The sequence below is a fragment of the Antechinus flavipes genome, chromosome 4 (assembly GCF_016432865.1).
Source record: "Antechinus flavipes isolate AdamAnt ecotype Samford, QLD, Australia chromosome 4, AdamAnt_v2, whole genome shotgun sequence".
NCBI classification, from domain to species: Eukaryota; Metazoa; Chordata; class Mammalia; order Dasyuromorphia; family Dasyuridae; genus Antechinus; species Antechinus flavipes.
In genome coordinates this window covers 387,254,163-387,376,811 of record NC_067401.1, presented here as the reverse complement: position 1 = coordinate 387,376,811, position 122,649 = coordinate 387,254,163, and the positions used below count along the sequence as shown (strand labels likewise).

Sequence of the window (122,649 nt, the reverse complement as noted above, 5' to 3'; positions counted from 1 at the left end):
GCTGGATAAACACATGGGATCAGAACCTGACTCCAACTCCAGTCCTTTTACCAAGCTAGCTCCAGTATATGTTTAGTACAAAGGAATTTGAAGCTGTGACAAACTAGGAGTGGAGGGAGATCACTTTCAATTGTCGGAGTCAGGCAAGATCGGGAGCTGGTGTCTGAGCGTTAATAACGAAGCCCACAACAAGGATGCTAACAACTGATACTGATCCAGCACTTTTAAGATTTGCAAAGTCCTTTAACATACATTACCTCAGTTGATCTTCACAAAAACCCGATGGGATGAATGCTTGAGAACATTAAAGTACTACATAAACAAAAGCGATGATTGAAATGACTATTATTAAATAGATCCCCAAAGATGTATTTTTAAAAACTGATTTCTCTCTTAAAAGTGCCAGTGTTCCCACTGTCCAAAGCACGACCAACTCTAAGGCAAGTTCCAGCACTGTATCAACTCGATGGGCACACGGGTGGGGGTAGGGCCCGGCCTTAGCAGGCCAACACAGCTGGCAAAGCAACAGGGCCCTGTGAGGGCAGGGTGACACAATGCAGCTCTGAGCAGCCTCTCAATGGGAGTCTGTGTTCTCAGGCTCTGTAGAGGGGGACCATCCCCCAGCCCCTTCTTTCCACGTCCCCCTAGGCTCCTCCCCATGATGGACACTCGGTAACCAGGGCAGCCTCAGCTACGCGTTACTCTCATGAAGGCTGGCACCGCAGCCCGAATATTCCCGGATGGCCCCCGGACCGAGGCTTCTGGCTCTTGCCTTGATTCCCATGGCCAGGTGAGGAAGGACTGGGGCGGGCATCGCTGGAAGCTCCTGGATGAGGGGCAGAGAAGGCAGAGGGTCGCCCAACTGAATTCAGGAGCGGTCCATATTATATAAGGGGTGCGCGCTGCCAGGGCCGAGGGTGGGAAACGCCAGCTCGGGGCCCCTGTTGACTGGACCTTTGCGGGGGCCAGTAGCACCGAGCCGGCAGGGGCAGGGTTACCCAGGCTAGACAGCCTCCTTAGTCCCTCCCCTCGAGGGGGCGGGCGCAGGATTCGGAGCTGCCGTCCGCCCGCCCGCCGCCGTGGTCCCAGCCCTACCGCAGCTTCGGCGGCTCCGGCTCCCGCTGGGCTGTCTTCCTCTTCCCCAGTTCTGCCTCCTTCCCGTGGCAGCCCCAGCACTGCCCTTGCCCCTGTCCTTGCCCCCAGTTATGTCGCCTCCGGGGCTGACCTGGGCCCCAGCGCAGCAGCTAGCTGGAATATTGTTCTTCATCCTGTTGGCTCCTCTGGGTAAGGGGGTGGGAGGTTGGACCGGGGCAGGTTTAGGGTGGGGAAGGAAGGGAGTGATGGGGTGGGGGAAGGGGGACATAGGACCCAGAGGGAGCTCCCGGAGGAGGGAAAGACAAAGGGCTATGGGCCTTGGAAAGGGAGGTGGGGGTTGACTGAATATCCCAGAGGAGGGAAAGGGTGTCGAGGCAGGAGCTCTGGCAATCGGACCCCATGTTTGATGTCTGGAAAGTGGGCATGGGGTCAGATGCCAAGGAGTGAGATCTCATTGGCAGAAGCTGCAAGGGGGAGGGGAGAGAGGGAGTTTCGTGGCTGCCAGGAGTCCATCCAGGACTGGGATCCACAAGCAGTTGGAGGGAGTAGGATGCAAGAGGGGCAAGCACGGTGCCCACCGGGTGCTTACTGTGTTCCTAGTGTTGGCAGACGAGGACTGCCTGTGGTATCTGGATGGGAACGGCTCATGGCACCCCGGGTTTGACTGTGAATTGGCCTCCTTCTGCTGTGGGACCTGCTACCACCGTTTCTGCTGCAGAGACCTATCCAAGCTCATCACTGAACGGCAACAGAAGCACTGTCTGGCCTTTAGGTGTGGATTCCCAGCCTCCTCCTCTATCTAGCCTTTCTTCTCTGGCCCTTACTCCCTCCTCTTCCATCTCTTTTTTGTCCAGTGGTTCTGTCCCTACTGACTCTTCTTCCTTCCGCCATCCTTTTTGTTTCTTTCTTTCTCCTTCCCACATTTTGGTCTGAAACCCAGAAGGCTAGCTTGGTAATCACAGCTAAATGATTAGTGTCTGGGAGTGAAATGATGGACTCCTGGGTTCCATGGAGGGAATCAGTGCTACATACTGCAGAACCTGGGACTTGACCCGGGATAGGCCCCCTTATCTCCTCTCCCAGAGCCCTATTGTGTTTGTTGTGTTTTGTTTGGGGTTTTTCCCTGTCCAGCAAAATTCCTGAGAGCTAAGTTAGCAGTAGAACTCAGACTGTGCTTTATCAACTCTAAGTTACTGCTGGTATGAAGTCAACGCAATAAATCAATAAACAGGTTGGAGGTGCACTGAGAGCACTCTCTTCCTCTGGTCCCTTATCAGCTCCCTAGGGCCTTCCTGGTACACCCAGGAGAGTATGGTCCTAAAAGTAAACCCAAAAAACTACCAGTCCCAGGATGCCCCACACTTAGTCAGCTACATATCTGCTGGCTCACCATGTCGGGGAACTAGGCTCCTCTCTGTAGGGAAGAGCCACAAAACCAGGCCCCTTTTCTGACTAGCTATTACTGCCCCCTCCCCACCACCCCTGGACCCTGAAGCCCTGGCTAGAGCCAAGCACATTATGTTGGAAAGTTGTCTTTGTGCTACAATGGCAGACCAGGATAGCATCCATCTAGTTGGAGTCCCAGGTGTCCTGGCTCCTTTCTACATGGACCGGCTGTTGACAGAGCCTTACTGTGCCCCTAGCCCCAAGACTATTGCGGGTATTGCCTCAGCTGTGATCCTGTTCATCGCCGTGGTGGTCACCACCATCTGCTGCTTCCTCTGCTCCTGTTGTTACCTGTACCGCCGGCGCCAGCAGCTTCGGAGTCCCTTAGAAGGTATGGACTGGAGGGGGGGTGCCCGAAGCCTATGTGGGCCTGGGGGATGCGGGGTGGGCTCAGCTGGGCATGAATATATGTGCACCGAGGTTCTGAATCACTGGTCGCTTTATTGTGGGCTGTATAGTAAGGTAGATCTTAGTCATATTTGAAAGTTATCTATATAATAGACCACAAGTATGGAGTATATAGTAAGGTAGGTTATTATGTAGTTGAAAATTATAAATATAATAGAGCTTGTAAATATTGGGTAATGGGGCCAGGGCAGTACGACAGCTGTCACTGTTAGAAATTGTAGAAAAAACAGAGTAGCAGATGTCATAGGATCTTAGAACTTAGAGTCCCACGCCTTTCTTTTATAAATGAGGAAACTCGGGTCTGGAGAGGTTGTGATTTATCCAAAGTCACATGGCTAGTTAAGTACCTGAGGCAAGATTTGAACTGGGAGCTTCTGGATTCCAAAGCTTTCTATACCATGTATACAACTGTACCATGCTGCCTGTCTCACCCTGGCGGGTAGAATATGTAACTCCGTGGGGATGGGGAGGGGGGGGTTACTGTGAGTGACAGAGCCTGGGGGATTTACCCCTTGGACAGCTGTACAGGAGTTTTGGACTTTTGGTCTCCCTGTCCCAGCTGGGTATTCCCCAGGTGGCCTGTTCTCAAGGACCGAGGTCTCTGAAATCTGAGCCCCCTCCAGGAATTGTGCCTTCCCTGACTGGGGGTGGGGGAAAGGGAGGAGTGTCTGCTCTGTAACCGGATCTGTAGCAGCCGGTGTCTGAGCCCTACCCACCACTCCCCCTCTAGAACCCTGGGGGCTGAGTATGAATCCTGGAGTCCTCCCAGCCAAGATGGGCCAGGAATATCACTAAAGTGCTGTCCTGGGTCTATTTGAGAGAGATCCAGATTCCACCTTGCAAAGCCTTGTTCCCTTTCTCACCTGTAAACCAATAGGATCAGGCTGGATTATCTTTAAAACTCCCTTCCCTTCCCACAGTCTTACTCATTCAGTCAACAGTGTTTATTCTGTGTTCACACTGTCAAGAGTATTAATGTCTTTCCTTTGCCGTTCTAGTTCAAGAGATCCCGATGGCAGGCATCCCCATCCAGCCGATGTACCCATATCCTCAGGACCCCAAGGCTGGCCCTGCGCCCCCACAGCCAGGCTTTGTGTATCCCCCCAGTGGCCCTGCCCCCCAGTATCCCATGTACCCCGCTGGTCCCCCGGTCTACAATCCTGCAGGTAAGAAACCCCAAACCCCTCTGTTGTCTTCCCTTGAGTGCTCCCAACCCTGCTTGGACATCTTCCATCCTCCCGCCTTCAGCCCATAGTTCCGTTTCCCAGTTACCGGTTCTCTTCCCACATACCTCCCAGCTCTCTCTCACTCCCTTCCCTCAATCTGCCAAGGGCTGTTGTTCATGTCACTAATTCAGTCCCTTTTTCTTTCCAGCTCCTCCTCCCTACATGCCGGCACAGTCTGCTTACCCTGGGGCCTGAGGAACCAGTCCTGTATTTTTGCAGCCTTCCCTTTAGGCATCTACTTGTTCTGAGGCACACCCTAATTTCTCCACCTTGTTCCACTGGTGGGAGAGGATCATGCAGAAGGATCCGTGGACACTGAGCATCAGACCAAGCAGGACAGATACTTTGATTTGGGATAGACTTCCTGAAGACACAGAACAGTCGTGGGATACCTTACTGGGAAAGTCTTGGGATACTTTGGGGTAGGGAGGATGATGGGCTTCTTTTTAATGAAGGTGGAAAGATATGAAGTATTGGGAAGGAAAGCATGGTGGGTGAGGGTACACCCTCCATCCCCTGGTAAGTAATGTCTTCCCTCAGGCCACCTTCAGCAGTCCTGGTGCTTACCTGTGTCTGCTGCCATTTCCACTGTCACAACTACCCCCATCTGGGTGGAGGTGGAGGTGGAAGAGGGCCATATCTACTGGTCACCAATCATCCTTTTACTCCTTATTCTTCTCCCTTCTTTCCCACTACTGCCTTGCAAATCAGGGCTATCCCCACAGATTAAACCTGTAAATGTGTAACACGCCTAAATCCTAACTTCAGTGTCTTTGAGCATGTCCTTGACTAGCAAGGACATAACCCAAGTCTATCCCTGACTATCTACCCTTTGTGGATTCCTAGAAGTTGTGTCCGCTTCTTCTGAGTTTCCTGACTTGGCTGGGCATAGATTAGCTTCATAAATGAGTCTCCTGTTCAGGGAGGGGGCAGAGACACCGTAGTGCTCTGATGTCCAAGTTGGTATAAAACTCACCAGACTTAGATGTAGTTTACAACAGAGATACAACTAAGGTCTTGCTGTGCCAGAGATGGGCATAAAACCACTGTCTGGTCATTCCCTAGATTATGGGGATGAGTCTGGTACTGCTGCTCTTGGGTGAGTAGGAAGGTTGCCATGTGGTTTTGGGGATGACTCACTTAGGGGTAGGAGGAACAGAAAGGAGAGACTCCTAAGCTTTTCTCACTCAGGTTTGCTTATAATTTTCTTGGAATGAAATGAGGGTGGGTGCTGTAAGGAACCTAAACTGGCAATGGAAGCTCAGAACCAGAAGCAGAAACTGGAGTATAGAAAAAGCTAAGAACAGATACCTTTTCTTACTGCCCCAGGTCTTAAGAATGTCCCATTCCTTCCATCAAGGTGCCTTGGCTCTTTTTTGCCTGTCCCTAAAGACTATTCTTTGTTGTTGCTGGTGCCCTTCTTTCCTATCCTTGCCAACTGACCCATAGACACATCTTTTTCTAGGCAGAGACAGGGGTGACTCAGCTTTTGGGTCCCCATGCTAAAGGGATGTGCTAGAAATCCTATAAGCAATTATCTCTCACCCTGGGCTGTTGCCTAATTCCATTCTCCAGTACTCAATGTGTTCCCAGATGGAGGGGAAACCCCAATTCTTGGCTGTCTGTAATTTGCTTTGTGACTTTAACTTAGGCATTTCACATCCTCTGGTCTTAACTTCCTTCTCTGCAAAATGAGTTCAGGATATACCTCTTAAGATCCCTTTCCAACTCAGATTCAGTCGAATAGCCAAGAGGACCCTATGTCCATAAAGTCTCCAGAAACTTTTCTAGAAGTGTTAAACCGGACCCCTCCCTCCAAAAGGGCTACTGTCACACCTGCTAGGGGAAGGGATTTTCCTGGGATTCTTTTTATTCAAGTAGGGAAAAAAAATTATCACCAGCCTGCTCTCTCCCAGCCCTCCCACAATCTCATCTGTTCTCTATATATTTCCAAGAGCTTTTCCTAAATTGGCAAACCAATATTACTCAGCAACTGGTTCCTTTTCTGGCCTACTATGCTCATAGCATCATCTCTTAGGCTCTTGGCTCCAGCCCTAAATTTTGTCTCACGCTGTGCTAAATCTTCCCTCTTCCTTTTATACCCTCTCTCTCAGGTCCCACCACTGTCTCAGTCTTATAGTAAGATTTAGGTGAGAGGAGAGGCTGGCCTTGTTGGAAGTAGAGGTCCCAGGTCTGTGCTATAATATTGGCCACGATATCCAGGGCTGCTGCTTCCCCAGCTAGCACCGAAACAGTCCCCCATTGACTCTGTACACTCTTTACAGAGGGCTCTCAGTTCTTCAGACTGGGCTTGTGCCAGACACTCCTCAGCAAGTCAAGGTGGGGACAAGGCTCTGCCCATTGTGAGGATGATGTCCCCTTTGTTGCTTCCCCTGCCTCAGAAACCTCTCTCAAGAAATCCTCAGACCTCCCAAACAGTGCTCTGTAAGCTGCCTGGAGCTGAGAGGTTCCCACCCATCATTCGTGGCTATAGTTCCATGTGGGTAAGGTAATGTGACTTGGGTAATGGAGGGGACAAATTTGATCTTAAATGGTTCATCCTTCATACCTGTGGCCACAGAAGTCATCCAGGCAGAGTCAGGGGCACTGGCCTTAAACTCTGTATCCTTTTTTCTAGATCAATAAAACAGGAAGCTTAGGTAGGAAAATGGGGGCCTAGGAGGAGACGGTTTCTGTTTTGGCAGGTATACAAACATGTTCAATAGCTTATGACTGCTAAAAAAATAGAACTCCAGGAATATATCTTGGATTATATTGCTCCATAGGGCTGCTAGCAAAGGAGAAGGGTTCTAGTGAACGATATTCATTTTTATGGAAATATTTCCCAGCATGGTATAGTAATAAAACTGTTGAATTTGGAGGCAGAGAAGTAGGGGTCAATCAATTGGACAGGGACATTTATTAGTGACCACTGCTAGTTGCTGGCCACTGCTAGATAAGTACTGGGAATGTGAAAACAAAAATGAAACCATTCCTGCCCTCGAAAGAGCTTACATTCTGTGGGCAGAAATAACATGCACACATGTATGTAAATACAATGTGATTTGGGTAGTCTGGTGGACCTGTGTGTAGTGCCAAAAAAAAAGAGCCCTTTGGATAAATGAATGAATCACTGAGTAACTGGAAAAAAAAAAGTCCAGCTCCCACTTCTGCTGAATGCTGTAACCTGTGACCCTAGGCAAATCACTCTGCTTGGGTTTCAGCTTCATCATTAGTAAAATGAGGGGTGGGATTGGACTAGATGGTCTCTTAAGGTTCAAACCTATGGTGCTATGATCCCAAGGATGACAAAAGTACTGTTTTTATAGCATGCGACTATTGCCTAGAACTGACCTTTGGTAATCTGATTGTCATCACCTCCTGTACTCTTAAGAATGACACATAATCATATCATCCTTGAATGTCTCCCTTAAGATCCTTTCCCCATGATTAAGAGGAATCTCCAAGGAACAAATTGTAGCAGAGTGCAGCTTCCTCTAACATTATTCCATCCGTGATTTTATAGTCACTTGTGTTACTAAAGGCAAAAACCAAAGGCAGAACAGAGATCTCAGCACCATGGATCCCTCGCCCACAATTCTCACATCCCCAGATGCCCTCACTCAGAGTCTGTCATTATACAGGGATGGGTAAGCATTGGGTAGATCGAGTGGTTGGAGTCCTATTTAGGGGCTAGTATGTTAAGTAACCTAATCCTCCTCAAAAATGACACAGAGTATTTACAGAATAGCCTTGCATGGGCTGGGGTAAGGAAGGGAGAGAAGCAGATATTTATTGCTGGTCTTTATGCAGTGATCTCAGTAGGGTTTTGATTGGGACCAAAGTAGGAGCTTCAGCAATGGCAAAGCATAGTGGAGGAGAAAGGGAAGACATAAAGGTCAGAAGGAAAAGACACGCACAGGATGAATCATAATTTAAAATGGGAATTCTTAAATAAGAGGTTCCGTTGTGGCTCTATGAATAGAGTGCTCAGACCTGAGTTTAAATAAGATTTCAGATAATCTAGTAGCTGTGTGATCCCTGTTTATTTATCCCTGTTTGTCTCAGTTTCCTCATCTGTAAAATGAGCTGGGAAAGGACATGGCAAACTACTCCAATACCTTTGCCAAGAAAATCCCAAATTGAGTCACAAAGAGTTAGACACTGATGAAAAAAATGACTGAATAAGATCAACTAGACTTTACAGATGAGGAAACCGAGTCATAGGACTTGTTCCACATCATACAAGTATTATCACAGGAAAGTCTTGAACCAGAACTTTCTGACTTCACAGACAATGAAATAGGAAAAGGGGAAGGAAAGGGTAGGAAAGACATTTGGATGGGCAAGAAAAGGGAACTGGGATAAAGAAAGGAAGGGGCATGAAAAACTGAAGGATAAAAAGAAAGGGAGAATTAAGAAAGAACATCACGAAAAGGACATAATCGTGGTGCTTAAGGCTGGGAAAGATGGGACATAAGAGAAACAGAAAAAATTCGAACATTCGTTGGCCGGGGAATCGGGACGTTTCCGTATTAGTGGTTTAACTAAGTCATTTCACATGCTGTTAAGAGTCTCATTTTTTCAAATGTGATTAATAATGCTTTCCAGAACAGAGTTTTCAAACTGAACTTTTAAGTGTGATTGAAATGTGTCCCGCTAAATTAAAATGCCCAGTGGTTAGGTTGCAGGAGGGAGCGCGAGCCGAGGCAGAGATGTACACGCCCCGCTCTGATAGGCGGCGCCCCGGTGAGGGAATCCTCGAGGATACGCCATTCTCCAGAGGCAGCATCCTCGGCCCGCGGCCCCGAAGCCGGAGCCGTCGGGGATCCCAAGGTCGAGGGCTGGGACGGGGCCAGGGGTAGCTTCGGGAATCCCGCGCGATCCGGTCCTGGGCTAAGCCCGCTAACCGTTCTTCACGTGGCCTAAGTCGCGCTGATTAGGCCGGGCTGCACTGGCGATCCTCCACCAGATCTGCTTTCCCTATACTTCGATGGCGTACTTGAGCATCTTGCACCCGATGTCCTGCACGCACCGTGAAGTTGGGCTAGCGCTTCAGTGGCTCCGGGCAGCTCACCATCCCTACCCGACGGGCAACTGCGTGCCGGCCTCAGGTCACCGCCGGGGAGCGCCCTCGGGGCTTGGCCTCCATCTACACGGGCGACTGGAAGCCTGGACCCAGCTGGAAAAACTGCCCTTGGAGGTTCCAAATCACGAGTCAAGAGAGCTAGGATCGGGGAACCCGGGTCAGGGGCGCGGTAAACTGAGAGGCAGATGCCCGGGGCGAGATGTGGGGATTAACCAGGTACAACCCAGAGAAGTGAAAGAGCGGAGGAAATTGGGGGTCGGAAGACTAAACGGGATAGGGGAGGGGCGGGGCCAGTAATGAATGAGAGGGGGCGGAGTCGGGGAAAGATGATTAGTTAGTTCTTCTGAACCTGGAGAAGCAAGTTTACTCACCGATAGACAGATGAACTAACAAGTGTAGAGAGGGTCCCGTCGGCATCGGCTGGAGAAAGACCAAGCTCCTCCTGGAGGAGGGTGATGGCCGAAAAAACTGACATTTTGGAACCTCTGCCCCTAGCTAGCTGAGGGCTCGCAAGCAAGTGTCTCTAAGAGGAGTCTGAACGCCACCAATTCTAAACTTAACAGTCAGTCAGCTAACAAGTATTTATTAAGCGCTTTCAATATACCGCTTGCTGTGCTAAGCTCGGGGAAGGTGAAAACGGTCCTTGCTCTCAAGGAACTCACATTCTAACAGGAAAGTCTTAAGAGAGAATAGCAATCAGATATGTACAGAATGTATCTATCTGCCTATATCTGTAGATATACATATATATCTAGCTATATCTGTGTCTGTGTGTGTGTGTGTGTGTGTGTGTGTGTGTGTGTGTGTGTGTATAGAGAGAGAGAGAGAGAAGGAGGAGGACGAGGAGAAGGAGAAAAAAAAACTTTATGTCACCATAAAGGTGGACATGGAGTAAATAAGGGAGATGTGACGACCTGTGAAAGAAACAGTAAGTCTGCCTCTGTAGCTGAACTCTACAGTAGGAGGAAGAAAAGTGTGAAAAGCCTGAACAAGCAACACCTTTGGTGATCAAGCTTCAACAACATTTCTGTGTTTGCTATTAATGATCGAACAGCCACTCATCTATATTGTCCCTATAGTTTCTTTCATCAAGAAATTTGGATGATATGCATGGGATGGATATACCTTGTTGAGAATAAACTTTGAAGTTTTTGCTTTTTGCTGAGGTTTAAGTGGGTTTAAGAGATTTGCCCACGGTCATACAGCTAGGAAGTGTTAAGTGTTTGAGATCAAATTTGAACCCAGGTCCTCCTGACTTCAAGACTAGTGCTCTATCCACTGTGCCATCTAGATGCCCCAGAGTTTTATTTTTATCTCTAGTGAGTTCAACTTTTTTTGATAATAAGTAATTAATAAAGATTTTTAAAAAGGTTGGACTAGCAGGAAAAGCTCAAATCTTGAAGAAGAACTTTAAATGCCAAAAGGAGGATTGTATATTTGATTCTGGAGGTAATAGGACATCATTGAAGTTTAATGGGCAAGGGGTGACAAGGTCTCGACTTTAGGAAAATCGTTTTTCCATCTTTGTAGAGGATAGACTGGAGTGGGCAGAAACTTGAATTGAGAAGATCAGTTATAAGATTATTGCAATTTTGTTGTTCAGTCTTGAGTAGGTCTGACTCTTGTTGACATCCTGGACCACAATAGGCCAAGCCACATCTTTCTATCCTCCATTATCTCTCCAAGTCTGTCCAAATTTATGTTTAGTGTTTCCATGAAACTATCAATCCATGTCATCATCCCTTTTCCTTTTGTGTTCAACATTTTTTCCAAGTCTTATCTTTTCATTACATAGCTAAAATTTTTAAGCTTCAGCTTTAGTATTTGACCTTCCAGTAAAAAACCTGAATTAATTTTTTTTATTAGTATTGACTAATTTGGTCTTCCTGCTATCCAATGGAAAGTTTTCTCCATCACTAAGTGCTGAGGATCTGAATTAGGATGGTGGCCATGTGAATGGAGACACATAGGAAGGAGAGATAAGAAAAGATAGGACAATGGACTAGATATGTAGAGTGAATAAAAGTGAAAAAGCCAGAATGACACTAAAGTTATGGACCTGGGTGATGGAAGTGCCCTAAATAGCAGTAGGGAAATTCAGAAGAAAGGTTTGACAAATAAGATGAGATCAATAAGATAATTTTGTTGAATTTAATATAGAAACTTGATCTCTCTCAGGATGTCTGGGGTGAGATATCTAATAGGTAATTATAGGACCAAAGATTCTGAGGAAGAATATTGGATGATGAGAGATTATCAGAGGACTGGCAGGGGCAGAGATGGGGCTGGAATCTTCTTGGGTGAATGACAGATGGACAGATAATGAAGGCATTAAGTCAGAAGATCTGGGATGCAAGACCAGCCTTGAACACTAACTGTCTGAACAGATTATGTGGTTTCTTTGGGCTCCCATTTTCTCACCTGTAAAATGAGGATAATAATATTTGCCTAATCCACCTTAAAGGGTTCTGATGAGAAGAAAAAAATACTTGGTAAACCTAAATGCACCAAAGAAATGTGAATTAGTAATTATGGGAGTGATGATATGCTGAGCCTCCAGAAGAACGGACCTCTTCGTCTCTTCCTTGCATCTCCTTGATGCTTTGTGCTTCAGAAATGTCAGCAATAATCTGGCCCCAAGAAGGGTCCCATGAGGAGAGGGGAATATCTGTAAACATCTTTCATGGATTTCATATGAGCTGAGCAACAAATAGTTGAGCCTCCCTAGTCAGCCCATGATAGGGCATGGATACATCTGATCTCTAGGGGGAGCTAGAATTCTGTAACTGGTAACTTGTCCCCTACATTGAGGAAAGTTGGAAAAGAAAAAGATTGAAAACAGTGGCAAAGAGTTGGATGAGTTCAGGGGTCTCTCTCTTTCCTTCCATGTACCTAGCCATTTCCATGTTGTCTCCTCTGTTTGAATGTAAGTTCCTTGAGAGTAGGGAATGTTTTCTTTTTATCTTTATATTTCTTGTGCTTAGAACGTGCTTAGAAAATAAATGTTTGTTGATTAATTGGTCCCTGGGAGTAAAATATGCTCAGTGTTAGGAGAGGGGGTGTGAGTCAAAGTATGTGCACCTTCCTTCTGTCACTTATATACTTTACCACGGCAAGTTTTTTGTTCAGGTGAAATCAGGTTGGGATTAACATGGAATATCACTGAATGAAAAAAGTCAGAAGACGACATCTGTCACATGAGTTGGGGGAGCAAAGACTGGGCCCGAGCCCAGCAGCTCTCCATGTCTCTGTTCTGCTGAGGTTGATTGCATTTATGGGACAAGTATATACATAAGACTCATCTCATTTTCCTTTATTAAATGGCTAAGAGCTGCCTCTTTCTGTGCTGTCTCCTGCCTCCTTCAGTCACTGCTCAACATCCTAGTTTTAGAAGAGATCTTTAGGGGATCTTCAGACTCAACTGGGTGCAATAGTCAGACCTGATGAATGGATACCACTGGTGGACACTCCAAGGCAGAAAGCGAGGATTGCCCCTTGTTGCTGCAGAAGAGCACCCTAGAAGGGGATCTCATAGTTTTCTGAGAGATAACAGCAAGGATATCTTTTGCCTCTTTTCGTATCCCCCACACTTGGCACAGTACCTGACATGTTGTTCAATCATTTCAGTTGTGTCCAACTTCCTGTGACCCCATTTTGGAGTTTTCTTGGAACAGAGTGGTTTGCCATTTTCTTCAGCTCATTTTTACAGATGAGAAAGCTGAGGCAAATACATTAAATGACTTGGCCCAGAGTTAAAAGGCTAGTGTCTGAGGCTGGGTTTAAATTTATAAAAATGAGTCCTTTTAATTCCAAGCTCAATGCTCTTTCCATTTCATCTCCTAGCTTTCCTATCTGGAATATAGTAGGTACTTAATAAATTTTTTTTGATTGATTAACCTATAGATGGCCCTTTCATGAAAGTTAGTGGGTATGTTCAATGAGTCTATAAAATTATCTATACTAGAGAATCTAAATATCTGTGGAGACTAGAGGGAAAACTTATTAAACACATATCAGAGAAGGGCTGGGTAGGACTGCTGATCAGAAGAGCAACTATTGACTTTGGGTAGGAAAAAAGAAAATGTGGGGAGGACAAAGGCTGTTCTTCCCTATAGACCTATATCTCCTCAATGTCCACTCTAGCTCTTTTCCATGCCCAGAGGTCATTTCCTTTGCTGTCTTGTGGCCTCTGTAGAGAATTGGCCCATAGCCCATGGTTAGGCAGAGAAATGGAATGAGTCTTTCTCTCTGAAAATGCCTAATATAGGCATCTTAGGGAACTCTGTTCTCCTGTCAGCCTCTTCTAATTGCCTAAGAACTAACTCCTATCAATGTCTTCCACCCCTATCCCTTTGGATATTTAATACTTTATGCCTCTCAATAGTGAATATACTAGAAGCCGTGAGGTTTCTGGGTGTTAAGTACACAAGTCATTAGGGACCTTTTGGTTCATTGAAAGGTTCCTCTCTGACTCTTCCTGCTGGCATTCTCCCTTTTCCCTCCCTACCCCATTTAATGGCTCCAACCACTGATAGCCTGATAAACTGGCAAAGATATAATAGGTACTTCCCAAGAGGGTTGGAGACTAGACCTGTGGTTTTATTGGGCTGAAGAAGGAGCTCCATCGAACAGTGCAGGTTGGCCCTTTCTCTGTAAATGTGCAGAGCAAGGTCTTGTCCAGGATCATATAGCCAGCATGAGTCCAAAGTAAGATAAACTCACTTCTTTATCCCCTACCCCTGGCTGTCTTTCAGGAAATTGATAAATGTTGTTTAAAGTGAAGTGCATTTACAAAGGGCCTCCGTTTTATAGTAGAACATGTTGGGTTCTACCTACCCTGGCCCAGGAAACTTCCAGACACCTCTCCAGGCTCTCTCCCAGCTTCCTCTCCCTCTCCCCTGCACCCCCCCCCCCAATCTTATGAGATAGGTTCAAATTTTAGCTGTTAGGGTTAGCTTAAGTGCACAGTTAAGGGCCTTTTTTCCAGGGTCCCCAGAGGAAAAAGGAGGTGAAATGGCAAGGTGTGTTCAATTGCCTCTAAGTCCAAAGACTGGCACCCCTGGAGCAAATACAATCTTAGGCAGCTAAAGGTTTGTATATATTATCAAAATCTTATGGAAAAAAAAAACAGATACACAGCTATCCTATACAGTAGCTAGTAATATGAGGGACATGTCTGTTGGTATCTGGTATGACCAACTGTCATTCTGGGTTTGCCCCTCTCTCATTCTTGCCCAGCAGCCGGCCCCTTCCCCTTCCCCTTCATTTCAACCTCTGAAAAGTCAATCCAAAACACTGCTGTTCCCACCACTTCCTTTCCAATCAACCCAGACACATTCCAGGAGCACTGCTACTCCCTTCTTGGGTCCCTATCACTTTCATCTCTTTTCTGAAAACTCTTCCCAATTATGTGCAGCCTAAACAAATATGATTCCTTTTTGCCTCCTGCTCACCTCCACCCTTCCATACCAAGCCATCTCCCTTCTCCTGGCAGGGCCACATTCAGAGACCCACCAACCCCATCAACTGTGTCTCCTGGGCTCCTCGAAGAGCCGAATCCCAGCCACAGGAGCAGCAGGCTTTGGGAGGAAAGGAAGAAGAGTGTCATGTGGTCCTTGCAGGGCATCTCTCTAGCCACAGGTCTTCCATGGCTAGCTGGGAACATGGTGCCCAGGAATATGCCACTTTCTGAGTGGCACACGAGGTTGACTCATAGTCCAGAACCCTCTATTCCAGGGAAAAGAAATCCTTGGAGCATCTCAAAGATAAGAAAAGAAAGGTGAGCTTAAAGGAGGTGTCTTTCCTTGAATATGGCCTGGACTTCAGGGTCGTTGGCCTGTCTCCTGGGACTCCCTTCACAGAGTAGGTCCCTCCACAGCAGGAAGCTGAGGTTGGGGGAGGTCTGCATCATTCTGGGAGGCTTGGTCTGAGCACAGTTATGGGATGGGCAGACACTGTCCCCAGGCCCCTCGTCCTACTGAAGCAGTTTGGGTACTTCCACCTACATGGGGGAAAAGCAAAAACACAGTATTACTGAAGGACTCTCAAGCTGGAGCTCCCTACGGTCATCTCATGTGTCTTCCACTTCCAACCATCATAGAACAACATAGAACTCTTGACTCTGATTCCTAAGGGAAAGGAGAGAAAGGAAACACCTGTTTCCACATTTGGCAGTCTTAGCTAGCTGAAAAACTCCGTGTCTAAACTGAATCCTTCACGCATACTTTGCATGGTTCCTCAGGAAAGAACTGAGAACATGTCTGGGTTTAAATTTAGACTCTGTCATTTATCAGTCATGCAGCAAATCACTTTACCTCTGAGCCTCAGTTTCCACAGCTACAAACTGCAATTGATAATACTTGTACTACCTGTCTCACAAGGCTGTGGTTAGGGTCAAATGGCCTAATATTGTACACAAGTTATTAAGAAGATAAAATGAAGAGCAGGAGTACTACTCCTGCTTTCCAAAATCAATTAAAATGCCACATTTTAGAATACTTCAAATAAATCCTCTTTTTTTTTTTTTTCAGTCTGTGTAAAGGACACCAGAAGTTTGATACTAGATCAGTCCTATAGTCTGTATAATCCAGTATTCTGTGTCTGAAAGAAGTGCTAGGGATGGTTTTTAGGATTCAATTGAGCAAATATTCATTAGGCACCTGTGGGATGCAGAACACCAGACAGTAAGATCATAATATCTAGCCTAAGGGGGCTCAGAGATCACTGAGTCCGACTCCTTCATTTTTAGACATTTGGAAACTGGAACCCTGGGGAGATAAGGATCATTTAAATAGTCATCAGATGTGGGATTTGAACTCAGGTTCTCTAGATGCAGACCTTACTTACTGTATCAGTATGGTCCATTCTTTTCTAGGTGTTGAAAAAAATACAAAGTTTAGAAAGGACGCCATCTTTTCTTTACTGAAGCTTTTGGGCATATATATTCATTGCCTCCTTGTCTGCTTTATAGAACCCTCCGCTCCCTTCAAGGCTTCGTGTCAGTGCCTGCTCTTGTGAAAGGCTTCTGTTCCTCCTAAAGTTATTTTGTATCTTGGTATTTACTCAGGTATTACTACACATAGTATCTCTCCAGTAGAAAGTAGAATCTGAGTACAGGGGCCATTATTTTTCTTTGTATCACAAAACATTTGGCAGACAGGGTCCATTGTTTTTCTTTGTATCACAAAACATCTGGCATAGAGCTTTGCAGATATGAGAGGCTTAACAAATGCTTATTGGATTTGTACAGGTGTTCTTAACCTGAGATTGGTGATCTTTACATGCATATACACACATACATATGTATATAGATATATACATACATTTACATATATAGAGATAACTGTCACAATATAATTGACTTCCTTTGTAGTCCTGTGTATTTTGTTTCATTCATTTAAAAACATTATTCTGGGGCCGCTAGGTGGGGCAGTGGATAGAGCATCAGCCCTGAAGTCAGGAGGACCTGAGTTCAATTCTGTATCTCAGACACTTAACACTTCCCAGCTGTGTGATCCTGGGCAAATCACTTAACCCCAATTGCGTCAGAAAAAAAACAAACAAACAACAACAACAAAACAAAACATTATTCTGAGAGAATAGACATCCCCAGATTATGAAAGGGATTCTTGAAACAAAAAATGTTATGGATCCCTTGATAAGGAGGACCTCTGGGACATATAATAATAGTAATATATAAGTGTATGAAAGGAGGAATAAATACATTTCAAGATGAAGCCCTTGGAGTATGTAATTAGGGAAGGCTTCATGAAGAAGATGGCATTTGAACTGGACCTTCAAGGAAAGGCAGAATGCAGAGGATGGCATGAATTTCCTCCAAGACAACCAGCTCATTCTCATGATAGTCAGCTACATGACATTGTTAACATTCAATAAGTGCTAAAACAAGGGGAACCTTTTTTCACCTAAAATATATGAAGATCTGCACCATGCCCTAGAGTTACTGGCAGTGGCCAAACTCATTTCGAGTCCCACGAGATCTTGAGCACCACTGGCTCAGGGTCAGACCACCACTGGCATCTACCAGGTCAGGCCTATGAATCTGACTCTTGCCTAGATGAGACTCCCAGGGAGAATGGGCTTCTGCTGATGGATTATACAACCTCATAAAGAGACAGAATAAACAAGCAAAGCTGACTCTTGGGAGTCATTTCCTTAAAGTGCTTTCTGTGTGTGTGTGTGTGTGTGTGTGTGTGTGTGTGTGTGTGTGTGTGTGCGTGTGTGTGGTGTGTGTGCATGCACGTGTGCACTTATGCCTGTGTGTCTGTATAATTCTCTGTTCTCTCTCTCTCTCTCCCTCTCTCTGTCTGTCTGTCTGTCTGTCTGTCTCTCTCTCTGTGTGTCTCTCTCTCTCTTTCTCTTTCTCTCTCTCTCTCTCTCTGTCTCTCTCTGTTTCTCTCTCTCTTTCTCTTTCTCTCTCTCTCTCTCTCTCTGTGTCTCTCTCTCTCTGTCTCTGTCTCTCTCTTTCTCTTTTTCTCTCTGTCTCTGTCGCTCTCTCTCTCTGTCTCTCTGTCTGTCTGTCTGTCTGTCTGTCTCTCTCTGTCTCTCTCTCTTCTCTCTCTCTCTCTCTCTCTCTCTCTCTCTCTTTCACGCATACATACACACACACACACACAGCCCCCAAAGAGGTCAAAAGATTGAAACTAGTTCTAATATTTTGTTAAATAGCCTATCATTTCTACACACAACACTTGATGCCCAAAGTCTGTAATGACCTTTCTCCTAATTAGCAGCACCTCTCAAATGCCCTTGTTGTGCATCAAAGTTTTGCTTAATGCAGATGCTCTCATCCTACTAGATTATATGACCCCCTTTTTATGAAAGAGAGATTTCTTATCTAAACCACATGTGACATCCAGTATCTAGAACAATTTAACACACAGCAAGGTGTTGTGGGTAGAACCTGGCCTCCATGTAAAGAAGACCAGGATCTTATCTCCTCTCAAATGGCTCTTTACAACCCTCTGTGATTATTAATTGAACAACAGTGCCACATCTGGGCTGGTAAAGAGAATTTCCTTTTGGGGAGTTTCCTAAGCCAATGAAACTTGTAGAGCCAGACTACCTCTTCTTAAATTGTTCAGGGCACACTGTTTTTGCATACAGTAAGTGCTTAATAACATTTGTTGCCATGGACTTCTTCACTTCAGTTCAACCCACTATTGATCGTCTGGGAAGCTTTGACCCACTCCATTTGCAGCCTGAGCTGGTTGGCTCCTCCTCAGGTAGTCTGGTGCCCATGGCCCTCCCTAGAGATTCTTGGAGCCTAGTTCAGACACCTGATTTGACTTGGCTCCTAGCAGCTCAGAATTTCTGAACTTAGTCACTCTACCAACCTCAACTTCTGGAGCACAATTATAGGCCTGGGACACTTTGGTAACAGTTTTTTCACTCATACATGGTTGCCCTCAACCTAGTAACTGATTCCAATTTTAAGTGGATAAATGAAAAGGCAGAATCTGCCCTGACCACTCCTTTCCTAAAACTAGTGGTCCACAGTAATCACCGCCTATTCCCCAGACAGTTTAGGACTTAATAAAGCATCTGAGTGTTTGCTACTCTGTACCAGCCTGGTGGTGTCTTTAGTTGGATTGAAAGTTCATGAGGATACACATGTCATATCTTATATTTCTCTCCTATCCTCCACAGTACCCAACATAACACCACAGTGCACACGCTCAGCAATGGCTTGCTTTTATTGATCAATGCCTGTTCTTGGTGCTAAAAAGCCAAGGAGGCTTGGCTAATACTGAAGACAACCCAAACTATAAATCTTTCAAGGACCTGAGATTATTTATCATTGGGAAGAGAAGGTTGAGGAGACATTTAATGACATTTTTCAAGTCAACAAAGGGAAAAGCCCTTTGGGAGTCTGTGTGTGTGTGTTTATCTCTCTATCTTTTTCTGTCTTTCTGTGTGTCTTTCTCTCTTCCTTTCCCTCCTCCTTATTCTCCCACTCTTCCTTCTCTCCCTCTTCTTTTCTCCCTCTCTCTCTCCCTCCCTCCCCCTTCTTCCTTCCCTTTCCTTCTCTCCTCCCATCTTCTCCTATCCCTCTTTCTCCCTCACCTTTCTCTTCCCTACTCCCTTCTCGCTATGTATCTCTCTTTCCTCTTTCTTTCTCTAAGAATAGAACCAGAGATATTGTGGCAAAAAGTATCAGATTTGAAATTAAGGTATGTGAGATTAGACCCTGCCATGCATGCTTACCACATATAACCTCTCTTGTAAAATTAAATTTAGGATACACCCGCCCCCCCCCCCTCATTCAGCTACTGGTTGGTTTAACCTGAAGGTAAAAAAATTAGACATTCCTGAAATGGAAAGTTGGAGTGGGAATGCTGAGAAGTATATAGGAAATTTCCTATTATTAAGACCTTTAAAGACAAGATATAGTCATCCTCACTCGCCTTTGGCCCTATTCTCCAACCATTTCTATCCCACTGGAAACTTTGACTTTCCCCCAGGTTCTGATGAGTGAACTTTCTGCCTTAATTGCTAGTGGCCATGCCTGAATGTCAGCTCCCTCGGTCTCTTTTTCAAATCCGGTGAGATACCCTTTCCCCTCCTACCTTCCTTTTTTAGGACATCTTTATTTATTTTCTTCTTCTATTAGAATGGAAGCTTCTTAAGGACAGAGAATATCCTACTTGCTTGCATTTTTATTTCTAGGGCTTAGCATCATGCTTGGCATAATAAATATATTAACTTTCTCCTTTCTTTTTGCAAGGAAATCAAGGTTAAGTGACTTGTCTAGCTAGTAAATGTTAAATGCATGAGGTCCCATTTGAACTCAGATCCTCCTGACTTCTGGGCTGGTGCTCCAACCACTGTACTACCTTATTTTATCTCCCTCTTCTTTTTTCTCTTTCTCTCCCCCTCTGTCTTCCCCTCCCTCTCCTTACCCCTTCTTCTCTCCTATCTCCCCAAGTCCCTCTTCTCCCCTTTCTCTTCTCTCCTTTCCTCTTCCCCTACTTCTTTCCCTTTTCCTTTCTCTGTTTCTCTCCTCTCCTTTCTCTTCCCTTCTCCTTTCCCCTCTCCCTCTTTCCCTTTCCCTCTCCTTTTCTCTCTCCCTCTTTCTCCTTGCCCCTCTCTCTGTTTCTCTCTCTCCATTTCCTTTTTCTTCCCCCTCTCCTCTCTCTCCTTTCCCATCCCCTTCCCCTCTCTTCCTTTTCCTCTCCCTTTCTCTCTTTCTTGCCCTCTCCCTCCCCTTCCCTTCTCCTTCCCCCTGTTCCTCTTCCTCTTTCCCTCTCCCTCTTCTTCCCCTCCCCCTTCTTTCTCTCCTCTCCCTTTCTCTGTTTTTGGCTATCTTTATATCTATCATCTGTTGCATATGGCTTAAGTAGCTATAATTAAGGGGATGAACTAGATGACCTTTCAAAGTCCATTTTAAGCTCTAGAATCTATTCAATAGTTCCCAAAGGAGTCTGAATTATCTCCCTCAGAAGTCCTCAGAATCAAAACTAATCTGATACTTTCTCTGCCTCTCCCCCAACCCCAACAAACTGTGGGTCCTGCTGCCCATCCCCATCTCCTAGCCCACCCCAAACTACATGCCTTCTTGAGCTGCTTGAGGTTGCTGGAACGGATGGCAGCTAGCAGTTGGTCCCGAGAGTTCTTCTCTTGTGCTGGGAGGACCTTATCCCCCATCTTCCTTTGGGTGGCTGGAGAAAGGGAATTCCTTAGGTTCTCTGGCAAGAGGGGAGGAGCCAGGGGAGGTGGAGGTGGGGGTGGGGCGGCAGGAGAGCCACCCTTTTGGGGGGAGTTCTTCGGGGAGGACTTTGGGGAAGGCTGTGGAGATGGCTTAGGGGAACCTTTGGGCAGGGTCCCAATCTTGGGCACTGTCAGCTGGTCCTTCTTCTCCCCACCGGCACCCTGTGCTTGCTTCTGCTCCTGCAGCCTCTTTTGCCTCTGTTTGTCCATATTGCGGCTGAGCAAATTGGTGACGGTCATCCGGGGACCCGCCAGTTCAAAGTGATAGCCCAGTTTGAGGAGGGTGGTGTTCTCCTTGAGGAGCTTGGCGATTTCCATCTCGGTCTTGCCTCCACAGATGTGTCTTTGATTATGGAAGCGAAGCTCCGTCAGCGTGTTGTTCTGGAGCAGAGCCCGGAAGATGGCCAGGATGCCTTTGCCAGTGATGTGGTTTGAGTCCAGGTTGACACTGGTTATGGTCTTGTTGGCCTTGAGCATGATGGCAATAGCAAAAGCCACATGGTCATCGGCCCGAGTGTTGGCTAAGGCAAACACTTTGACCACAGTGTTGAATTCCAGAGCCTCGGTGAATTTGACCAGGATCTCATTTGTGATGCAATCTGAGTTATTGACATTTACCTCTGTCATCTCTGGATCATTATTCTTCACCTTTTCCAGAGGTTCATCAAATATGCTAGGGGCCGCTTCCTCTTCCGCCTTGGCCGGAGTCTCTGGGGCCTTGGCGGGAGTCTCTGGGGCCTTAGTGGGAGTCTCTGAGACCTTGGCAGGAGTCTCTGGGGCCTTGGCGGGAGTCTCTGGGGCCTTGGCAGGGATACTGGAGACTGGCTTCTCAGACTCTGCAGCCTTAATATTCTTGGGCTTGCCATCATCCTTAGTCTCCTTTGGGGTGGCGGGATCCCCCTTCTTAACTTTCCCATCTTCATTTTTTACCTCCTCTTTGCCACTCCCTGTTTTCACTTTCTCTTCCTCCTTTTTTTTATCTCCTTCACTCTTGTCTTCTCCCTTCTTCTCCTTGTCGTTGCTCACACTTCTGCTCCTTTCAATTCCTTTCTTCTCATCCGCTTTCTTTGCTGCCACTGTTTTTTCTTCTCCTTTCCCATCCTTCCCCATCTCTTTCTTGTCCACAGCAGCCTTGACCCTGCCTTTGTCTATGCCCCTCAGGACTTTGTCATCCTTGAGTTTCTCTTTGCGTTTGCCATCTGTTTCATCTTTCTCTTTTTGTTGGCTTATTTTTGGACTGTCCTTCTTTGACTCTTTTCCCAGGTCAGAGTCCCGTTTGGAACTAAGGGCTTTTTTACCAGCATCCCTACCCTTCTCATCTCCATTCTTGGCATCTGTCTTGGTCTCCACTTGCCTGCTTTCCTAAGGAGAATTCAGAAAGAAAGAAAAAATAAAGATGAAGTAAGAGCTAGATCGAGACAGTATTGAGTAGTGGGGCATGGAGTGCCCTAAGCATGGCCTTAGAGTCTTTAAATAGTTTTTATGTAGAGTGATTAGGCATTTTTCATACTTCATTGAGGATTCTACAGTAGTTTAAGTTTCAACAGAAGGGGATTTATTTTGTATTCTGCAACTCTGCTGCAGTTGTGAATTGTTTCTAGCAGTTTTTTAGTTGATTCTCCAGGGTTCTCAAGGTATACCATCATATCATCTGCAAAGAGTAATCATTTGGTTTTCTCATTACCTTCTCTAATTTCTTTAATCTCTTTTCCTTCTCTTATTGCCAAAGATAACATTTCTAATACAATGTTGAATAGTAATGGTGATAGAGGGCAACCTTGTTTCACCTCTGATTTTATTGGGAATGGTTCTAGTTTTGTTTCATCAGAAGGGAAAGATATAAGGAAAAATTTCATAAGTTAGTAATAATGGTTCACATTCCTGTGATATGAGAGGATAAAAGCCTGGAACAGTAGATCTAAAGATCTGGCCTTAGAGCCCAGAAGTCTTGGGTTCAAATGTCTTGGGTACATACTGGTTTTTTTCATTCTGGGCAAGTCACTTAACCTCTCACTACTGGTACAGTGGATAATGTGCTAGGCCTGAAGTCAGGAAGACTCATCTTCCTGAGTACAAATCTGGCCTCAAATATTTAAAAGTGCTCTTTCCACCGAGCCACCTAAATACCTTTTCATTTTACATATAAGGAAATCAGGATTCAAAAAATAACTTTTTATTTTACACATAAGGAAATTAGGATTCAAAGAATTTAAAAAGACTTGTACATGGTCACCAAATAGTAAGTGACTGAGCTGGGATTTGATTTTAGGTCTCTAATCTCAAGAACTAATGCTCTAGTTGTAAAATGAATAAATACAGGTGGCTTCTCTCCTAAAGAAGATGGTCTCATCTTTCTTGCACATTTCTGAATCAGTCTTGCTGAGGGAGTTAGGGAAATGGATGAAAATCGAATTAGGAGGAACTTGAAGCTTTTGGGTTCCAGGATTCTGTGAATCCCATCTTGGCTATTGGCTATTACCTAAAATTGGGACAGTACCCAAACGAACACTTATCCACCAGGCTCAAGCAATAGCTATAGAGTCATAACAATTACAGAATCAGAGAATTTTAGTGTTAGAAGAGACTTATCCAAACAAGAATTTAATCTATAACATATGCAGCAAATGGTTACCCATGAAAATCTCCAATTAGGGATAACCTACTTCCAAGGTGACTGGTTCTATTTTTAGTCAGCTCTAATTATTTGGAAGTATTTTCTTTCATGAAGTCTACAGAAGGGATGGGGCATGTGGGGGGAGGAGCCTGGCCAATAGGGGCCCCATCCTTCAAGCATAGCTGGAAGGCCTAGAAGCATGGTCTCTGAGGATCCATGCAGGTTGGTGACAGACACAGGAGATTGTTCACACTCAAAAGACTGGGCCTCCATTGGCCAGTTTCCCATTTATCTACATTTTTCCTCTTTACAATTTCTATTGCTTGCTACGGTTTTGACCTCTGGAGCTAAAGAGATGTCTAATATATAATGAAATGTCTTCTATATTGTGCCATGTCCTTAGCTAGATTTTCCCCTCTATGGGCAAAAATCCCTGGTATCACCAACCAGTCCCATAAGGAATGAACAGGGAACCTTGAACATGGACTGGAGACAAACATGGAGAGAAACAGGGGAGCTAAGTTTGGTCTCTGGTTGTTGCCACAGGAGGGCCTGTTGGTCACTTTTCCCTCCATGATGGAGCCAAAGTAATATCATGGAGATTGGTTTTCTTTTTCTGGGGGGGTAAATAGGGTTAAGTAATTTGCCCAGGATTACCCAGCTAGTTAAGTGTCTGAGGCTAGATTTGAACTCGGGTCCTCCTGACTCCAGGAGCCAATGCTTTATCCACTGCAACACCTAGTTGTCCCTGGAATTGGTTTTCTATCTCTATAAAGAACAGAGCAGGTCTTGCTTGCTAGAGGCTGCAGGAATTATATGTTGATCAGATCTTCCTAACTAAAAGATAGATGCTGCAATGTTTGGGACTCTAGGGGAGAACCTCACAGAAAGACCAATAGCATGCCCTTTGGATCCATGAGGATGCACATGCTTATTGGCTTCTCGCTGTGGGATTAGTGCTTTACTTTGTTGAAATGACACAGCAACTCCTGATTGGTCTCTGTGTGTTTCTGTGACTGAGGTTTGTGTCAGAGAAGATTGGTCACTGAGCATCTAGGGGAATGGATTCTTACAGAGAAGACTCTTCTCTTATAGGCTATGGATGCTGGAAAAAGGCACTTCTGCTCTCTTTTTTGGACCACTAATTCTTGGAATAAATCTAGCACCAGTTCTCCCTCAGACTTTTTTTTTTTTTTTAGTTTTTCCAATTACAGGTAAAGATAGTCTTCAACATGCCTTTTTGTAAGATTTTTGAGTTCCAAAGTTTTCTTCTCTCTCTCTCTTACCCTGCCATTCAAGGCAGCAGGCAATCTGATATCAGTTATATTTGAACAATCATTTAAAAATATTTCCATATTTGTCTTGTTGTGAAAGAGAAATCAGAACAAATCATGAGGAAAAAAAGCAAAAACCAAAAAAAGTGAAAATAATGTGTTTCTACCTGCATTCATTCTCTATAGTTTTCCCTCTGAATGCAGATGGCTTTTTCCATCTCAAATCTATTGGAATTCTCTTTAATCCGTGCACTGCTGAGTTGATCATCATATGATCTTGCTGTTGCTATATACAATGTATTCCTGGCTCTGCTCACCTCACTCAGCATCAGTTTATGAAGTTTTTACAGATTTTTCTGAATCAACCTGTTCATCATTTATTATAGGACAATAATATTCCATTTTATTCATATACCATAGTTTAGTCAGTCATCCCCATTGATGGGCATCCACTCAATTTCCAATTCCTTGCCACTACAAAAAGAGTTGCTACAAACATTTTTGCACATGTGGATCCTTTCCCCACTTTTATGATCTCTTTGGAATATAGATCTAGTAGTGACATTGCTGGATCAAAGGTCGTGCAAAGTTCCACACTCCTTGGCCATAGGTCCAAATTGCTTTCCAAAATGGTTGGATCATTTCACAACTCCACCAACAATATATCAGTGTCCCAATTTTTCCACATCCTTTCCAATAGTTATCATTATCTTTTCCCTCTCATTTTAGCCAATCTGAGAGGTATAAAGTGGTACCTCAGAATTGTCTTAATTTGCATTTCTCTAATCAATAATGATTTAGAGAATTTTTCTTATGATTCTAAATGGTTTAAATTTCTTCATCTGAAAAATTGTCTGCTTTTATCATGTGACCATTTATCAATTGAGGAATGACTTGAATTATTATAAATTTGAGTCAGTTCTCTGTATATTTTAGAAATGAGGCTTTTATCAGAAACACTAACTATAAAAATTGTTTCACAGCTTCCCACTTTCTTTCTAATTGTGGTTGCATTGGTTCTGTTTGTGCAAAATCTTTTTTAATCTAATGTAATAAAAATTATCCATTTTTGCATTTCATAAAAGTCTATAGTTCTTCTTTGACCACAAATCCCTTCCCTTCTACACAGATCAAACAGGTCCACAGATTCCCTTGCTCTCCTAATTTGTTTATAGTATCACTCTTTATGTTTAAATCATGAAATTATTTCTTTTTTTATAATAGCTTTTGATTTTTCAAAATACATGCAAAGATAGTTTTCAACATTTGCCCTTGCAAAACCTTGTGTTCCATATTTTTCTATCTCCCTCCCCACCCCAGATAGCAAGTAATCCAATATAGGTTAAACATGTGCAATTCTCATGAAGCCATTTTGACCTTATATTGGTATAGGATGTGAGATGTTGGTCAATATCTAGTTTCTGCCATACTCTTTTCTAATTTTCTCAGCAATTCTTGTCAAATAGTGAGTTCTTATCCCAGAAGCTGTAGTCTTTGGGTTTATCAAGTAGTAGATTACTATAGCTATTGACTATTGTATTTTGTGTAGCTAATCTATTTCACTGATCCACTACTCTGTTGCTTAGCCAGTACCAAATGATTTTGATGACCACAGCTTTATAATATAATTTTAGATCTGATATGGTTAGGTCACCTTTCTTTGCCTTTTTTCATTAATTCCCTTGATATTCTTGACCTTTTGTTCTCCCAGATAAATTTGGAACTGGCATAAACACCTACTATATGTAAGGTACTTCACAAACATCTCATTTGATTCTCATAACAATTTTGAGAGGTAGGTGCCCTTATTATCCCTGCTGTACAGTAGAGGAAACTGAAACAGACTGAGGTTAAGTGAGTCACTCAGAGTCAGCCCTTGGTTTCCTAAAATGTATTCCTCATCATTAGAGGATCTCATCCTATTAAAATTGGAAGGGACCTTACAGTCCAACTCCCCCAATATAGATGAGAAAATAGGCTAAGAGAGGTGGTCTGATTTATAACATGGGTAGTAAGTGCTGAAGCAGAGTGGGGTGGGAAAGGTGATCATGAAGAACTCGGTTCCAACGTGACCTCAGACACAGTCAGTAACCTATAGAGTGGTATTTCCATATAGGGACAAGAACTTAGAGAAGGGTCATGTTAGCCAACCAAGTTACTTGTACAAAACAAGATATTGAGCTGCTGAACTAATAAAGTGAAAAAAATCACCCCAAAACAAGAAGTGGGTTAAAGGTAACTGCAAACACTGAGTGTGCATGCTTAATGAGTTAATTAATATTAACTTCTCTCCAGAGGAGGAGTTTCCCAACATTTTTGAACATGGATTGCATGATGAGGGAGGGGGAAAATGTCAAGAAGGAGCATGCAATGAGAGGATCAAGAAATCTATTAATTTCATCATCCCCATCCAATTGGGAAAGATAAGGGAGGGATCTTACACTTCAGGAGAGAAAATAAAAAACTCATTTCCGCAGCTCTAAGCACAGATCGTCCCAAGGATTGTTATTGGTTAGATTACCTGTTTCTTGGAAGAATTGTAAATAAATCAACTTCATACACATCTGAATATTTTTTTATCTTTGCAGCATATTTATAAGACACACTTACTAGACAGCCGTGTGACCTTAGGCAAATCATTAACCTAGTTTGCCTTAGTTTCCTCATCTATAAAATAGAGATAATAATAGCATCACACTCCCAGGGTTGGTGTGAGGATCACATGAAATCCTACTTATAAAGTTTCTTAACTCTGTGAGAGCTTAATAAAGACTTCTTTCCTTAATTCTTTCTGGTAAGTTTTTGTTCATCATACCCTATGGCCTCTCTGTTAAAAGAACTTCCTCTGCCTTACATGTATATCTTTCAAATAAGTCCTTTTCAAGCTCTTGGACTTGGAGTCAGAAGGAGCTTGCCTCTGAAACCTACTAGCTATATGGCCTTTGTCAAGTCATTTAACTGCATGATCCCCAGTTTATATATAAAATGGGAATAATAATTACTTGCACCCACTATTTCAGAGAATTGTGAGGAAAGTGGTTTGAAAAAGATGAAAGTTTTACAGAAGCATGTTATTAATAATAAATGAATTAAAAGATCCTCTGCTCCTGAGCTTATGCTTTCTTTTCCCTCTGCCACACATGTTCTCATATACATTTAGTTGTCCTGGGAAATAAGCTGAAGAATCTCCCCCCCCCCCTCCCTTCCCCCAGTAATACTCATAATCCATTCAGAGTATCAGAGGGTGACAAGGGACAGGAGGTTCCAAGGGGACAAGGCTCAGCCTGATCCTTAGCTCATAGGACCCTCCCCCAAAGTAGGTCTTGCTGTGTATGTCTGGGGCTCAGTAGCCTCAAGGGGAGGGAGAAAGGAGAGCCATTCCAAGGCCATGTCTCACCAAACTCTGCCTTTGGACTATGAGTCAAGCCAGAGAGCCAAGAACTTTCTTTGCTAAATAAACTTAGGTCAAGTCCCTGATGACATGTTTGTGGTGTAGGTACAAAATGTTTCTACAGAACTAACTCAGAATCTCCTTGGAGGGCTTTGGGTTGGATGAGCTGCATGGGATCTGAGGCAATATTCTGTGGCTCATTCATCCGTCTGCTTCCCTTCTCCTACCATCTGATCTTGACCAGACACAGCAAGATTTATTTTGGGGGAGGGTCCTGGCAGGGAAAGGCTTCTACAGCCATGGAGCCTTCTATCCCTTGTCATCCACTGACACTTGACATCTACTGACTGAAGAGATTATGGGGATTCCTGGATGGGATTCTTCAGCTCATTTCCCAGGACAACTAAATGTAGCTGAGATCATTTAAGGCATTAGGACCATATATGTTCTATTCTTCCTATGGATCTTTGGGGAAGGAGCTGTCACCCACATTCCAAGGTGCTTCTCCCCCCAAGGGGCTCTGACTTCAGACTCATACAAAGCCCAGATTCTTCCTATATGGTTAGACTCTTTATAACTCCATGGGAGCTGAAACTGTCCCCACAGCAGATTCATGAAGTACTGCTCCTAGTCACCAATAGCTCAGCCTTTCAGGCAACTTAGAAGCCTCATTCTCAGGTTCTGCAAGCACTGGGGTCATCTATGCTGGCTGGCAGCCAGTCCTGGTATCGCTGACACTTATGAGCACTTGTATGCCCTCTTACATTTCTATCTCTACAGTGCTGATGGGTCATGAATTCTCCCAGGTGTTTCATGAGTATGCTAACTTTCAGAGAGCAAATGAAGCACATGTCTAGGAGCCCTGGGAAGCCTCCTGGGAGCCCAGGCTTTGGGGACCACCTCTGGAAAGGTGCCAGTTAATTCACAGGTTATAGGACAATTCCTGAGGGGCAGAGGATAGGAAGGTTGCTGCCTTAAACTCACAGATCTTATATTTTGGGGAAATTTATGGTCTGTATATTGACCATGATTTGTCCAAAGCCCAAGAATCAAAACTGGGTATCTGGATGAGGCTCTGGGGTCTTGTTGGTTAACATTGAGCTACTTATTAATGGAGCAGCTAGGTGATACAGTAGAAAGAGGGCCGGGAGTAGAGTCAGAAAGAGCAGAGTTCAAAAACGATCTCAGGAATTTACTAGCTATAGGATCTTAAGCAAGTCACTTTATTCTGTTTGCCTCAGTTTCCTCATCTGTAAAATGAGCTAGAGTAGGAAATGGCAAACCGCTCCAATAACTTTGCCAAGAAAATCCCAAATGGGGTGATGAAGCATCAGACACGAGTGAACAGCAATTTAATGAACCATAGAATCTAAGAGTTGAAAGGAAGCTCTGCATCCATCCAGTTTAACCCATATGATAAAGGCATTCCCTCTTGCTGAGAACTGAGAGACGGCCACAGCATTCAGAAGAGCTGAGTTTAACAGTGCTGACAGTACTGTCTGTATAGTCTAGGCAAATCACGAAATCTCCCCAGTGCTTTTGTAACTAATAACAATAACAGTTAATATTTACAAAAGTTTCCAATGTATCCTATGCTGTTATCTCATTTGATTCTCGCAACAATCATGGATGGTGGTTGGGAAGAGCTGGGGGAGAGAAGCACTAATTTTTTTTTATTTACAAAACATATGCATCTTTCAACACTGATGCTTGCAAAACTTATGCACTAATTTTCTTAAGTTGATTTATTTTTAATGCAGATTGTTTTATGAAGTATGTTGGGAGAGAAAAATCAGAGCAAAAGGGAAAAATCATGGGAGAGATTAAAAAAAATCAAAAAAGAAGTGAAGTGTGCTGATTTACATTCACTCTCCATAGTTCTTTTTCTAGATATATATATATGTATATGGCATTTTCTGTCCAAAATCTATTGGGATTGCTTTGGATCACTGAGTCACTGAGAAGAACCAAGTCTTTCACAGTTTTTGATCATTGCACATTCTTGCAATTGTTGTGTGCAATGTATTCCTGGTTCTACTTGTTTCAGGAAAGCATTATTTTTAACATCCATCTATAGGTGTGGAATCTGAGGCAGGCAGAGGCTAATTAACTTGTCCAGGCTCACACTAGTAACTTTCTGAGATAGGATTAGAATTCAGGTCTTCCTCATATCCAGTGCTCTATCTTTTCCCCAAGGGTTTCTTAAACTTTTTTTACTTGCAACTCCTTTTCACTCAAGACATTTTTACATGACCCTGGATATATAGGTGTATATGAAATAGGTATACAAATCAAACATTTACGGATAACAAATCATAATTTTGCAACTTCCACATTCAGTTACAAGCTCCCATGTGGACAATTCAAGAAACTGGGTTTTACACTACCCAGCTTTTCTCTAAGACTATAATATAACTCCGAGAAGGGCCAATATGCATTAGGAGAGGGAATTTCCTCACCTGGCAGTTCTCCATACCTGTAAAACCATACATCCAGGCCCTACCTCCTATTTGCTGTTTTATATAGCACTTCAAGGTTTACAAAGTACCTTATTTATATTATTTGTATGTGGATTTTCTGAACTTTCAGTTTCAAAACACAGGTACTCATACCAGATGCCAGCTCTGAACCGGCATCAGGATTAAACTAAGTAGGAGACAGAGAGGAGAGAGATGGCCTGGACCCCCTCACTTTCTCCTCATCTGTCCCTGAGTAGTAAGTCCTTGGTCCCTTTTACCTGGGCCTCTCCCATACACATATAGAGGATTTGACTCAAGGGGCCATCGTAACTAAGGGTAATTCTTGGCAGCTTCCCTGCCCCATCTTTCCTATGACCACTGTTGTCTTCCATCTTGCCCTACGCTTCCCCCTCACAATTCGATTAAACATGGTCTTTTTAGGCAACAGGGTCATGTTTTAGTATCCCTTCTCCCTTGCTTTTCATCCCTGTCACCACTCCCGACAAGGACTTCTCTTCCCTCTTACCCATCACCTTCCTCAAACATCATGTCTCTACTTTGATCTGACTCAAAGAATCAAGAGTTAAAAAGGGCTTTGCAGGTGATCTAATCCAAACTTTACCTAAAGAATAAATCTTCCCTATTCCCTCCTCAAGTCACTCCTCCTCACCAAATATCTACCAACCCCCTTGTTAGGAACCTCAGATGATACTAAGAATTCTACTTCCAGGGTCCGAGCTGTAGGGGCTCTTCCATGTGTCTATTACAGTGAAATCCTACTAGACCTTTAAAAAATACCAATGAAAACCAGGTTGGTGGTAGCAAGGACTGGGAAAGGGGGGAGGTGGCCAATTAATCTGCTGTTTCCTCCAAATAGTTAGGAATGAGTGGGGCTGAAGCTTGTTGTAGCTTGCAGTCCTCAGAATCTCTCAGACATTTCCTTAAAAGGAGAAGGAGACCAAATCCCTCCCTGGGCTGGGATCTCAGTGTTCAGAGCCGCTGAGCTCTTTTGGGCACAAACCAGAGCTGTCTTCCATATGCCTCTCTATAAAGGAACACCAAGCCCTCGGTTTGACCCCCTTCTTCTGAGACTGGTGGCTGAATATTCCCCAGATACCTCACTTCTCCGATCTCTAAAGCAGGCTTCATTCAACCTCATCTCTTTTAGGAAGAGTGATTTAGGTTAGATGTCAGGCAGAACTGCTCAAGAGTGAGCAGCCCAGAAATGCATGACAAAACCGGGAGAAATGCACGACAAGTAGAGAGCAGGATCTCTTTCCTTGGGGAGAAATCTTTGGGAATGGAAGCCATCCCGGTGAGCCACTTTAAAAGTCCTTTGTGGAGGCAGGTGGATGGAAAATCGTTCTGGGAAGTGGATGAGAATAGTTTAAGGACTGAAGGATAAAAGCCACAGGGAAGGGCTAGCCCCCCTGCTCAGTGCCTGGAATACTGTAGACTCTCAATACATTTCTATAAATTAGATTGTAGCCATCCTAGATGACACAATGGAGTAAACAAGACCAGCCTCAGACATTTTTTAGCTTTATGTTGCTGAGCAAGGTACTGCACCTCTATTTGTCTTGATTTCCTCATCTGTGAAATGGGGATGAAAATAAGACCAACTACACTTCCTAGCTTTGTGATCTTAGGCAATATATTTTTTTCTCCTGAGGCAATTGGGGTTAAGTGATTTGTCCAGAGTCACACAGCTAGGAAGTGTTAAGTGTCTAAGGCCATATTTGAACTCAGGTCCTCCTGACTTCAGGGCTGGTGCTCTATCCATTGAGCCACCTAGCTGCCCCTAGGCAAGATATTTTAACCTCTGTCTCAGTAACAACTCTACTTTCTAGCTTTGTGAGCTTAAGCAAGATATTTCAAATTCTGTTTGCCTTGGTTTTTCCCCACTATGAAATGGGGATGATGTTAAGAGCACGTACATTTTCTAGTTCTGTGACCTTGGGCAAAAAAGATATTTTAACTATTGTTTGCTTCAGTTTCCTCATTTGTTAAATGGGGATAATAATAATAGCCCCTACCTCTCAGGGTCATGTGAGGATCAAATGAAATAATATTTATGGGACTATGCTGGCCCATTGTAGCTACTATATAAGTTTTATCTATTATTATTGTCCTATGAACAGAACTGAATTGAATTGAATCTCTCCCACTGTTCCTCCTGGACACATAAAGCAACTGAAATCCCCTGAATTTATTTATATCTGGTTAGTTGACTTCCTTCTATGGGGCCAAAGGGACACATCACCATGTCTTTTCTTTTTTTCCTATGAGCCTTTAATGTGTTACCTCCTCTAGGAAGTATTCCCTGATTACACAGAAGGGTAAAAAGGGCAATTTCACCATCATCATAGCCCACTCTTTGGTCTTAGAAAGGAGGAGAAGAAAAAAATTCAATTTTATGAATTGCTCCACAGTAATGTCTCTCTCTACAGAAGCCAATCCTTTCCTCAAGCAAAATGGCTTATTAAAAGAAGCTAGACTAGGATCCTTCCTAAGCCTGTTTTCTTGTATATAAAAATCAAACCATTGAACTAAACGATCTCTAAAGTCCCTTAAGTTCCCACCACTCTTTGAGTCTCTCTACCCCTTTCCTTTCTAAAGACCATTTAATTAAAAAGGAAGCGACATGTCTCCTAGCATAACTCAGACTCTGGATGATTTAGGGGCCAGAGGACTGGGCAGGGTCTCAACAAAGAAATGTGGACCGAGTGGGCTTAAACTGCAGCACACGACATATAGATTAGATGTTAGAAAGAATCTCTTAACAGTGTGCATTGCAAAATTCAGGAATCCCTTTCTTCTGAAGAATTTTCCGAATAAGAGAGGACTCCTCCCCATGTCACATGTGCTTGGGATGTGAGGGTGCCTGGAGGGGAATGGATGAATGATAATCTTCACTGTGGCCAGAATCCAGAAGAGAGAAATTCCTCTTCCCATCCCCCCACCCCCAAACCAGAATGGGTTAGCTGTCAAGTGGATTCTAATGTCAATGGTTAAAGCCAGATGGCCGGTTACTGGAACCCAACATATAACTGGACCATGATTTATGGTTTCATTGTGATACCCCCTAAACCACTGTCCTGAGGGAACAGCTATACCCCCAGGAAGATCTCTGGGTTCAGAGTGATGACTTCTGGGAGTCCTGCCCTGTCTTTGGCTGAGTTTCTCGGTCTAGGTATCTATCAGTGTTTTCCTTGGTCTGGGGGCTCTAGGCTTCTTTCCCAGGAAAATGGGGGCTGCTGTGTGCCAAGGACTGGGAGTTCCTTAAAAGATCTTGTTATAACTGGTGCCCTGCCTTCTGTTACTCCTGGATCTGGATGCTTATTCACAAAGAAAGCACTATAGGAATTTGTGATATCTTCTTCCTAAGTCCTCCCAGTTCTGCCCCATAACACACACACACACACACACACACACACACACACACACACACACACACACACCATCCTGCACTACCTGCACTCTCCTGAAAATGATAAACAAAATCCAACCTCTAATCGCTAAGGGGAGATCCATATCCCAGGTGTAAATAGCATTCATTCTGCTCTCCCAGCTCAGCCTGTCCTTAAGGTCCCAGGCCCTGACCCTGCCTCCCACTCAGCCACCTGGTGGCCCCTTGACATTAGTGGATGCAGCTGTTCTGGAGTAAGCTGTCTTCAGGAGAGTCTTGGAGCTCAGCCCGGTGCCAGAGTCATCTGCTATCTCGAGGGAGCAGCTCCATTTCAGGGTTGACAAGTAGGACAAGGTAAACTGGCAATACATACCCACCAGGCCTGGTCTTTGGGGGCCAGGACAGGAACGTGAGTGGCTAAGTTTGTGAGCTTAGACAAGATATTTTAACCTCTGCCTCAGTTTCCTCATCTGTGAAAAGGGGACTATTAATAATAACAACTACACTTCCTAGCTTTGTGACTGAGTTCATGGTTCCCTAGAATAAATAGACTAAGAACTGGAAAGGAACATAAAAGTCAACTAAACTGACCCTCTCATTTTGCACATGATGAAACTGAGCCCCAAGGTCTCAGCCTAATTTGTGTGTGTGTGTCTAATCCAGAGTGGGTTTTCACCAAGTATATTCCATAGTGTCCTTTGGAGACTTCCTCCTAGAGGGGAGATTCTTCACTGGACATTGGTGGGGCATGAATAGAATGGAATCTAAAGGGTCTCTGAGGCCTGAGGAGGGATAACAGCCCATTACCTCATATAGTATTGAGTACCATGAAACAAGGAACCAGAGGAAGAAGTGATCCAGACAGAAGGACCAGAACTCATGGCAGACAGAGCTTTTAGGGGAAAGACTTCTAATGAGAGCAACTATTCCAATAGACTTGTGATGCAAAGTTCCATCTGTATCCAGAGAGAGAATGAATGATGAAGACTAAATGTAGTTAGTATAGTATTTTCAACTTTTTTGTTGTTATTGTTTGTTTGCTTGTTTTTTTTTTTTCTTTCTTGTATTTTTTTCCCCCTTTTGATCTGATTTTTCTTGAGCAGCATGAAGAATTGGATGTTTAACCTATATCAGATTCCTGTCTTGGAGAGAGAGAGAGGAAGAAATATGTAGAATACAAGGTTTTGCAAAGATGAATGTTAAAAAACTATCTTTGCATGTATTTGAAAAAAATTTTAAACTATTAGAAAATTTAAAAATGAGAGCAATTGATAGCTTCACCAGAAAAGGTCAATCCCCAACCATTTCTCAGAACCAGGAAAGTGACCAAATGTGCTCTAGATGTGTTTTAATCCAGCCAACTCTCATTTCTCTCATTCTTACTTTCTCCTTAAGAGCATAATTGGTAGTTTGTTTTGTTTTTATTTTCTCACAGAAGTCCTTGCCTCCAAACAAGATTGCCCCTAATTCAGCACAAATAATGGGATCATCTCTCAACCTCTCACATTCATGGGGTTCCTTTCTTGTGAGAAGCCTCCAATGATCATGAAAATTTAAAAATTGACTAAAACTGCCTTCTCTCATTACTTTTAAAGGGGTGTATCTCCTTTGTGGCTTTACTGTGAAATGTGAAGATTTGAATTTTTAATAGTTTCAAATTGGGGTTGTTAATTCTTTTTTTTTTTTTTTTGGCTGAGGCAATTGGGGTTAAATGACTTGCCTAAAGTCACACAGTAAGGGGGGATGTTAATTTTTAAAGATTTCTAGAAACCATCCACGACCACACCAAAGCTTACTCGGTGTAAATATCTTGTCACCTGCCTTCATACTGCTCCCCTTCCCCACCAGGAATCGATCTGATACCTAAAGGCTATTCCAGGGAAATTAATGCACTCATTAGAATTGTCCACATTGATGGATACTGAAATCATTTCAGTCTCTTATACCTAGTCAGCCCCAGACCAAGCTATACTTCCTATGTGGTCATCTACCAAGACACCAGTGCCTGCCCTGCATCTTTATTATATGAAATGCTACCATATTAAAACTCCACCTTCTCTCTTATGCTTCTTACCTTGGAAACAAAAAATAAATAATATCATTGCTGCTAGACAATCTACTGCCTTGTGGTTCTATTCATATACATATATATGTGTGCGTGTGTGTACATATAAATATGTAAATGTATGTATATTATATAATTATATAATATATTATTTTATTATATATATATATCATATATAACTTTTTATTTTTCAAAATACAGGTAAAGATAGTTTTCAGCAGTCATCCATGCAAAATCTTGTGTTCCAAATTTTTCTCCCTATTCCCATCCCCTTTCCCCTAGACAGCAAGTAATTCAATATAGATTAAACATATTCAGTTCTTCTAAATATATTTCCACATTTATCAAGATGCACAAGAAAAATCAGACCAAAAATGGGGAAAAATGAGAAAGAAAAAAACAAGCAAGCAAACAACAAAGATGAAAATATTATGCTGTGATCCACATTCAGTCACAGATTGCTCTCTCCATCACAATTGGAATTGGTGTGGCTCTATTCCTAATCCTTTGATTGTCTAGAACAAAACTTCCTTTCCCAGTTACCACCACCCTCAAGTGTGTCTGCAACTCCCTATTAAAGTGTGAACTCCGGGTGCGCAGGGACTGTTTCTAAGAGACCACATACTTACTTTGGAGAGAATGCTAGACTGAGGAAAAACTGAGTTTGGGGACTACTTGTATGGTCTTGGGCAAGTCTTTCTAAACTTCAATTTCCTCATCTGTAAAATGAAAGGGGTTTGACTCAACGACACTTAACCTCCCTTCCAGCACTAAACCTATTGTCCCATGTTTTTGTCCACGTATCTCCATCATATAACATGGTACCTGGCACACTGCAGGTTTTTAATAAATTCTTGTTAAATGAGTAACAGAAGGCATTGGAGGCAAGCTTGTATTGATATAGTCTTCTATAAAAGGAGCAGCTGGACACAGTGGATAGGGCACTGATCTTAGAGTCAGGAAGACCTGAGTTCAAATCTAGCCTCAAATACCTATCAGTATAACTTTAGGCAAGCCATTTAACTTTGGTCTGCCTTAACTTCCTTATCTTTAAACCGAGGATCAGAATAACACCTAACTCCAAGGGTGGTTGTAAATCTCAAGTGAGATAATTGTAAAATGCTTTACAAACTTTAAAGCACTAAACTAAGGCCAAATGTTATAATTAGCTGTTGTCCCTTGAGCTTCACAGTGACTATTCCCATATCCCAAAATTAGTTTTCCAGCCAAGAGGATCTACTTGGTCCTGGCCCCAGTCTCAATGCCAGCCTCCCTAATAAGGTCATTTTTAAGCTGAGAGGCCCCTTTCCTGACCATTTCCTGGCCCAAGGTGCCATGACTCTCACTCTGGCAATGACCAAGTCCCAATGACACAGGCTTCAATCATCTGCCAACATTCCTCTTCTCCTCTCCCTCAGACCTCCAGATTTTCTCCAGTGATCCTTGAACCTCAAAGCACAATAAATGTCTCCATTCCTACTTATAGGAAATTCAAATTGCCCTGATGAGAGTTACAGCTTCTATCCAAACATATGGCCCCTGTCCCATCCACTCACCTCCCTTGTCCCAAATGGATTAGATAGATAAGCACACTTGATGGCAAGGGTCCTACTGAGTTGCAAAGAATTTATGGTCATGAAGATGAGGAAGCATTTCCTCAGATGACAGCAATCTGTCGTCCTGAACTTCTGTGTCTGGAAATACATTATATGCAGACATTGCCTCTCTCGCATGGTTTCTCTATGGTCGGTGACATCATATCCTAGTGTGAACAACAGTACTTTCTGTTATGTGCACTGCTGCACAAATACACACACTCAGGCTGTTAACTTTAATTTGCCCTCTTAAATTCTGCTTTAGTGAAACTAATAATGAAGTGAATTTTATTCCTTGAGCCTACACTTTTCAGTCTGTTGATAGAGGACTCTACTTTGCTTAGCAATTTAGATAAGGCAGAATGATGAGTAAATAATGATGTTTGTTGTTGATAATAAATTATGTTAAGTGGCAAAGGGAAGTCACAGTTTGTCCTGTGATAATTTATACACTACAGTAAAGCTGATCAAAAGTTATCTCCTCTCTTCACAACATACATATGTGCATATATATATATATATATATATATATATATATATATATATATATATACACACATATCTATGAAGTGAAGGTGATATAGAATATCAAGCCCAGGAAGACCCAGGTAGGAGCTTTCAGTTTGAAGCTTTTCCACACTGGATAGAAGTCAGAGAATCAGGTTTAGAGCAGAAAGGGACTTTAGACACTTTCAAATCCAAACTCTTCATTTTACAAATAAGGAAACTGAGCCCCAGAGGTGTTAAGGAAACTCACCTGCTAAGTGTCTATGGCAGGATTTGAACCACGGTCTTCTTAACAAATCTAATAATACTCTATCCAGGAGTTCATGCTGCCTCTCAGGGCTGAAGGCTAACACGACCTATTTTGGGAGCTGGGTATTTCAGTAGATCTATGATTCCATCAGTGTGGTGTGATCTTCCTCCACTGATGCAAAAATCACTTTTTTTATTATTATTATTATTATTTTTTTTTGCTGAGACAATTGGGGTTAAGTGACTGGCCCCAAGTCACACAGCTAAGAAGTGTTTAAGTGTCTGAGACTATATTTGAACTCAGATCCTCCTGACTTCAGGACTGGTACTATATCCAAAAAAATCACAGAATCTTAAAGTTGGAAGAAGTTTTAGAGACTTATGAATGCAACTAGATCTTAAAAAAAAAAAACCCTCCTCTAAATGAATAGTAGTTATCCAATTTTTGTGTAAGACCTCCAGTTCCAAAAAAAAAAAAAGACCTCCAGTTCCAAAGGGAACTCCTTATGAACTGAGGAATCCCTTTCCACTTTTTGGGTAGCCCTAACCCTTCAGAAGTTTTTCCCTCAAATCAAACCTAAATATGTCTGCCACTTCCATTTACTATTTTTAGTTTTTCCTTGTGGGGCTAAACAGAATAAGCCTCATTCCTCTTCCATCTAAGGCCCTTTAAATACTTTAGACTATTATTCATAAATCTTTTCTGGAATAAATATCCCTTTTTCCCTCAATCAATCACTATATGACAAGATCTCAAGGCTCTTCACTATCATAGCTTCCCTCCTTCTGGCCAATTTGTCAACATCTTGTCTAAATTATGGGACCCAAAATGTAAATACGATACTTTAATTGTGATTTGACTGGTGGAAATACCATGTCTCTAGTCTTGGGCAATTTCTCCTCTAAATGCATCCTAAAATCACATTAACCTTTTTTTTTTTTTTTAAATCACATCACCCTGTTGAATTTGTTGAGATTCTGTACATTAAATCAAGATTTTTCTAAGACGAACTATTACTTAGCCTCTTTCATCTTATAGAATTGATGTTTTGCATATATTGTATCTAGGATATACTGCAACATATCCAACATATATAGGACTGCTTGCCATCTAGGGGAGGGGGTGGAGGGAGGGAGGGGAAAAATCAGAACAGAAACGAGTGCAAGGGATAATATTGTAAAAAAATTACCCTGGCGTGGATTCTGTCAATATAAAGTAATTATTAAATAAAAATTAAAAAAAAAAGAATTGATGTTTTGAACCTTCAAGGGAAGACTTTACATTTATATTTATTGTATTTCATCTTATATGTCCCTGAAATCTTTCAGGATTAACCTTAGATTAACCATATTTCTTCCATTTTGTACTTATGAAACTAATTTTTTAAAAACCTAAGTATAAGACTATTGAAACTTCATCTTATTCAATTTGGCCTGCTATTAAAGTCTATCAGGATCTTTTAGAATCTGTTTCATCCAGTGTATTAACTATCCCTCCTAGTTTGTATCAATAAGTGTGTCATTTGTTCCTTTATCCAAGTCATTTATAAAAATATTAAATAATACAGAGCCAATCACAGATGGTTGGAGCACTTCTCTAAAGAGATGTTTCTAAGGTGATGTCAAATCATTAATGACAACTATGGACTTTAGCCATTCACATCAATTTGGAATCAATTTAGGAGTACTACTGGTTAAACCACATTGTTTTTCCACAAGAATATCATGAAAGACTTTGTCAAATGCTTCATTAAAATCTGGATAAACCATATCATCAGCATTTATCCATCCTACCAATTAAGTAACCCCATCAACAGAGGGGAAAATTTATCTGAAATAGCCTGTTGCCAATTAATCCATGAGTGCTCTTTATAATTTTTCTAGATGATTAATTAACGCCTTCAATACACTTTGTAATTTTGTCAAAGATTAAAGTCAATTTAATTAACCTATAGTTTTTAGACTCCATTCTTTTCCTTTTTTTTTTTTTCCAAAACTGGGGTATCATTTGCCTGCCTATAATTCTTGTGCTCCATAATCTTTTACTGCTGAGGGCATATGATCAAGAATCTGTTCATCAGATGGTGCTGCAATCAAATCAACAGCCCAAGGATCTTATCAGGGCCTCTCTGACATATGTGCATGAGATCCTTTCTGGTGTGAAAGAACTGTCCTCCTACTACCCATCTCTCACCCCCCAAGTTAATTTAGCAGTGACCCAATCATATCTACCAGTTCCCTCAGTACTCCCATTTTATCAGAATGTGGTGACTTGAACTCAGGAAGGGCATCTATGTACCCTCTTAAGCTTTTCCCTTATCTTGGTCATCAGCTCTCCAGTAGCTTTTTGTTTTGCCCCCAGCCTAAAAGTCATTTTCCTGTAAGGAGAGAAAACAGAAGCAAAACAAAGAATTTATGGAACTAGAAATGAAAAGGGCCTTAGAGGCTAAGCATCTAATTCAACCTCCTCATTTTACAGATGAGGAAACTGAGTCCCAGGTAAGGTAATTGACTATACCAAAGTCATCTAGGTAGTTAGCATAAAAAGGAAGATTTAAACCCATATCCTCTGATTCCAGAATTAATATTTTTTCCCACTTTACCATGCTGCTATTAGCAGCCAGATGGTGCAATGGATAGAGAGCTTAGAATTAGTGATATATGAATTCAAATTCTGTTTTTGACACTTAAGTCATAATCAAATGGATGACTTTAGGAAATTCACTCAACTCTTCCTAGCCTCAGTTTCCTCATCTATAAAGTGGGGAAGGGACACAGATGAAGCAGGCAGTAAAAACAGTACCTTGTTACAAAGATATTCATAAAAGCACTTCATAAATCTTAAAGATTTATGTATAAATATATACATATACATATATAAAAAAGTATATAAATGCTAGCCATTATTATGATTTTGCTATCTCTAACAACAGCCTTCTTTGTCATTGATTATTACTATTCTATTCACTGAGCAACAACCTGTGTATTCCTTTCTTAGTCCTTTTCATTTTCCCAATATATTGTTGCAGTTGTGACTATAATGGCTTTCATATTTAATAGACAATAGGGGTACAGGAAGAGGGCTCTACAAATTCCGTTCAGAAGAAAATAGATTGGGATCAAAAAGCACTGATTGAGACCAATGGGTGGAGATTAGAAACTGGGAGCATTTAGGTAGAGTTGTGAATAAATCACAGCACTGGAAATCAGGAAGAGTTCAAATCCTGCCTCAAATATGAGCTAATTTGTGACCCTGAGCGAGAAATTAGGATTAGTCTCTCTCTTAGTCTCAGTTTCTTCATCTGTAAAATGGAGGTTAAAATAACACCTGCTTCCTAAGGTTGTTTGAGGATCTTACAAATCTTAAAGTTAGCTACTATTGGAGCAGGGTAGAAACCATGACATGACAGGTCCAGCCTTAAGAGATGATTTGAAATCATCAAATGCAGTCTAGATCATGATGGTGAGGAGACTGTTTTACCCTCTGTACTTTGTCTGGTTTTACATGTTCACAATCTAGATCCCAGTATGGGGTCCCAGATTTACAATACCCATCCCTTGATATTTCCCATGATCCATAGTGGGTTAAGTATTTCAGAATTGTCCCACTGGAAAAAAAAAAAAAAGGTTAAGTGGGGGACAGGTTTCTAAGAGACTTTTAGGTTGGAGAGTTCCTATATAAGGAATAATCCATCATTTTGCTTGCATGTTTGCTCTCTCTAATAAACTATGTAGTTCTTTTACCTTATGGGTATGTGGGAATCACTGATTGAGTATGGGAAGTCTAGATTTTGGGAAACGGTAGTGTCAAAGACTTTATTTTAATTTTTCAATAACTTAGAACCACATTTCATCACCTGTTGGTCTAGATTAGGAATCTAGCTGGACTTTACCAGGCCATTTAAAGCCATGCAGTTTGTCTGTGTAGAAAGACAGAATTCACATATTCAAAGACCTCCTTATTTATTTGTTTGTTTATTTATGGTGAGGCAATTGGGATTAAGTGATTTGCCTACGAGTCACACAGCTAGTAAGTGTTAAGTATCTGAGTCTGAATTTTAACTCAGGTTCCTCCAGACTTCAGGGCTGGTGATCTATCCATTGTACAATCTAGCTCAATGGTTCTCAAAGTGTGGTGCAGTGAATCCTGAAGGGTCTCTGAAATCCTTTCAAAGGGTCTACAAATTCAAAATTAGTTTTTTTTTCTATTTATGATAAATATCTATTATGTAACCCATATAAACAAAAACTCTTTGGATATATTCTCAATAGTTGTTGATACTGAGAAAAAGAGTTTGAGAACCACTGAATTTCTAGCTGCTCCTCTCAAGGACTTCTTGTACATATGTCAGAGACACATTGTTATACTTTGTCTTCTCTTGCCCCCATCTTCTGTGGACTTTAAGAAAGGCAACATATAAGCCTGCGTGGGTTGATTGGTCTACAGAAAAGCTACAATAGATACCTACCAAGCACATATGCAGCCTACCCCAGTACCACAATAGCTTAAACATTTTGTTCCCTTTTTTTTCTTTTTCTATTTTTTTCTCTCTCATGGTTTTTCCCTTTGTTCTGATTTTTCTCCCCCAAATGATTCATAAAGAAATTTGTGTCTTCAAAATTTCATTTGGAAACTTCAATCCCTTCTAGACTATTTTTCCTGTATATTTTTAGGTCATTAGAGTCTACTTAGCATTTCTATAAACACTTAGAAACCTACTCTCCCAAAGTCAGGCACATGTCAGACTATGCCAAATTGTTCTTTTATCGATTACAAATTATAAAACGGAATGGTCACTCCCTCACCCCATCCCCAAGGTTCCTATTATTTCTACTCTGAGCAAATTAATTCCTTCCTATTGGTGAGAATTAGGTTTTAACCCATCTTAGACTAAGCAATAGTTATCTATGTTTTCCATGACTCCTTCACAGAAGATATACCCAATCTGCTGGTAGCCTTCCCCTAAATCTTCTAGCATTCCATAAATATAAGTGCAGTTCTCAAGCTATCTCTTCTACCTTATTATTGCAACATATAGGGTCTACCTCCTTTTTTAAACTTACAGCTCCTGGGTTATATCTCATTTTCCATGTCTTATGTTCAAGTAATGTTGGACACAGTAACCACTAAAATATCACAGGAATGACTCTGGAGACTCACATCCTTTTTCAAATTCACGGTGTGAACAACTGCTGGGAGATCAAAGGATATAAATGCTAAAGGAAAACACCTAAAGGTTTTCATGGGATCCTGGAGAATAGGATTGAAGTTGAGAAAACTGAATCTGCATCCTAGGTCACATATTTTAGTAGTTTGATTATGGACACAGTACTTAGCCATGAAACTTCAAATTTGTCAGTGAATGCTGAAAACTGTTTTTGCATGTATTTTGAAAAATAAAAAGCTATTATTATTAAAACAAACAAACAAACACATTCATAGATTCTTTCTCTAGAACCACACACTCTGATTGATCTTATAAATCATCCATCCACAGGCCCACGGACATGTTCCAAATCACTGAGAAAGAAACAAGGGAATGGCTGGGCAAGGGCCCAGACCTTAGGACTTGAGAATTTGCCTTCTGGAGAATTTCAATACAAGCAAAGACAGTTACTTCTTCCTAATTAAGCCTTAAAAATGGACAGATCCATCTCCATAGTCAAGATACTTCATTCCCTAAATTACCCCTCTCCAATCTAGGTCTCAAACTAAAGGGTCCTGTCATCCCAGCCCTAAACCCTACCTCTTTCTCATTTCCAGAATCCAAAGAATTCTATTTCTAAAACTTCACTATCTCCTTAACTTGACAACTTGAAAACTCCTTTGACCTCCTGCTCCCTCTTTCACCTAAACACCCTACACTGAAGAATATAGGATTTCAAGTGGAAGGGTATCTTAGCTCTCATATATATAATCCTTCTTTCCTTCCCAGACCTGAATAATGGAGTAACTTATCCTAAGCCACCTAAGGGATAGGCAGCAGATGAAGGATGCTCAAGGCATCTCAGTTCAAATGCATTGTTTTTTTTCTACTACAATTTGCTGGTGTCTATTCCGCCATGATACTTCCAGAGAGCTCCCTTTGTCCCAGCATCCTGAAGCAAAGTAGAAAAGTCTCAGAAACAGAGAGAAATGGAGGAGTTATAATGATGTTTTCTTGGAAATATTTTTAAGTGCCCAATGCTAAGTGTTCCTTAAGGGAAGGTGATAGGTTGAGGATAATCTAGAGAGTGACAACTGAAGTGATCAAGGAAATAGACATAGAGTTTTAAGGTGATGGAATGTTAGCACTGATTAAAAACCTTAGATGCCAAGATTTAGTGGACTGAGCACTGGACTTGGAATAAGAATGACTTGGATTTAAACCCCACTTCAGACACTTACTAGATGTGTGACTTTAGACAAATCACTTAACTGCTCTCAGTTTTCCCATCTGTAAAATGAGGGGGTCAAGCCTGAACATCTCTGAGGTACCTTTTAGTTCTAAATCTATGATCCCATGATCTAGTCCAACTGGCTCATTTTTACAGATGGGAAATTGAGATTCAGAGAGTGACTTGTCCAATTTCACACAACTTGCTAATAAATGAATTAATTAACTATAAGACTAATAACGGAGCTGGAATCAAGTAACCCTAAGTTCAAGACCTCAGGTTTTTCATTTATGAAATGAGGATTCTAATAGCACCTACCTCCCAGGTTGTTATAAAAACAAATAAGAGAATAATTATAAAGTACTTAGCAAGAAGACAGCAAAGAAAGAAAGAAAGAAAGAAAGAAAGAAAGAAAGAAAGAAAGAAAGAAAGAAAGAAGAAAGAAAGAAGAAAGAAAGAAAGAAAGAAAGAAAGAAAGAAAGAAAGAAAGTAGAAGAGAGGGAGGGAGCAAAGAAGAAAGGAAGAGAAAGGAAAATGAACAGTCTGACTAGAAATGCCTGGAACAATTTACATGAACTGATGTTGAGTAAAGCTATCAGAAGCCAGGAAAACATTATATATATAATTTGTTTGTTTGTTTATAAAGCTTTTTATTTTCAGAACATATGCATAGATAATTTGACAACACTGACCCTTGCAAAGCCTTGTGTTTCAGATTTTTTCCTTCTTCCCCCAACCCCTTCCCTAGATGGCAAGCAATCCAATATATGTTAAATATGTTAAAATATATGTTAAGTCCAATAAAACATTATACATAGTAACAGCAAAATTGTGTGGTGATCAATTATGATAGACTTAGCTCTTAGCAGTTCAGTGATCCAAAGCAATTTCAATAAACGTTGGATGGAAAATGCCATCTGCATCCAGAAAAAGAACTATAGAGACTGAATGCAGATTGAAGCATACTATTTTTACCTTTTTTTCCCCTTCTCATGGTTTTTTCTTTTTCTTCTGATTTTTCTCTCTCAATATGACTTATATGGAAATATATGTGTGTGGAATTAATGTGTGTGTATGTGTGTGTGTATATAAAAACCTAAAAACATTTAATTTTTTTAACTAAAAAAAGTGCTTAGCACAGTGCCTGACATATAGTAAACACTATATAAATATTAGCGATTCTTCTTGTTATTATTAAATGTAATCTTAGATATCTACTAGTTGTGTGACTCTAAGAAAATCTTTGATTTCCTTATCTGCAAAATGGAGATAACAATAGCACTTATCTCCCAGTGTTGTGAGGATAAAATGATATAAAATATAGAAAGTATTTTGCTAACTTTAAAGCATGTAAGAAATATTATTAGAGCGAGGAATAAAACAGAGGTCTCCTGACTTGTAGATCAATGTTCTTTCCACAACACTCCACCAATTAAAAATAAATAAAAGTGACTTTTTAGTTTTGAAAGATGAAAGCCAAGAATGGATGTGTCCAAGGTTTACAAAATTGTATAGAAGCTGGATGACATGAATAGGGGCTTTTTCATGAAATCCTGGAATACTAGACTTAGGGAACTGTCACTGAAGCCTACAAAGGATCATTTTAGGAAAAAAATAAAAGGAAATTCTACTTCAAACAGGTTAGGTTTTGTTTTTTGGTTTGAACCTAGGATTTCCTTGCTATAAGGAAATGGAAGTAGGGAGACTCCACTTATCTTTACCAGTATAGATAAACAACATGACTTTCCCCAAGTCACTTACACAGGGGATATCAGATAGGACTTGAAATGAGAAGCTAGATCTTCCTGATTTGAAGCTGGTTCTAAGAAAATTTTTATCAAGAGCCTCCTATGTGCAGGTCCCTCCACTAAATGTTTTGGGCATACAAAGCAAAACAGTGTTTCATTCCTATACTGAATCTACCATTTATGCTCTGGAAGGAAAAAAGGATCAAGAATAACTATAATCAGAAATAGTCTGTCATATACAGTGGAAATGGAGGAAAGAGCTGGATGAATACAAGAAAAATTTCTTTTAAATGAATCAATGAGTGATTTGTGATTGAGTGATTGAATGCAAGAGGTCAGGGAGAATTTCAAAGATGATTTATAAGTTTCCTATCCAACCTATCCAACTGTCTGGGAAACTGATGGTAGTGCTGACAGAAATGAGAAAGTGGGAAGGTTTGAGAAGTCATAGACAGGAGAGACATTTTTGAAGCTGAACAGCAGTACTGTACAACCAATTGGATGTGTGTAGGGGTTGAGAGGGGGGATATGTTGGATATGGAAGCTTCCAATAAAATGATGATTATTTTAAGTTAGTTAACTGGGAGAATGGAGATTGCATTAGTAGAAACAAGGGAAATGAGGAGAAACTGACATGAGGATAGAATTCCAGAATTTCAGCTTTGGAAGGGACTTAGAAGCCATCTATCCTTGAAAAAGGATCCTTCCTAAGATACATCCAATAAATGATCCTCCAGCTTCAATTGACAATCCCTTGAGGCAGCCTATTCTTCAACAGAAAAATCTCTCTAATCATTAGAAATCTTTTCCAGATATCAAGCTTAAATCCATATCTTTGCAATTTCTGCTAATCCACTGCTCCAATGCTCCTTCTTTCTACCCTCTGGGACCAAGCACAACAAGTTTTTATACTTGTGCCTTCATTTCATTTTTCTACCATCTTAGTCAAGAGAGCAAAGGGACTCAAGCAAGTGGGGAGCTGCAAAAATGGACCTAGATTTTATAGATAGACCAAGAGTAGAAGCAGGGCCCAGGAGTTATCTATACAGATGACAACTAAAATTGGTGGGTGAAGTAGATGAGATCACCAAGAGATTGTTGGTGAGAGGAAAGATTAGAGGACAGAGCCTTCATGACCTCTACCATTTAGAGGTACAGAAGGGCAAAGGAGTCAGTGAAGGAGATAGAAATGTTCATAAGGAGAACCAGAGCAAGGCTTGGTCATGGAGCCAAAAGATAAGAAAACATGGCTGTATGGGGTTTATTAAAAGAGTTAAATGCTGTAATTAGCCAATCAGCAAATACTTATTAGGAGTCTATTTTGGGTAATATTACTATGCCATAAGAAATAACAGTGAGAGTGGATGCCCATCAATCGGGAATGGCTGAATAAATTATGGTGTATGAGCGTTATGGAATATTATTGTTCTGTAAGAAAAGACCAGCAGGATGATTTCAAAGAGACCTGGAGAGACTTATAGGAACTGTTGCTAAGTGAAGAGAGCAGAACCAGGAGATCATTATACACTGCAACAACAAGACTATATGACGATCAATTCTGATGGATGTGGGCTCCCCTCAACAATGAGATAATTCAGAGTGATTCCACTGATCTTGTGATGAAGAGAGCCATCTAAACCCTGATAGAGGACTGTGGGAAGTGAGTATGGTTTACTTCTTTTGTGGTTGTTTGCTTACATTTTATTTTCTTTTTGATATGATTCTTCTTGTGTAGCACGATAATTGCATAAACACATATGCCTATATTGGATTTACATATATTTTTTACCATGTTTAATCTATACTGAATTACTTGCCATCTAAGAGAGGGGGTGGGGGGAAGGAGAGGGGAAATTGGAACACAAGGTATTCAAATTATCCTTGCATATGTTTTGAAAAAAAAAAAAGAAAAGAAAAGAAATATCAGGGAGAGTGAGAATACAGAGAAGCATGGAAAGATTTATACAATCTGAAGTAATCAAAAAGAAGAAAACAATATAAGAATGATTACAATAATGTAAATGGGAGGGGTGAAGGGCGGAATGACTATAAATGTTGTCATATTGCAAAGTATAAACAATGGCTCCAAAGAAGAGATTGGAGAAGACACACTGCCCCATGTCTTTTCCAAGGAGCTGGCTAGAAGAAGCTATGTGTCATAGTGATTAGCGATCCAATACAAGAAGATTTGAGTTCAAATCCAGCCTCAGGTATTTATTAGCTATGTGATCCATAGCTGGCATTTATGTAGTACTTTAAAGTTTACTTCCTTCTTTATAATATTTCTGTGAGACAGACAGAATGAAAGAAAAATCATTTAATCTGGTTTGCCTCAGTTTCTCATATGTAAAGTGAATGGGAGAGGAAATGGTAAATCACTCTAGTTAGTACCTTTGCTAAGAAAACCTCAAATGAGGTCATGAAAATGAGGACATGTGAACAGCATGGATGCATATAACTAAATACAAATACAACTAAATATAAAATACCAATATATAAAATGTTACTGATCTGTTAATTTTAAAAATAAATAAAATTTAATTTAAAAAAAAAACACAGTAACTTATTGTAAAAGGAACTAGTTGAGAGAATGATTAGATCAATATAAACCTATTCCCACTGCTAGAAAAAACAATTCCAACCCTACGATATTCTTTATTCTCATCTTTGTATGGAGGTGACAGTGTATCACTAGTAGCATTACTAGTATATCCTAGTAACAGTAATCCTACTAATACCCTCCCTTCAGGAAGAGCCTGTGGCAAAATCCTGTTTCCTCTTCTTTCTTTAGGGTCCTAGATATCCCAGGAGAGCTTTCCCCCTCTGATAGTGCTTTTTCCAGACCATCATTGGTGAGCTCGGACCAACGAACACTAGGACATCAGAGGAATTGAGCACCTCTCAAATCTGATTGGAAATCTGTCCTCAGACAGAACTTCACTGCCAGGAAGGGATCCTGAGAAACACCAAAAGCAGAGGCACTATGGCCAGTGACCTTGAGGCTGTTCAGAGTTGGGGGTGGGGAGAGAGAGTCAGGGAAAGAAGTCCGAAGCCAGGAGGGCCAGCTTCACAGGGCCTGCCCCCCCAATGACGATGACGTTCCCTAAAGGAATGTGGTAAACAAGGAGAGGCAGAGCCCAGCTGGGCCAAGCCATCGCTGAGTTGGGAGGGGAGGGTGGGCAGTGCAGTGTGGAGGGAGCCATTTTCTCCTTGAGCTTCTCCATATTCATGAATAGTCTAGAGAAGCCTTGGGTCCTCTCAACTAAAGCCAAGTTGCCCATTGAAATCAGGCAGGAAACTGTCTTGATTTTCCCAGGTTGAATAGGGTTCATCCTGGGAAATAAAATATGAACCAAGGGCTCCTTTTTTCAGCTCCCATGACCCTCTGTGCTCTTCTGCAGCCATGCTAACACTTACCACTGGGGCTGACTCAGACTTTGGGCAGAGAGCCCTTAAACACTTATTCAGCAGGGTCAGGGCAAGGGGTCAGGCTAATACAACAGTGACCATGGGCAGAGATCCAGAGGGAGCCTTGCTTCAGCCACCGAGCTGGTGCCCTCCTGTCCAGAGCCTGACCTTCCAGGACCTTTGATTTTTCATCAGTGTGGGTCATTCCCTCTGGCTGACTAGGTCTTCTCTATGTCTAAGAGACTCCAGGAATTGTTCTGGCGAAACATTATCACCAGGGGTCAAGCCTCTATTTTCTGCACCCAGATCTGGAGTCAGGAAGACCTGAATTTTAAGACATTTACTAGCTATATGACCCTGGCCAAGTCATTTAATCCTGTTTGCTTCCTCATCTGTAAAATGAGCTGGAGAAGGAAATGGCCAACCACTCCTGTATTTTTGCCAAAAAAAAAAAAAAAAAAAAAAAAAAAAAATCCCCAGTGGAGTCACAAAGCATCAGATATGGCCGAAATGACTGAAAAAACAACAGTTCTATAAGCTATCTTTCCATTACCGTATCCAGAATTAGTCAAATAACATCTATTAAGCAACCATTATTTTCCAGGCATTTTGCTAAATCCTAGGGGTATAAAGAAAGGCAAACAACAGAATTTGTGCTCAAGGAGCTGAGTCTAAATGAAGAAATAACAATAAAACAGCTATGTACAAACAAGCTACTTATAGGTATATAGTTGCTTAATAAATGGAGAAATCAGTGAAGGGATGTTAACTATTTTCTAGCCTAGTAGATTCAGCCAGCACTTGCATCCTTCTGGCATAGCCATCAAAAACCTAGACTTGCCATATAAGCCATCAAAACAGAACTTGATTGTTAAAAGAGATTAAATGTCCTCTAGAGCGAGGCGGGTAGAAAGGAAGAAGTATTTATTCAGCATCTACCATGTGTCAAACACTACATTAAGCGCCAGAACTTTAATCAGTTCATCTGCCTCCATTGCCAGGAGTGATATAGAACTTTAAATTGAACCCATCCTGTTCTCATTGCCACATACAAAGGTAGAGAAACTCCTGGCACTGTCTTGTTAGGATATCTAAAAGCACACTCAACTCCTCCTGTCCCATAGTGTAGCAGCTCACATAAATACAATAGTGCAGCATTTGCAAGTGTGTTCTTGATTAGGGCTCCTCTCTAACACTGTAGATCTCATCCTTACCTCTCCCCTTTTCCCTCTGAACCCTAAATAAAGATTTCACCCATAACTTGTAGCTAAATCATTTTAATTTTCCCCATCGGTCTTTTCATGTCAATGAACGCCTTGTGACTATAATAAACATCTGTTGTAAAATTTTCACATTTGAACTGCTCTCCTGGTACTTCTTCACTAAGTGCTTTACAAATACTGTCTCATTTGATCCTGGGATGTAGGTGCTATGATGATCTCCATTTTACAGTTGAGGAAAATGAAGCAGAAAGTGCCTTATCCAGGGTCACACAGCTGGTAAATATCTGAGCTTGGGTTTATTTCCTTTGCTCTAAATGCTTTACCTCCTATTTTCCTCTAGGTGGTGAATGAGATAAACAACTTTCTTCCCTATCCCATCTCCAAACCTGGAACTCTCTCCTGCTTAGTAGTTATCTAAATCTATCAGGACCACAGATCTAGAACTAGAGCTTTTTTTTTTTTTTTTTCCTAGTCATCTAGTCCAACACCTTTCATTTTACAATTGAGGAAACTAGATTTTTGTTTGTTTGGGGGAGAGGCAATCTAAGTTAAGTGACTTGCCCAGGTTCACACAACTTTTAAGTGAGACCACATTTGAACTAAGATCCTCCTGATTATAGGGTAAAGTGTTCTATCCACTGCACCACCTAGTTACCCTGAAATTAAATTAAAGTGATGTTAAATTGCCCAAGGTCACACAAGTAATGTCAGAAGAGGGATTTGATCCAGGTCTCTGAATCCAGACCTGATACCCTTTTCACAGTATTTCAGGCTGCAGAGGAGAATGGATTAATTTTTTAGCCTGATATGGGCTTTTTTCCCCTTTTTTAAAATTAATTGGGGAATGCTTATATATGTTTGTGACAGAAAGAACCACCAAGTTGGCATCCCCTTCCTGACCCTCCACTTCATCCAGGAGGTGGAGTTCAAATTCAATGTTTTCTGAATGCATAAATATTTTTTTAATGGAGGTGATGACTCATACTGAGCTTTCAGAAAACCCAATTCAAAGGAAAGTTAGAAAAGCTCCTTCCAAGAATAAACAAGTTAGTTTAGCATCTAGCCCCTTAGAAATGTTTAATGGGGGCTCATGGCAAGCTAGCTTTCTCCCTCAACAAAGATGTATCAGGGAAAGTTTGGGAAATATTATAAAGAGCAACGGATAAATTATCTTTCCTCAGGGAACTGCTTAAATGTAAACTATTCAACCCATAACAGTCAAGCCCTGTTTTGAATGCCACAGAGACTGCCCCAGCTCATCCTCTCAGCTGTTTGGGGCTGTGATTGTGAGCTAGGACTTGTAGGCTTCTGCCTGCTACTTGGCAGATTTCAATCCCCCAAAGGTACAGTGACAGTGATGAGGATATCAAAGGCAAACACAAAATAGTCTCTATCTTCATTGAATTTACATTCTATGAGAGAAAAGGCTGTGGCCATTTCACTGAACCCATAGAGGAAAAAAAGCACTGCTTTTCTGCTCCAAAAGCTGTCTTGATCTGTAGCTGGATGGAAGGGATGAGAAGGGAAAAGAAGATGTAAAGAAAATTTTGTCTAGGATTAAATCTAGGGTGGGGCAATGGACAGAATTCGGTATCTGAAGTCTCAAGAAAGATTCATTTACTTTAGTTCAAAGCCAGCTTGGACACTTAGTCACTGTATGACCCTAGGCAAGTCACTTCATCCGGTTTACCTCAGTTTCCTCATCTGTCAAATGAGCTGGAGAAGAAAATGGCAAACTACTTTAGTATCTTGACCAAGAAAACTCCAAATGGAGTCATGAAGAGTCAGACCCAACTGAACAAAATTCTTGGGTACTTATACCTGACTCTAACACCACCTCTTTCATTGATCATCAGCTCTTAAGGTGTTTCTCCAGACCCATAGCATCACAGATAAAAGAAAGCTTAGAGATTATTTCAATCCAACTTTTTCTATTTCTGTAGATAAAGAAATTGAGTCTCCTGGAGAAATGAAATAGCTCACCAAGAAGACCACACACCAAGAAAGAGGCAGAACTAGGACACAAATTCAGTTCTATAGGCTCAAGATCCAATATTCTTTTTGATATACCATAAATTAAGCCAGCTTTTCCCCAGGCTTCCAATGTTTCCCATTTGGGTATTAAAAGCTATCGTTCCTCTTTCCAAGTCCCTAGGAGTGCCTGCAGCAACTTTTGAAGGAAATAGTGAGGGATCGTGGTTCTTTGTCAGATCTGAAAATTATTGCTTACTGCTTCTATCCTGTTGGAGAATGGGTTGGAGATCATTTTGACTAGGCCATGGTGGTATGACTGATCAAAAGTCAGTGGTTCTCAAACTCTTTTTCTCAGTATCTTTACAGTATTAACAAGTATTGAGAATATGTCCAAAGAGTTTTTGTTTATATGGGTTACATAATAGATATTTATCATAAATAGAAAACAAACTAATTTTGAATTTGTAGACCCTCTGAAAGGATTTCAGAGACCCTCCAGGATTCACTGCACCACACTTTAAGAACCACTGATCTAGAGTCTAGAGTCAAGGACTTGCCCCAAAGGCAAGACAAGAAAAGAATCCAGCATAAGATCACCGTATAGGCTTGGGAGATATTATAGATCTGGTACCATAAGGCAGTGGTGCAAAGGAAGCAATGTCAGGGAAATGAGAGCAAAGACAAAGTTGTAATGGAAATTGAAGAGGAAAAGGATCTCTATAGGAGATAGAGGTTGAGGGAGGAACAAGGTGAGCTAGGGTACCCTACCCCACATACCAGCCATGAAGAGGGTACTTGGTAACCCATACCCACTGATGCCTTCTTTTATAACCCACAGAATGGTTTCTTATCTGCATTCAAAACTCAGACTGATCCCTGCTGGACTGATTGCTCAGGCTTGGGCGTCTAGAATAAGTTATTATTTTGACAAATAATCCTCCAGGCCCACATTTTGGTGGCCAATATATTTGTCTTTGTCCAGTACAAAAAGAGCATGTCGGGTGATTGGGTACCAGTGGGGAAGGCAATCAGGGGTAAGTGACTTGCCTAGGGTGACACAGCTGGTAAATGTCTGAGATCAGTGTGTGCACTGAGCCACCACGCTATGCTTCCCCTTCCCCCCCACATATAGTAAAAGCTTATTAAATCTTCATCACTTGACTAATTGATAGATGTCTAAGGTTTCTTCAAGGAGAGCTCAGCTCTTTTAACCACAAGTCTAAAGCCTTTGCTCAGGATATTGAAGGCACCTTTATCTAATAGCTTCTAGAAGTTCTCAAGTTAATATTGTCTCTCTTTACAATGTTTTTATCTCTTGCAAATTTCAGACTCTCTGGATGTTGCCTATTTGGAGTTTAAAAATTACTTTTAATGTCTATCATATCCCTGGGTCATTAATTTATCATCTGGGGTATTCCACTTAGTAAAACTGCAAAGAAACTGGCTGGGTTTTAGGTTCCTTGCAACTTCCTGATGGTTCTACAAATCAGCTTGGAAAAGACTGAAAAGCTAGTGGAGCCAAGTGAAATTGGCAGCTTCTGCCTAGTTACTTTGTTTTACATTCTTGTCTTTGTTATTAATTCCTGCCTACAAACATGTCCCCAGTCTTCCAAGATAACAGTCTATAATTCTATCTGGTTAGCTTCCAATCCAAACTAGGATTAATGAGCCGATCATGGAAATCCTCAGAAGAAAAGACTCTGGGGAAAGGTGCTTTTTAAGGAGATAACATTTTGCAATGCAAAGGGAAACATCATTCATTTCTGTGGTGTCTGGGAGACTTAGGTACACCTTGGAGAGAATGTTCCTTCTGTTCCATGCCTCTTTAGGCATAGGAATGGAATAGGGGGGAGGATTTGAGTTGAGTAATATCTATTTCCAACAATTCTTCCAACTCTGCCAATTTCCCAGAATGCAAAAAAAAAAAAAAATGTGCAGAAAGCTGACAACAAAGGAAGTCATCAGGTCTAAACTGTCACTTCTCTGTTGGGCTCACAGATGATGTATAATGAATTGCTAAATTTATGTATGTATCATAAAAGTATGATTCAAGAGGAGGACCAAGGAGAATGACTGAGGAACAGTTTTCAGTTCTACTTAGATATACAATTTGTGTTTTATATGCTGTAGAGAAAAGAGAAAACTTGGCATATATTAGGCCCCTCCCAGAAAGAAAAAGTAAGATTTGTTCAATGCTTTGATGGGTAATTTATTATATTTATGTTTTTCCATGAGGGAAGAAAACAATAGTAACCCAAATTTCTCTCAGGCCAGGTTGACATAGAGAAAAAGAGAGATATGTCTATGGGACATGACTGGGAATGATGGGGTGAATGGACCCCATCCAGGTCTAAGCAGAAATGTTTATGTGAAATAGTCCAGTGCAGAAAGAGAACTAAGACAAAAAAAAATGTCTCTAATCCAGAACTGAGGGGCCTAAACAATGAGTGTAGGGTACAAGAGTACATGCAGACTGTCAGCTTTGTTGCGAATCACAGACCTAAGGCTGCCTGAGTAGAAGATGCACCAAGGAGAAGTGTTCCACGGTAGAAACAGTCATAGGCTTAGGTTGTATATTAATTAAAGAACAAGTTCAAGTTCTTACAAGTAAGCAATAGATGTGAGGCTCAGAGATAGTAGCAGAATGAGGTCTCGGTTCTAGTTTCCAATCCAGTATGAAACCAGCAATGGAATTCCCAGACCAAAGGGGAGCCTGTAGTTCTGTCCCTTCAAAACAGGGACTCCAACTGAGTCCAATGCAGTATACTAGAACTGCAAACAGGGTAGGGCAACAGAAGTGTTACTCAGACTCAAAACTAGGAGGGCAGAAATCAGACTTTGCCCTGATTTAAGGCACTTTGAGAATACCTACAGCTTACAGGTCCCCAACCTGAATGCCCCCTAAGATTCTAAAATAACATCATAATCCAAGAAAGCAGCAGTAGTGATGGGTCAGAGCCTATGATCCACTCAAAACTGCATATCTAGGTAAGAAATGTAAAACAATAAAACCTCTTATATGTTGCTCCTTATTTTCGCCAGTAAAATCTTCATCCTGATTCATTTGTCTTTTTGTAAAATAGACATTCTGACTTCTAACCTGTCTCCTTCTCTAAATAACAATATCTGGCTAAAAGAAATCCATCTCCTTATCTGGATAAAAAAGACGTCTTGGCTTCTTTTTTATCTGTATTTTGCTCTCCACATGTAGGCTATTACTCTGATAGCTGATGCCCCAAAATTCAGTATTTAATGCTCTCCCAAACTCTTTCTAATTGCCAGACTCTCTCGTTTGGTCTACCTGCTATGGCACCAATAAATTCTTTTGTGACTATAAGAAAATCTCTTTGAATTTTTCAAACTATGAACTATGACTTTCACCACTTCAGTAGAGGACATTCCCTCTAGATGCATGTAGAGACTAGCTCTTACATAAAATCTGAAGTCAGGAAAGAGATTACAAGAATTAGCAAACAAAAAAAGGAATCCCACCATTAAAAGATATTATGGTGAAAAGGATTCAAGACACAAATGCAGAAGAGAATGACTCCAAAACATCTATAAGCAAAACTTCAAAGAAAAGCACTGCTTCAGGACAAGTTTAACTAGAATTTCTGGAAAAAGTGAAATGAATTTAAAAATGTTTTAGAGTTTAAGAAAATGCTTTTATAAATGAAATGAGAGCACTAGAGAAAATAATTTGGGAAGAAATGAGAGTTATAGAAGAAAAAATTGGAAAGAAAATTAGTAGTTTGGCACAAGAATTACAAAATATTGCCCAAGCAACAAACTTCCTGAAACATAAAATAGACCAAATAGAAGCCAATGATACAATGATACAAAATTCAATGATATGAAAAGAAATATTAAAATATAGTTTAAAAATTGAAAAAAGAAAGGCAATATTAAGTATCTCACAGCAAAAACAACTGATTTAGAAAACAGATTAAGGAGAGATCACTTAAGAATCATTAGATTACCTAAAAACCATAACCAAAAAGAACCTAAATATCATATTTCAAAAAAATTTAAAAGAAAACTGCCCTGAGGGCAAAGTAAAAATAAAAAAGATTCCACTGGTCATCTCTTGGGGAAAAAAAAAAACTCACTAGAATGCTATAGCCACAATCCAGAGTTTCCAAGTCAAAGAAAAAATATAAATGGTCAAAAAGGAAGAATTCAAATGCCAATGAGCCGCAATCAGGATCACATTTAATTTAGTAGCCATCAGGAGAATTTGGAATAAGATATTTTAGAAGGCAAAGTATTTAGGTTGATCAGCAAAAATGGTTAACCCAGAAAAACTAAGTTTAATTCTTTTGGGAGCTGGGGGAAGAGGGTGAGAATATATCTTTAGGAAATAGTAGGTTTCCAAGCATTTGTGATAAAAACACTAGAACTGCATAGAAACATTGAAACAGAATCAAGAAACAAAAATTAGGGAAACATGAGCAATCATAAAGGATTAAAACAAGAATATACTGTTTCAGTTCTAAAATGGGGAGATGAAAATGGGATAAAAGCTAAATGGGTCCTCTAAGTACTCTATCATCAAAGTCACAGGGAGAGCCTAATTGAAAGAGGACTTGGGAGTGATTCTATTACACCTTGATGTTATTAAAAGAAGAATAGAAAGGAGAACACTAAAGCAGAGGGAAGGAGAGGAAGAGTGGAAAAAATTATCTCACATAATCAAGATGAGCAATTTGAAGCTTATACAACTGAGGCTGCTGATTGTTCAATGGTTAGAGTACTGATCCTAGAGTCAAGAAAACCTAAGTTTGAATTTTGTCTCAGATGTGTACAACTTTGTGTCACTTAGCCTAGGTAAATCACTTACCCTCTGTCTCAGCTTTCTCATCTGTAAAATGGAGATAATGGGGTTATTATGAAGAACAGATGAGATAATATTTATAAAAAGCACTTAGCAGAGTGCCTGGAATATGTAAGTATTATATCATTGTTTTGCTTCCTTTCTCCCTAAAGACAGGGAAGAAGGAATGAAGGAAGGAGGTGTCACTTTTCATTTGAACTGTTCAAAGGAGAAAAGAAACACACATGTAATTAGAGGCAGAAATGAATTTCACTCAGGGGGATTACAGCAGAAAAAGAGGAGAAGGAAGAGAGGGAAATAACAAGGAGGATAGATTAAGAGATAGATTAGTCTAAGAAAAACAAACTAAGGATGTATAAAAATATTTATAATAACTTTTTTTGTGGTAGAAAAGAATTGAAAACAATAGGGATGGCCAGAAACTGAGGAATAACTAAACAAGTCATGTTAATGTGATGGAATACTGTTATATTCTAAGAAATAATGGAGATGGTTTTTCAGAGAATCTGGGAAGACTTGTATCAACTGATGCAGAATGAAGTAAGCAGAACTAGGAGAGCAATTTATATAATTACAACAATCTTTTTTTTAAAAATGGGGCAGTGAGATGGTGCAGTGCATAGAACGACCAGCCCTGAAGTCAGGAGGACCTAAGTTTAGCTCTGGTCTCAGACACTTAGCTGTGTGACCCTGGGCAAGTCACTTAACCCCATTTGCCTCAGCAAAAAAAACAAACAAACAAACAAACAAACAAACAAACTTTGAAAGCCTTGGGATTTCTGATCGGCACAGTGACCAATCATGATTACAGAGAACTAAGGATGGAACATGCTACCTACTTCTTAGGTCATTTAGTATAAAGGTATTTAGGTCTTTGCTTTTCTGTTGTATCTCCAGTATTTAGCATAGTGTGGATAATTAGTAAGTGTTTAATAAATACTTTCTCATTTTCACTTATGACCTAAGAATGTTTAACGATTCTCAAGGCAGTTACCATTTTTCTAAGATTGAACAAAACTTCTGCTAATACCAAAAGCTTTCTCTTATTTCTTCTTCTCCATTCATGTATTTCAACTCTCCTCTTCCCTTCCCTGTTAAACATTTTGAAAAAAGTTGTCTACAGCTGATACTTTACTTTGTCAACACTGCCCGTGTCCTGCAAATCAGGTTCACCAAATTAAATCACCAAAGACCTCATATTGACCAGATCCAATTTCATTTTATAATTTTTATCCTCTTTGATCAATCTATAACATTTAACACTATTTACAATGTCTGGCACATAATAGCTACTTAATAGATTTATATTTATTAATTTATAGATATATATTTGTTAATTTATTGATTTATAGATATATATTTACTTCCACTCCTACTGAATATGTTTTCCTTGAATTTGTCAAATGCACCATACATGCAATTGTAGTGGACAGAACTTTGGCCTTGGAATCAGGAAGACTTGAGATAAAATTCAGTCTCAAACGTTTATGAACTGTGTAATTCAGGGCAAGTCACTCAACTTCCCTCCACTTCAGTTTCCTTGATTGTAAAATGCATCTCCCTCACAGAGTTATTGTAAGGACCAAATGAGATAATAATGTAAAGTGCTTATCACAGTGCCTAGCGTTTAGTAGATGCTTAATAGCTTGTTCTTTTCTTCTCCATGTCCCTTCCTTAAGTCTTCGAAACCTCTTCATCATTAGAACCTCCACGTATTGTTTTGCTTCCTTTCTCCCTAAAGACAGGGAAGAAGGAATGGAGGAAGGAGGTGTCACTTTTCATTTGAACTGTTCAAAGGAGAAAAGAAACACACATGTAATTAGAGGCAGAAATGAATTTCACTCACGGGGATTACAGCAGAAAAAGAGGAGAAGGGAGAGAGGGAATTAACAGGGAGGATAGATTAAGAGACAGATTAGTCTAAGAAAAAGAAACTAAGAATGTATAAAAATATTTATAATAACTCTTTTTGTGGTAGAAAAGAATTGAAAACAATAGGGATGGCCAGAAACTGAGGAATAACTAAACAATACTGAGAAAATGATGGCGATTTACTATGATCTCTCTCTTCTCCCATTCTCTACATCTCATAACCCCTTGACAGCAAGTCTTTTAGTCTAGTGTCTGATAAAGAAATGGTACTTGTCCTCAACGAGGCCAGTCATTTAATCACTCTCTTTCTATATTTTCAAGGTCTCCCTTATTTACTACCTTCTTCCTTGCTGCCTACAAATACTTCCAAGTCTCCTCCATCTTGACCAAAAAAAAAAAAAAAAACCAAACAAACAAACAAACAAACAAACCCTCACTATATCCTACTATCCCCTCAAGCTAATGTCCTATATCCTTTCTCCATCAAATGCCTAAACAAAAGGTATTCCCTTTCTTCTCAAATGCTTCTCATGCTTTGAAATTTGGTTTCCAAACTTCTCTCTCCAAAGTAGCCAATAATCTTTTTATTGCATTTGAGGACTATTCTCATTTTTCATACTTCTTGATCCCTCTGCAGCAGCATTTTCTACTGCTGGTCCACCCTATCCTTCTATAGACTCTAAGTTTTCATGACAATATTCTCTCCTAGTTCTTCTCCTACTTTTCTCACAGCTACTTCTTAGTTTCTTTTTATGGTTCATCATCCATGTCAGGTTACCTAATTGGAGATCTATTCCAAGGTTCTGCCTTGGACCTTCTTTCCATATACTCTCACTTAACCTTCTTGATTCCCTTGGGTTCAGTGATCATCTTTTATAGATGACTCACCCCTTTACATATTCAGCCCCAATTACACTCGTGAGGTCCAGTCTGTTTATTTTGTTTTTGTTTTTGTTTTTTTTTGGGGGGGGGGTTGGAAGGTTTTGTTTTGTTTTGTTTTTGGCAATTGGGGTTAAGTGAATTATCTACTAGTGAGAGTCTAAGGCCAGATTTCAACTCTGGCCCTCCTGACTCTAGAATCAGTGTTCTATCTGCTATACCATCTACCTACCCCCTATACTCCAATTTTGCGTCACTAACTACCTACTGGACATTTAAAATTGGATGGCCCATTTTAAAACAGATTTTTCCTAACTTTGAGGTCACCATCACCTTTCTGATCACTCAGGTTCACAACCTCAGCATTATTCTGAACCCCTCAGTCTCTCTCACAGTACATTTCCAATCAGTTGCCAAATCTTGTCATCCTCACCTTCACAACATTTTCTGTATCTGACCCCTTCTCCCTATTCACGTGACCATCGTGATAATTGAAATTCTTTCACCTGTTCTATTATAATAGCCTTCAAATTAGCCTCCCTACCACAAGTCTGTTTCCTTTCCAATTCATCTTCCCTATAGCTATCTCTCTATCTGTAGCTAGATAGATATAAATGTAGATAGATAGATAGAGACATTTAAAATTCAAGTTTGACTACATGCTTCTCTACTCACTAATACAACTGTTTCTTACTGTCACTAGACACATAAAGTCCTTTTCACCTTGGCCCCCACCTGCTTTTCGAACTTTATTATAAAACATTCCCTTTTTTCACTCTAGAACCCAAAGAACTCACCTTCTTGCACACCCTCTATCCTTTATTTTCATGTCTTTCCATTAGCTATCCCTATGTCTGGAACATACTGTTCCCCCTTAGAATTGCTTGCTTTCTTCAAGACTTTTCAAAGAAAGTCTAAAATAGCAATATTTATGTTTGTGACTGTTCTATGATTAGTACTGATTTTATATCCAAACTTTTTTTTTGTTTTTATTGAGACCATTATCATCTTTTTTTAGTTTATTAGGTTCACAATCTCAGCACTGTTCTTCATGCTACATTTCAAATCAGTTTCCGGATCTTGTCAAATTAATACCTGTCCCATAACTGATTTATGTGGAATATTGTGTACCTTATTATTTGCACCTTTAGGAAGACCTAGACAGGAGCCAAAGCCTTAAATAATATGGCCTCAGGACTCTGGGCTGGGAGTTTAACAAGCATAAGGGTATGAGAAAAGAATGCCCAATCCTCCCTCCCTTCTCATCTGTGGCCAGGCTCCGCCAGAATTGTACTTAGACTAAACTGTCTATATGGATACAGTTCAAAGGGACCTCTCAGGGAGAGGGAAGGAGTGTAGTGCTCTAGACCACAGGTACCCATTTAGAATGTAAATTTTTGAAAACACTGTAAGATTTTTGTATTTGTATTCCATGCATAAGCCCATAATAAGCAGTTAAAAGATGCTTGCTGTTTGCTTGACTGTTGGGTAACCCCCAAGACAAACCAAGATTGACTCCAAATATAAAAATCAGATTCCTGATAGAGATGATGTTTCCTCTATTAGATGGAGAACTCAAAGCCAATGTCCCAGTTTGTTGTATTTCCAGTGACTCGATCCTTTAAGAATGACTGCCCAGCTGTGTATCTCATTTCACCCTTGATTCCTGAGTACCCAGCTTGTGAACACACCACCAGGGTTTAGTTTCCAGTTAGGCCTTTTTCCCCCTCCATTTGGATTTTCATTTCACTTTTTTGGCCATAAGTCCTAACTGGCCGACAGCAGGCTGATGGTCTAATTAATCATTCTGTTTGGCTGATTCCTCCTTCCTGGGCTCACTCCTTGGCCACCTCTCTAGGGAAGGGCTCCAAAGGTCAAGGGAAGGAGCCAATTCTCAGGCTTAGGATTGGCTCCGTTGAAGGCCCTGGATAGAACATTTATGAACAACAGCTCCAAAACCCAGGGGTCTCCTCTATAGCCTTTAAGTTTCATCTTGCATTTGCTCAAATTATATGGATTCTGGAGCCTGGGAAATTATGCTGAATGAATCCCCTGACATAAGCACTGAGCTGATGTGGGCCATTGTGCTGAAGAAATTTACTGAAATTAATTCAGTCCTGGGTGGGTTTTCTACAGGGGAAAATTAGGCATTTTCCAGGTGGTTCAAAGGATTAGCTAAAGAAAAGGGAAAATTAACAACAGTTACCTCCTAAATGGCCAAAATGAAATAGGATTCTCTTCCAGCTCCTTTGTTTATATCTTGCATAGTCTTGGTTGTTTATATGTCATATTCCCTCTTCTATCCTATTAGACTAAAGCTCCTTTGGGTAAGGACTATTTTTGCCTTTCTTTGTATCTTTAGTGCTTGACACAGTGACTAGTATACATTAAGCATTTAATAAATGCATGTTGACTGAATAATGGATGGACAATATCAAATTACGGATCTATCTATCTCCCAGAAGTGGCTCTAATACCTTAGTGTAGCCTGATGCAGAAATTAGATGAACTGGATTTCCTCCTTACCTTTTCCTTTATCTAAGAAAGTCACCAAATTATTTGTCTGATCTACAAAAAGTGTGAATAAATGCACAATTTCATGTAGGGTTAGGCTAGAGACAAGAGATAGTGCTTATAAATTGCAGGAGAATTCTAAGTAATTGTTCTTAGGACAAAACTGAAAATTCCTGGATGGCAGGATCTAAGGAGAGAGATCTAGGTCCTAAATGAAATACTCAAACCGCTTTAGTACAGCGATTCCCAAACACAAGGTGTCCAGGGGACAATTCCTGGGCTGACAGGCAGGTTATTGTCATAATCACTAGCATTGATATACTCTGAGTTCTGACAAGTTCTGTATCTATGTCATCTCATTTGCTCCTCACAATAAATCTGGGAGGTAAATGATATTATTATACCCATTTTATAGATAATGAAATTGAATCTGAGAGAGGCTAAGAAAATAGGGGAGGCTGAGGGTGACTTCTGCAGTATTCCATCTCTAGAAAGTATGTGAAGCAGAGTTTGGTCTAAGGTCTTCCCAAATACTCAGTACAGCACTTTGCATATTGTGTCACCCCCCTGCCTTTTATTATGAAACAATAATGACAAGAGATAAAAAATATTTTCATAATCCATGCTAAAATATTATTTACCTGTTAAATAAGATGCTCTTATCTACTTAGATTATTTATCTATTAAATAAGATACTCATTCCTTTTCCAATTACATATCATGGTGAATCTGGATTTTCCTGACATTTACAACCACAACAGCATATCCTAAAAAATTAAATGCAAAAACAGATAGGAGATTTTCACTTTTTTTCTCCTTTTTTTTTTCCCTTTCTTGAGCTTTTTCCCTTTTGTTCTGATTTTTCTTCCACAACATGATTAATATGGAAATGTTTAAAATGATTGTACATATATAACCTTTATCAGATTGCTTGCTGTTTTGAGGAGGGAGGCAATGTAGGGAGGGAGGAAAAAAAGTGAAACTCAAAAATCTAACAAAACTGAATGTTAAAAACTATCTTGTATGTAATTAGAAAAATAAAATAACATTCAGGGGGAAAAAAAGAAGCAGATAGGAGAATCAACTATTTTTTATAAGCCTGACAGAGCAATTTTCAAAAGAATGCAAAAGAATGCTACTATTCTCACTCATTTTTTTTTGTTTTGGAAATATTTTATTAAAATGTGTTGTGTTGATATGTAATGGTATTATTATTTATATATGAATTAATAAAATTTTTAAATTATCCATTTTAATTTCTAAATTAAGTAAATATCAATAGATATAACTCAAATAAACATAAGATCTTTGGTGGATTCTCCATAATTATTTAAGAGTATAAAGGACATCCATATCTTATTTTTATTTATCTTTTCCTGTACAGGTTCTTTTCTTCACTCACACAGGAACCACAAAAGGAATTATATTTTGCACATCTTTGAGAGAGGGAGGCAGTGCAGGGGAATCCTACAGTCAGGAGACCTCTTTCAAGATCTATTAGCTAAATGTCTTTGGGTAAGTTGTTTCATTTATTCAGATTTATCTCTCCATCTCCCCCCCCCCCTTTTTTGCCTTATTTTCTTTATTTGTCAAGTGAAAGTGCTAATACTTACACTCCCTGCCTCAAAACACTACCTGGAGGAAAGCACTTTGCAAACCTAAGAGGACTCTTTGAACACTAGTTTTAATCATAGCACCTAGTGCAACATCCTGCACATAGTATGTCCTTAATAAATATTTTTGAGGAGGAGGAAAAGGCATCTTGTATTTTTCAGGAGAGTTGATGGAGGAAGGAATGCTTGGATGGATTCTATCCCAGTCTTCTTTTCTAATCAGGATCTTGTTGACACTACAGAGCACTTGCATGCTGTATCTCCGGAAAGGCTGAAGAAAGCCTCATTTTCTAAGAGGCTGCTGCCTCCATGCTTGTGGCTGCCTATGTCATTGCAACAATCACTGGACTGTAGATTTAGAAGGGAGAGGGATCTCACTTAGTCTGCTCCCCTCATTTTGCAAATGGAGAAGCTGAAAGCTAGAGAACGTAAGCAATTAGATGGTATACTTGCCTTGGAGTCAGGAAGACCTAAGTGTCTGCCTTGGACACTCAATAGCTGTGTGATTCTAGGCAAGTCAACATACCACACTTAGATTCAGTTTTCTCATTTGTAAAATGGGGCTAATAGTTACACATGATACAGGGTTGTTTTAAGGACAGTATGAATAACATTTCAAGTATTATATAAATTCTATTATTGTTAAGTAGACAGCTAGGTGGCCCAGTGGATAGAATGCTAGTCAGGAGGACCTGGGTTCAAATCTAGCCTCAGATACTTCTAGCTGTGTGACCCTAGATAAGTCACTTAACCCTATTTGCCTCAATTTCTTCATCTGTATATGAGCTGGAGAAGGAAATGTCAAATCGCTCCAGCGTCTCCATCAAGAAAACCCAAATGGAGTCACAGAAAATCAGATATGACTGAAACAACAGAAATTTGTCCAAGATACAAAGTATCAGACATGGATCCAAATTCTTTTATTCCTAAACCCATATTCAAGTCACTATGCTGAACTGTCTTCATGGGTATAAGTAGGTATCGGTGCTTGGATGCAAAAAATAATATCAAATCATGTTTATATAATGCTTTTCTCCCAATTTGTTTGTTTGTTTGTTTGTTTGTTTTTTTACTGAGGCAATTGAGGTTAAGTGACTTGCCCAGGGTCACACAGCTAGTTAGTGTTAAGTATCTGAAGTCAAATTTGAATTCAGGTCCTTCTGACTTCAGGGCAAGTGCTCTATTCACAGCACTATCTTGAATGGTCTTTTGAGGAAGGATTCAATCACCAAGTATTTTATTAAGCATCTATTTTGTGTTAGGCACTATGCAAGGTAATAAGAATATTCTCATCCTTTTTTTATTTTTTTATTTTTTAATTTTTCTTTTCATCTTCTTTTTCTAACTTAGGATTCAGAGATCAACTTAACTAGGGGTCACCCAGATAGTAAGTGGCAGAAATAGATCCAAAACCCAGGTCCCAAGCAACATTTATGGTTGTGGTTCAATTGTTCAGTCATGTCCAATTCTCTGCCCCATTTGGGACTTTCTTGACAAAGATACTGGACTGGTTTGCCATTTCCTTCTCAAACTCATTTTACAGATGAGGAAACTGAGGCAAATAGATTTAAGTGAGTTTCCCAGATCACATAACTAGTAAGTATCTAAAATTGGATTTGAAATCATCAATTTGGGTCTTCCTGACTCCATGCCAGTACTCTATCTCCTGAGCCACCTAGCTGCCCCTGAATCAGCATTTATCAAGCACTTGTTGTGTATATTACCTACTCTGGGAATTGCTATTGATAGCTGATGTTCACATAGCATTACTTTGCAAAGTAGATGGAACAAGAATTACTCTTCCTATCCCAGAGACTCAGTTTAAGCTTCCTTGTCCATAGTGTCTGCTTGTAAGAGGTGGAGCCGAGTATCAAATCTGGATCTCTGACTCCCAAGATTTCAGGAATGGGCAGTCCCAGACACCAGGAGGTCTTTGGGCAGTGGGAAGTTGGGTATTTGGGACAAATCTCTGAGGGAATATAAAGAGGGATCTGCAGTTGAGGGGGAGGGAAGGAAAGGGGAGAAGCCTTAAAGGGTAAATGCCTCCAGAGGCTCCTTTTCTTGTACTATTTCTGCTTCGAATGATATCATGGTAAATGTCACCAATTTCTAATTGCCTTGTCCTTAGAAGTCCTGGGCTCCAGAAAGTTCAACATGGGGATTTAGAATCCTAAGCATTTGCTCTGCTGTCTATATAGGGTTGCCCCTAATCCGGAGGTTTACATTGGAATACAAAAGGTAATGATGTTAAAATCTAAAGCAGTATATAAAACTCCTCCAGGAGGGAGCATTTGTGAAAGGCCTTTCTATTCCGAGATGTTTATAAACAGCTTTCCTAGTAACCCAGGTTGATCTTTCTGTCGCACACCCTAGGGACATTTGAAGTCAAACTCCAAATCAGACTTTCTGGATTATGCTGAGGAAGGAGAGTATGTTAGTTCTGAAACTTTGCCCCTTTTGTTATATAGTGCTAACCAACTGCACAAATCCATCAATTCTTATGGCTGGAACTTTAAAGAAATTAGGCAGAGACTAAAAAAGAAATCAGGAGCAGAACAATTAAAAATTTTTTAAATTCTCAAATCATCTCCTTTAAAAATCTCAGAAGTAGGAAAACAATAGGCATAATGTCGTAGTCAACCAAAATACTGAAAGAAAGGTAATTATAATATACTAATTGGGTCTCCTTGTTCCACTGCTAAGTTACTATCTGGGCCTCTATTTTATGGAGGGGTCCAGGCTTCCATCCTGGAAATTCCCCCAGCTCCTGGAGCCTCCCACTACCTACTCAGCCTTCTTACCTGGGAATATTCTGGCTTTTTGTGCATGCAAATAAAGCCTGGGTCCAGGATAAAAGCTAGATATAGAAAAGAAGGCAATCTCTTTCACATTCATGGTCTCCTACTCTTGGTCTTATTATTATATATCTGCCAATAGCAAAACTCCCACTTTTTGTGGCTTTCCTAATTCTCCTACACTAATATTTATTTGGCATTGGAATAGAATGTACAAGCTAGAAAGATCTAAATAAATAGATAGGTAGATATGAATTAGGTAGATAAGATAAGCCTCTTTCATATCATGCTATAAGAATTACAAAGCCCTTTCTAAACAACAAAATAGTGAGGTAAACACTGTAAATCTTATTTCATTTTACAGATAAGGAAACTAAGGAAGGGCCACTGGAGGATGAGTCAATGTTATCTATGGCAAAACTGAGATTAGACATAGGTCTCCTGAAACTTAATCAGTCCCATGTTCTTTCTACCTTATAATAACTAAGCCTCGTGACTTGGGTTATCCAGTTTTGAATCCATTTCTGTCTCTTTATCATTTAGACTTTAAGTGTATGGGGGATAGCCAGAGAAAATGACCATAGTCAAGAGATGTGGTATCTTGTTCATTGAACAACTTGGAGGCCAACTTCAATTAATCAAGGAATACATGTCAGGGAATGAGGTATAAGAAGAATAGAAAAGTAGGAGGGAGCTAGGTTGTGAAGAGTTTTGAATGCCAAAAAAAAATTTTTTTTTTTTTTTGTATTTGCTCCTAGAAGTAATAGGGAGCCACTGGAGTTTTTTGAGTAGGGAGAATGACCTGATCAGTCCTGCGCTTTAGGAAAATCTCTTTGGTGGCTGAATGGAAGTTAGACTGAAACAGGAAAGAGACTTGAGGCAAGTTATTATACTAGTCCAGGGATGAGGTGGCAGAGTAGAAAGGGGCTTAATTGAGAGATGCTACAAAGGTCTTGGCTACAGCTTGGATAGGGAGTGGGGAATGGAGAACGATTCCTAAATTGTGAGCCTGAAGGTCTGGGAGGATGGTGGTACTCTCTATAATAATAGGGAATGGAAGATGAAGGGAAAGGAGCCTTTAAGGGGAAAGGTAATGAGTTCTCTATGGGACATCCATTTTGAGATATCTGAAAAATAATTGAAAAAGTGAGATTGTAAAACAGCAGAAGGATTAGGGTAGGGAAGAGAGAGTTAATTGGCATAGAGAGGGTAATTAAATCCACGGGAACTAAATCACCAAGTGAAATAATTTGCCTAGTGTCTCACAACTAATAAATATTGAGATCACATTTGAATTCAGGTCTTCCTAACTCCTAGAACTCATTCCATTAATACCATCTAGTTTCCTCTAAAAACAACCTAAATGTGGAAAAACAAGCTCAGTCTGCTTTCATCCCATCAAGGCCAAATATCACAGTTAATCTAGTGTCAAAAGAAGCATATACACAGGACCACTGTCATCACAAAATAAAATCTTATGAAAATTCTTATTCCCAAGTAATTTGTACACTACCATATGAAAAAGATATATATTGTGGGTGTATGTTTCAGTAGGTGTAGATCTGGGAAAGGAGCCCATGAAAATGGTCCATAAGACCTCTTTGATAAAGAGAGCCTTAATTGATCAAAGATGGACAGAAGCAGCTACACCCAGAGAAAGAACACTGGAAATGAATATAAACTGCTTGCATTTATGTTTTTCCTCCCGGGTTATTTATACCTTCTGAATTCAATTCTCCCTGTGCAACAAGAAAACTGTTTGGTTCTGCACACATATATTGTATCTAGGATATACTGCAACCCATTCAACATGTAAAGGACTCTTGCCATCTCGGGGGAAGGGGTGGAGGGAGGGAGGGGAAAAATCGGAACAGAAATGAATGCAAGGGATAATGCTGTAAAAAATTACCCTGGCATGCGTTCTATCAATAAAAAATTATTTAAAAAAAAAAAAGGCTACAAAGAAGGTAAAAAAAAAAAATGGTCCATAAGGATTCTGATATAAGAAAATCTGAGGAGCAACAAAATATTCATGATTATACCAAGATTATTCTTTCCATGGCATGGATAACTAAATGAGATCTGGTTTTGATAGATGTAAGAGTGCTTTCTAATGAGTGGAAGATTAACATTGCTAAACAAAACTATGCCCTAGAAATTTAGAATAAAAATCTCAGATAGGGTCAAAAGGGTAGGAGCCAACTCATTGACACTAGCTCAAGAAAACTAATTGTTAAATTTTCAGTGTGAGCATTTTTTAGTTGCTGTTTTAGTTGTATTCAATATTGTCTGATTTGGGTTTGCCATATCATTATCCAGCTCATTTTATAGATGAGAAAATTAAGGGTTAGGTGACTTACCTAAAAATATATTGCTAGTAAATGTCTGAGTTCAGATTTGAACTCAGAAACTCCAGCCTGGCACTCTGTGCACTATGGCATCACTTAGAAGCAGAAAATATCAAATGTTACTAATTAGACCTTGATTTATTAGTTTGTTGTTTGTCTATGCTTAAAGAAAGTGATGAAGAAAATGTTAATAATTCAGATTAAATTTTAAAATGTGCCAAACATTTTTTTCTCTTTTGGAGAGGAGTTGTTAAATTAGCACCCCACTGGTTAGAATGGCACTAAGTGTGAACTTTAGTTACATAACCCTTTCAAGTTCTTGAGATATCAAACAGTCAATAAACACTGATAAAAACTATATACCAACTATTGAGTATTAAATATAATAGCAAGAGAACATCTGTCCTCTCAAAAACTTTATTTCTGTGAAGGGAAATAAAGTATATATAAATAAGAAAATATAAGATGTAAAAAATTAAGAGGGGGCACTAATAATTAGGGGAATCAGAAAAGGCCTCTACAAGGAGGTATAAATTTGGGCTAAGTGGTTTATTTGTTAAGAAGTTTATGTTGATATCCAGGCCCACTGATGAAGAGTTCCTACCTCTAAATATATACCCCAAGGAGAATAAAGAGAGAAAAAGGGACTCCATATATACCTAAATATTCAGAGCAGTACTTTTGTTTGTAAGGAAATGGAAATAAAGTAAAAGGCCATTGACTCTAGAATAGCTAAACAAACTGTATTACATGAAAGCAAATGGAGTATTCCTTTGCTATAAGAAATAATGAATCCAAAGAGTTCATAGAACTGATGCAGACAGAAGGAAAACCGGGAAAACACTATACACAAGGACTACAGCAATATAAATGAAAAGAACAACACTAATAGATAGTATTTCATTTGATTATGTAATTATAATAACCAAGCTTGACCTCAAAGAATATTTATGCCTCTCTCCTTTTGTTGAAGAGATGACAAGTGATGGGTATGGAATATCTAATATATCACCTGCTTCATTTGGTGGTTTAGTTAATCTTGCTGAACTGTTTCTCCCCCTTCTTTTTTATATTGTTATAAGAGATTGCTCTCTGGGGAGGAGAGAAGGGAGAGATATATTTGGAAATGAAGGTGATATAAAAACAAATGACTTCAGTAACAGTTTTTAAAAAGAAATTTATTTTGAGCCAAAATTCTCTCAGAAAGAAAAATGATGGGAATGAACCAGGACTAAAAAGGAGGGAAGATGTTGAGCCAGAACACTTTTTTAAAGCTCTACCCATAAAGTACAAGAAACAAACAAAAAGTTTGATCTGGATGGGCTGGGCAGTCCTGACTCATTGACTCATTATGTTCCTGGCAGCTACACTGACTCTACCCTCTTCCTCCTGGAGAATTGCTGTGCTGCTCCATAACCATTACTCTTAAGGCGTTAAGAAACAGGTTTGTGCGGCAGCATCAATATAATACGACGATCAATTCTGATGAAAGTGACTCTTTCCAGCAATGAGATGATTAATATCAGTTCCAATGGTCTTGGGATCAAGAGAGCCATCTACACCCAGAGAGAGGACTGTGGGAACTGAGCGCGGATCACAATATAGCTCTTTTTGTTATTGTTTGCTTGCATTTTGTTTTCTTACTCGTTTACTTTCTTTTTTTGATCTGATTTTTTCTTGTGCAGCAAGAGAACTATATAAATATGTTTATACATATTGGATTTAACATATTGTAACATGTTTAACATATTTTGGATTGCTTGTCATCTAGGGAAGGGGATGGGGGGAAGGAGGAGAAAATCTGAAACACAAGGCTATGCAAGGTCAATGTTGAAAAATTATCCGAGCATATGTTTTGAAAATAAAAAGCTTTACAACAAACTGGGAAAACATCTTTACAATTAAAGGTTCTGATAAAGGCCTCATTTCCAAAATATATAGAGAACTGACTCAAATTTATAAAAAATCAAGCCATTCTCCAATTGATAAATGGTCAAAGGATATGAACAGACAATTTTCAGATGAAGAAATTGAAACTATTACCACTCATATGAAAGAGTGTTCCAAATCACTATTGATCAGAGAAATGCAAATTAAGACAACTCTGAGATACCACTACACACCTGTCAGATTGGCTAAGATGACAGGAAAAAATAATGATGAATGTTGGAGGGGATGCGGGAAAACGGGGACACTGATGCATTGTTGGTGGAGTTGTGAACGAATCCAGCCATTCTGGAGAGCAATCTGGAATTATGTCCAAAAAGTTATCAAACTGTGCATACCCTTTGATCTAGCAGTGTTTCTATTGGGCTTATACCCCAAAGAGATACTAAAAAAGGGAAAGGGACCTGTATGTGCCAAAATGTTTGTAGCAGCCCTGTTTGTAGTGGCTAGAAGCTGGAAAATGAATGGATGCCCATCAATTGGAGAATGGCTGGGTAAATTGTGGTATATGAATGTTATGGAATATTATTGCTCTGTAAGGAATGACCAGCAGGATGAATACAGAGAGGCTTGGAGAGACCTACACGGACTGATGCTAAGTGAGATGAGCAGAACCAGGAGATCATTATACACTTCGACAACGATATTGTATGAGGATGTATTCTGATGGAAGTGGATTTCTCTGACAAAGAGACTTAACTGAGTTTCAATGGATAAAGGATGGACAGAAACAGCTACACCCAAAGAAGGAATACTGGGAAATGAATGTGAACTATTTGATTTTTGATTTTCTTCCCGAGTTATTTTTACCTTATGAATCCAATTCTCCCTGTGCAGTGGGAGAACTGTTCGGTTCTGCAAATATGTATTGTATCTAGGATATACTGCAACATATTTAACATATATAGGACTGCTTGCCATCTTGGGGGGGGGGAGGGAGGGAGGGGAAAAAACGAAACATAAGTGATTGCAAGGGATAATGCTGTGTAAAAATTATCCTGGCATGGATTCTGTCAATACAAAGTTATTATTAAATAAATAAAAAATAAATTTAAAAAAAAGAAAATAAAAAGCTTTAAAAATTAAAAAAAGAAGAAGCAGGTATGTGTTTTTCCCTCCACTAAGGGACCTGTCTCTCTGATGGCTTATGGTGGCATGAAGGTGACTCAAAAGTATTAGAACAAATTCTAAGGACTTGATTCAATTTGACTCAATTCAATAGACATTTGTTTATTGTTCAGTTGTGTCTGATTCTGTATAACCTCATTTGCGATATTCTTGGCAAAGAGATTGCAGTGGTTTACCATTTCCTTTTCTAGCTCATTTTACAAATGAGGAAACTGAGATAAACAGGGTTTGAATGACTTGCCCAGTAAGCCTTAAGGCCATATTTGAATTCCTGAGGTTGAGACTTTCTGACCCCAGGTCTAGTATTCTTTTTACTGTACCACCATAATTTTTCTACAAAGCTGAAAAAGCTTCGGGCCAGTGGTAGGTTGGTTGCTCATCTTCCAAAGACCAGCCTCGTTAGCTAGTTCAGAGAGACTTCCTCAGCAAAACATTTTGGAAACCAACGGAAGAAATCTTTTCCAAAAAGTATTCACAAATATCTTCTGCTTGACGACACTGAGGCTATAATCATCAATGGAAACCCCACGTGGACAAAATCACCAATCTTATGAACTGTTTCAAAAGTGAGTCTTGTCGAAAACTGTTCAGTTCTACACACATATATTGTATCTAGTATATACTGTAACCCATTCAACATGTAAAGGACTGCTTGCCATCTGGGGGAAGGGGTGTAGGGAGGGAGGGGAAAAATTGGAACAGAAGTGAATGCAAGGGATAATGCTGTAAAAATTACCCTGGCATGCGTTCTATCAATAAAAAATTATTAAAAAAAAAAAGTGAGTCTTGTCTCCCTAATTATTTAGCAAACTTTCAAGGGCGTGGTTTCCACTTATTTTGTATTTCTCCCAATGAGGCTCTGTACATACTAGGCATATTGTTGGTCATTTGGTTAATAGAAAAAAAAAAGTTAAGAGGCTGAGGGGTAGAAGAAAAAACAAGAAGTGGGAAGAAGTTCACATCCACTCAAATCAACACATATTTATTGAGGGTCTCCTTTAATCAAGACATTTTGCTAAGGAGCAGACCAAAAAAGTCTCAGTTTTTAAGGACTTTTCACTCTATTGTAGGATTCAGCACATAATCTGTTAAGTTAATACATCACAAAATACTTTGAGAGAAGGAAGGATTAACAACTGGACACAGAATCCGAGAATTTCAAAGTTGAAAGAGACCTGGGTGGCCTTCAAGTATAACTAATATATGAAGAGGAATCCTCACTCTAACAAGTGGACATCCAACTTTTTCTTGAAGATTTCCAGTGAGGAGGAAGAAATTCCAAGAGACAGAAATAAGAAAAGAGTACATTCCAAGCATGGAAGATTGTTTGTATAAAAAGAAGGGAGATGGAATGTCAAATCTAAGGAACAGTGAAGAAGCTGGTTTGTCTGACACACAGAATGCATGAAGGGAAATAACATGAAACAAGTCTAGAGAGGAAGGTTGGAAACAGATTGAAGAGAGCCTTAAAAACAAGGCTGAGGAGTTCGTTTTTTATTCTAAAGGCAATAGAGTTGCAGAATCCCAGAAATTCATCGGAGATGGTAGTAGTTGGAAATTGGATCTAACTTAGGAGAGAACCAAAAAGAGGTTCCCTAGCTGCCTCTGCCCTCCATCCAGCTTTGCTGTCCCTGCTCCTGGCCAAAGGCAGGTGCTAATCCCTGTGCCCTGCTAATGCCAAGGCAGAGGAAAGGAGTGGCAGGATTTTCTTCACTGCCCAGGGAAGAAAAGAGAAGGCACAAATCAGTTAGGTGGGATCTGGTTCCTGCAATCTGACCCAAGGACACTGGCATAACAGAGCCATCTTTCAAAAGGCCAAAGGACTTGATCTGGGATCAAAAGAGAGGAACTGAAAAGTCTCTACTGGGTCTTGGGTCAGGCTACCAGGACAAACATTTCCCTGATAGTTGGTAGGGGTAGTCCATTGCCTTTGGGAGATGGAGATAAAAGGGCAGCTGCCCTATTCCACCTCCACTCTCCATCTCCATGATCTCTACCAACCTCATGCAAAGAGGAACCAGTCTTCTAAAAAGCTACAGCCACATCAATAACAATTTAACAAATTCAATTCAATGGAGATAGACTAAGAGGCAGCTGGGTGGTCCAGTGAATAGAGCATCCAGGAAAAACTGGGTTCAAATCTTCCCTCAGGCACTCACTGCCTGTATTACCTGGGGCAAGTCATTTAAAAAAAAAAATCTTTCTGGAGCAGCTAGGTGGCACAGTGGATAGAGCATCAGCCCTGAAGTCAGGGAAAATTGAGTTCAAATCTGACTTCAGACATTTAACATTTCCTAGCTGTGTGACTTGGGCAGGTCACTAAACCCCAAATGCCCCAGCCAAAAAAAAAAAAAAAAAGATTAAATTAAAAAAAAATCTTTCTGTGCCTTAGTTTCCTCATTTGCAAAATGAGAAAATTGAACTCATTGCTTTCCAAGGACTCTTTCAGTTCTCAGTCTTTTATTATACCATGTGCCTAACAGTGTGCTATACATGGTGGATGGAAAGATAATAGTTATAATCTAAGTCTTGCCTTCAAGGAGTTTACAGTTTAATGAGGAAGATAAGGTATATCCACATATCTCAGAAAGTCTCTTGTCCAGCTGAGAAAAAATAATGCAGTCCCAGTGTTAGTCAGCAATCCCAAGGACCCAGATATAGTAATAATTTCTGTCTATAATAGTAGCACATGATATAAAGGCTAGAGTTCTAAACTAAGAGCTAGGTTCAAATTCCCCCATCTGACTCTTGTTGTTTTGCCTGTTGGCAAGTCACTTATTATCTTTGAAGCAAAATTTCATCATCTATAAAATGGGGATCATACCCTTGACTGAAAAGAAATCCCTACTATAATGTTCATGAAATGGTTCCAAGACTAAAAGGAGATGATACATGAAATTTTGTTGTTCAATCTTGTCCAAATCTTTGTGACACTCTTTGGAGTTTTTTTGGTAGAGATACTGGAATAGTTTGCTATTTCCTTCTCCAGCTCATTTTAAGATGAGAAAACTAAGGTAAATAGAGTGAAGTAACTAGCTCAAGGTCACACAGCTAATCAGTGTCTCAGTTCATATTTGAACTCAGGTCTTCTGCCTCCAAGCCTGAGTGTTCTATCTTCTGCACCTCCTAGCTGCCCCATTATATACAAAACACTGTACAAATGTCAGATACAATAAGGGATCCAAATACCAGGACCCCTTTCTATCAGAAATCCCAAGATTCATTCTGCCTCACGTTTATTTCTTATTAAAATATACAACTTCCCTTCAAAGATATGCTGGGATTTGCTTTGCTAATGAACATTCAGACTAGATTGAGTTAGATCCTTCTTGGCTAGAAATTCTTTTTTTTGTTTTTAATTAAAGCTTTTTATTTACAAAACATATGCATGGGTAATTTTTCAACATTGATCCTTGCAAAACCTTCTGTTCCAAATTTTTCTCTCCTTCCTTCCCCTGCCTCCCCTAGATGGCAGGTAATCCAATATGTGTTAAATATGTTAAAATACATGTTAAATCCAATATATGTATATATACACACTTATCTTGCTGAACAAGAAAAATCGGATCAAGAAGGAAAAAAAAAACCTGAGAAAGAAAACAAAATGCAAGCAAACAACAGAAAGAGTGAAAATGCTATGTGGTGGTTTGACTAGAAATTCTTAACTTTTTTATGTGTCATGGATCCCTCGGGCAGTCTAGTGAAGCCTTAAAACTCAGAAAAAGTTTTTCAAATACATAAAATAATAATAATAAAAAATAGAACTGCAAAGGAAATTATACTGACATTGAAAAGTTATCAAAATATATATATATTTTTAATGTTATGGCTGGACAAGTCACTTAACCTCAATTGCTTGGGTGTGGGGAGGGAGAGGGGGAAAAGCTAGTTGACTCCCCTAGGTAAAGAATACAAAAACATGTATCATCTGGACTCCTTTAATGATATAGAAATACTTAGTTACCAATAAGAGTGTAGCATCTATGTAGCAAAAAAAGTCTGTTGAAATAAACTGAATTTCTGTGTTGTTATGATGATCCAACCTGGCTCAATGACAGAGAAGAGATGAGAAAATCTACCTTTCTCCTTTGCTCTTAGAGATGGATGACAATGAATGTGACATATTGCATACTCTGTCATACACAATCAATGTATTAGTTGATTTTGCTGAACTTTTTTTTAAAGTTTTTAAGTCTTGCTGGGTTGGAGAAGGAAGAGAAAGAGAAGAATAGGGTGAAAGTAAAGAGCATCAGTGAAACGTTAAAAAAAGAAAAAGAAAGTAAGAAATTGGTTTAAATAGGAAACTGCCAGATTCTCTACATTGTTAATAATGCTTGTTTACAAACCACTATCATCTCCTTTGGATGAATTCATCTTAGTCACTTATCAATCGATTAACATTTTAAAATGCCTCCTATGTGCTAGATTACTTAATCATGAATTACAAACCTGGTTTATGGGCATATTTTTTTAAAATTCTATTTTAAAATCTATTTATTTTTAACATTTATTTCTTTTTTAAAATAACTTTTTATTTAGAAATTATATGCATGGGTAATTTTATAACATTGACAATTGCCAAACCTTTTGTTCCTATTTTTCCACTCCTTCCCCCACCCCATTCCCCAGATGGCAAGTTGATCAATACATGTTTAACATTTATTTCAAAAAATGTTTTTGAGGTCCAAATTCTCTCTGTGGGCATATTATTTACCACTTGCTATGACGCTAAATTGCTAATTACTCTTCTGGATCCTTTTCCTATTAACCAAAGTTCATACCAGGAATTAAGAAGATAATAAAATATATTCTGGAAGATTCTTTCATTTTGGAGTTTTCCATTGTATTCTTTGTGTGCCTCTAGAACCTTTTCTGGCTATGGCAACCAGAAATCATTCAATCAATAAGGATTTATTGAGTGTCTTCTACGGGTATCAAAGAAAACCCTTTACTTTCCTATTCTCTGTATCTCTTGCTACACTGATGTTGTCATGGATACAATTTTTCCCCCCATGTCAGCATGCTTCCTTGTAACTGTTCTCAAGGTATTGATTTGTCTACCCCTTTAGATTATCCCCTTCTAAGAGGAAATAGCTTCATCTTCAGAGCTCCCAAGTGTGTTTACTTTAGCCCCTCATGTGAAAGAGATGAACAGTAATGATTTGCTGAATAAGTAGCAATCGTTTACATGGTAGTGAAGTACTTTTGAGGCTAGGCTTGGTGTGTGGAGAGTGGGGTTTGGAGGGAGGAAAATGGATTATCACCAACCTAAGCTATATAAGCAAGATGGAAAGACACTGGCCACCAGTCTCATATGTGGCTAGCCATGTTTGCCTGGTGGTGAATATGGCCACTGCCTTCACTAAAGAAGCTAGACATGCATAGCCTCTAGGAAAGCTCCTTGGAGGGAGCAGGGTTAGGTGGCAAGATAAAGCTGTATATTACCTCCCTCCCCCTTTCTTATTCTACAAATATCTTCACTGTTGAATTCATTTGACTGGATTTCAACATGGTACCAATGAAGCCAATATTGGAAATATCACTTTCATAGTCAGACTTGCGCAAGCAAGGATTCTGTCTCCTGGCCACAGAATACTAACGTCAAATAAAGTTATGTCCTGGGTTGATTCACAGATGTCACAATCCAAGCCCTCTCCTAGCAAAACAATTCAGAATGTATTTTCTTACAGAGAGGCCATGTAACATATTATGTCTCCCAGTGTGCTGTAGATGGTTGGTGGGGCTAGAAAATAGGAGAATGAAAAAGAAGAAAAGTCTGAAAGGCTGGTTGCAAGTGGACAAAATTTCCAAAAGGAGAGAATTTTGTGAAAGAATTCTAAGGAAGCTGGAGTCTTGTATTTCATCTACATAGTGCCATCAAAGCCAGATACTTTTGACTAAAACTTCAGTAGCATCTGTGGAATCTTTTCTTTATGATCATCAAATGACAGAAATGATGAGGCACAGCCATATTGAGTAAGAAATGAGCAAGGCCAGTCCCTAAAGTGTCGGGGTGGGGAGGGATGGGGGAGGGGGAGTAGAAGGGGAGGGCAGAGAGGTTGAAGTTAAAATGAAGAATGGGGAATAGGATAGAAAAGCATCAATATCTTCAGGTCTGTTTCATTTCATTCTTTCTATTTCCCGACAACTGTCTTTGCATTATCAGGCACCAGAAATTTTCTGCTGAGCAGAGTTGGGATAAGACATGATAGATGCTCAAAGAATCAGCAATATAAAATCTCTGAGCTCATCTCTGTCTCAAGACTATTCCTGCATTAGACACAAATGTGGAGATTAGGGAAGCCAAGACAGAGGCACCTTGATTCCATCCCTGTATCCCTTCTTTGCTGCTCTTTCCTCCTTCTGATTTACAATCACCAATCTTTTTCATCATATATTTGGACAGCTGAATGTTATTCTTCCCGCACAAAGCTGTATCTAATGAATTATCTTGAGTTGGGTACTTGCTAGATAATGGAAAGAACTAGTATAACAGATAGGACAATTTTCCCACCTAAAAATATCTACTCATGCTGTTTGGCACAGACAGGGGGAATCAACACAAGTCACATTCTCATGGATGATATAACGTGCCTTAAAATCCCAGGGGGACCTACATGTGTACTGTAGTACAAAGCTTCTTAAACTGTGGGTCAACTGTGAATCAGGACATAAGGGGGTCACATATCTGAATGTGGGGGTCATGAAATTGTGATTTATTACCAGCAAATATTTGATTTGCATGCCTATTTTATACCCACATACCCAGAGTGGGGCAAAAAGGGGTTGCTAGTGGTAAAAGTTTACAAAGCTCTGCTGTGGTATGTAGAAATCTCTTGTACTAGAGTCCCAGAAACAATTCGTATGCTTCCAGCCAAAACAGAGTGTAGATTCTATGTCAGATGTAGGCAAATGTTTTGGAGACATTGTTCTTTCTGTCTCCCTTTCTCCAACACATACTACATAGAGCAAAGTAGTGCTGAAAAGTGTCGCCTGTAAGGCTGGGGGTCACATCTGATATAAGGAAGGAATGGAAATTTGGGTGGAGCCACAGAGAGAGAAGGGATGTTCCACAAGAGCTCCTTCCTCCGAGAAGAGGATAGAGAGACATCCTCTCAAGAGAGTGAATTTAAAGCCAATCAGGCTAATCAGTGGGTCTTCATCTTCTACTGCCCCCCACTTCTTCCATTGCTTTTGGAGTCTGTGCCTGCCTAATGAAATTCCTGAAGTGATTTGAGTGTTAAGATGAGACCCAAACCACATTAACTCCTAGTATTTGAGAAATGAGATTATACGTGCATGTCTATATACAAGTTTTAATTGGAGGTGGCTAGAAGATGCCATCTCTATTCGCTGTATTCTTATCTCTGTCCCAAACCGGTGCTCCAGACATACTTTTAGTGGATATTGAAATTGTGGGACGAATAAAGACACTCTCCAGATATAACAAATTCTTGGGAATAATAAACTGAGGTTAAGTGGCTCGCAGAGGCGAGCTAGTTCAGTGGTCACTCTGAGGTTGTAAGAGATGAAATCCTTTGCTAACTTTCCTTTTCAGTGACCTTGATTCCCCAGGCAGAAATTCACCAGCTCTGTTCTTAAGCTCCAGCGATTAGTTCCCGGAGCACTTTCAGCCTACTCCCCTACTCCCCCAGGGCTTTTACTTACATCTATTGACATTTCCCTCTGGATAAGTTTCTTGGTCTCCTTTTCACAGAAATTGAGCATGGCTTCACGATTGTACAAGCCAGTGGACTGCTTGTCTGTCTGGTTCCTCTGCCGGAGCCCCACGGGAATACTCCCATCTGGGTCCACCACATCCAGCTCCTTCTCCAGCTCCTCCATCTCCTCCGGAGACAGCGTAGACAGCAAGCTGTCAATATCAGGATCTTCGCTCACCTGTCTGCGGTACTTGGCTACCTTGGACATCTTGAAGAGATGGAGCTCCGCTCAAAGCGGTGTGTGCGTGTATTCGGAGAGGGGAAGGGGGGGCCTTGACTTCTGGGTGAGCAGGTGAAGGGGCTCAGTTTGGAGATTTGGATGAGAGAATGGACTTGGGAGCAAATCCGCAAACTGGATAAGCGGGTGGCTACTTTCCCCTCTTTTGATGCAGGTGCTGAAGTGTTAAATCGAAGCAGCCTCCCTTCTGCCCCGGGGGATAATGGTTATAAAGAGAAGACCCCGCTGGTATAACAGTTGACCAATAAGAACCAAGAGCTTCACAGCCCCCGTCCGAGGAGCCAATCAGCGGGGCCCTCAGGCGTGTCTGCCTCCCTGTCAGAGCTGTTTGAAACTTGAGGACATTCCAGGGAATCTTGGAGCCGCAGCATGACCAAATTTAGTACGGAGCGTTTAGCCTTTTAAAGACAAGGGGGGCTGCGCAATGAGAAAAGATACAAAAATGCACGAGCTGGCAGCTCTCGGAGAAGGGGCAAGAGGAGGCAGTGGCGAGCTCCCGGTGAATCTAAGCAGCCGGGGGCGTCCAGCCAGTTCCCTTGCCCAACATCAGCCGCTCGTGTCACCCCGGGGCAGGGCTCGCTCCATTGATTCCTTTCTACTCTATTTGGTCATGGGCTGGGTGATCCCACAATGTTTACAGCCAGACAAAAATGGGAGTGGGGACATGGCACGTTTGCTTTCTTTCCCTAAACTGTCACCATCTCCTGGCCAAAGGCCACCTTGTCCTTGGTCAAAAAGAATCAACAGTCTTCTCCGGATGTTTGAAAGGAGCAGATCCCTCTGGGTAATTGCATCGGGGAAGTTGCCTGAGGCACCCAGCCCCAGCAAACGCCCAAAAGGCTGACAAAGAATGGTATGAGGTGCCCGGGCCCAAGTTCCTAGAAAAACTTCTCTTTTCACCTACATCCTCCTTGCTGGATGCAGGGGCTTCCAGACAGTTTTTCCTTGGACGTAAGAAGAGAATGCAAAGGACAAGATTTCTGATATACTCCAAGGAAACCTTGACGCATCTTCAGGGAAATGCAATTCTGAGCTGTTAGGAGATACTATACTGCCCCAGAATTGGTATGTTCCATACAAGAGTTTTCCACTGTTCATCAATCATGTTGCCTTAGACCAGTCACAGAGACATTCAATCTCCCATCTCCCTTCTCAGACTCACTTCTCAAAGCCGGGTGTCACCCATCAAAAGAAACTTGGATTTTTTTCCTGGCTTCTTTCCTTCTTAAGTGAGAGGGAGACTATCATACTTAGTCAGCATTTGCCAAGTCCACAGAGGGATCAGGACTAAAAATCACCCCTGGGATTTAAGAGACAGTCTCATTATTAGGGCAATATGGCAGAGAAAGTAGTCAATTAGTGAATTAACTTGCATTTATTACACTTTTACAATCTACCAAGCATTGTGGAGATATATATATATTTAAAAGTGAAAAAAACAGACCGTCTCTTCAAGGACCTTTGAAAATAAGAAAGAGAACTTGTAACTAACTAGGTACACACCAGATATATTGAGAACAGATAGAGGGTAATCTGAGAGGGGAAGGCACTAGCAACTGGAGGAACCTGAAAAGACCTGCCCAGAAGATGGGATTTAAGCTAAGTCTTGAAGGAAGCCAGAGTAACTAAAAGGCAGAGTTGAAAGGGCAAAATATTCCAAGCATGAGGCTATGGAAATAGCCAATGCAAAGGCATGATGGTAGGAAAAGGTAGGAGGTGTTGTATTTGAGAAACTGTAAGTAAGCCAGTGTAGCTAGAGCATAGAATGTGTAGCAAGAAATAAGGTATAAAAAAATCTGACAAAGTAGGATGAAGTTCGATGATGGGAAACTTTGATTGTCAGACAGAGGTTCATATTTGAGCCTGGGGGTAATAGGGAGCCATTGAAGCTCACTGAGCAGGGAGTGACATGGTCAGGCCTATACTTGAGAAAAATCACCTTGGTGGTTGACTGTAGAGTGGATTAGACTGAGAAGACTGAGTTAGGAATAGAAATTTACTGATTAGAAAGCTATTGGACTAGTTCAGACAAGAAGTGATGAATAGATTACTCGAAGAGAGGCTATATGAGTGGAGAAAAGCAACTATACATATGAGAAGCATTGTGAAGACAGAAACAAGATTTGGCCAGATTGGACGGATGTGGCAGAAAAACAAGAGGGAGATGTTGAGGATGATGCCAAGGTTGTGTGGCTGGGTAATTGGAAAGATGATGGTGACCTCTACAGTAACAGGAAAGTTTGGAAGAGGGGCAAGTTTGGGGGAAAAGATGAAGCTAGTGTGGACTCTATTTCCTGCATTTCTGATTCTTCAGACCTTTTCACAAGTTCACAAGCTCACAGCATTGTTACAGGACTAACCTTAGATCTTTGAACTGAGAGTAGAAGTAAGAGATAGATGAATTACATGACATTTTAATGATTTGTGTTCCAGAAAGCTGAATTTTTCCCCCTGCTTTTATTTATTTCTCACTCCCATTAGCTTGTCCCCAATCCATGTATTCACTTCTACCCCATAATTATCTTTCTCTTTTTTCCTCTCACCCTTACCACAAAGTTATCCACTGCTTTTTCACTTAGGCTTGTCTTCTTGTCTGTCTCTCAAACCCTTATTACACATGGTTCCAGAATTTTGTAATCCCAGTTGGAAAGAGTCAGGGGTATACTAGTATAGCAAGATTTCACTCAGGACTTAACTCTTCTAATCTGCAGGAACACTAGGTGATCAGGTGACCAGAATATCATAGATTGTGTCCTCCCTATGTATGTAACATAGACTGTTAAAGGGGGTACCCTTGAAGGAAAGTAAGGTTCTGCTGATGTTATCGATTTGTCTCCATTCTGGTTCATTCTCCTGCCCCCCAATATCATTTTTACTGTTGGAGTTCTCTTTTGTATGGATTAACCAAATAACTTCAATTAATTTTTTAAAAGCTGGAGAATGAAATGGCAAATCACTCCGGCATCTTAGCCAATAAACCCATAAATAGGGTCACAAGGAATCAGACATAACTGAAGTGACTCCATAACAAACATTTACTGAAAACATATAGCAAGAACCAAAGTACAAAAATATCCTCCTAGAATGGACATACGCCTCTCTCTCCATACTAGTCCCCACGGAGAGTAGGCTGAAACTTTTAGTGGAATCCATGAGCATTCTTCCTACTAACAAGGTCACTTCCTGAGGCAGCACAGAGCATCTTGCTGCCATGTTGACTCACTACTGAGCTGGATGCCACTGGGTATTTGGAGCTGTGCTGCTCACTGAGCTGGCTCCTGGCAAACTCTGCTGTGGACTCCAGTTTCTGCACTTCTGGTCTTCAGACCTTTTCACACGTTCACAAGGACACAGCCTGATCTATTCCATCTCTAACATCCATTCACCTAAGAGAAGAGCAAACACACAAAAAAGGGCAAAACAACAGAGATATCGCGTGGTACATTCCAGACACAGTGACGACTTAGGCTAGGGAGGGAAGGATCAGAGGTCTCTCTCTACATCAGGAAGTTTATCTCAGTTGCCACAAGAAAGAGAAAGATCCATTTGCCAATTAAGAACTCTTTATATGAACATTCGATTCCAGTTTAACAGCCAATCAAAAGACTTTTAACTATACTCTTCAATAGCTAGACCAGAAGCAATCACATAATACATAGGCAAGCTTTGAAATCAGAGAGCAAGTCACTGCATAATATAGAATTCATGCATTTCCATAAATAGATTAACTCAGGACTTTTTAAACTTTTTCCACCAGAGACTCCTTTTCATCCAAGAAAATTTTATGTGATCCCGGGTTTATAAGTGTATAAAATAGGTGTATGAATCAAACAGTTACTGATAATAAACTATAATTTCATGACCTCCACATTCGCTTACATGACCCCATGTGTGGTCCTGACCCACAATTTAAGAAGCTTTGGATTAATCAACCCCTAACCTCTCTCCCCAGTTTGGGAATTAATTACATTACTCATTAATTACATTAATGAGCATTCTGCCCATGATTGAATATGTCTAACCTATATCAAATTGGTCATCTTCTCAATGAGGGGGTGGGAGGAAGGGAGAGAATTTAGAACTCAATATTTTTAAAAGTATTTTTTAAATCACTTTTATACATGTAATTGAAGAAAAAAACAAATATTAAACAAATTTTTTTTTTTTAAAAAAAAAATGTGTAATCTGCCAAGACTGAGCTCTCATTGATCTGTACCCATTATCTTGGAATGGGTGTGTCTGTGTGTGTGTGTGTGTGTGTGTGTGTGTGTATCTGTGTAGTCAAATTTGGTCATTCTCTCCGTTCGTTGTTTTTCTTTCAATCAATCGATCAACATTTATCAAGGGATCTCTATGTGCTGAATCCTGAAAATATAAAGATAAAAGTGAAAGTCCCTATTCTCAAAGACATTACAGAGTAACTGTGAGAGAAAACAGGTGTTGGCATAAACCAAATAGCCACAAAATATATACATGGTAATTTAGAGGAGGGGGCACTAGCAACTGACTAAAGAAAGCTTTTATGTAGAATATAGCTTTTGTGGTGTGCCTTGAAGAAAACTAGAGATTCTAAGAGATAAAGGTGGGGAATGAAAGTATTCCTGGCTTGGAGGACAGTTTGAAGGCACAATGTGAAGGAAGAGTGCTGTGAATGAGGAGTATTTAAAAGGGTTTGATTGGCTGGACTTTAATTCCCACCAGAAAGGGAGAAAGGATGGGAAAGTAAGCTATGGCCAGGTTGTAAAGAGCTTTAATTAAAAATAGGGATGTCATTTTTACCTTTCCTCCCTTAATTAATAAAACTATTGGATGGAAAAGGACCAAACAAAAATCCTTTGGGTACTTTACTAGATATCTCCTTCCAGATGAAGGATGAAGGATGATTTATAATCATTTTTTACTAATTCTTTTAATCCAGGCATCCAATCATTCCAATATCTATCTAATTATTTATCCTGGCTATCCAATATCCATTGTTGTCTAGGCTATATTTATATTTTTCACAAGAATAGTATAAGATGTTTTATCAAACACTTTTCCAAAAATCTAAGTAAGCTTCACCAAACTTGGCACCAAATAATAGATATGAAAATGTACTTCCTCTGGTAGGGAGTTATGGAGGTCCATTATAAATCTTTTGCTTTTTTTTTTTCTTCCTTTCTAAAAATTGTTACAAGAGATTGTTCTTGTGACTGGGGTGGGAGGGGAAGAGAGAGAAAGAGGATTATGTGCCAGCCAAAGTACTTGCAAATGGAAATATTTTTTCATTTTCTATATCCTAAATAGGGGGAATTTATTAGAAACAGCTCTTCATTTTTTTATTCAAGAAAAGTCAATGACAGTTTTATATGTGGAACCAATTCTAAAAATCTAGTAAATATATCCCCCATCCTCTTTTTTCTTCTTCCTTCTTTCTTTCTTGCATCTTCCTTCCCTTCTCTTTCCTTCCTCTGCCCTATGCCCCCATCCCTCTTCTCTTCCTTTTTCTCCTCTACCTTCATCATCATCATCTTCTTCTTCCATAGACTTGACATTTACTTATGCATTCCTTTCTTTTTATTAAGAACCCTTTAAGTTTAAAGGAAGAAGAACATAATGGGGAATTACTGTCATACAATGTTATATGAATTTTTAAAATCTGTATTATCTACAGTATTGCCTTGATCAGACACTCTGTTAACGAACAAACAAAAAAGGAAATTTCTTAGCCTATTTCCCAAAGACCATCAGTGTCTCAAAGCTCTGTGACAGCTCTGGTCCTAACATCTCTTCGGGTCATCCTTGTCAACCAAAATACCAGCTATCTATTTTTATTGACTCCTCTCCACAAAGGCAGATCAGTCTTTAACTTTTCTCTATCACTGACACTCTAAATTCAATTGGCTGCCCAGTCTTGTCCATTCTACTTCAACATCTCTGCCTTTCTAGGTTAGCTCGCTATTGGCCCCCCAATTAGTCTCATCCCTCTCTAGTTTTTCCCCGCTTCTATCTACCCTTTACATAGCTATCAAGTCTAACCATTCTGCTCCATTACTTAAAATATTTTGGTGGCTCAAATATAGAACTATTGTTCAGTCCTATCTGACTCTTCATGACTCCATCTGGAGTTTTTCTTGGCAGAAATAATGGAATGGTTTGCCACTTTAATCTCATTCATTTTACAAGTGAGGAACTGAGGCAGAGTTAAGTGACCTGCCCAGGACCTTGGAGCTGGTAAGTGTCTGAGGTCAGATCTAAACTCAAGGTAGATGACTTTCCCATTCTATCCACCTAGCTGCCCTGAAGTACAAAATACAAATTCTGTAGTTTGACATTTAAAGCTTTCCTCAACTGGGCTCCAAATTACCCTGTCCAGTCTTACTTCTCCTACATTCTGGACACACAGGATTGCCTATCTCTTCCTGCACTTTCCCACCTCCTTGCAACAAAGCAGGCCATCTCTTATGCTTGGAACGCACTCCTCATGTACAGATCTATACTTTGGGAAAAGACTTAATTGGGACAATCAGGAAAAGCTACTCAGGAAATTAAAGGTATTCTCTCCCTTCTCAAATATTTGTCTGTTTTGTCTCCTGGATCTCTTCTTCTCACCCCCACTGGCACTTATCGGTGCACACAACACATCCAGCTTCCCTGCTGTCCTCAATAGTATGTAAGATCTAATGTAAGATTTAGATATAAGGTTTTTTAAAATCTGCAGTGCTTTGTATAATGTCCCTCACCCGACCAATCCAATCTGTTGCCCTACCTGGACATTTTTACCTTTACAACATTCCTCCTATATATCTTTTCTCTACCCACATAGCCACCAATCCAGTTCAAGCCCTCATCACCAAACCTGGATTATTACAATAGACTGCTAGTATGTCTCCTTACCTCAAGTCTCTTCCCAAAGTATAGGATCTGTACATATACAAAAATATTTATAGCAGCTCTTTTTATGGTGGCAAAAAATTGGAAATTGAGGGGATGCCCATCAATTGGGGAATGATATATGCATGTAATAAAATATTATTCAAGAGAATACTGTACACAGTTTAATAACAACACTGTGTAACACTCAACTATGATAGACTTAGCTCTTTTCAGCAATTTGATGATCCAAGAAAATTCCAAAACTCATGATGCAAAATACTATCCACATCCAGAGAAAAAAACTAATGAAGTCTGAATACAGATTGAAATATGCTGTTTTTACTTTATTTTTTTCATAGTTTTTTTTTCTTTTGTTCTTCATTCACAAGATGACTAATATGGAAATATGTTTTACATAATTGCACATATATAACATATAATCTATATCAAATTGCTCATTGTCTTAGGGAGGATGAGGAGAAATGGAGAAAATATGTAATTCAAAATTTTATGATAAACGAGTGTTAAAAATATCTTTATATGTAACTGGAAAAATACTATTAAAAATTAAAAATAGGGAAAAAATTAAGTGTAGGTCTAAACATGTTATTCCTTCCCTTCCCCATTTAATAAGTTCCAGTGGTTCCCTATTATCTACAGGTCCTCCTGACTCCAAGTTGGTGCTGGGCTAGTGAAGGGTACTTCCTGGTCTCTGGTCTCCCTCTCTTCACTCCTTTTGTGTATTATTTCTCCCTTTTAGATTGTAAGCTCCTTCAGGGCAGGAAATATCTTTTTTTTTTTAATTAATAATATCCTCAGCACTTAACACAGTGCCTAGCATGTAGTAGGCACTTAATAAATTTTTATTGTATTGGATCAGATCTGATGGTTCTTTTCTTGCTGTCCTCAAGGAAGGAATCATAGTCTCCTTTGGAGAGAAATGAGTAAGATTCCACAGATAATGTATCAATGCTTCCCATAAGCCATAGTTAGGTAATCCACTTACTTTTCATGGGCACTCACACTCTTTATGTATGAAAGAAAAAGGATGTGCCTAGAGAGGACGAGCTGGTCTTAAAAGTGTTTAGCCCAGTGCCTGGCACATAATAAGTGTTTAATAAATGCTTATTCACTTATTATGTGCCAGGAACTGGGCTAAGCACTGGCAATATGAAAGAAGGCAAAAACATAGATCTTCATTCAAGGAGATCATCTCCTGATGGAGGAGAGAACATGCAAACAAATAAGAGAGAGAAAGGTAAATGGGAAATAACTTCAGAGAGAAGGGGGGAGTACCTGGGAAAGTCCTCCTACAAGGAAGGTGAGGATCTTGAAGGAAGCCTGGGAAATCAAGAGCTAGAGATGCTTCCTGGAGGCTGAGGACTGGGATAGCCTGAGAACATTTCAGAACAATCAAGGAGTTGGGACACCCAGTGAAAAGGCATAGAATTGAAAAATGGATTGTCCTGAAGAAGACTAACATTGCCATGTGATAGAATACATGGTATGGAGTAAAGATAGCAAAGGACTTTAAAAGATAAATAAAAGATTTTACTGATTGGATACAGTAAGGTGGAACCTTCATAGACTTGGGGAGGGGAGATAGGAATGTAAGGCTGAGCTGAGCTCATCAGTGTCCTTCCCTGCTTGCCTTGGGGAATATTATAACTTTATCTTCAGGCTTTCTCTGTTATTCCACTAGCTACACAGGACCTCATCAAGGAGAACATGGCATACTACAATAGCAACATTGTACATTGATGAACTATGATAGATTTAGCTCTTTTCAGCCATACAGTGATCCAAAACAAAGCCAAAAAGACTCGTGATGGAAAATGCCATCCACATCCAGAGAAAGAATTAAGAAGTCTGAATGTAGATTGAAGCATATTATTTTCACTTTGGGGTGGGTTGTTTTTGTTTGTTTGTTTTTTCTTTCTCGTGCCTTGGATGAGATCCTGAATAGTGAGTGTAATGGGCAGAAAGAAATTGAAGCTTTGGTAAAATTGTTCCCTGGGGCAGACAGGAAAGTTTAATTAAGTGGTCCTATCTTCTGTGGAGGTAATGCAGTCAGAAATCCAAGTTATAGCAAGTCCCTGAGGGTAAATTTTCCCTACCAATCCGCCTATAACCCATGCCATGATTTGCTGTATTCCTTTGGGTTAGTCTGCCATTCCTCATGGTATTTTTCCCCTTACCTCTCCCCCATGCCATGTGGTGTCTCTCTGAACCCCCACCATGTTTTATATGTCTCTCCTCTCCTCACCTTCTCCTTGTAACTAACTCTTTTAGGGTCCTAAAAGGGATCTTTTAGGATTTAGCCTTCCAGCTAAGGGTATGCCTCAACCTCATGGGGTGTTTTCTTTCTCTTGGTAAATGGTACACTCCACTAGGGGATTTGCCCTTTGCATCATTCATGATTAAAACCCCTTTCTATGCTCTCCCAACTCATCTTTACCATTCCTGGTGTCTATTGTATTTCTTCATTTTGTCTGTAACCTCTTCTAAATAAACCTACTTTTTGCCAGAGAATGGTTGCTGTGAATTATTCACATGACTGAACTCCAACATTTGGTGCATCATCATTTGCTACATCAGCCACATCATCTTTTTGTTCTAATTTTTTTCCCAACATGAATAATATAGAAATATATTTTAAATGATTGCCCATGTATAACTTGTTGTGGTGAGGGAAGAAGGAAGTGTTAGAAACAATATTCTGAATCCCAAAAAGGATGCAGTGAATAAACAGATTCAGGAGAAGTGAAAGAGTTTAAACTTTGCTGTAGGAAATGGGTATAAAAATAATCATCCTCTTTTATAATAATAACAATTACTATTGGAGAAATTCAATATTTTTTTTTCTTTTGCTAAGACAATTAGGGTTAAGTGACTTGCCTAGAGTCACACAGCTAAGGAATGTTAAGTATCTGAAGCTAGATTAGAACTCAGGTCCTCCTGACTTCAGGGTTGGTACTTTATCCACTGCATCACCTAGCTGCCCCTAGTATTTCTTTTCCTTTCTATTTCCTCATTGTCTACTAGGTCATAGTTGTGATCCTTTATTCTCGCTCTTTTAAAAAAATTTTTATTTAATAATAACTATATTGACAGAATCCATGCCAGGGTAATTTTTTTACAACATTATCCCTTGCACTCATTTCTGTTCCGATTTTTCCCCTCCCTCCCTCCACCCCCTCCCCTAGATGGCAAGCAGTCCTATATATGTTGGATATGTTGCAGTATATCCTAGATACAATGTATGTTTGCAGAACCGAACAGTTCTCTTGTTGCACAGGGAGAATTGGATTCAGAAGGTAAAAATAACCCGGGAAGAAAAACAAAAATGCAGATAGTTCACATTCGTTTCCCAGTGTTCTTTCTTTGGGTGTAGCTGCTTCTGTCCGTCATTTATCAATTGAAACTCAGTTAGGTCTCTTTGTCAAAGAAATCCACTTCCATCAAAATATGTCCTCATACAATATTGTTGTCAAAGTGTATAATGATCTCCTGGTTCTGCTCATTTCACTTAGCATCAGTTCATGTAAGTCTCTCCAAGCCTCTCTGTATTCATCCTGCTGGTCATTTCTTACAGAACAATAATATTCCAAAACATTCATATATCACAATTTACCCAGCCATTCTCCAATTGATGGGCATCCATTCATTTTCCAGTTTCTAGCCACTACAAATAGGGCTGCTACAAACATTTTGGCACATACAGGTCCCTTTCCCTTCTTTAGTATTTCTTTGGGATATAAGCCCAATAGAAACACTGCTGGATCAAAGGGTATGCACAGTTTGATAACTTTTTGGGCATAATTCCAGATTGCTCTCCAGAATGGTTGGATTCGTTCACAACTCCACCAACAATGCATCAGTGTCCCAGTTTTCCCGCATCCCCTCCAACATTCATCATTATTTTTTCCTGTCATCTTAGCCAGTGATCCTTTATTCTCAAAGAGGACCAAAGTGACATCCCTATGTTAAAGTCAAGTTATAGTGTGCCCAACTGTGGCTGATCAGACCAATACAATGTCCGAATGCTCTACCACAGGTTCTAATCTGGCACATCTTGAGTTTCTTCTGAACTAATTCAATTTTGCTCAAAGAGCACAGCATCCTCTCTGATGAGGGTACATCATGTGAATCTAAGCCAGTGTCTTCCATGTCCTACAATCAATTCTAAAGTTTTTTTTTTTAATTTTATTTTTTCCCAGTTACATTTAAAATAATTTTTATATTTGTTTTTAAAACCTTTGAGTTCCAGATTTTTTCTCTTATTCTTACCCTAGCCTCTATTAAGAAATCACATGTGAAATTATGCAAAACATATCCATAAAAGTCATGTTATGAAAGAAAACATAGATCTCCCACTCTATTTATTTATTTATTTTACTGAGGCAATTGGAGTTAAGTGACTTGCTCAGGATTACACAGCTAGGAAGTATTAAGTGTCTGAGGTCAAATTTGAACTCAGGTTCTTCTGACTTCAGGGTTGGTGCTCTATCCACTGTGCCACCGAGCTGCCCCTAGATCTCCCATTCTAAAAAAAAAAAAAGCTTTCAAGAAAGAGAGTGAGTATATCCTTCAATCTGTATTCAGGCACGATTAATTCCTTCTTTGCATATGGATAGGACTTTTCATCATAAGTCTTCCAAAGTAATCATGGATCACTGTACTTCTGGGACTAGCAAAATTATTTACAAAGTTATTCATCCCAGAACATTGCAATTACTTTATATACAGTACATTTCACTTTGCTTGAATTCATGGAGGACTTTTCAGGTTTTTTCTGAGAGCATCCTGCTCATCATTTCCCACAGAACAATAATATTCTATCAAAACACATATCACAATTTATTCAGCCATTACTCAACTGATAAGCATCCCCTCAATTTCCAATTTTTGCCCTCTAAAAATAGCTGCTGCAATTTTTTTTAAACATATGGTCCTTTTCCTTTAAATCTTTGGGATTCATGCCTAGTAGTGGTATTATTAGGTCAAAGAATATGCATGAAAATGATGCTGAGTAAAGTGAGTGGAACTGGGAGAGCATTGGGCATAGCAACAACAAGATTATATGATGATCAATTTTGATGAACATGGCTCTTTGATGGCCAGTTCCAGTGGTGTTGTGAACAGAGCCATCGCACCCAGGGACAGTACTGTGAGGACTAGATGTAGATCACAATATAGTATTTTCACTTATTTTTTGTTGTGGTTTGCTTACATTTTGTTTTCTTATCATTTTTTTTTTCTTTTTTGATCTAGTTTTTCTTGTGCAGCATGGTGATTATAGGGGTATGTGTGGAAGAATTGCACGTTTGGGATGTTTTCAAAAGTGATTTCTAGGGGTGGGTCAGGGGAAAATAAATGCTTGCTTGCTAGATGGGAAAACCAACAACAAAAAATATATATACATGAATTTATAACTCTTTGGGCATAAATTATATCTTTTGATCATTTATCAACTGGGAAATAGTTCTTATTTTTTATAAATTTGACTTACTTCCCTCTGTTTGAGAAATGAGGTCTCATCAGAGAAGCTTGCTTCAAAATTTCTTTTTACAATCATTATTGCTAACTGTATTTCTCCCCATTTATTCTATTCTCTCCTTTCACCTTATCTGTCCTCAAAAGTGTTTTGCTACTGACAATTTCCATCTTCAATATGCCCCTTCTTTTATCACTCTCTCCTTTTTCTGTATTCCCATTTCCCTTCTATTTTCCTCCTGGGTAAGGTAGATTTCTATATCTATTTTGTGTATGTTATTTCCTCTTTGAGCCAATTCTGATGAGAGTAAGGTTTACTTACTTCCCCTCTTCCCTCTCTTCCCCTTTACCATAAAAGCTTTTTCTTGCCTCTTTTTTTGTGGCAGATAATTTATAGCTTTCCTCTTCTCCCTTTCTCTTTCTCCCAGTACAGTCTTTTCTGACCCCTTAATTTCATCATTTTTTAAAGATATTATCCCTTCACATTCAAGTCACACCTGGGGCTGCCTCTCTCTTTCTCTCTCTCTCTCTCTCTCTCTCTCTCTCTCTCTGTGTGTGTGTGTATTTCTTTAAACTTCCATAATAATGAGAAAGTTCTAATGAGTTACAAGTATCATCTTCCCAGTGTAAACAGATAGCCCTTATTAACTCCCTTGTGATTTCACTTTCCTGATAACCTCCTTGTGCTTTTCTTGAGTCCTGCATTTGAAAATCAAAACTTCCACTCACAAGTGCTTGAATTCTATTTCACTGAATGCCCATCTTTTCTCCTGAAAGATTATGCTTGATCTTGCTGGCTAGATGATTCTTGGTTGTAATTCTAGCTTCACTGCTTTCTGGAATATCATGTTCCAAGCCTCTTGTCTTTTAATGTAGGTGCTGCTTATCTTTACTCCACACATTGTAACAAACTCAATATCCTAGCCTTCATCTGTATGAATGGTTTGTATTGTGTAGGGTTCATCCCATGTTATTTCAGCAGCTTATTAATATTTATTAATATTAATATCTTGTGTTATCCTGACTGTTGCTCCACTATACTTAAATTGTTTCTTTCTGGATATTTGCAATATTTTCTCCTTGACCTGGGAGTTCCAGAATTTAGCTAAAATATTCCTGAGAGTTTTCATTTTGGGATCTCTTTCAGGAGGTGATTGGTGGATTCTTTCAGTTTCTATTTTATCCTCCAATTCTAGAATATCAGGATAATTTTCTTGATAATTTCTTGAAAGGTGATATCAAGGCTCTTTTTTTTTTTATCATGACTTCAGGTAGACCAATAATTTTTAAATTTTCTCTCCTGAATCTATCTTCTAAGTTAGTTGTTTTTCCAATGAGATATTTCACATTTTTTCTTTCTTTTCTTTTTTTTTTTTTCTTTTTTTGGTTTTGCTTTATTGTATCTTGATTTCTCATAAAGTCATTAGCTTCTGTTTGTTCAATCCTAATTATTAAGGAATTATTTTTCTCAGTGAGCTTTTGTACCTCCTTTCCCATTTGACCAATTTTGCTTTTTAAGATATTCTTCTCATTAGCTTTTTGTATTTTCTTTTGTATCACTCTCACTTCTCTTCCTAATTTTCCTCTATTTCTCTTACCTGATTTTCAAAATCCCTTTTGAGCTCTCTCATAGCTTGAGACCACTTCTTATTTTTCCTGGAGGCTTTGGATGCAGGAGCTTTGAGTCTGTTATCATCTTCTGAATGTGTGTTCTGATTTTCCTTGAAACCATAGTAACTCTATGATCAGAAACTTTTTCTGTTGTCTGTTCATTTTTCCTAGTCTATTACGCAATTTTTAAAGTAGGGTTCTGTTTTCAGGGTGGAGGATACAGTGTTCCAAGCTTCAGAGGTTTTGTGCAGCTGTTTTCAGAGATCCTTCTAGGGATCAGGCCGCAAGCACACTTTTCTGTCCTAGAACTGGTAAGAGTGTTTCCACCCCACAGTAGGGCTCTAGTGTGCTAAAGCAAGAGAGTCCTGTTTTGCTGAAGCTGGGGGGGTCAGTGTTATAGCTATAGTTGATATTAAGGACAGATTGACTGGTCAAACTCATAGTTTGATAGTAGGGAGATGCTAACTGATTAGCTGATATTGGTAGATAAGACATCAAATAGGGGCTTGAGAGCAAAAACATTAGAGAAAGTGCACCCCTTCAGGCTGAGAACTGCATCTATCACTTGACTATTCCTAGAAGCTCTCTCTTATTGCAGCCCCAGATTACATTGGATTTTATGGATGTCATATCTATAACTGGTGATTGGTGATTGGTGATTGGTGATTGGTGATTGGGGATATAATTTGAACTTCTCTTGAATGGAAAATAAAATTGGAACTGCTAGAAAGAGACATTCCAACATTATGGCAAGCCTCTTGCCTTAGAAAGGTAGTGGGGTAGCTTTTTTTAGAGACAGTGTGGGCTAATGAATAGATCACTGGATTTGGAGATAGGAAGACCCAATTTTTAAGTCAAGGGTTCTGCCCTCCAAAGGAAGATACAATCAACACTAATAAGCTCATCATGTAGATCAGGGAACTACTTTGATCCATCCCTATGATGATGATGGTTTACTATGCAAGTCCTTTTCATGCCTCATCATCTTGATTCCTAGTTATTTTAAAAATAAAGTTTTATTGACATTTTTTGTTTTTATATCACCTAAATTTCCCCTCACCACTATCAGCAGTGCACAATCTGTGGCAGGCTACTTACAAAGCTGGAAGCATGGGTCAAGTAATGGACTTTGTGTCTGTCATCCAAGAACCAGCCTAGTTAATTTGGGAGAGGCTTATCACTAGGTTGGTAATGGAGTGATGAATTTTTGGCCATAGTTCAAATACCATCTACTAAGTGGTAGAAGGGCTTCCATCTGAATCAGAGAAGGGAGGATACAAACCACAGAAATCCTTGATCCTTGAAGTATGAAGTAGTAATAGAGAGCATACTTACATAGATGTATGTGTATATAGAAGCATATAAAAGTATGTATTATGACGTGGGTATGTGTGTATATAGTGTATACATATCATGTAATATATACATGTGCATATATTACACCCAGGAGTATCCAGGTATATGTATGCATATACATGTACATATGCATACACATGCACACACACAAACACACACATATCCATATATCATTCCCCTCTTGGTTAAGACCTGTGACATTCTGACTTAGGGTATTCTTCTGGCATAACTGAAAGTCATGAGCTTAGAAAAGGTGCCCTGACACTCTGATTTGCCCTGAGTCATATAGTCAGTATAAATCTAAAGGACTTGAACTATTAGAATCTTGCTGACTCCACATCCAATACACTAACCACTGACCCACTCTGCCTCTGTTATTATAATAATTATCATTATCATTTTCTTTCTCCTATACTATCTTTTTGTTCAATGGGGTTTAGACTGGAAGAGCACTGGGACAAATTACTAATATACTGTAAAATCTGTTAGTGCACTCAGTTTTTCTACAGATATTACTGTACTGTATTTTTAAGAGACAAACGGAATGTTATGGAAAAAACAGTTGGAGCTGTCAGTTTAGGATGACAGTTTAAACAGTCTTCCAATGAGGTGCTTCTCCTTATATAACCGGGGAGTATGAGTGTGTGTTTTTAATCTTTAATCCATGAATACGTTTGAAATAAAGCATGTAAAAGATAGAGAGAAAAAAAGGTAAGGAAAACTTTTCTTGTGAAAAGTATTTTCTCTGATTTTATTAAGAAACATAAAAAAAAATTATGAATAGTCTGTGAGGAACTACATTTGCCATGTGTTCTTGGAAAAATAGTTTCCAGAGGAAAAAACAAAGGACAAACCACTTATTTCCTGAGGACCGAAATTAATAAAATATTAAGAGAATTCTTCAGAAATTTTAATCAATACATGAAGTGGAATGAATGGCAAAACTGTATTTCAAAAAGAAAAGTCATATGCATTTATCTTAAGGGTTTGAAGGTAACTTTGGATTTGACCATTCTCATAACCAAAGTACTGAAAATATGTGTTTATTTTCATGATTGATTTCATTTGTTAATAAATTATGTATTTAGTAATTTTAATATTTACAGAGTTATAAAAGATTAAGGGATTCAATAGAGAAATAAATTATTATCAGGAAAAGTTTTTCAAATAATAATAAACTAGAGTAGGAGTTCAACTACTACTAATTAAAAAGAGGTTGTAACTTGTGAGTAGTCTTATTCACCTCTGGTCTTTCTTAGAGCTCGGCGTAAGAGTAAATATAATGAAGAGCTGAGGGGCAGTCTGGGGGGGGGGGGGGGATCAGTGTAGGAGAGGCTGTTAAATATTTGCACGTCTTGCTGAATTGCCATATTTGTCTCTTTATTAATGTTTGAAGGACTTTTACAGCGATAGCCTGCAAAATGGTTGATTTGGGAAGTGTTGGGATGCAGCTTCCTATTGCATAGACTTCCTGCAAGCATTTTTAGGAGGACTCCCGGAGCAGGCAGGATGAATGGTGGGCATGGTAAGTAGTAGTATTATGTAGATTTCTGCAACTTGTGAATGAGGAAACTCCTTTCCCCAGTGCGGATTAGATCTCTGAAACCACAGAGCAATGGAAAGTGACCTGCCCCTAGATCACTCTCAGGTACTACTGTCTGGCAAAGCGAGTAATAAACGCGACCTCCCTGCAGCCCCATCGCCCAGGCCTCCATTTTGGTGTCTTTCCGCTGGGACTAGCCTCAGTCTGTCCCTCTTGGATATCTGTCTCATTAGGCAGGGACCTTCTGAAGGAGAGAGATTCTCCTCTGCATTTCTTACAACCACCATTATTATCACCCCATTTTAGTTGAGCAAACGAGGGCATCAGAGAAAACTCAATTACGGGACTTGCCAAGTGGATTTGAACTGGGGGGCGGCGGAGGGAGAGGGGAAGGCGGTGTTTTAAGTACAGCTGGTGTCAAAGTTAGAACTTGAATCCAAATTTTTCTTGGTTTGGAGGTCAGATAATCTCCAGACCTTAATCACATGACCCCAGGAAACATTACTTCATAAGTGTAATTCAAAATTTCAAAACAGAATCTCTTTAGGGTTTAGGAAACTTCCCAAGTGAAAATGGAATCTGCAGACGAAGCTGCGGCAAAGTGAGGATTCGAACCCATGACGCCAACCTCGCCGGGGATGAAATAGTTCTTTTAGCTAATCCACGGGAAGCCGCGCCCCACCACGCCTCCCAGGTCTGCTTCTCCCATTGGCTTTCTGGAAAAAGAGGTGAACCAATCGTCGTCCGTTTTAGCCACCCGGCCCTCCCCCGGGGCTCTCTAGGGGACAGAGGTCACTTGCACGCAGAGAGCGCTGGAGCTCCGCCCTGTTTGCCCGGCATTCCCCTTGTTGCCGGATCCAAGATGGAGGAGTACGCTCGTGAGCCCTGGTGAGCCGCCCCAATCGCTGCCTGCCCTTTCCGCCCCCCCGTTCCCTGACCTTCGTCCCCTCGCTCGGGGCCCGCGGGGCGGCCTCTGCCTCCGTCTCCTCCTCTTCCTCCCCCGGCCGATCTCCCCGGCTTCCCTAGCCCAGCTTGGCCATGACCTTGCATGCGGCCCCGACGCCCCCTGGGCCTGGCGGCTGCGCGTTGGAGCTTGCGGGAAGGAGTAGGGTCCTGCCGCCCCTCGCTCCTTAAGGGAAAGCGCCTTTGCCCACCTTGCTAGCATCCCCCGGTCTGGGCCCTGCCTCCGGGAAGGCGGCGTGGGGGAGGGCAGGGGTCCCCTGAGTCCAATGCCTCTGTGGCCTGGGAGCGGGGCGTTTCCGAAATAACCTTGCCTTCTCTGGTACTTCTTGCTTAAAGGCTCCGCTTCGGCTTCCAAACAGAGCGGTGGCTGCCTCCCCTTGGGCGGTCAGTCCAGTTCCGTGAACGTTTGTGAAGCGCCTATTGTGTGCAGGAATACCTGAAGGGGCCCGGGCAGTCCCTACCCCCGCGAGGCTTACAGTCTCCCGTCTCGTTTTTTATGTAAATTAAGAAATGGGCTGGTGGGAGGGGGTATCCCGAGAGTCGGAGATCGGGGAGCTGCGGTGCCTCCCCGTGTATCCAGTCTTCCCAAAAAGGACTCGTGTCCTTAGCTATCTTTGATAACCGACGTTGTCGGGCGCCCGGAACTCTCGGATCCCCAAGAAGTACTTAGTGGTTTATAATCTGCTCAGTCCCTGAGAGCCAGCTCCGCAGTCTGTGGTAGGGGGAGGTGCCTGAGCCGGCTCTCCTGCTTAATCTCGGGTTCGCCAGCTTCTCCCACCCACCCGGTCAGAGGCAGTCGGTAGCTGGGCAGATGGGGAACTTGGTCTGCAGGCCCTTAACTAGTTAGGTGACCTTGGGCGTTACTCAGCCTTGGTTTTCAGCCTGCTCATCTGTAAAATGGGGACACCACCATCCGACAGGGCTGTTGTGGAGATTAAATGAGAGAATATTTGTAAAGTCTTTGTTCCTTTCCCTCCTCTATTCTGGGAGAGAAAGCCTACCAACCTCCTGTTCTTCAGTCTCTCCTTTCTACCAGCACCGCATTCTTTAAAGACTATATTAGCAGCTTCCACTTGTCTTAATCCTTTTCAAACTGTCTTTCAATTTTACGCTAACTACTAAGTACTAGTTGTTGGAGGTATAGAGATGGAAAAGAGCCCCTGTCTCCAAAGACCTTATCTGAGTTGATGGAAAATGTATACAGATTATGTCTGGGAAGAATGGGATAATAGTAAAAGGAGCATTTATATAAATTTCTCCCAAGAATTTTGAAAGGAGAAAAGACACTTAGGTGAGTGTATCCTGAAAAACTTTATGGAAATGTTAACTAGAGGAAAAAAATCAGTGGGTTGAGATGGGGGGAGTATTTTCCAGGCATGAACAGAAACAAAAGTTTTAAAGTTACCTCGGTATGGGTCACTTGTAGAGTAGTTGGAATATAGTTAGAACTGAGAATGCATGAAGGCAATTAAAGCAAAATAAGACTGAAAATGTAGATTGTTGCCATATTGCAGAGGATCTTGTATTTCACCCCATAATTTTTGAGAAGGGAAAATGTGCATGGTGAATCTGGTAGTATATTTTACGAAGGTGATTATTGAGTGAAAAGAATGAATTGGAGAGGAGAAAGAGAAAACTTACAGGAAGCTTTTAGAATAGCCCAGAAAGATCTAAACCATATTGGCAGCAGTATAAGTGATGAAAAGAAGATTCGTACAAAATAGGAAGATAGGAAGAAAACTTCCTCTCAGCAGATTAACATTGACCTAATCATTTTCATTTTTTTCACTCCTTTTTGTTCCTTCTGAAGCTGCTGACTACCTTCTTGAGACTTGATTCTTAACTTGTATAATATTGAATTCTGATGGTGCTATGAATCTTAACTTCTTATCCCCCTTCTTAACTGTGTGCCAGACACTCTGCTAAGGACACAGTCAAAAATAAACTTTATACTGAGGAGAAATCACAAAGAAGTTAATACAAAGTAATTTCTGAGGGCAGGGTATAATGATAGTGAGGGAAAGCATTAAGTGAAGGAATTAGGGATGGCTTTGTATAAGAGGTAGGAGCATGTTTGAATTTTTGCATCTTAAAAAGAGGTAGGGGTTGGGAGTTCTAAGCAGCAGAAATGGGTAGGGAAATGATGGAAATAGAATGGAGTTGTCGGTATGAGCAACAGCAAGTAGACTAGTTTCACCAAAATATAGAATGCATAATATCAATCTGGAAAGATAGGCTGGAGGCCCAATTGTGAAAGGCTTCAAATGCCCAAATCAAAAATTGAATGTTGTTCTATAGATAATGGAGTTTTTTGAGCAGGGAAGTGTCATGTACTTAATATCACTTTGGGGGCAGCTAGATGGCCCATTGGATAGTGTCATACTTCAAGTCAGGAAGATCTAAGTTCAACTCTGGCCTGGACACTTAACACTTCCCCTGGGCTAGTCATTGAACCCTAATTGCCTCAGCAAAAAAAAAAAAAAAAATCACTTTGGCCACTGTGGGCAGAATGGATTAGAAAAACTAGTGGAGGGATGAATTACAATAGTATTGTCATTGGCCTGGCAGGTGGATGAGGTCACAAGAGTGGTTGGTAGTATTATTTCCACCATCAAAAAAAATAAGGCTCTGTACTTAGATGTATTTTGATATCATCTATTTCATTGGCTTTTAGCTATCAGCTTTATGTATGCTTTCATAGATTTACTTCTTGTAGCTCCCTCCTGTCTCTTAAACTATAATTGAAAAGAGCTGAACTTAGATTAACTTCTCATTGCCCAACTACTCCTAATAGCCTTTCAATTCAGGTCATAGAAACACCAACCATTGTCCTCTGAGGGAAACTTAAATATCATATTTGAGTCTTTTCCTTTCCATACTCTAGTGCTTTGATCTCAGTAATTGTTCCTGCATCAGATTCCTTTTCATTCCAGTGAACTGTAGGGATTGGTCAGATCCTCCTAACTGGTCTTGCCAACTATAGGATTGCCAGGTAGAGGCCTGGCAGAAAAAAAGTCTGGTGTAGACACTTCCATGTCTTAGGGGTGGAGAAATTAAGATTCAGAGCCAACTCAAATTAGTTCAGAATCACATACATTATAGGAAGAGCTTGTTTTACCTAGATTTTCTGACTCCAACTCTAGCCCTAACTCACCTTACTCTTCTCTGCTGTCTTAAAAAACACCATTCATTACCCTTTCCTCCTTGTCATTCTTCTCTCTTAGACGATTTCAGGATGCCTCTCTTCTCTTCTCCAACTTATCTGACTGCTTTTCCTCAGGACACGGAGCTCTCTTTTCTTTTTCCTAAATACTATTTCACTTGGTGATCTCCTAAGTTTTTTTTCCCCCGGAGGCAATTGGGGTTAAGTGACTTATTCAAGGTATTTACCCAAGATCACATGCTAGGAAATGTTGTATCTTGAGACCAGATCTCTTGAATTTTTATGGATTTAATTACCGTCTCTATGCTGATGGTTATCTTATATCTACCTATCCATTCACCAATTGGGTAAGGAAAGGGAAGACATATTAGAGGGTAATAGACTTTTGTGGAGTATAGAGTTAGAGAGTTTGGGGAGGAAAAAATTTTCTTTGTACTGTTAACCTTCATATTTATCCTTTACTTTCTAATTATATATTATTCCTTGAGTATAAGAACCCTATCGTTTTTTTTAAATTGTGAACTTAACAAACCAAAAGATGATAAAAAAAAAAAACTGAACTGCTATACTGTTTTTTAAAAAGAAATGTACTTCAACAGAATAATGATAAATGTGTTCCCTTCTATAGTCTTGCTTTCTAATGTGCATTTTTTTCCCCTCATTTATCATTTACTCACTAATGGCAATTCTTTCCCTCCAGATAAAAATCTTGGAACAGTTATAGTCAAACACATTGGTCATGTCTGAGAATTGAGTGTCTCAATTAAACTTCTAATCATTACCTCTCTGCTGAGTGTAACCCCTTTCATCATTCTAGAAATTGTTTAATTGCTACATTGGTCAAGGTTCTGAGATTTTTCAGTTTTTCCTTCCATATTATTGTAATTGTGTAAATGTTCTGTTTTTTTTTGCATTTCACTGTCTTCTCAATTTTTATAGATAAAAATATCTTTTCAAATTTCTTTGAATGTAATTTTCTTGATTACTTATATAGCCCAATATATCCATACCTCAATTCCCCCAGTGATGTGTAGCTGTTTTTTCTAGTTGACAGCAACAAAAAGTGTTGGCATAAATCTCATAAGGATCTTTGTACAAGAGGTCTTTGACCTCTTTGGGGCATATGCCTAATAGTAATTTACTCTATCAAAGGTTATATATAGTTTAGTGACTTGTTAATATTTACTTCCAAATTGTTCTCCATAGTGATTGAACTATTTCACAGCTTCACCAACAACTCCTATCATACAAGAACTCCACAATTGCTATTTTCCTCTAGTTTTGCCAACTATGAGGTGTGCCCCCCGCACAATATACATTGAACTTGGTATGAATATTGAGAACTCACTAGAAATATTGAGCTTGATGAAATGCATCTTTGAGAATATTGAATGAGTTGCTGTAAACTTGCCATAATGTGAATGTTTGGACAGTCTTGACTGATTATTCTAGTCTTGGAGACCATAGCAGTGTATGGATTAACCAGACAACAAAATAAAGAATCAGATTTTTCAGAGCTGGAAGTTTTGGGTGACAACTACTCTTTTTTTTTTTTTTTTGACAACTACTCTTAAGGCTCTTATTTTACAGATGAGAAATCAGACCCCAGGAGCTGATGGTTGATCTCAAAGGTCTCCAGTATTAAATCCAACCCTTTGATCTTTGAGGCCAAGATATAGTTTGGGGTGGTGGGTCATCCTTTACTTGGCTCTAAAGACTAATGAAACGGTCCAGCCAACTTCGAACATGTTCTTGTTCCCAACACTTGTTTCAGTGCCATCCTTCTCCTTGTTGCCAACTCTGAAATGGCTACCCTGTGTGTAGGCTGCCTCTCCAGGCAGATTCCTGTTGCAGATTTCTGTTGCAGATTTCTATTGATTCTTTTGTGTTGGTTTCCTTTTCCATTCCTGAACATTGCTATCAAACCCTAGTTCAGAAAGAACTCTTTATTTTGGCATTGGACTATGTAGTAACTGGACTGCCAGGTGATGCACTGGCTAAAGTGCTGGGCCTGATATCAGGAAGACTTGTACTTATGAGTTCAAATATGTGATCTTGGGCAAGTCTCTTAATCCTGCTTTTCTCAGTTCTTCATCTTTAAAATGAGCTGGAAAAGGAAGTGATAAACTACTTTAATAGTTCTGCAAATAACACTCCAAAATGGGGTCATGATGTGACGGATATAACTGAAAACTACTGAGCAAGGTTCCCACATCAACCTTATTATCACTTGCTCATTCATCAAACAAAATGCAACCTATTTAAAAAAAAATACTGTATTGGTCATTACTCTGCAAAATATTTTAAATGGTTCCCCATTGCTTTTACATTAATAACTAAACTCTGGCTTAGCATTTAATGCCTGTTTCTCAACCTAACTATTCAATTTTATTTCCTCCTATTATAAGAATATCTATGATGTACTTCAGCCAAGTTAGTTCACAATCTGCTTGATATGCTTTTCAAATTCCTGCCCTTTTTGTTTTAGGTTTGAAATGTCTATACACACACACACACACACACACACACACACACACACACACTCACACTCATCCTTTAAAGCAGGAGTGGGGAACCTGTTCCCCAACTCATTTACAGAATTATCAACTTCACAACACATGCAGTGGGAGGTTGTTTGTACCTAGCTTTGAGCTCATCACCTGCAGTTGCCTTAGCAAATGATTTTGGGGACCTTATTTTTGAAGCCTATGGCCAGATGTTCCCCACTGGTGCTTTAGAACTGAACTTTTTTTTTTAATTGATGGAAAAAGGCTTTAGAGAAAGGAAGGATTTAGTTTGATTCCCCCTCCAAATGAACTTAGCCATTTAATAAAGCTCTGCTTGCTTCTCTATAAAAATAGTACCTGAATTTCCTACCTCACTAGATTGTCAAGGAACGTGGAGGAAGTAATGTTTGTGATTGTGAACATTAAAGTCTAAACATCATCATCTGTATCTTTGCTAATTATAAGCTCTGTTGTAGCCTTTTTTTCCCCTAGATATTCGGAACATTTGTTTAGGATTATAAGGTAAACTAGCCTACTTGCTTTCTCTCCTAGAAACTATTGTTAATCAGTGATGTGTGAATGAAAATGTATATTTTTGAATGAATAATTTTAGGTATGAGATGGTGGAAGAAGTATTATATAAAATTCTCTTCCTAACTGGGACAATATTTATTCTACTCTTCTTCCCATGAAAGATTTCTGGCTGACCTGGTCACTGCCATAAAGGAGAGCAGTGTGAGTGATCTTGATTCTATTAAAAGACCATGCATAGGCATTTTCTTTTATTATTGTGTATTTAACTTTTTACTTTGTCACTAATGATCATGTGTGTGACCACAGGATAGATCTTGCTTTAAATAGGTTTCAGGTGTATTGATTGACTCATTTAATTTTTAAAAACCAGTTATTGTATGTGGAACATTAAAACATGAACTAGGCTAATTTATTGGGGATTTCGATATCTAGTTGTCACCAGCAAATCTCTTTGAAGTTTCATGAGTAGGCCTTTTCTAGTGCTTTATAATCAAGTAAGTTTTAACTAATACTAATTGATGATGATTGGTGCCAACAGACATGTTTGAATAAATGGTATTTATTATGTAATTATAAAGAAGGGATGCCTAAATTGCATTCTTAGAATTTGTAGATTCAATTTGAATTTTAGACTAAATAGAACCAGGAATCTCAGTTGGAAGGGATTATAGCCATCCACCCCTGACCAAAAACAACCTCTAAAGCATTCTCCACACATGATGCAGTCTCTTAGAGGTCTCTCCAAAGGATGTAGCTGCTCTGTCTTATTTGTTTTTACAGCATCTCTTGTATGCATCTGTATCCTCTTGGATACTCATAAAGCTACCCCAGCACCTTCATTTAGTATTAAATGACCTCTCACTCATATGATTGTCTTTTCTATATAGTACATTCTTTCCCCAGCTGCCAGAGTGATATTTCTTTTCCAAAGTCAAGTATTAGTATTTGTTTTTCCATCACCTTCATTTTCATTTAGAGGCAATCTTGTCTCACTGAATAGAGAGCTGGCCTCAAATCAGATCTAGATTTCTATTCTGCCTCAGATGAATGAGGCTTTGAACAAATCCCTTAACTTTGCAATGTGCTAGGCACTTTTCTGAGATGAAATGCAGGGAAGATGACCTGCATTAGTAGATGGAGTTTATCTTCTATATCAATATTCTTAGTTCTGTTCATTTCCAAATATATTTCTCCTTTCTCCACCCCAGGGAGCAACCCTCTTAGGGCAAAGAATGAAAAAGGAGAAAGCAGTTCTCCAGAACTAACCTACATGTGAATCTAGTATGACAGTATGTACTATCTTCCATGAAGTATGTCCTTCTGCAAAGAATGTCAGCTCCAACACCATCTTCTACGTGGTCCTCTCAACTGCTAATGGACCACCTCCCAAACTACTTAGTATATTTTTATATTTATTAACTTTTATGTTGTTTATATTTTACACCTACTTGTCTTCTCCATTAGAAAGGAGTAGGCACCTTGTGAATGAAAATGGTTTCCTTCTTTGTATTAGGGTCCACAGCATCTAGCATAATGCTTGGTGATAGTAGATGCATAATAAAAACTTAATGATTGATAGATCATCAACCAAAGTTATTTTCACATGAATTGAGTGCTGTGGAAAGTGGGAACTTACATTCAGAGTCCTTTATATAGCTTCATAACTTAAATTGACTGCCATATAGCTCTATGTATATTTTGTGAGGTACAATTTCATTAATTGGGCTAGGTCTGTGTTTGAGGTTTGCCATTCATTTAAACAGGGAAGGTTTTGTGGAGAAAGCAAACTTTTGAGATATGTGACTTCTTTAAAGGGTTTTTGTTTGTTTTTTCTTTTTCCTCATAGCCCCTGGCGAATTGTGGATGACTGTGGTGGGGCTTTCACTATGGGTACCATAGGAGGTGGTATCTTCCAAGCAATCAAAGGTTTTCGCAATTCTCCTGTGGTAAGTGAATGGAACACTAGCCTTTTACATGGAACTTAGATTTGAATATTTTTTTTAAATTATAATTAAACAGATTCTGCCAGTGAGTTGGAAACCAGTTGTGTTTCTGATATTTTCTGGCCATTTGATTTTGTTTCCATAGGGAGTAAGCCACAGGCTTCGAGGCAGTATGACAGCCATCAAAACCAGAGCACCACAATTGGGAGGTAAAGAATTATTTCACATTCAGATTTTTTTTTTAATTACTGAAGATGAACTTTCATACTTTTTTGCCAATTGTTGATCTCAGTTTGACTGTAATTGCTTATTTCTGGAAAATAATTTCATTATCTGATACCTGTATGGCCTGTTTCAAAAAATAGACTTTTATACTAGACCTTATGAAAGTAAACCCTTCTTCATTGCCTCAAAATAACATATTTTGGATAGAGAGGGGGAAATGTTTAAAATTGCAGGTTTTGAGACTTCTGGGGAAACTGAAATATCGTGTTAAAACTGTATAGTGTATTATGAGAGAAGTTGAAAAGTAGGAGAGCTATTTTTGGGGACACAAAGGTAATAAATAAATGCCCAAAAATTAGTTGATGATTATAGTTACTGAGCTCTGCACAATCAGTAGCAGTATATTTGAAGTACCTGGTGAAGAGAAATACAAAATAATAACCTTCCTTGGGCTTTTTGATGAATTCTTAGCCATTCATTAAAACCTAATTCAAATGTCACTATTCCAGTAAAACACCTCCCCTGATCCTTCTCATCATTAAAGACCTTTTCTCCTTTAAACCTTACATTACACCTTGTTTCTAGCTCTCAAGTACATAGATAACACATAGCAACTGGTGTATATGTAATAGCCCTCTGTTTATTTGTAAACTCTGAAAGGACCTGGCTTAATTTGAATTTTTTGTGTGATTCCCCAGAACCTATGAACCCCATGGTTTCAAAAGCTTAGTAATATATAGAAGTAAAATAAATTGAACTTGAATCCTGTGAGACTTTACTAATTAGTAAACATTTATTAAACACTATGTGCTTACATATGTAAACTATGGAGATAACAAAGAAAAGCTTAAAATCCTTTTTGTCCTCAAGGATCTCAGTCATATGTGGGAGACAGCAGATAAAAAGCAGAATGAAGGGGAGTGTGATCAAGTCCAGGAAAGGAAATGATCTGAGGAGATAAGATTAAAATTTGATTTCATCTTGCAGGATAATAGTTTATATAAATGTGTATGTATAAATCAATTTAGGGAGTCAGGGATAATGGTAAAACTGAGGAGATTGCCCTTGAGTCAAGAATTGAGGGAAGCTAAGGATTCTAAGAAACAAAGATTAGTTAGAATGAATATTCCAGATATCGATGAGAGATGGACTGCTGATTATGGGCGAATAGCCTGCTGAACCTACTCTGGCAGGAATGGCTGGGGAAAATCTGACTTCACTTTTAGGGTATTTGATGAGCCACTTCACTAGCAATGAAGGCACCCCAGTAAATATTTTGAACATAAAGATATGTTACCAAAAACTTCACAACCTCAGTAAAGAGAGAGTCATTGCAAAGTGATAACATTGGAGATGGTATCCCCTATTGATCTTGTGCATCACCAAACTGGCTTATGTTCCTACCTGATCCTGGCTTAAGATCCTGTACTCTCTGCCTGCACAATCCCATTCTCCCATAAGCTGCTCCTCCATATTTTTCTTTCCTCATTCTGCCTTCTCTACCAGGCATCCCTTCTTGACTACCTAGTACTTTCAGTGTACAACATTCTCATGCTTTAACCATGTCTGCTAGAAAAGTACATGCAACCAAATGTAAAACTTGCTAAGCTTTCAGTGAAAAATATTGATCATCAGTATTTGTAGATTTTTTTTTAATTATACCATCCCTTTTTAACTTTGTCTTCATTTTATAGCGTAGTAAGGAAATAGTAATTAACTAATTTTTGCTATTTAAGCTTGTTGTGACAAACCAAAAATACTACAAAATGAATAACAAACACATTTTAAACAATTTAAACACACATTAGACCCATGATGTATTCTATATGATATTCAGTTACAGAAATGACTGAATCCAACCTGTCCCTAAAGGATAATGTCTTATGCCACAACAGTCATGTAGTCTCTACATGATCATTAGTAACTTGGACATGCCCAGGGCAGCCCATTCTGCAATTGACAGTAAGCCCAAATCTGCATCTCTGCAACTTCCATCCATGGGTATCTGTTTTATCCTTGTTGGCTGAACTAAGAAGGGTTTGTTGTTTTTTTTTTTTTTGGGGGGGGGGGGGGTTGAGGGAGGTTGTTTTTGTAAACAGCTATTATGTGCCATTCCTGGAATTTTTTTTCAAGCTGATCATCCTCATTTCCTTCAAATGAGGTGTGACAGTGTCCATTCAGTTCACTGTGTTAAATGCATTCTCCCTTGCTTATATTCCTGAATAAGTAAACACAGGACTCCAGAGTTATCTGATCTGTTTCATCACCTCTCCCATTCTAGGAAGATGACACTTTTCTTAATGACAGCTTAAGATCACATTTCTTTTGATTGCCATCTCAGTGTTGATACATATAAAGTTATAAATTGCATTTTTAAAAGACTTTTTCAATTCTCTAGCTATACTTGTAGAGTTTTGTTTTAAGCCCAAATGTAAGATTTTAAATTTATGCCTTTTACACTTTTTCTTATTAGTTTTAGCCCCTTGGTCTAAGCCTATTAGGATTTTTTTTCATCTTTTTTTTTCTTCAGCTTGATAACTGATCTTTCTAGCTTCATGTCAGTCACAGATTTAAATAATAAGCTTATCATCTGAGCCTTGGTTTAAAGAAAATTTTAAAACCTGAATATAATTGAGCAAAAGCAAATCTTGGGGCACTTTCTTCCAAGGTGACAAGATCCATTAATCGCCATTTTAGATAGTCATTCAACTAATTCTGAATCTAATTAGAATACTCAGCTTTTATCTGTTTACCTTGTCCAGAAGAATATCCCAGGCTATGTTAAATGCTTTCCTGAATTCCAATTTTATAATATCTGTAATATTTCCCCATGTCATTACCCATTTCCTGATCTCTCAGGAAAAAAAATAACAGATTATTCTGGCATGACCTATGGATGAACTCATGCTGACTCTTATAATTCCATTTTTATATTAACTCAGATTATGACCTGATTGTATAGTTTATAGTCATTAATAAGGAAAAGGAATGAGAACTGTCCCTTCAGCAGCTAGCATGGTTAGATGCTGAATGAATGAATGAAGAAAATATAAGAAAAAAGAACTGAAATCAGAAAAAAATTAATGGTTAAGAAAGAAAGCTCAAATATATGACATCAGGACAAAACATACTTGTGCAGCCTGATTTCTTTTAGCCCTGATTTATCAAGTTAGTGTTATCTTATATAATAACTCAAGCTTTTTATTAAGCTAAGTATTCTGACTTTATTCAATTCTCATGCAGATATGTGGTGTGTGTTCAAATTGTGCAGTAATTCATAAAGAGTAGAATTTGGTTTTTGTTTCCTACTAGACCATTTTGTTGTAGCAGGAAAATAATTTTTGTATTTGAATATGAGTTTTTCTTTTAAACCAAACAGGTAGCTTTGCAGTTTGGGGAGGTCTCTTTTCCATGATTGATTGCAGTATGGTAAAAGTCAGAGGAAAAGAAGATCCATGGAATTCTATCACAAGTGGTGCCTTAACTGGAGCCATATTGGCAGCAAGAAGTAAGAAACTCATAGCTATAATAGAAGATTAATTGGAAGACCTCAATAAACATCATATCTTTACTTTAAGTCATTTACATGTGAGAAATGATAGCTGTAGGAGAAAAGCTTAAATTTTGTTTGATAACAGAAGTATACATAATAGCAATTCAGAAAGGAAAAATAGCACCTATTATCTTACATTTTTGAACATGACAGGGTATAGTAGTTCTTGACATTTTATCAAAAAATAGACTTGCTTCCTTAAATATTTCATCAAACCTTTTACAATGTGTTTGAAACAGTTTTGTGAGAAAATTGTTCAGGTCAGACACTTGATATATATCTATTTTATTTTTTCTTAGCAGGAACATCTAATGCTAAGTTTAACATCTGTGATGATAACTCACTAGTGGTTGAGCTTTTTTTTAAAAACTATCTCATAAAAGGATACTCAGGATTTGGGATACTTAATATATAGTAGTTGACAAGTTGAATGTTCAAGTACCTCCAAAGGTCATTCCATATCTGTTCTGACTTCTGGGATGTGGATTTGATCCAGAAAAGGAAGAGAAGGCCTACTTGGTTGCCAATGTTTTATAAATTCAAACTCTTCAAACCTGGGAAAAAGAGAAGGGAAGGAAGGAAATGAAGACAATTCTGAGGATAGTGCAGAAGATGTCAGGTTTATTCTAGGGCAAGTTTGAGTGAGCCTGAAAGCATCAAATTAAACTGAAATCCTGGTGATCAAGGGGAGATCGTAAAGACATTTTTTTCTTCCCTTTGGGAAAAAGATGAACCGTCACAGCTACTTTTTGGCCTTTTGAATCCTTGGGACAAAAAGTTGACCAGACTTCATTTAGGTCAGTGATTGTCATGTAAAGTACGTATAGTTATAAGTGGAAAAAAATGAATAAAAAAATGAAACTTAATTTTATTGAAATATAACCTCAAATATTTTCTAATAAGCAATGCCAGGGAACTTAGGTTAAGTCTTATATGTTTACTGGGCTCATGTCTGTCTCCTAGTTTAGCTAATGCATAAAGTCAGAATTGGAAAGTAATTTCTCTTGTCATTGATACCTTCAGATGGACCAGTGGCCATGGTTGGTTCAGCTGCAATGGGTGGCATTCTTCTGGCTTTAATAGAAGGAGCTGGTATCCTGTTAACAAGATTTGCATCTTCACAATTTCCAAATGGTAAGTTTTCCTCTTCTAGAATCTAGTAGTAGTAGTAGTAGTAGTAGTCGTCTCAATATATAAATAATATTCTCAAAAGCCAAAAATCTTGGTTTTGGAATTGTTCACTGATCTTTTAGATCTATACTATTGTTTGAATTTATTTGAACTAGTGACTTAAACAACATTTGGGGAATGGGGGAGTTAATCTGCCTTTGAACTATATTCACTTCACATTTTGTTGTGGGAACTCTGAGGATCTTAGTCATAGGTGATAGTGCCCTTTGAAAAATAGAATGTGGATTTCACCAACTGTTTTAAAGAAAAATAAAATAACTGTAGCTACACATATTTTATAGTGATCTTTTCCACAAATTAATTTGCTTTTTTCTAAGCATTTGGGTTAACTGGGAGAAAAGGGACCATGAAACTTCATTGGTAAGATGCATGTTATTGCTTGTTGGCTGTTATCCATTCTTTATCCACAGCATTTAGAGAGAAATGTTTAGGAGCTAATGATCACATTGAATTTAGTTTGGACATTGTAACCATAGAAACTTGAAATGGCTCTTACTCTAAATTTGGAACGGTTTTTCCCTGGAGCAAAGAGAAGAATGGTATCAGGGACTGCTGTTGGAACTAGCAAAGGGAGATCACTTTCTGTCTGAGATAGTAATAGCAAAACATTGACTTGTCTATTCTTTAAAAAGACGTAACAAAGGAGTGAAACAAGTTGGGAATTTTTTGTTCGAGCATTTGGACAAGAATCAGTATAAATTATGCAGAATAGACTATCTTCTCTTAATCTGATTTCATTTCCCTGTGCACTGAGCAAAGAATCCCATGTCCTTGTGGCATAGCTTTGAAATAGTGCTCTGCTCATTAGATATCATTGGGATGGACTGGATGACCTCATGGACTCTTTTTGTCTGATCTGTGTACTTTTTAGTCACCACATTTAGCACCCAATTGAAAGAGCCACATTCTGCCATATTTAGAATACTTACAAAATTTCAGAGTCAGAATGCAAAAATGAAAATGGTCATAATTAACATCTTCACAAAAAGTAAAAAACATATTAAAATTTTCCATATATCCTAATTCTCTAAAGGAAATGTGGGCATTTTTGATTATGTTTTACTTGCTTTGGCAAATTTTCTTGAAGAGGTCAGTAACTAAAGCAAATCCTTTATCTAAAAAATAACAAAGTAATCTTTAAAGACATTTTTTTTATTCGACTTTTGCCTGATTTTTTTTTTTTTTAAGTCTCAAATACCTTTTTTGCAATAGATCAACATTTCTGGAAAAATATTTTAACAATCTCTTGGAAAGTAAATCATGTACAAAATTAAATAACATTTTCAAAAAAATTTCTATAGGGAAAAATTTATCTTGAAATCAATGAAAAATACTTTTAGCAAGGAGGCAGATGATTGTAATTCTCTGAATTGCATTAAATGTTGCTGCTATTGAGATAGTGAAGCCCTTTGTGAGGAGAAAACTTTGGTGTATCTATAATTCTCATTTTTAAAAATTTTATAAAATACTCATTTTCATACACATGTACTCTCACATGTGTGCTCACACATAAAATCATACACCCTTCAAGCATCAAAAGGCAATGCAAAGATTGCAAAACATTGCTACACTTGAAGGTAAGTCTATGGGCAAGCCTTTCAAGTTTTAGTTTCCTCATCTGTAAAATGAAATGACACTTGTATTTCCTATAAAACAGGGTTGTAAACAAAGTACAACTTAGTTTTATGTCATTGTTTATCACTCCATTCTCTGCAAACTTAGTTCCACAAGATTCCATCCCTAGCACTAGCCACTAGCATCGTCTTCCTCTTCAGAGTTTCCATTGCCTACTTAATTGATTTTTTAGGGTCAGGTTCATTGGAATGTCTTAAAACACAGCATACCTGCATTTTTATAAATGTTTGACAGAATATGATTTCTTCCATTTGCCATGAAATTGAGAAAAAAATGCTTTTTAAGTAATAGCTACCCAGGTTGGGTGGCTATAGCAGCTTGTTATTGTAGTTACTTAAAATTTTGACTCTGCTTCTTGCTGAAATTAATCCACATTGCATTTCTGGCTCAGCAGTTGAGAGATCTTCACTCTTAAGCACAAGGGAAGCCAGATTGTCATCTATCCTCAGTTTGAAGTGCCTCCAATTCTGTCATGCTAGTACAGGAATTAGGCAACCCTAAAAATAAAACTAGACTGATGCCCTTAATTTAATGCAATGTATTTTCCATGGGGTTGGACTCAATGCAGACATAATTTACTCAACTTTATTATTGCTCTTAGTTGTAACTTCTTGATATTTAAGAATGAAACTTAAAAATTTATGTCAATTGCAGGACCCCAGTTTGTTGACGATCCTTCCCAGTTGCCTCCAGCTCAGTTGCCACCCTCACCATTTGGAGACTATCGTCAGTATCAATAATGAAACTGTTGCCCTGAGGTTTCTTATTAGTATACAATCTTTAGTTCTAAAAAGATTCTGGAAGACCAAGTTACAGTCTGATTTGGACAAGAAAGGCTGACTATACTCTGAAGAAACACTTAGCACTTTTTCTATTTAAAAAGAACCTGGGACAGAAAGTCTAAAAGTTTAAATTTTATTTATTAATCCTTGGATTGCATTTGTAATAAAAATAAATGTCTAGAAATACTTTTAAATGCTTAGAAGATGAAGGACCAAAGTTGGGAGAATATTGAAATTGATTTCCTTATGGACTTCTCTGCCTGGTTTGTTGTTCTGTGGTTCAAACAATAATAATCCCTGGAATTTGTTCTTTCTCTCAAGATCAGTAGTAGTATTCCACTTTTCATCAAGTGCTTCATCTTCTCAACAGTATAGATTTTTAAACTTGCATGTGATGGAGTTAGAATCTATTCTTACTCCTGAAATGGATTGTGTACGAAAGTTGATGCCAACCCACACAGGTTTTTAGTAAAATACTTTTAAGCATCAAACAGATACAGTAAAGTGCTGATTTTTCACACGACATCGCCTTATATGGAAATAAAATGCTTGCCCTTTTGAGACTGTGAACTACAAGACTTCTCTGAGGCTACTGTGCCTTGGTTTTTGACCATTAGAAATTTCACCAGAAGTGACTGGTATCCAAAATGCTTGGTCCTGTAAAAGGAGAGCTCAGAGTTGGAATAGTTTTCATTATTGGAAAAGTTTGTTGTTTATTTGTGGGATTGAAAATAAAATATGGAAATTTTTTGTGATCTCAACTGATTTTTACATACATATATTGGGGGAGGAGAGGTCTTTTTAGGCCTTGTAGACCTAGTTAGGTGAGCAGAGTTGCTGATATTTCTTGATTAAATCATCATGAACTGCCAGAAGGTATAACCAGACACTTTGATTTGCAACATTCACTTTACAGAGTTATGTACTTGCCATTATAAGGAACACAAAGATGAATTAAACAGACCCTGTCTCTAAGGAATCTAGTTTGGTGACTGTACTTAAAATTGCTGGGGTATGAAATGGAAAATTCATCATAAGCATTAATTAATCCCTGTGCACCAAATTAGATATTTGATGATTTTTTTTTTTTAATGTGATTTTTCTTTAAAGCTCTTACTGGTTGCACAAGAAGGCTAAAAAATCAAGCTGAAGATTTTGAATTGCAGAGAAAATTTAATGTTGCTTTACTGGAATGTTGAGAAGGCTTGTCTTAAGAACAATGTGAATTTCTTTTTCACAAATGGAGTGCCACGACTGAGTGGGAAACTGTTAAACCCTTAAGTCTTTTTGGGTTTTTTTTGTTTTTGTTAAACCCTTAATCCTCAGGGCAGCTAAGTGGCACAGTGGATAGAGCACCTGCCCTGAAATCAGGAAGCCCTGAGTTAAAATCTAGTCTTAAGACACTTAACACATCCTAGCTATGTGACCCAGGGCAAGTCATTTAACCCCAATTGATGGGGGAAGTGGGGGGAGACTTTAATCTTAAAGGAACACTGAAGAAATTTGTTATAATCAAGCTTTTAGAGCACTGATAATTTTTTTTACTGGTTATATATGTACATTCTTGTTAGGTTTTTTTTTTTTAATTTATGAATTATGTTGGGAGAGAAAAATCAGAATTCTAAGGGGAAAAAAAATGAGAGAAAAATGGAGGAAAAAGTGAACATAGCATCTGTTGGTCTCCATAGCTGGCTGTCTCTCTGGCTGCAGATGGTATTTTTTACTTAAAGTTTTAGAGATTGCCTTGGATTACTGAACCTTTTAAGTCTGGTTCTGCTTGTTTTGCTCAGCATCAGTTCATGTAACACTTTCCAGGTCTCTCTGAAATCATCTTGTTCATTTTTATAGAACAGTAATGTTCCATTACCTTTATATATCACAACTTGTTCAGGTATTCCCCAATTGATGAGCATCTATTCATTTTTCAATTCTTTGCCACCATAGAAAGCTACTACAAATACTTTGGCCCATGTGGGTCCTTTTTCCCTTTTGTGTTTACTTGGAATACAGACCCAGTTCACCGATACATTTTTGTCACATAACTTAGTTTCACTGGATTTAATTGAAACTTTTTTCTTGTAGGACTTTATTTGCTTTGAGCAGATAGAAACCACTTACTACTTATCCCTACACTGCTTTACAAGTTCCCATTGTCATCCTCCCTCTCTCCAAGTCAGGGACTTGGGAGGGAAAATACAGACAAAAATTTTGAGTCCAGAGAATAAAGACAGGGCTAGCCTGGGCACTTAACTTAAAATGGAAATTCTGGGAGACATCGGCCAGAGGAAGGGGCTTAGGTGAAAAAGCTTTTGTTATTGTGGATATTGTCCTGTCGTTCAGGAATGGAGCCCAAGCCCAAATTTTTTGATCCCTGGCTCTGTATAGTAGAGGTTCTTAAACTATAGGTACATAGATCCACACAGGAACGGGTGAATTTGAATGGGAAAAATTCTATTTCTATTTTCACTAACTTCTAAAATTATTTCACCTTTTTGAGAAAGTCCACAGGTTAAAAATAAAAATGACTAAAGCTAAGAATCCTTTGCTCTAGGGCCAAAGAAGAACTAGTTTTTCCTACATAAAATTTTTTTAAAATACACATTTATGAATCATGTTGGGAGAGAAAAATCTGAAAAGGGAAAAACCACACAAGAAACAAAAGTGAACATACCATGTATTGATTTGCATTGTCTCCATATTCTCTTTCTGGATGTAGTTTATTCCAAGTTTATTGGAATTGCCTTGGATCATTGAAGTGCTGAAAAGAACCAAGTCTTTTGATAGTTGATCATTGCACAATCTTAGTGTGCAATATATTCCTAGTTCTACTTGCTCCACTCAGTATCAATTCATGTAAATTTTTCCAAGCTTTTCTATAATCAGCTTGTTCATTTTTTTATAGAACAATAATCCATTACTTTAATATATACCACAACTTATTCCCCAATTGATGAGCAAATTTATTCCTTATCCAATGATGAGCTAACCCAAAAAGAGCTGCTACAAATATTTTTTGCTCATGTGGGTCCTTTTCCCTCCTCTATGATGCCCTTTGGATATAGACCCAGTAATGACACTGCCAGATCAAAGGTTATGCAGTTTTATAGCCTTGAGTGCATAGTTGCAAATTGCTCTCCAGAATGGTTGGATCATTTCACAAGTCTTAAATCATTAGTGTATATGAATTTTAACAAAATTTGAGGACATATCAGTTGCTTTCTAAGTCTTGCCTTTCCCAGGCTAAAACATCCCTTGTTTCCTTAGCTGATCATCATGACACGATTTGAAATATTTTACCATCCTGGTTGTCTTTTAAGACACTTTTCAGCTAATCATTGTTCTAACTAAAATGTACCTGGGATTGTACATAATGTGGCATGGTCACCATTATGTTTCTCTTAATTCAGTCTAAAATCAAGGTACTTTGTCATATTAAACTAAAATCCAGATATATGTTCAAAAGAACTATCCATCCTTGTCTGCCTTGTACTTGTGAAGTTGACCCCAGTTTGCCATGCTTTTTTTAAAACTAGGAAAAAAAAAATTTTAGGTTATACATGTACATTTTTAACATTTTCATGTAAATCATGTTGGGAGAGAAAAATCAGAACAAAAGGAAAAAAAACAAGAAAAAGTGAAAATAGTATGCTTTGATCCACTCAGTCTCCATAGTTTTGAGATTAGCTACATCTATTTTAGTTGATCATCATACAATCTTGCTGTTGTATACATTTTCCTTGTTCTATGCACTTCATTCAGCATCAGTTCATATCTTTCTAGGCTTTTCTAAAATCAGCCTGTCCATTTTTTTATAGAACAATAATTCTTTAAAATACACATTTATCCATCATGTTGGGAAAAATCAGAACGGGAAAAAACCATGAGAAAAAAAAAGTGAATGTAGCATTCCCCAATTTATGGGCATTGATTCATTTTCCAATTCTTTGCCACCACAAAAAGAGCTGCTACAAATATTTTTGTACATGTAGATCCTTTTCCCTCGTGATCTCTTTGAGTTGCTATGCTTTTTTGAGTGCTGCTTACATTTAAGGAAAGGGAAGGGAGTCCTCATTGTTGAGAATCAGTTCAGATGTGGGTCACACACATCTGGACTTCTCAATAAAATTATCTTAGCAGAAGGTATATGGTAAAAATAGTAAATAGCATTATGTTTGTGGGCCTTGAGTCCTGCGGTACTCATCACCTTGGCCAAGTCACAAACTCTCAAAGTCTTATTTCCTCATCTATAAAATATGGATAATACCATTTGTACTAACTACCTCAAAGAGATGTTGTGAGAATCAAATGAAATGTGTGAAAATGATAGATAGTTATAACCTACTATTTTGTCTAAAGCTCCATGAACATCATCTCTGATGCCATACTAGGGGTGTGGAAGTGACCTGACTCTGGAATCCCAGTGGAGTCCCAAGTTCTGGTCGAGTCTACCACAGTGGAAAGACTTAAGGTTGGGGTTCCAGCCATACACTGCTCTGCAGTTAAATAAGGAAAGGCTTACCACAAGAAGATTGGCTACTAGTTTATGAATTTTTCAGTCTTGGCAACCCAAGAATCAGAAAGACAAAAGAGCTCTTAATCCTATGTGGATGTTTTCCACCTCCATGACATTGCGTGGAATTGTGGATAAAAGGGCCTTTCTCAGACTCTGCAAGTATTAAGCTGGTGCTATCCAATGTGCAATTTTTGGCCTTGAATACTGAAGAAATCAAATAGTATCCTCATTAATAGTCTCTAAATAAAACCAGACAAAAACTGAATGGAAGCATACTTCATGGGTTCTCAGCTAGGTAAATAAATTGGAAGGGTTCATTTTTATCCTAAAAAGCACCAAAAACTATGGGATAATTGCATTGTCCAATGAACATACTTGGCAAACTACCATGAAGATAATTGCAGTTTGTACACCAATGCTTATTGCAAGGTTGATGAATTAGTAAATTCATCAAGAACTTGACTGATAAGACCTTCCAGCATGTTTCTTGAACCCCAGAAACTTCAAAGCATAGCTCAAGATGAGCTCTTGCTCTAGCTATTAGTATTCTCGTGTACCTGTTGTATCCTCCATTGGATAGTAAGCTCCTTTAGGGGAAGCATTTGTGTTTTGTCTTTTTAGCCCCAGTATCTAGAATAGACTTTAAACATAGGTAATATCTAGGTGCCTAATAAATGCTTATTGACTTGAAAGGAATGGAAAATATGGCAAAGAATATGATAAATATATATATATATATGGCTCAGAACCACTTGGAAGCCTCACACCTGTATGTTGTAAATATTTTCTAAACAGAAAAGTCCCTGAGTGTCCTAAGTGTTAACAAATAAGGAACCACTGCTCTGGAGTCAGGTTGTGGGTTCAAATTTTGTCTCTGCCCTTTTCTGTCCACATGACCTCAGGCAGGTCACTTACTTAGCTGGAATCTTTTATCATCTGTAATATGGGCTTGGACCTATTGGTCCCTATAATCCTATGACATAAAATGATTTTTTTTAACAGAAAAATTCCTGATTGTCTATATAGAAGTCAAATTAGTTGTCTTTGTGCACAACTAGTTGAAATAAAAGTCAAACTCACATTAGAAAAAAAGTGCTGAATAGCTGGCAGATATTTCAACTAATATTAAAAACAGAAGTCTTGCCTTAAAAAATCTCTCAGAATCTTTACTTTGCTTCAATGCTCAACATGTCATTTCTTCAGTAAGTCCTTCTCTTATTCCTCCAATTCTCTCCTTCCTCAATTTTTCTTTATACTGTAGCTACTATGTGCATGCTATAACCTCTATCCCTAAGCTTTCTGAGGTCAAGGATTGTTTTATGTTTGTAACCCCAGTACCTTACATTGGAACTGAATTGAATCCATCTTTGCAAATTTTTCTATTTTTTTAGGATATCCCATCTTCCCATCACACAAATTTATAATGCTGTAAACACCCTTGATTCTTTGATTCATTGATTCTTGAATCTTCATTCATTCCCTGCATCAAAATAGTAGTCAAATTCTATTTATTCTACCTCTTTAGCCCTTCACTTATATGACCAATATCCTAATTTAGACCAACATTATTTCTTATCTGGGATACTATAATTGGTCTTCCTGTTTCCAGTCTCTTCACAATCTGATCTGTACTTCACTTAATCTTTTCTATCTCCCCTTGTAGAAGGTAAACTCATTGTTAGAAGTGATTGCTTCATTCTTTGTACTTATATCTCTTATATCTGCTTATATATACTTATATCTGGCACCTAGTAGGTTCTTGTTGATTAATTGACTGATTGATTGATTCCTAAAGCAGAGAGCCATATGTGTAGTAGAAGTAGAGAACCAAGTTTCTTATCAAGAAAAAAATGAAATGAAATCTTGCTACTGACACATACTAGCTGTATGACTTTGGAGAAATCACCTAACCACTCAGTGTCAAGTAACAATTTTAAGAGTCTAAACTATCTGTGGAAGGACCCTACACATTAGGACACAGATGAAATCACAAGACCTTTCCCTTCTCCACTCCCACAAAAACATTTCATTTCCATTGTCATACACTATAAATGGCTCTCTCATTCCACAAAAATAAAATACAAATTTTATGGTTTTCCATAACCTGTTCAACCTTTATTTCCAGTCTTATTACCATCATTCATATTATGTTTTAAACCCGTAGCTTTCCTCAAACTCAGAAAATCTGTATATTTTGTGAAAATGGGCAACACTTTTAGTGAGTGACCTCAAAGCACTCATTTCAACAAAAGCTCATCCTTTTAATACCAATATTCCACATTGCTGTTATGTGATTCATGATCATAGGGCTATCTTAGGGGAATCAAAATTGCAGCTGATGTAAAAGCTATTAGAATGGATTGGTGTTTTGCCCAGTATTGCATCATTAATCCTTGTGAACCTCCAAATGATCTTTTTCTTTGGCTAATATTCATTTAAAATAAATTATTTCAATTTCTTAAATAGAAATGGCAACTATCAATTGGCATCCATGGTAAGCCCTAGTGATACAAAGACAAGGAAAATAGTCTTTCTCCTGAAGAGACTTACATTCTCCTGAAGAAACAAAACTGGGAGAATTAGAAAATTAATAAAAAAGTAATTCCTTATTTACAAAATGTGGTAGTTTCGAAGATTTTGAAGCATGCTCAGAAATGTAGGAGGTGACTCAGCAGACTATATAATAGTATCACAAAAACCCAGAAAGGTAAGTCTCCAGATTGCAAATATATTTGGCAAGAAAAGGAGCCATTTTAGTCATTTGGAAAGGGTGAGAATCTGCTGCATTATCCATAAAAATGTTAAAGAAAAGAAAAAACAGGAAAGCCTTTGTTGGGTGGATCCTCTTTGTAGATTATAATAACTTATAAGGAAAAGGAAAAGAATAGCTAGCACTTAGATATGAGGTAGCTAACTCTCAGTGGATAGATCCATAGTCCTGAAATCAGGAAGACCTGAGTTCAAATCTAGCTTCATACATTTACTTGCTGTGTGACCCTGGGCAAGTTATTTAATCTCTCTTTACCTTAGTCCACTGGAGAAGAAAATAGCACACCACTCCAGTGTCTATCAAGAAAACCCCATAGATAATGTGGTCCACAAGATCATGAAGAGGACACAACAGAAAAGCAAGCACTCATTACAGTTTGCAGAGTACTTGTATGTACTATCTCATTTGATCTAAACCATAATATTTTGAGATTAGTACCATTACCATTTTACAGACAAAGAAACCTGAGATTGAGAGGTTAAGTGACTTAAATGTCTGAGATAGGATTCAAACCCAAGTCTTGTTGATTCCAGGTGTTGCTATCAAACTGCCTGTGAAAAATGTGAACTAAAGCTTAGTAAAGTCTTCCTTTGATTCCTCCTTATTACACAAAAAGGACCTAGAAGAATCCTTGAAGATTTTATCATTGTAGCTCAGACTCTAGCAGGACCTACCAACCTAGAATGGCTTTAAGTTTGAGTCAGTCGATGAACTGCATTTCTGTCACCTGGAGATCACCAGGTTGGCCACTGGATGATAAATTTTTCCACTCATGGCAGCTCTTGAAGACCATTTCCTAAGTTACCCATGGCATGAATCAAATTATAATCTT

General features: G+C 39.3%; 3 protein-coding genes across 3 annotated transcripts; 2 read left to right on the top strand and 1 right to left on the bottom strand.

Moving 5' to 3' along the window:
- The first annotated feature begins 1,001 nt into the window (after window positions 1-1,001).
- Window positions 1,002-4,921, top strand: SHISA4 (shisa family member 4). The gene is made up of 5 exons (XM_051998660.1): window positions 1,002-1,284; window positions 1,696-1,867; window positions 2,739-2,872; window positions 3,948-4,115; window positions 4,324-4,921. Exons 1-5 carry the CDS (start codon window positions 1,206-1,208, stop codon window positions 4,368-4,370), a joined length of 600 nt encoding a protein of 199 aa, XP_051854620.1. The 5' UTR covers window positions 1,002-1,205; the 3' UTR covers window positions 4,371-4,921.
- A 9,419-nt stretch (window positions 4,922-14,340) lies between these two features.
- LMOD1 (leiomodin 1) lies at window positions 14,341-81,386 on the bottom strand. The gene is made up of 3 exons (XM_051998659.1): window positions 80,887-81,386; window positions 20,839-22,356; window positions 14,341-15,265 (listed from the first exon to the last, which is right to left on the bottom strand). The coding sequence occupies exons 1-3, from the start codon at window positions 81,145-81,147 to the stop codon at window positions 15,239-15,241; spliced, it is 1,806 nt and encodes a 601-aa protein (XP_051854619.1). The 5' UTR covers window positions 81,148-81,386; the 3' UTR covers window positions 14,341-15,238.
- Window positions 81,387-98,608: 17,222 nt separating this feature from the next.
- Window positions 98,609-115,295, top strand: TIMM17A (translocase of inner mitochondrial membrane 17A). Its single transcript, XM_051998657.1, has 6 exons — window positions 98,609-98,926; window positions 107,052-107,151; window positions 107,294-107,357; window positions 110,753-110,881; window positions 111,950-112,060; window positions 114,407-115,295. Exons 1-6 carry the CDS (start codon window positions 98,901-98,903, stop codon window positions 114,490-114,492), a joined length of 516 nt encoding a protein of 171 aa, XP_051854617.1. The 5' UTR covers window positions 98,609-98,900; the 3' UTR covers window positions 114,493-115,295.
- The last annotated feature ends 7,354 nt before the right edge of the window (window positions 115,296-122,649 follow it).

What these genes read in the sequence shown, in the direction of transcription:
- SHISA4 (XM_051998660.1), top strand. Translation starts at nt 1,206, where the DNA reads ATGTCGCCTCCGGGGCTGACCTGGGCCCCAGCGCAGCAGCTAGCTGGA. An exon ending in AAGCACTGTCTGGCCTTTAG is followed by an intron (nt 1,868 to 2,738) that starts GTGTGGATTCCC and finishes CTGTGCCCCTAG; the next exon opens with CCCCAAGACTATTGCGGGTA. An exon ending in GCTTCGGAGTCCCTTAGAAG is followed by an intron (nt 2,873 to 3,947) that starts GTATGGACTGGA and finishes TTGCCGTTCTAG; the next exon opens with TTCAAGAGATCCCGATGGCA.
- LMOD1 (XM_051998659.1), bottom strand. Translation starts at nt 81,147, where the DNA reads ATGTCCAAGGTAGCCAAGTACCGCAGACAGGTGAGCGAAGATCCTGAT. An exon ending in AGAGGGAAATGTCAATAGAT is followed by an intron (nt 22,357 to 80,886) that starts GTAAGTAAAAGC and finishes AATTCTCCTTAG; the next exon opens with GAAAGCAGGCAAGTGGAGAC. An exon ending in ACCTCAAGCAGCTCAAGAAG is followed by an intron (nt 15,266 to 20,838) that starts GCATGTAGTTTG and finishes TCCCCCATGTAG; the next exon opens with GTGGAAGTACCCAAACTGCT.
- TIMM17A (XM_051998657.1), top strand. Translation starts at nt 98,901, where the DNA reads ATGGAGGAGTACGCTCGTGAGCCCTG. An exon ending in CAGAGCACCACAATTGGGAG is followed by an intron (nt 107,358 to 110,752) that starts GTAAAGAATTAT and finishes TAAACCAAACAG; the next exon opens with GTAGCTTTGCAGTTTGGGGA. An exon ending in AGCCATATTGGCAGCAAGAA is followed by an intron (nt 110,882 to 111,949) that starts GTAAGAAACTCA and finishes TGATACCTTCAG; the next exon opens with ATGGACCAGTGGCCATGGTT.